The sequence below is a fragment of the Oncorhynchus mykiss genome, unplaced genomic scaffold (genome assembly GCF_013265735.2).
Source record: "Oncorhynchus mykiss isolate Arlee unplaced genomic scaffold, USDA_OmykA_1.1 un_scaffold_221, whole genome shotgun sequence".
Lineage (NCBI taxonomy): Eukaryota > Metazoa > Chordata > Actinopteri > Salmoniformes > Salmonidae > Oncorhynchus > Oncorhynchus mykiss.
The window spans coordinates 310,377-452,500 of record NW_023493690.1 but is presented as its reverse complement, the minus strand read 5'-3'; the positions used below and the strand labels follow the sequence as shown (position 1 = coordinate 452,500).

General features: G+C 47.0%; 2 protein-coding genes across 8 annotated transcripts in view; one reads left to right on the top strand and one right to left on the bottom strand.

The window, feature by feature from the left end:
* Positions 1-22,967: 22,967 nt before the first annotated feature.
* On the bottom strand, positions 22,968-92,542 carry LOC110517270 (tudor domain-containing protein 3-like). 7 transcript variants are annotated; one of them, XM_036973077.1, is made up of 15 exons: positions 92,316-92,542; positions 90,718-90,802; positions 89,267-89,332; positions 83,323-83,483; positions 73,238-73,379; positions 70,849-70,920; positions 70,110-70,259; positions 69,616-69,837; positions 66,322-66,493; positions 64,591-64,740; positions 45,748-46,558; positions 43,036-43,561; positions 39,370-39,495; positions 37,580-37,715; positions 22,968-23,436 (listed from the first exon to the last, which is right to left on the bottom strand). In XM_036973077.1, the coding sequence occupies exons 1-14, from the start codon at positions 92,351-92,353 to the stop codon at positions 37,605-37,607; spliced, it is 2,832 nt and encodes a 943-aa protein (XP_036828972.1). In that variant the 5' UTR covers positions 92,354-92,542; the 3' UTR covers positions 22,968-23,436; positions 37,580-37,604. The 7 variants fall into 7 exon arrangements, with proteins under 7 accessions (XP_036828972.1, XP_036828973.1, XP_036828974.1 ...); XM_036973078.1 differs by having other exon boundaries at positions 37,586-37,715; XM_036973079.1 differs by having other exon boundaries at positions 64,591-64,737.
* Positions 92,543-122,603: 30,061 nt separating this feature from the next.
* LOC110517682 (protein diaphanous homolog 3) overlaps positions 122,604-142,124 on the top strand; it is a 286,923-nt gene continuing 267,402 nt past the window's right edge. The window contains exon 1 of the mRNA XM_036973085.1: positions 122,604-123,170. Coding sequence (XP_036828980.1) covers positions 123,051-123,170 — 120 coding nt within the window. The 5' untranslated portion in view covers positions 122,604-123,050. The remainder of the gene's footprint in view (positions 123,171-142,124) is intronic.

Genomic DNA, 142,124 nt, shown 5'->3' with positions numbered 1-142,124 from the left:
AACAAACTTCTGTGTTATACATTATAGAACCATTCACTACAACAAACCTCTGTGTTGTACATTATAGTACCAATCACCTCAACAAACCTCTTTGTTGTATAGTATAGTACCATTCACCTCAACAAACCTCTGCGTTATACATTATAGAACCATTGACCTCAACAAACCTCTAACGTTTTAAGGAAATACTAATCCAATTGGGTTTGATTGTGTCATTATTTCTCATTTATTTGCTGAAAACATCCTGACCTCTCTAATCTCTTAGACAGGATGGCTACATAAAACCAGTGATTGAATTCACCATGAATCATTCCTCTCCTCCTCCTCCTCCACTCCTCCTCCTCCTCCTCCTCCACTCCTCCTCCTCTCCGCTCTTCTCTTCTCCTCCACTCCTCCTCCTCTCCTCCACTCCTCTCCTCCACTCCTCTCCTCCTCCTCTCCTCCACTCCTCCTCCTCTCCTCCACTCCTCTCCTCCACTCCTCTCCTCCACTCCTCTCCTCTCCTCCTCCTCTCCTCCACTCCTCCTCCTCCTCTCCTCCTCCTCCTCCTCTACTCCTCCTCTCCTCCACTCCTCTTCTCCTCCTCCACTCCTCCTCCTCCTCTTCTCCTCTCCTCCACTCCTCTTCTCCTCCTCTCCTCCACTCCTCCTCTTCTCCTCCTCTCCTCTCCTCCTCCACATCTTGAAGAGATTCTGATTGTTTAAAGTCACGACAGCCATTGTCATCCTTGCCTTTAGGAAACTCATGAATCCAGGTCAAAGCCCGAGAATATTCAACCACAACCAAGCAATCTGGCCAACGTCCAGATATCGTGGACAGAAATTGTATTCATCCATCCATCTATTTGGCCCCAAAGTTGACATTTCACGCTTCTCTGTGGTTGTTCTGGTCAATATCATTGAGAACTCCTTGGCTTCACATTTCCCAGTAATCAGATAATGAAGATTGGTAATGATCTTGTGGTTCATCTGATCAGTTTAACGGGAAACTGCGGCTTCACGTTTCACAGTGATCGTATAGTGACAAGCATGAATACGTTTTTAATTGGCGCAGACAGGAATGCAACTGATACCTGCGCCAGAGTTAGTTCCATTAACTCCTATGAAGGGCCCATAGGGAGTATCACACGTAGGCATGTGAGTCATTTAACAGACTCTCTTATACATAGAGACTTACAGTAGGGAGTCATTTAACAGACTCTCTGATCCAGAGAGACTTACAGTAGGGAGTCATTTAACAGACTCTCTTATACATAGAGACTTACAGTAGGGAGTCATTTAACAGACTCTCTTATACATAGAGACTTACAGTAGGGAGTCATTTAACAGTCTCTCTTATCCAGAGACTTACAGTAGGGAGTCATTTAACAGACTCTCTTATCCAGAGAGACTTACAGCAGTGAGTCATTTAACAGACTCTCTGAATGGAATCAGTTGTTTCCCTGGTTACAATTCGTGTGTTCCAAATGGAATCAGTCGTTTCCCTGGTTACAATGTATGTGTTCCAAATGGAATCAGTTGTTTCCCTGGTTACAATTTGTGTGTTCCAAATGGAATCAGTTGTTTCCCTGGTTACAATTTGTGTGTTCCAAATGGAATCAGTTGTTTCCCTGGTTACAATTTGTGTGTTCCAAATGGAATCAGTTGTTTCCCTGGTTACAATTGTGTGTTCCAAATGGAATCAGTTGTTTCCCTGGTTACAATTTGTGTGTTCCAAATGGAATCAGTTGTTTCCCTGGTTACAATGCATGTGTTCCAAATGGAATCAATTGTTTCCCTGGTTACAATGTATGTGTTCCAAATGGAATCGGTTGTTTCCCTGGTTACAATGTATATGTTCCAAATGGAATCAGTTGTTTCCCTGGTTACAATGTATGTGTTCCAAATGGAATCAGTTGTTTCCCTGGTTACAATGTATGTGTTCCAAATAGAATCAGTTGTTTCCCTGGTTACAATATATGTGTTCCAAATGGAATCAGTTGTTTCCCTGGTTACAATGTATGTGTTCCAAATGGAATCAGTTGTTTCCCTGGTTACAATGTATGTGTTCCAAATGGAATCAGTTGTTTCCCTGGTTACAATGTATGTGTTCCAAATGGAATCAGTTGTTTCCCTGGTTACAATGTATGTGTTCCAAATGGAATCAGTTGTTTCCCTGGTTACAATGTATGTGTTCCAAATGCCATCATATTCACTCTATACTGCACTACTTTTAACCAGAGACCTATGGGGTCCCTATGGGCCCTGGTCAAACGTAGTGCACTATGAATGGGAATAGGGTGCCATTTGGGATGGTTCATGGACGTGTGCCTGGCTGAGTGGCTGGCTGTTCTGGCTCACAGCTCTGGCACCGTAGAGCTTTTGATATTGTACCCGGGTGATCTAGTCAAATGAGGATGAGTGTGTGACTGGTCGACCCTGGACATATAAAGGCTATGCAAACACACCATGTTACAGATTGTAGCAGGCCTCTCAACTTCCTGTCCTGATCATTCACCATGATACAGATTGTAGCAGGCCTCTCAACTTCCTGTCCAGATCATTCACCATGCTACAGATTGTAGCAGGCCTCTCAACTTCCTGTCCAGATAATTCATCATGATACAGATTGTAGCAGGCCTCTCAACTTCCTGTCCTTATAATTCACCATGCTACAGATTGTAGCAGGCCTCTCAACTTCCTGTCCTGATAATTCACCATGCTACAGATTGTTGCAGGCCTCTCAACTTCCTGTCCTGATAATTCACCATGATACAGATTGCAGCAGGCCTCTCAACTTCCTGTCCTGATAATTCACCATGCTACAGATTGTAGCTAGGCCTCTCTACTTCCTGTCCTGATAATTCACCATGATACAGATTGTAGCAGGCCTCTCAACTTCCTGTCCTGATAATTCACCATGATACAGATTGTAGCAGGCCTCTCAACTTCCTGTCCTGATAATTCACCATGATACAGATTGCAGCAGGCCTCTCAACTTCCTGTCCTGGTAATTCACCATGATACAGATTGTAGCAGGCCTCAGCTTCCTGTCCTGATAATTCATCATGTTACATGTTGTCGCAGGCTTCTCAACTTCCTGTTTTGATAATTTACTATGCTACAGATTGTAGCAGGCCTCTCAACTTCCTGTCCTGATAATTCACCATGCTACAGATTGTTGAGGGCCTCTCAACTTCCTGTCCTGATAATTGACAATGCTACAGATTGTTGCAGGCCTCTCAACTTCCTTTCCTGATAATTGACAATGCTACAGATTGTTGCAGACATATCAACTTCCTGTCCTGATAATTCACCATGCTACAGATTGTTGAGGGCCTCTCAACTTCCTGTCCTGATAATTGATAATGCTACAGATTGCAGCAGGCCTCTCAACTTCCTGTCCTGATAATTCACCATGCTACAGATTGTAGCAGGCCTCTCAACTTCCTGTCCTGATCATTCACCATGATACAGATTGTAGCAGGCCTCTCAACTTCCTGTCCAGATAATTCACCATGATACAGATTGTAGCAGGCCTCTCAACTTCCTGTCCAGATAATTCACCATGATACAGATTGCAGCAGGCCTCTCAACTTCCTGTCCTGGTAATTCACCATGATACAGATTGTAGCAGGCCTCAGCTTCCTGTCCTGATAATTCATCATGTTACATGTTGTCGCAGGCTTCTCAACTTCCTGTTTTGATAATTTACTATGCTACAGATTGTAGCAGGCCTCTCAACTTCCTGTCCTGATAATTCACCATGCTACAGATTGTTGCAGGCCTCTCAACTTCCTGTCCTGATAATTCACATGATACAGATTGTTGAGGGCCTCTCAACTTCCTGTCCTGATAATTGACATGATACAGATTGTGCCACAAAAAAGGACTCAGAGGACCCAGAACAGGGCATAGGACCCAGAACAGGGCAGAGTACCCAGAACAGGTCAGAGGACCCGGAACAGGGCAGAGGACCCAGAACAGGGCAGCACGTCTGGCCCTTGGATGAATGTCAATCTCTCCTGGCTCAAAGTGGAGGAGAGATTGGCTTCATCACTACTTGTATTTATGAGAGGTATTGACATGTTGAATACACAGAGCTGTCTGTCTAAACTACTGGCACACAGCTCAGACACGCATGCATACCCCACAACACATGCCACAAGAGGTCTCTTCACAGTCCCCAAGTCCAGAACAGATTATGGGATGCTCACAGTACTACATAGAGCCATGACTACATGGAACTCTATTCCACAGTACTACATAGAGCCCTGACTACATGGAACTCTATTCCACAGTGCTACATAGAGCCATGACTACATGGAACTCTATTCCACAGTACTACATAGAGCCCTGACTACATGGAACTCTATTCCACAGTACTACATAGAGCCATGACTACATGGAACTCTATTCCACAGTACTACATAGAGCCATGACTACATGGAACTCTATTCCACAGTACTACATAGAGCCATGACTACATGGAACTCTATTCCACAGTACTACATAGAGCCAGGACTACATGGAACTCTATTCCACAGTACTACATAGAGCCATGACTACATGGAACTCTATTCCACAGTACTACATAGAGCCATGATTACATGGAACTCTATTCCACAGTACTACATAGAGCCCTGACTACATGGAACTCTATTCCACAGTACTACATAGAGCCATGACTACATGGAACTCTATTCCACAGTACTACATAGAGCCATGACTACATGGAACTCTATTCCACAGTACTACATAGAGCCATGACTACATGGAACTCTATTCCACAGTACTACATAGAGCCACGACTACATGGAACTCTATTCCACAGTACTACATAGAGCCACGACTACATGGAACTCTATTCCACAGTACTACATAGAGCCCTGACTACATGGAACTCTATTCCACAGTACTACATAGAGCGCTGACTACATGGAACTCTATTCCACAGTACTACATAGAGCCATGACTACATGGAACTCTATTCCACAGTACTACATAGAGCCACGACTACATGGAACTCTATTTCACAGTACTACATAGAGCCCTGACTACATGGAACTCTATTCCACAGTACTACATAGAGCCATGACTACATGGAACTCTATTCCACAGTACTACATAGAGCCACGACTACATGGAACTCTATTCCACAGTACTACATAGAGCCCTGACTACATGGAACTCTATTCCACAGTACTACATAGAGCCACGACTACATGGAACTCTATTCCACAGTACTACATAGAGCCACGACTACATGGAACTCTATTCCACAGTACTACATAGAGCCATGACTACATGGAACTCTATTCCACAGTACTACATAGAGCCACGACTACATGGAACTCTATTCCACAGTACTACATAGAGCCATGACTACATGGAACTCTATTCCACAGTACTACATAGAGCCATGACTACATGGAACTCTATTCCACAGTACTACATAGAGCAATGACTACATGGAACTCTATTCCACAGTACTACACAGAGCCATGACTACATGGAACTCTATTCCACAGTACTACATAGAGCCACGACTACATGGAACTCTATTCCACAGTACTACATAGAGCCATGACTACATGGAACTCTATTCTACATCAGGTAACTGACGCAGCAGTAAAATTAGATTTTAAAAAACAGATACAAATACACCTTATGCAACAGTGGGGACTGTGAAGCAACACAAACATTGGCACAGGCACACACACACACACACACGATAACATATGTACTATATATACACATGGATTTAGTACTGTAGATATGTGGTAGTGGTGGAGTAGGGGCCTGAGGGGAACACAGTGTGTTGTGAAATCTGTGAATGTTTTGTAATGTTGTTTTTTTTTAATTGTATAATCTGCTTTAATTTTGCTGGACCAGGAAGAGTAGCTGCTGCTTTGGCAGGAACTAATGGGGATCCATAATAAACTCCAGGAAGAGTAGCTGCTGCCTTGTGAGGAACTAATGGGGATCCTTAATATAACCCAGGAAGAGTAGCTGCTGCCTTGGCAGGAACTATTGGGGATCCATAATAAACCCCAGGAAGAGTAGCTGCTGCTTTGGCAGGAACTAATGGGGATCCATAATAAACCCCAGGAAGAGTAGCTGCTGCCTTGGCAGGAACTATTGGGGATCCTTAATAAACCCCAGGAAGAGTAGCTGCTGCCTTGACAGGAACTAATGGGGATCCATAATAAACCCCAGGAAGAGTAGCTGCTGCCTTGGCAGGAACTAATGGGGATCCATAATAAACCCCAGGAAGAGTAGCTGCTGCCTTGTGAGGAACTAATGGGGATCCATAATAAACCCCAGGAAGAGTAGCTGCTGCTTTGGCAGGAACTAATGGGGATCCATAATAAACCCCAGGAAGAGTAGCTGCTGCTTGGGCAGGAACTAATGGGGATCCATAATAAACCCCAGGAAGAGTAGCTGCTGCCTTGGCAGGAACTAATGGGGATCCATAATAAACCCCAGGAAGAGTAGCTGCTGCCTTGGCAGGAACTAATGGGGATCCATAATAAACCCCAGGAAGAGTAGCTGCTGCCTTGGCAGGAACTAATGGGGATCCATAATAAACCCCAGGAAGAGTAGCTGCTGCCTTGACAGGAACTAATGGGGATCCATAATAAACCCCAGGAAGAGTAGCTGCTGCCTTGGCAGGAACTAATGGGGATCCATAATAAACCCCAGGAAGAGTAGCTGCTGCCTTGGCAGGAACTAATGGGGATCCATAATAAACCCCAGGAAGAGTAGCTGCTGCCTTGACAGGAACTAATGGGGATCCATAATAAACCCCAGGAAGAGTAGCTGCTGCTTTGGCAGGAAATAATGGGGATTCATAATAAACCCCAGGAAGAGTAGCTGCTGCTTTGGCAGGAAATAATGGGGATCCATAATAAACCCCAGGAAGAGTAGCTGCTGCCTTGGCAGGAACTAATGGGGATCCATAATAAACCCCAGGAAGAGTAGCTGCTGCTTTGGCAGGAACTAATGGGGATCCATAATAAACCCCAGGAAGAGTAGCTGCTGCTTTGGCAGGAAATAATGGGGATCCATAATAAAGCCCAGGAAGAGTAGCTGCTGCCTTGGCAGGAAATAATGGGGATCCATAATAAACCCCAGGAAGAGTAGCTGCTGCCTTGGCAGGAACTAATGGGGATCCATAATAAACCCCAGGAAGAGTAGCTGCTGCCTTGGCAGGAACTAATGGGGATCCATAATAAACCCCAGGAAGAGTAGCTGCTGCCTTGGCAGGAACTAATGGGGATCCATAATAAACCCCAGGAAGAGTAGCTGCTGCCTTGACAGGAACTAATGGGGATCCATAATAAACCCCAGGAAGAGTAGCTGCTGCCTTGACAGGAACTAATGGGGATCCATAATAAACCCCAGGAAGAGTAGCTGCTGCCTTGGCAGGAACTAATGGGGATCCATAATAAACCCCAGGAAGAGTAGCTGCTGCCTTGACAGGAACTAATGCGGATCCATAATAAACCCCAGGAAGAGTAGCTGCTGCTTTGACAGTAACTAATGGGGATCCATAATAAACCCCAGGAAGAGTAGCTGCTGCTTTGGCAGGAACTAATGGGGATCCATAATAAACCCCAGGGAGAGTAGCTGCTGCTTTAGCAGGAACGAATGGGGATCCATAATAAACCCCAGGAAGAGTAGCTGCTGCCTTGGTAGGAACGAACGGGGATCCATAATAAACCCCAGGAAGAGTAGCTGCTGCCTTGGCAGGAACTAATGGGGATCCATAATAAACCCCAGGAAGAGTAGCTGCTGCCTTGGCAGGAACTAATGGGGATCCATAATAAACCCCAGGAAGAGTAGCTGCTGCTTTGGCAGGAACTAATGGGGATCCATAATAAACCCCAGGAAGAGTAGCTGCTGCTTTGGCAGGAACTAATCCATAATAAATACAAATATAAACTTCCTGTCCTGATAATTCCATGTAAAGTCTTCATCTTTTTTTTAAAGAACAGCCAAAGCCCCCATTTCCCGATTCCTTCTCTCTTGCGTCCTTCAGGAAAAGACTCCTCTTCTGAAATCATAACAGTTTGGAAAATAGAGGTTTATTTGAACGTGATAGAAAGGCCTAAAGGGTTGCTGATGGCTTTCGCATGTTTATCCGAGTACTTGTGTACAAACACACACACACACACACACACACACACACACACACACACACACCTCTCCCACAGCTAGCAACAGTAAGCCCTCCCTGGCACTCAGGCCACTCGAAGGCATTAAATATATTATATTATAAACTGGGTGGTTCGAGCCCTGAATGCTGATTGGCTTTACTGCTCTAATTACATTGGTAACTAGTTTATAATAGCATGTAAGGCACCTCGGAGGTTTTGTGGTATATGGCCAATAAAGCACGGTTAAGGGCTTTGTCCAGGCACTCCATGTTGCATCGTGCCTAAGAGCAGCCCTTAGCCGTGGTATATTGGCCATATTCCACACCCCCTCGGGCCTTATTGCTAAAGTATCATGTGGTATAAATACTATAATATTCACTGTAGTGTTGTTGATGACTTTTACTGTAGAATTCACTATAGTGTTTAAGTTTAATTATCTTTGACATGGAAATGGAAACGTATAGAAGAAATAACAACAGAGCTGATGTTCCATAACAGTCAGACAGGGAGGGAGGGAGGGAGGGAGGGAGGGAGGGAGGGAGGGAGGGAGGGAGGGAGGGAGGGAGGGAGGGAGGGAGGGAGGGAGGGAGGGAGGGAGGGAGGGAGGGAGGGAAGGAAGGAAGGGAGGGAGGAAGAAAGGAAGGAAGGGAGGGAGGGAGGGAGGGAGGGAGGGAGGGAGGGAGGGAGGGAGGGAGGGAAGGAAGGAAGGGAGGGAGGAAGAAAGGAAGGAAGGGAGGGAGGAAGAAAGGAAGGAAGGGAGGGAGGGAGGGAGGGAGGGAGGGAGGGAGGGAGGGAGGAAGGAAGGAAGGAAGGAAGGAAGGAAGGAAGGAAGGGAGGGAGGGAGGGAGGGAGGGAGGGAGGGAGGGAGGGAGGAAGGAAGGAAGGAAGGAAGGAAGGAAGGAAGGAAGGAAGGAAGGAAGGAAGGAAGGAAGGAAGGAAGGAAGGAAGGAAGGAAGGAAGGAAGGAAGGAAGGAAGGAAGGAAGGAAGGAAGGAAGGAAGGAAGGAAGGACTGGGGTCTGAACAGAGAGTTCAGATAGTTTTCTATAACCTGTAGGTTATGTTTTTACACATTTAATAAGAAATTCAAAGCTGAAATGTCTTGAATCAATAAGTATTCAACCACTTTGTTATGGCATGCCTAAATGAGTTCAGGAGTCTAAATGTACCCCATCTCTGTACCCCATCTCTGTACCCCATCTCTGTACCACATCTATGTATTCCCACACATACAATTATCTGTAAAGTCCCTCAGTCGAGCAGTGAATTTCAAACACCAGATTCAACCACAAAGACCAGGGAGGTTTTCCAACGCCTCGCAAAGAAGGGACCAGTATTGATAGATAGAAAGCATTGATCATCCCTTTGAGCCCGGTGAAGTTATTAATTACACTTTGGATGGTGTATCAATACACCCAGTCACTACAGAGATACAGGCGTCCTTCCTAACTCAGTTGCCGGAGAGGAAGGAAACCACTTCACCATGAGGCCAACTGTGACTTTAAAACTGTTGGCAGTTCAATGGCAGTGATAGGCGATGGATCAACAACATTGTAGTTACTCCACGATACTAACTTAATTAATAATATAATAATTAACCTAAATGACAGAGTGAAAAGAAGGAAGTCTGTTCAGAATACAAATATTCCAAAATCATGCTATAAGAGAGTAAAACTGCAACAAACAAAAAATGACAAAGAAATTAACTTTTTGTCCTGAACACAAAGCATTACACTTCACAAAGTAACCCATTATGAACTGTGGCTCTGTGAGGAGTCATATACTCAGCGGCTGCTATAGATTACAGGGCTTTCACTTGTAAAGGCCTCATTCTACAGACTCAGGCTATAGATGACAGGGCTTTCACTTGTAAAGGCCTCATTCTACAGACTCAGGCTATAGATGACAGGGCTTTCACTTGTAAAGGCCTCATTCTACAGACTCAGGCTATAGATGACAGGGCTTTCACTTGTAAAGGCCTCATTCTACAGACTCAGGCTATAGATGACAGGGCTTTCACTTGTAAAGGCCTCATTCTACAGACTCAGGCTATAGATGACAGGGCTTTCACTTGTAAAGGCCTCATTCAACAGACTCAGGCTATAGCCTGATTCCCACTGGGTCACATTAAACACCTGTAGGTAGCTATCTAACCTTCCCTCCTACTTGTCATTCCATGTACTGGCTGAGTAGTTAGCTCAATGTTGAGTTGACCTCCCTCTCTTAAAACACAAGGGATGGGGAGAGGGGAAAGGGAGGGGGAGGGGAGAAAGGGAGGGGGGAGGGGAGAAAGGGAGGGGGGAGGGGAGAAAGGGAGGGAGAGGGGGGAAAGGGAGGGGGAGGGGAGAAATGGAGGGGGGGAGAAAGGGGGGGAAAGGGAGGGGGAGGGGAGAAATTGAGGGGGGGAGAAAGGGAGGGAGAGGGGGGAAAGGGAGGGGGAGGGGAGAAAGGGAGGGGAGAAAGGGAGGGAGAGGGGGGAAAGGGAGGGGAGGGGAGAAAGGGAGGGAGAGGGGGGAAAGGGAGGGAGAGGGGGGAAAGGGAGGGGGAGGGGAGAAAGGGAGGGGAGAAAGGGAGGGAGAGGGGGGAAAGGGAGGGGGAGGGGAGAAAGGGAGGGAGAGGGGGGGAAAGGGGGGGAGGGGAGAAAGGGAGGGGGGAAAGCGAGGGAGTGAGGCAGAGAGGGTGAGGTGGGAGAGGGGACAGGGGAGGGGAGAGAGGGGGGAAAGTGAGGGAGTGAGGCAGAGAGGGTGAGGTGGGAGAGGACAAGATGGAGAGGGGACTGGGGAGGGAGAGGAGGAGGTGGGAGAGGGGACAGCGGAGGGGGAGAGAGGGGGGAGGGAGGGGACGAGGTGGGAGAGGAGAAGGTTTAGAGGGAGAGAAAGGACACCTTTAGTCCACACTAGAGGGTCAGATATCACGGTCTCCACTGTGCTGCTACTGTAGAGCTGCTGTGAATAGGAGGGAGAGGGGGATGAGAGGAGGAGAGATGGAGAGGTCAGGCTGCTTAAATAATGTCCAATAGATGTGGATAGGGATGGAGCGATGGATGGATGGAGGGAGGAAGCAGGTGAAAAGTAAGAGGCGAGAGAGAGGGAGGAGGTTGCAAGGGGTGGGGGGGATTTCCCTCTTTCTCTCAAAGCCAGGAAGAGGTGGGGGGGGGTTCCCTCTTTCTCTCAAAGCCTGGAAAGCATTCCGCCGTCTGTTACTAAAGCTGATCGGGTTCCGAGAGGGACTGTGGGAGACGCTCGACTAGCTGGGAACCCCCAGGACTGAAACACTAAAGGGCCTCTCTTTAGATGCCCCCCACCTCTGTTCACTCAGAGTGTGAGTGTGAGTGTGTGTGTGTGTGTGTGTGTGTGTGTGTGTGTGTGTGTGTGTGTGTGTGTGTGTGTGTGTGTGTGTGAGAGAGAGAGAGAGAGAGAGAGAGAGAGTCAGAGGGACCAGTGACCACCCAGCAGTGCAGAGTAAGAGTGTCAGAGCTTCCGAGAGTGAGGCTGAAATAGCACCCCATTACCTACACTATGTAGTGCACTACTGTTGACCAGGGTCCATAAGGCTCCTGTCTACAGTGATGCACTATTGTTAGGAATTTAATGAATAATGACTAAACAATATCTACATTTAAATAGAACTATAACTAATTAAACTCTACCCTGTTTTACAATATCAGATTAATAATGTTATTTCCTAAGAAAGAGACTATGTAGCATGAACAAGGAGTAATTAAACATAATGAATACCATTCCAACTAGGTTGGAGAGGAATGTGTTGTGTGTGTGTTAAGTAAACAAAGCGGGTCATTAACCTATGTTTGATCCAACTCAACTATAACTCTGTGGTGATTAAATAAGACAGCGAGAGCCCCTCCAGGGTTTTCCATGATCTGGAACTGTCTGCTAAAGTGGTAATAAACTATGGTGAGACTTCAGGAGTTAATCCAGAAATAGTGTGTGTCATGTGTGTGCGCCGATGAGTTGGAACAAACTTTTTAACCTGCTTTGTCCTGATCGAGAGGAGGAAGGACATTTTATAACCTATGACGTCATATGTTATATATAAACTGTTGTACTTGGTTCTATGGGCAGCGCGCTCCGAGAATAAAAATACGAATTGTCTAATTTTGATAAGACTGGTATCTGTCTATTTAATGCAAATAAGGATCTTACAAATTCGTAGAAACAGACAAGAGTGATTTTAATTGAATTGGTTGATGAACACATATAGGAATTATTAAATTCCGATGACAACTACATAGGGAATAGGGTGCCACTTGGGACGCAGCCAGACAGAAGCTTGACTGGGACGCAGCCAGACAGAAGCTTGACTGGGACGCAGCCAGACAGAAGCTTGACTGGGACGCAGCCAGACAGAAGCTTGACTGGGACGCAGCCAGACAGAAACTTGACTGGGACGCAGCCAGACAGAAGCTTGACTGGGACGTCGCCAGACAGAAGCTTGACTGGGACGCAGCCAGACAGAGACAGAAGCTTGACTGGGACGTCGCCAGACAAAGACAGAAGCTTGACTGGGACGCAGCCAGACAGAAGCTTGACTGGGACGCAGCCAGACAGAAGCTTGACTGGGACGCAGCCAGACAGAAGCTTGACTGGGACGTCGCCAGACAAAGACAGAAGCTTGACTGGGACGCAGCCAGACAGAAGCTTGACTGGGACGTCGCCAGACAAAGACAGAAGCTTGACTGGGACGCAGCCAGACAGAAGCTTGACTGGGACGCAGCCAGACAGAAGCTTGACTGGGACGCAGCCAGACAGAAGCTTGACTGGGACGCAGCCAGACAGAAGCTTGACTGGGACGTCGCCAGACAGAAGCTTGACTGGGATGCAGCCAGACAGAGACAGAAGCTTGACTGGGACGTCGCCAGACAAAGACAGAAGCTTGACTGGGACGCAGCCAGACAGAAGCTTGACTGGGACGCAGCCAGACAGAAGCTTGACTGGGACGCAGCCAGACAGAAGCTTGACTGGGACGTCGCCAGACAAAGACAGAAGCTTGACTGGGACGCAGCCAGACAGAAGCTTGACTGGGACGTCACCAGACAAAGACAGAAGCTTGACTGGGACGTCGCCAGACAAAGACAGAAGCTTGACTGGGACGCAGCCAGACAGAAGCTTGACTGGGACGCAGCCAGACAGAAGCTTGACTGGGACGCAGCCAGACAGAAGCTTGACTGGGACGCAGCCAGACAGAAGCTTGACTGGGACGCAGCCAGACAGAAGCTTGACTGGGAGATGAGAGCAGAGACAGACTAGAGGCAAGGGCCTCGGAGGTTCTCCAATGATTCTCTTTCAGATGTCTTCATGTATGATGTGTGATTGGCAGGATTGTGTGCGTTTGTGTGTTTGATGGTCCCAGAGTGTGTATGTGTGTGTGTGTGTGTGTGTGATGGTCCCAGAGAGTGTGTGTGTGCGCGTTTGTGTGTGTGATGGTCCCAGAGTGTGTGTGTGATGGTCCCAGAGAGAGAAGGAGTGTGTGTGTGTGTGTGTGTGTGCGTGTGCGTGTGTGTGTCATAGTCCCAGAGAGTGTGTGTGTGTGTGTGTGTGATAGTCCCAGAGTGTGTGTGTCATAGTCCCAGAGAGAGAGTGTGTGTGTGTGTGGGGGGGGATGTCTACCACACTTCCTGGAAAAGCAGCAGACAAATCCCTTTTTAATCTGATGGAAATCCCAACTGACCCTGAGAACATACTGGTTCCTGTTTCAACTAACCCTGAGAACATACTGGTTCCTGTTTCAACTAACCCTGAGAACATACTGGTTCCTGTTTCAACTAATCCTGAGAACATACTGGTTCCTGTTTCTCCCTGACCCTGAGAACATACTGGTTCCTGTTTCTTATCCAGAGTAAATTAAATCCCAACTGACCCTGGGAACATACTGGTTCCTGTTTCTCCTCCAGAGTAAATTAAATCCCAACTAACCCTGAGAACATACTGGTTCCTGCTTCTCATCCAGAGTAAATTAAATCCCAACTAACCCTGAGAACATACTGGTTCCTGTTTCTCATCCAGAGTAAATTAAATCCCAACTAACCCTGAGAATATACTGGTTCCTGTTTCTCACCCAGAGTAAATTAAATCCCAACTAACCCTGAGAACATACTGGTTCCTGTTTCTCACCCAGAGTAAATTAAATCCCAACTAACCCTGAGAACATACTGGTTCCTGTTTCTCACCCAGAGTAAATTAAATCCCAACTAACCCTGAGAACATACTGGTTCCTGTTTCTCACCCAGAGTAAATTAAATCCCAACTAACCCTGAGAACATACTGGTTCCTGTTTCTCACCCAGAGTAAATTAAATCCCAACTAACCCTGAGAACATACTGGTTCCTGTTTCTCACCCAGAGTAAATTAAATCCCAACTAACCCTGAGAACATACTGGTTCCTGTTTCTCCTCCAGAGTAAATTAAATCCCAACTGACCCTGAGAACATACTGGTTCCTGATTCTCCTCCAGAGTAAATTAAATCCCAACTGACCCTGAGAACATACTGGTTCCTGTTTCTCCTCCAGAGTAAATTAAATCCCAACTGACCCTGAAAATATACTGGTTCCTGCTTCTCATCCAGAGTAAAATGAAACATCAAATGGAATCCTATTCCCTACATCGTGCACTACTTTAGACCAGAGCCCTATAGAACCCTATTCCCTATATAGTGCACTACTTTAGACCAGAGCCCTATAGAACCCTATTCCCTATATAGTGCACTACTTTAGACCAGAGCCCTATAGAACCCTATTCCCTATATAGTGCACTACTTTAGACCAGAGCCCTATAGAACCCTATTCCCTATATAGTGCACTACTTTAGGCCAGAGCCCTATAAAACCCTATTCCCTATATAGTGCACTACTTTTGACCAGGGCTCTATAGAACCCTATTCCCTATATAGTGCACTACTTTTGACCAGGGCTCTATAGAACCCTATTCCCTATATAGTGCACTACTTTTGACCAGGGCCCTATGGTAGGGACTGTGGTAGTGCCCTGTGTAGGGTGCCATTTGGGATACACCTTGATAACACCCCAGAGGGGGTATCAGGAGCATTTCCCAGGAAACAGAAACACATATTCTCATTACTCAGAATGAGATCAAAACAACTAGATGGTTCTATCAACACACACAATCTAACACTCAAAAACGTTGTACATTTTCATTTAGTAAAATAACGTTTGTTTGTTTGTTAAAACAGTTTTAAAATATTTATTTTTTCCCTTTTGAGTGAGGATTATGGACAGCTACTTCCTCATAGGTTCAGTTTGGGTCTGTAGACGTTAACTCGTATCAACACAAGAGCTCTAACATCGGGGATCTCTTTCCACCCGCGTGTCATACATCACCATGATGGACAGAAACTGGGGTTCATTTACTCAATGTGAGAGAAAAAAAACATCTCAATCATTGACACAGAAAGCTTCCAAGCCATCAGGAGTCTAACAGCAAAACTAGAAATGACTCAACTGTGGTCATGATCACACAGGCATCCACAACCACAATAACATATTTATCAGTTTGTTTACCTTCTACTGTGAAGGTGTTTATCAGTTTATTTACCTTCTACTGTGAAGGTGTTTATCAGTTTATTTACCTTCTACTGTGACAGTGTTTATCAGTTTATTTACTTTCTACTGTGAAGGTGTTTATCAGTTTATTTACCTTCTACTGTGAAGGTGTTTATCAGTTTATTTACCTTCTCCTGGAAGGTGTTTATCAGTTTATTTACCTTCTACTGTGACAGCGTTTATCAGTTTATTCACCTTCTACTGCGGTGTTTATCAGTTTATTTACCTTCTACTGTGAAGGTGTTTATCAGTTTATTTACCTTCTACTGTGAAGGTGTTTATCAGTTTATTTACCTTCTACTGTGAAGGTGTTTATCAGTTTATTTACCTTTTATTTACCACCGTATTAATGGTACCAGGTTTCCTCCAGATGTGACACTTGGCATTCAGGCCAAAGAGTTTAATCTTGGTTTCATCAGACCAGAGAATCTTGTTTCTCATTGTGTGAGAGTCCTTTAGGTGCCTTTCATATCCAGTATTCTAATTCCATGAGTCATAGTACCTTTCATGTCCATTCTAGTATTCTAATTCCTAATTCTATGAGTCATAGTACCTTTCATGTCCATTCTAGTATTCTAATTCCTAAGTATATGAGTCATAGTACCTTTCATGTCCATTCTAGTATTCTAATTCCTAATTCTGAGTCATAGTACCTTTCATGTCAATTCTAGTATTCTAATTCCTCATTCTATGAGTCATAGTACCTTTCATGTCCATTCTAGTATTCTAATTCCTAATTCTATGAGTCATAGTACCTTTCATGTCCATTCTAGTATTCTAATTATATGAGTCATAGCACCTTTCATATCCATTCTAGTATTCTAATTCCTAATTCTATGAGTCATAGTACCTTTCATGTCCATTCTAGTATTCTAATTCTATGAGTCAAAGTACCTTTCATATCCATTCTAGTATTCTAATTATATGAGTCATAATACCTTTCATGTCCATTATAGTATTCTAATTATATGAGTCATAGTACCTTTCATATCCATTCTAGTATTCTAATTCTATGAGTCATAGTACCTTTCATATCCATTCTAGTATTCTAATTCTATGAGTCATAGTACCTTTCATATCCATTCTAGTATTCTAATTCTATGAGTCATAGTACCTTTCATATCCATTCTAGTATTCTAATTCTATGAGTCACAGTACCTTTCATATCCATTCTAGTATTCTAATTCTATGAGTCATAGTACCTTTCAAATCCATTCTAGTATTCTAATTCTATGAGTCATAGTGCCTTTCAAATCCATTCTAGTATGCTAATTCCTAATTCTATGAGTCATAGTACCTTTCAAATCCATTCTAGTATGCTAATTCCTAATTCTATGAGTCATAGTATCAAATTCAATCAAGGCTATTGTTCACTATTGTATTTCACAACACGACTGCTCCCTGCCCTGCCAAAGTTCTAAAAAGTTTGTAGAGTAGGTCACTAGGGCCCTGCGTTCAATGACAAGAGGAATCAATTCCTCCCAACTCAATACAGTCTCCAACCAACCAAGCCTTCTTCCTTTTAAACAGCTCATCTGTAACAGTGGATTTCTGCCAGCTCTGACCACGCCACTCCACTTTCAGCACTGCCTGTCTGTCTGTCTCTGCCTGTCTGTCTATCTGTCTGTCTCTGCATGTCTCTGTCTGTCTGTCTGTCTGTCTGTCTGTCTGTCTGTCTGTCTGTCTGTCTGCCTGTCTGTCTGTCTCTGCCTGTCTGTCTATCTGTCTGTCTGTCTATCTGTCTGTCTGTCTATCTGTCTGTCTGTCTCTGCCTGTCTGTCTGTCTCTGCCTGTCTGTCTATCTGTCTGTCTCTGCATGTCTCTGTCTGTCTGTCTGTCTGTCTGTCTGTCTGTCTGTCTGTCTGTCTGTCTCTGCCTGTCTGTCTATCTGTCTGTCTCTGCCTGTCTCTGTCTGTCTGTCTATCTGCCTGACTGTCTGTCTGCCTGTCTGTCTCTCTGTCTCTGCCTGTCTGTCTGTCTGTCTGTCTCTGCCTACCTGCCTGTCTGTCTGTCTGTCTCTGCCTGTCTGTCTGTCTGTCTCTGCCTGTCTGTCTGTCTGTCTCTGCCTGTCTGTCTGTCTGTGCCTGTCTGTCTGTCTAAATGTCTGTCCATCAGAATGTCTCTGTCCATCTCTGTCCGTCCGTCCGTCCAGACAGACAGACAGCTCATTTGTAGCGTTCAGCGAAGCGGCTCAGTAGAGTAAGACGATCCTTCCTCCTGTAATAGAGACCGCTGGAGGAGAGATGTCATTTTGCAGATTACAAAGGGAGCGAACGCCTGTCCAGTGGACCTGCACCACAGCTCTTCAGCCATGATTGGACACCGCAGCTCTTTGACCATGATTGGACACCACAGCTCTTCAACCATGATTGGACACCACAGCTCTTCAGCCATGATTGGACACCACAGCTCTTCAACCATGATTGGACACCGCAGCTCTTCAGCCATGATTGGACACCACAGCTCTTCAGCCATGATTGGACACCACAGCTCTTCAACCATGATTGGACACCACAGCTCTTCAACCATGATTGGACACCACAGCTCTTCAGTCATGATTGGACACCACAGCTCTTCAGTCATGATTGGACACCGCAGCTCTTCAGTCATGATTGGACACCGCAGCTCTTCAGTCATGATTGGACACCGCAGCTCTTCAGTCATGATTGGACACCACAGCTCTTCAGTCATGATTGGACACCACAGCTCTTCAGTCATGATTGGACACTGCAGCTCTTTGACCATGATTGGACACCACAGCTCTTCAGTCATGATTGGACACTGCAGCTCTTTGACCATGATTGGACACCACAGCTCTTCAGTCATGATTGGACACTGCAGCTCTTTGACCATGATTGGACACCGCAGCTCTTCAACCATGATTGGACACCACAGCTCTTCAACCATGATTGGACACCACAGCTCTTCAGTCATGATTGGACACTGCAGCTCTTTGACCATGATTGGACACCGCAGCTCTTCAACCATGATTGGACACCACAGCTCTTTGACCATGATTGGACACCACAGCTCTTCAGCCATGATTGGACACCGCAGCTCTTCAGTCATGATTGGACACTGCAGCTCTTCAACCATGACTGGAGACCACAGCTCTTTGACCATGATTGGACACCACAGCTCTTTGACCATGATTGGACACCACAGCTCTTCGGCCATGATTGGACACAGGGCTATGAACACGACTCCTCCTGCGTTTTACAGATTTTGTGCGTCTCAAATGTTACCGTATTCCTTGTAAAGTACACCTTCGACCTTCGACCAGAGTCCATAAGATGTTACCGTATTCCTTGTAAAGTACACCTTCGACCAGAGTCCATAAGAATTTGGGTGCCATTTGTTTCAATGGCTGTATCCCAATCTCCTCACCTCCACTCTCATTTCAAGTTTGCCCCACCAGGGTCCACTGGACAGAGGAGGTGAAGGTTTGAGAGGTCCACTGGACAGAGGAGGTGAAGGTTTGAGAGGTCCACTGGACAGAGGAGATGAAGGTTTGAGAGGTCCACTGGACAGAGGAGGTTAGGGTTTGACAGGTCCACTGGACAGAGGAGGTAAGGGTTTGAGAGGTCCATTGGACAGAGGAGGTTAAGGTTTGAGAGGACACCTGTTATTCTATATTCCCCAGCTCAACGCAGCTCCATCAGAGCATAGATTAATAATAGATGGGCAGTAATATGGAAACCTATCTAGCAGGATGGATGGACAGTAATATAGAAACCTATCTAGCAGGATGGATGGATGGATGGATGGACAGTAATATAGAAACCTATCTAGCAGGATGGATGGATGGACAGTAATATAGAAACCTATCTAGCAGGATGGATGGATGGACAGTAATATAGAAACCTATCTAGCAGGATAGATGGACAGTAATATAGAAACCTATCTAGCAGGATGGATGGATGGATGGACAGTAATATAGAAACCTATCTAGCAGGATGGATGGATGGATGGATGGACAGTAATATAGAAACCTATCTAGCAGGATGGATAGATGGATGGACAGTAATATAGAAACCTATCTAGCAGGATGGATGGATGGATGGATGGACAGTAATATAGAAACCTATCTAGCAGGATGGATGGATGGATGGATGGACAGTAATATGGAAACCTATCTAGCAGGATGGATGGATAGATGGATGGGCAGTAATATAGAAACCTATCTAGCAGGATGGATGGATAGATGGATGGACAGTAATATGGAAACCTATCTAGCAGGATGGATGGATGGATGGATGGACAGTAATATAGAAACCTATCTAGCAGGATGGATGGATAGATGGATGGACAGTAATATAGAAACCTATCTAGCAGGATGGATGGATGGATGGATGGACAGTAATATAGAAACCTATCTAGCAGGATGGATGGATAGATGGATGGACAGTAATATAGAAACCTATCTAGCAGGATGGATGGATAGATGGATGGACAGTAATATAGAAACCTATCTAGCAGGATGGATGGATGGATGGATGGACAGTAATATAGAAACCTATCTAGCAGGATGGATGGATGGACAGTAATATAGAAACCTATCTAGCAGGATGGATGGGCAGATAGACAGACAGACAGACAGACAGACGGAAACAAACATTAACCTCCTTTTCTGAGTCGCTTCGCTGAACGCAACAAATGAGCTTGAGCTGCCTGAGAAAGGAGAGGAACACATGGACTGTAGTAACAGACTGAGCTGTCAGAGAGGAACACATGGACTGTAGTAACAGACTGAGCTGTCAGACAGGAACACATGGACTGTAGTAACAGACTGAGCTGTCAGACAGGAACACACGGACTGTAGTAACAGATTGAGCTGTCAGACAGGAACACACGGACTGTAGTAACAGACTGAGCTGTCAGACAGGAACACACGGACTGTAGTAACAGACTGAGCTGTCAGACAGGAACACACGGACTGTAGTAACAGACTGAGCTGTCAGACAGGAAAACACGGACTGTAGTAACAGACTGAGCTGTCAGACAGGAACACACGGACTGTAGTAACAGACTGAGCTGTCAGACAGGAACACACGGACTGTAGTAACAGACTGAGCTGTCAGACAGGAACACACGGACTGTAGTAACAGACTGAGCTGTCAGACAGGAACACATGGACTGTAGTAACAGACTGAGCTGTCAGAGAGGAACACATGGACTGTAGTAACAGACTGAGCTGTCAGACAGGAACACATGGACTGTAGTAACAGACTGAGCTGTCAGAGAGGAACACACGGACTGTAGTAACAGACTGAGCTGTCAGACAGGAACACATGGACTGTAGTAACAGACTGAGCTGTCAGACAGGAACACACGGACTGTAGTAACAGACTGAGCTGTCAGACAGGAACACATGGACTGTAGTAACAGACTGAGCTGTCAGACAGGAACACATGGACTGTAGTAACAGACTGAGCTGTCAGACAGGAACACATGGACTGTAGTAACAGACTGAGCTGTCAGACAGGAACACATGGACTGTAGTAACAGACTGAGCTGTCAGACAGGAACACATGGACTGGAGTAACAGACTGAGCTGTCAGAGAGGAACACATGGACTGTAGTAACAGACTGAGCTGTCAGACAGGAACACATGGACTGGAGTAACAGACTGAGCTGTCAGACAGGAACACACGGACTGTAGTAACAGACTGAGCTGTCAGACAGGAACGCATGGACTGTAGTAACAGACTGAGCTGTCAGACAGGAACACATGGACTGTAGTAACAGACTGAGCTGTCAGAGAGGAACACACGGACTGTAGTAACAGACTGAGCTGTCAGACAGGAACACATGGACTGTAGTAACAGACTGAGCTGTCAGACAGGAACACACGGACTGTAGTAACAGACTGAGCTGTCAGACAGGAACACATGGACTGGAGTAACAGACTGAGCTGTCAGAGAGGAACACATGGACTGTAGTAACAGACTGAGCTGTCAGACAGGAACACATGGACTGGAGTAACAGACTGAGCTGTCAGACAGGAACACACGGACTGTAGTAACAGACTGAGCTGTCAGACAGGAACACATGGACTGTAGTAACAGACTGAGCTGTCAGACAGGAACACATGGACTGTAGTAACAGACTGAGCTGTCAGACAGGAACACATGGACTGTAGTAACAGACTGAGCTGTCAGACAGGAACACACGGACTGTAGTAACAGACTGAGCTGTCAGACAGGAACACATGGACTGTAGTAACAGACTGAGCTGTCAGACAGGAACACATGGACTGTAGTAACAGACTGAGCTGTCAGACAGGAACACATGGACTGTAGTAACAGACTGAGCTGTCAGACAGGAACACATGGACTGTAGTAACAGACTGAGCTGTCAGACAGGAACACACGGACTGTAGTAACAGACTGAGCTGTCAGACAGGAACACATGGACTGTAGTAACAGACTGAGCTGTCAGACAGGAACACATGGACTGTAGTAACAGACTGAGCTGTCAGACAGGAACACATGGACTGTAGTAACAGACTGAGCTGTCAGACAGGAACACACGGACTGTAGTAACAGACTGAGCTGTCAGACAGGAACACATGGACTGTAGTAACAGACTGAGCTGTCAGACAGGAACACATGGACTGTAGTAACAGACTGAGCTGTCAGACAGGAACACATGGACTGTAGTAACAGACTGAGCTGTCAGACAGGAACACATGGACTGGAGTAACAGACTGAGCTGTCAGACAGGAACACACGGACTGTAGTAACAGACTGAGCTGTCAGACAGGAACACATGGACTGTAGTAACAGACTGAGCTGTCAGACAGGAACACATGGACTGTAGTAACAGATTGAGCTGTCAGACAGGAACACACGGACTGTAGTAACAGACTGAGCTGTCAGACAGGAACACATGGACTGTAGTAACAGACTGAGCTGTCAGACAGGAACACATGGACTGTAGTAACAGACTGAGCTGTCAGACAGGAACACATGGACTGGAGTAACAGATTGAGCTGTCAGACAGGAACACACGGACTGTAGTAACAGACTGAGCTGTCAGACAGGAACACATGGACTGTAGTAACAGACTGAGCTGTCAGACAGGAACACATGGACTGTAGTAACAGACTGAGCTGTCAGACAGGAACACACGGACTGGAGTAACAGACTGAGCTGTCAGACAGGAACACACGGACTGAGACAATAAGGGTGCAACATGAGACAGTTCATTGGACAACAGATTTCAAATCAGACAAATAAAAACCAGAGAAATACAGGAGCAGTATTTTTATTTGTCTAATAATAAACTATTTTACAAATATTCCCCGTGTACAGCGGCTGTGCGCTTCACAAAGTCTGTTAGCTAGAGTCCTCGTTGTCAGCCTCTTTTTTGAGCAACAAGCCCTTTTCCTGAATGTTTCACACTTCTTGATATGGAGACACAAAGTGAACACAGAGGAAGACACAGAGGAAGAGTCGGTCATCGTGTATTTGGTGAAGAGGAGAGAAGGCCTGCAAAAAAAATCCCACTAACTTTCCCAAAAGTCCGTTTTTCAGAAATCAACAGTTGAAAGATTCTGTGGAATCAGGAGGGAACAATAAGGACGTGGAATCCTCCAAAACAGGGATTTCTGGGAAAAAACCTGGGAAAGTCGCGGGAATTTTGCAACCCCCGAGAGAAGAAAGATGTGGGTTTTTGAGGTCAGATGCGTCGACCTCTGGGATCCTTTGTAGATTCCGTCTGAGGGGGGGAAAAAAGAAACAGACAGACTGTCAGTTCATCAGATCACCTCATCAAACCCCCATCAACCCCGTAGGCCCGTAGGACTAACCCATAGAGCAGGGCCCGTAGGACTAACCCATAGAGCAGGGCCCGTAGGACTAACCCATAGACCAGGACCCGTAGGACTAACCCATAGACCAGGGCCCGTAGGACTAACCCATAGACCAGGGCCCGTAGGACTAACCCATAGACCAGGACCCGTAGGACTAACCCATAGACCAGGACACGTAGGACTAACCCATAGGCCAGGGCCCGTAGGACTAACCCATAGACCAGGGCCCGTAGGACTAACCCATAGACCAGGGCCCGTAGGACTAACCCATTGACCAGGGCCCGTAGGACTAACCCATAGACCAGGACCCGTAGGACTAACCCATAGACCAGGACCCGTAGGACTAACCCATAGGCCAGGACCCGTAGGACTAACCAATAGACCAGGACCCGTAGGACTAACCCATAGACCAGGGCCCGTAGGACTAACCCATAGACCAGGACCCGTAGGACTAACCCATAGGCCAGGACCAAGAGGACTAACCCATAGACCAGGACCCGTAGGACTAACCCATAGACCAGGACCCGTAGGACTAACCCATAGACCAGGACCCGTAGGACTAACCCATAGACCAGGACCCGTAGGACTAACCCATAGACCAGGACCCGTAGGACTAACCCATAGGCCAGGGCCCGTAGGACTAACCCATAGACCAGGACCCGTAGGACTAACCCATAGCAATCTGGTCAACAGTAGCGCACTATCAAGGGAACAGAGGGCCATTTGGGACTAAACTGCTATATTGTTTACCTGGCCAGGGGTCCAGGTGTTGTGTCTGTACCGTAACTCAGTCATGTAGTGTCCAGGTGTTGTGTCTGTACCGTAACTCAGTCATGTAGTGTCCAGGTGTAACCTGTCTGTACCGTAACTCAGTCATGTAGTGTCCAGGTGTTGTGTCTGTACCGTAACTCAGTCATGTAGTGTCCAGGTGTTGTGTCTGTACCGTAACTCAGTCATGTAGTGTCCAGGAGTAACCTGTCTGTACCGTAACTCAGTCATGTAGTGTCCAGGTGTTGTGTCTGTACCGTAACTCAGTCATGTAGTGTCCAGGTGTTGTGTCTGTACCGTAACTCAGTCATGTAGTGTCCAGGTGTAACCTGTCTGTACTGTAACTCAGTCATGTAGTGTCCAGGTGTTGTGTCTGTACCGTAACTCAGTCATGTAGTGTCCAGGTGTAACCTGTCTGTACCGTAACTCAGTCATGTAGTGTCCAGGTGTTGTGTCTGTACCGTAACTCAGTCATGTAGTGTCCAGGTGTTGTGTCTGTACCGTAACTCAGTCATGTAGTGTCCAGGTGTTGTGTCTGTACCGTAACTCAGTCATGTAGTGTCCAGGTGTTGTGTCTGTACCGTAACTCAGTCATGTAGTGTCCAGGTGTAACCTGTCTGTACTGTAACTCAGTCATGTAGTGTCCAGGTGTTGTGTCTGTACCGTAACTCAGTCATGTAGTGTCCAGGTGTAACCTGTCTGTACTGTAACTCAGTCATGTAGTGTCCAGGTGTTGTGTCTGTACTGTAACTCAGTCATGTAGTGTCCAGGTGTTGTGTCTGTACCGTAACTCAGTCATGTAGTGTCCAGGTGTAACCTGTCGGTATCGTAACTCAGTCACGTAGTGTCCAGGTGTAACCTGTCTGTACCGTAACTCAGTCATGTAGTGTCCAGGTGTAACCTGTCTGTACCGTAACTCAGTCATGTAGTGTCCAGGTGTTGTGTCTGTACCGTAACTCAGTCATGTAGTGTCCAGGTGTTGTGTCTGTACCGTAACTCAGTCATGTAGTGTCCAGGTGTTGTGTCTGTACAGTAACTCAGTCATGTAGTGTCCAGGTGTTGTGTCTGTACCGTAACTCAGTCATGTAGTGTCCAGGTGTTGTGTCTGTACCGTAACTCAGTCATGTAGTGTCCAGGTGTAACCTGTCTGTACCGTAACTCAGTCATGTAGTGTCCAGGTGTTGTGTCTGTACAGTAACTCAGTCATGTAGTGTCCAGGTGTTGTGTCTGTACCGTAACTCAGTCATGTAGTGTCCAGGTGTTGTGTCTGTACCGTAACTCAGTCATGTAGTGTCCAGGTGTTGTGTCTGTACCGTAACTCAGTCATGTAGTGTCCAGGTGTTGTGTCTGTACCGTAACTCAGTCATGTAGTGTCCAGGTGTAACCTGTCTGTACCGTAACTCAGTCATGTAGTGTCCAGGTGTTGTGTCTGTACCGTAACTCAGTCATGTAGTGTCCAGGTGTAACCTGTCTGTACCGTAACTCAGTCATGTAGTGTCCAGGTGTTGTGTCTGTACCGTAACTCAGTCATGTAGTGTCCAGGTGTTGTGTCTGTACCGTAACTCAGTCATGTAGTGTCCAGGTGTTGTGTCTGTACCGTAACTCAGTCATGTAGTGTCCAGGTGTTGTGTCTGTACCGTAACTCAGTCATGTAGTGTCCAGGTGTAACCTGTCTGTACCGTAACTCAGTCATGTAGTGTCCAGGTGTAACCTGTCTGTACCGTAACTCAGTCATGTAGTGTCCAGGTGTAACCTGTCTGTACCGTAACTCAGTCATGTAGTGTCCAGGTGTAACCTGTCTGTACCGTAACTCAGTCATGTAGTGTCCAGGTGTAACCTGTCTGTACCGTAACTCAGTCATGTAGTGTCCAGGTGTAACCTGTCTGTACCGTAACTCAGTCATGTAGTGTCCAGGTGTTGTGTCTGTACCGTAACTCAGTCATGTAGTGTCCAGGTGTTGTGTCTGTACCGTAACTCAGTCATGTAGTGTCCAGGTGTTGTGTCTGTACCGTAACTCAGTCATGTAGTGTCCAGGTGTTGTGTCTGTACCGTAACTCAGTCATGTAGTGTCCAGGTGTAACCTGTCTGTACCGTAACTCAGTCATGTAGTGTCCAGGTGTTGTGTCTGTACCGTAACTCAGTCATGTAGTGTCCAGGTGTTGTGTCTGTACAGTAACTCAGTCATGTAGTGTCCAGGTGTAACCTGTCTGTACCGTAACTCAGTCATGTAGTGTCCAGGTGTAACCTGTCTGTACCGTAACTCAGTCATGTAGTGTCCAGGTGTAACCTGTCGGTACCGTAACTCAGTCACGTAGTGTCCAGGTGTAACCTGTCTGTACCGTAACTCAGTCATGTAGTGTCCAGGTGTAACCTGTCTGTACCGTAACTCAGTCATGTAGTGTCCAGGTGTTGTGTCTGTACCGTAACTCAGTCATGTAGTGTCCAGGTGTTGTGTCTGTACCGTAACTCAGTCATGTAGTGTCCAGGTGTTGTGTCTGTACCGTAACTCAGTCATGTAGTGTCCAGGTGTAACCTGTCTGTACTGTAACTCAGTCATGTAGTGTCCAGGTGTTGTGTCTGTACCGTAACTCAGTCATGTAGTGTCCAGGTGTAACCTGTCTGTACCGTAACTCAGTCATGTAGTGTCCAGGTGTTGTGTCTGTACCGTAACTCAGTCATGTAGTGTCCAGGTGTTGTGTCTGTACCGTAACTCAGTCATGTAGTGTCCAGGTGTTGTGTCTGTACCGTAACTCAGTCATGTAGTGTCCAGGTGTTGTGTCTGTACCGTAACTCAGTCATGTAGTGTCCAGGTGTAACCTGTCTGTACTGTAACTCAGTCATGTAGTGTCCAGGTGTTGTGTCTGTACCGTAACTCAGTCATGTAGTGTCCAGGTGTAACCTGTCTGTACTGTAACTCAGTCATGTAGTGTCCAGGTGTTGTGTCTGTACTGTAACTCAGTCATGTAGTGTCCAGGTGTTGTGTCTGTACCGTAACTCAGTCATGTAGTGTCCAGGTGTAACCTGTCGGTACCGTAACTCAGTCATGTAGTGTCCAGGTGTAACCTGTCGGTACCGTAACTCAGTCATGTAGTGTCCAGGTGTTGTGTCTGTACCGTAACTCAGTCATGTAGTGTCCAGGTGTAACCTGTCTGTACCGTAACTCAGTCATGTAGTGTCCAGGTGTAACCTGTCTGTACCGTAACTCAGTCATGTAGTGTCCAGGTGTAACCTGTCTGTACCGTAACTCAGTCATGTAGTGTCCAGGTGTTGTGTCTGTACCGTAACTCAGTCATGTAGTGTCCAGGTGTTGTGTCTGTACCGTAACTCAGTCATGTAGTGTCCAGGTGTTGTGTCTGTACAGTAACTCAGTCATGTAGTGTCCAGGTGTTGTGTCTGTACCGTAACTCAGTCATGTAGTGTCCAGGTGTTGTGTCTGTACCGTAACTCAGTCATGTAGTGTCCAGGTGTAACCTGTCTGTACCGTAACTCAGTCATGTAGTGTCCAGGTGTTGTGTCTGTACAGTAACTCAGTCATGTAGTGTCCAGGTGTTGTGTCTGTACCGTAACTCAGTCATGTAGTGTCCAGGTGTTGTGTCTGTACCGTAACTCAGTCATGTAGTGTCCAGGTGTTGTGTCTGTACCGTAACTCAGTCATGTAGTGTCCAGGTGTTGTGTCTGTACCGTAACTCAGTCATGTAGTGTCCAGGTGTAACCTGTCTGTACCGTAACTCAGTCATGTAGTGTCCAGGTGTTGTGTCTGTACCGTAACTCAGTCATGTAGTGTCCAGGTGTAACCTGTCTGTACCGTAACTCAGTCATGTAGTGTCCAGGTGTTGTGTCTGTACCGTAACTCAGTCATGTAGTGTCCAGGTGTTGTGTCTGTACCGTAACTCAGTCATGTAGTGTCCAGGTGTTGTGTCTGTACCGTAACTCAGTCATGTAGTGTCCAGGTGTTGTGTCTGTACCGTAACTCAGTCATGTAGTGTCCAGGTGTAACCTGTCTGTACCGTAACTCAGTCATGTAGTGTCCAGGTGTAACCTGTCTGTACCGTAACTCAGTCATGTAGTGTCCAGGTGTAACCTGTCTGTACCGTAACTCAGTCATGTAGTGTCCAGGTGTAACCTGTCTGTACCGTAACTCAGTCATGTAGTGTCCAGGTGTAACCTGTCTGTACCGTAACTCAGTCATGTAGTGTCCAGGTGTAACCTGTCTGTACCGTAACTCAGTCATGTAGTGTCCAGGTGTTGTGTCTGTACCGTAACTCAGTCATGTAGTGTCCAGGTGTTGTGTCTGTACCGTAACTCAGTCATGTAGTGTCCAGGTGTTGTGTCTGTACCGTAACTCAGTCATGTAGTGTCCAGGTGTTGTGTCTGTACCGTAACTCAGTCATGTAGTGTCCAGGTGTAACCTGTCTGTACCGTAACTCAGTCATGTAGTGTCCAGGTGTTGTGTCTGTACCGTAACTCAGTCATGTAGTGTCCAGGTGTTGTGTCTGTACAGTAACTCAGTCATGTAGTGTCCAGGTGTAACCTGTCTGTACCGTAACTCAGTCATGTAGTGTCCAGGTGTAACCTGTCTGTACCGTAACTCAGTCATGTAGTGTCCAGGTGTTGTGTCTGTACCGTAACTCAGTCATGTAGTGTCCAGGTGTTGTGTCTGTACCGTAACTCAGTCATGTAGTGTCCAGGTGTAACCTGTCTGTACCGTAACTCAGTCATGTAGTGTCCAGGTGTTGTGTCTGTACAGTAACTCAGTCATGTAGTGTCCAGGTGTAACCTGTCTGTACCGTAACTCAGTCATGTAGTGTCCAGGTGTTGTGTCTGTACAGTAACTCAGTCATGTAGTGTCCAGGTGTTGTGTCTGTACCGTAACTCAGTCATGTAGTGTCCAGGTGTTGTGTCTGTACAGTAACTCAGTCATGTAGTGTCCAGGTGTTGTGTCTGTACCGTAACTCAGTCATGTAGTGTCCAGGTGTTGTGTCTGTACCGTAACTCAGTCATGTAGTGTCCAGGTGTAACCTGTCTGTACCGTAACTCAGTCATGTAGTGTCCAGGTGTAACCTGTCTGTACCGTAACTCAGTCATGTAGTGTCCAGGTGTAACCTGTCTGTACCGTAACTCAGTCATGTAGTGTCCAGGTGTAACCGGTCTGTACCGTAACTCAGTCATGTAGTGTCCAGGTGTAACCTGTCTGTACCGTAACTCAGTCACGTAGTGTCCAGGTGTAACCTGTCTGTACCGTAACTCAGTCATGTAGTGTCCAGGTGTTGTGTCTGTACCGTAACTCAGTCATGTAGTGTCCAGGTGTAACCTGTCTGTACAGTAACTCAGTCATGTAGTGTCCAGGTGTTGTGTCTGTACCGTAACTCAGTCATGTAGTGTCCAGGTGTTGTGTCTGTACCGTAACTCAGTCATGTAGTGTCCAGGTGTAACCTGTCTGTACCGTAACTCAGTCATGTAGTGTCCAGGTGTTGTGTCTGTACCGTAACTCAGTCATGTAGTGTCCAGGTGTTGTGTCTGTACCGTAACTCAGTCATGTAGTGTCCAGGTGTTGTGTCTGTACCGTAACTCAGTCATGTAGTGTCCAGGTGTAACCTGTCTGTACCGTAACTCAGTCATGTAGTGTCCAGGTGTTGTGTCTGTACCGTAACTCAGTCATGTAGTGTCCAGGTGTTGTGTCTGTACCGTAACTCAGTCATGTAGTGTCCAGGTGTTGTGTCTGTACCGTAACTCAGTCATGTAGTGTCCAGGTGTTGTGTCTGTACCGTAACTCAGTCATGTAGTGTCCAGGTGTAACCTGTCTGTACTGTAACTCAGTCATGTAGTGTCCAGGTGTTGTGTCTGTACCGTAACTCAGTCATGTAGTGTCCAGGTGTTGTGTCTGTACCATAACTCAGTCATGTAGTGTCCAGGTGTAACCTGTCTGTACCGTAACTCAGTCATGTAGTGTCCAGGTGTTGTGTCTGTACCATAACTCAGTCATGTAGTGTCCAGGTGTTGTGTCTGTACCGTAACTCAGTCATGTAGTGTCCAGGTGTTGTGTCTGTACCGTAACTCAGTCATGTAGTGTCCAGGAGTAACCTGTCTGTACCGTAACTCAGTCATGTAGTGTCCAGGTGTTGTGTCTGTACCGTAACTCAGTCATGTAGTGTCCAGGTGTTGTGTCTGTACCGTAACTCAGTCATGTAGTGTCCAGGTGTAACCTGTCTGTACTGTAACTCAGTCATGTAGTGTCCAGGTGTTGTGTCTGTACCGTAACTCAGTCATGTAGTGTCCAGGTGTAACCTGTCTGTACCGTAACTCAGTCATGTAGTGTCCAGGTGTTGTGTCTGTACCGTAACTCAGTCATGTAGTGTCCAGGTGTTGTGTCTGTACCGTAACTCAGTCATGTAGTGTCCAGGTGTTGTGTCTGTACCGTAACTCAGTCATGTAGTGTCCAGGTGTTGTGTCTGTACCGTAACTCAGTCATGTAGTGTCCAGGTGTAACCTGTCTGTACTGTAACTCAGTCATGTAGTGTCCAGGTGTTGTGTCTGTACCGTAACTCAGTCATGTAGTGTCCAGGTGTAACCTGTCTGTACTGTAACTCAGTCATGTAGTGTCCAGGTGTTGTGTCTGTACTGTAACTCAGTCATGTAGTGTCCAGGTGTTGTGTCTGTACCGTAACTCAGTCATGTAGTGTCCAGGTGTAACCTGTCGGTACCGTAACTCAGTCACGTAGTGTCCAGGTGTAACCTGTCTGTACCGTAACTCAGTCATGTAGTGTCCAGGTGTAACCTGTCTGTACCGTAACTCAGTCATGTAGTGTCCAGGTGTTGTGTCTGTACCGTAACTCAGTCATGTAGTGTCCAGGTGTTGTGTCTGTACCGTAACTCAGTCATGTAGTGTCCAGGTGTTGTGTCTGTACAGTAACTCAGGCATGTAGTGTCCAGGTGTTGTGTCTGTACCGTAACTCAGTCATGTAGTGTCCAGGTGTTGTGTCTGTACCGTAACTCAGTCATGTAGTGTCCAGGTGTAACCTGTCTGTACCGTAACTCAGTCATGTAGTGTCCAGGTGTTGTGTCTGTACAGTAACTCAGTCATGTAGTGTCCAGGTGTTGTGTCTGTACCGTAACTCAGTCATGTAGTGTCCAGGTGTTGTGTCTGTACCGTAACTCAGTCATGTAGTGTCCAGGTGTTGTGTCTGTACCGTAACTCAGTCATGTAGTGTCCAGGTGTTGTGTCTGTACCGTAACTCAGTCATGTAGTGTCCAGGTGTAACCTGTCTGTACCGTAACTCAGTCATGTAGTGTCCAGGTGTTGTGTCTGTACCGTAACTCAGTCATGTAGTGTCCAGGTGTAACCTGTCTGTACCGTAACTCAGTCATGTAGTGTCCAGGTGTTGTGTCTGTACCGTAACTCAGTCATGTAGTGTCCAGGTGTTGTGTCTGTACCGTAACTCAGTCATGTAGTGTCCAGGTGTTGTGTCTGTACCGTAACTCAGTCATGTAGTGTCCAGGTGTTGTGTCTGTACCGTAACTCAGTCATGTAGTGTCCAGGTGTAACCTGTCTGTACCGTAACTCAGTCATGTAGTGTCCAGGTGTAACCTGTCTGTACCGTAACTCAGTCATGTAGTGTCCAGGTGTAACCTGTCTGTACCGTAACTCAGTCATGTAGTGTCCAGGTGTAACCTGTCTGTACCGTAACTCAGTCATGTAGTGTCCAGGTGTAACCTGTCTGTACCGTAACTCAGTCATGTAGTGTCCAGGTGTAACCTGTCTGTACCGTAACTCAGTCATGTAGTGTCCAGGTGTTGTGTCTGTACCGTAACTCAGTCATGTAGTGTCCAGGTGTTGTGTCTGTACCGTAACTCAGTCATGTAGTGTCCAGGTGTTGTGTCTGTACCGTAACTCAGTCATGTAGTGTCCAGGTGTTGTGTCTGTACCGTAACTCAGTCATGTAGTGTCCAGGTGTAACCTGTCTGTACCGTAACTCAGTCATGTAGTGTCCAGGTGTTGTGTCTGTACCGTAACTCAGTCATGTAGTGTCCAGGTGTTGTGTCTGTACAGTAACTCAGTCATGTAGTGTCCAGGTGTAACCTGTCTGTACCGTAACTCAGTCATGTAGTGTCCAGGTGTAACCTGTCTGTACCGTAACTCAGTCATGTAGTGTCCAGGTGTTGTGTCTGTACCGTAACTCAGTCATGTAGTGTCCAGGTGTTGTGTCTGTACCGTAACTCAGTCATGTAGTGTCCAGGTGTAACCTGTCTGTACCGTAACTCAGTCATGTAGTGTCCAGGTGTTGTGTCTGTACAGTAACTCAGTCATGTAGTGTCCAGGTGTAACCTGTCTGTACCGTAACTCAGTCATGTAGTGTCCAGGTGTTGTGTCTGTACAGTAACTCAGTCATGTAGTGTCCAGGTGTTGTGTCTGTACCGTAACTCAGTCATGTAGTGTCCAGGTGTTGTGTCTGTACAGTAACTCAGTCATGTAGTGTCCAGGTGTTGTGTCTGTACCGTAACTCAGTCATGTAGTGTCCAGGTGTTGTGTCTGTACCGTAACTCAGTCATGTAGTGTCCAGGTGTAACCTGTCTGTACCGTAACTCAGTCATGTAGTGTCCAGGTGTAACCTGTCTGTACCGTAACTCAGTCATGTAGTGTCCAGGTGTAACCTGTCTGTACCGTAACTCAGTCATGTAGTGTCCAGGTGTAACCGGTCTGTACCGTAACTCAGTCATGTAGTGTCCAGGTGTAACCTGTCTGTACCGTAACTCAGTCATGTAGTGTCCAGGTGTTGTGTCTGTACTGTAACTCAGTCATGTAGTGTCCAGGTGTAACCTGTCTGTACCGTAACTCAGTCATGTAGTGTCCAGGTGTTGTGTCTGTACCGTAACTCAGTCATGTAGTGTCCAGGTGTAACCTGTCTGTACCGTAACTCAGTCATGTAGTGTCCAGGTGTAACCTGTCTGTACTGTAACTCAGTCATGTAGTGTCCAGGTGTAACCTGTCTGTACCGTAACTCAGTCACGTAGTGTCCAGGTGTAACCTGTCTGTACCGTAACTCAGTCATGTAGTGTCCAGGTGTTGTGTCTGTACCGTAACTCAGTCATGTAGTGTCCAGGTGTAACCTGTCTGTACAGTAACTCAGTCATGTAGTGTCCAGGTGTTGTGTCTGTACCGTAACTCAGTCATGTAGTGTCCAGGTGTTGTGTCTGTACCGTAACTCAGTCATGTAGTGTCCAGGTGTAACCTGTCTGTACCGTAACTCAGTCATGTAGTGTCCAGGTGTTGTGTCTGTACCGTAACTCAGTCATGTAGTGTCCAGGTGTTGTGTCTGTACCGTAACTCAGTCATGTAGTGTCCAGGTGTTGTGTCTGTACCGTAACTCAGTCATGTAGTGTCCAGGTGTAACCTGTCTGTACCGTAACTCAGTCATGTAGTGTCCAGGTGTTGTGTCTGTACCGTAACTCAGTCATGTAGTGTCCAGGTGTTGTGTCTGTACCGTAACTCAGTCATGTAGTGTCCAGGTGTTGTGTCTGTACCGTAACTCAGTCATGTAGTGTCCAGGTGTTGTGTCTGTACCGTAACTCAGTCATGTAGTGTCCAGGTGTAACCTGTCTGTACTGTAACTCAGTCATGTAGTGTCCAGGTGTTGTGTCTGTACCGTAACTCAGTCATGTAGTGTCCAGGTGTTGTGTCTGTACCATAACTCAGTCATGTAGTGTCCAGGTGTAACCTGTCTGTACCGTAACTCAGTCATGTAGTGTCCAGGTGTTGTGTCTGTACCATAACTCAGTCATGTAGTGTCCAGGTGTTGTGTCTGTACCGTAACTCAGTCATGTAGTGTCCAGGTGTTGTGTCTGTACCATAACTCAGTCATGTAGTGTCCAGGTGTTGTGTCTGTACCGTAACTCAGTCATGTAGTGTCCAGGTGTAACCTGTCTGTACCGTAACTCAGTCATGTAGTGTCCAGGTGTAACCTGTCTGTACCGTAACTCAGTCATGTAGTGTCCAGGTGTTGTGTCTGTACCGTAACTCAGTCATGTAGTGTCCAGGTGTTGTGTCTGTACAGTAACTCAGTCATGTAGTGTCCAGGTGTAACCTGTCTGTACCGTAACTCAGTCATGTAGTGTCCAGGTGTAACCTGTCTGTACTGTAACTCAGTCATGTAGTGTCCAGGTGTAACCTGTCTGTACCGTAACTCAGTCATGTAGTGTCCAGGTGTTGTGTCTGTACCGTAACTCAGTCATGTAGTGTCCAGGTGTAACCTGTCTGTACCGTAACTCAGTCATGTAGTGTCCAGGTGTTGTGTCTGTACCGTAACTCAGTCATGTAGTGTCCAGGTGTTGTGTCTGTACCATAACTCAGTCATGTAGTGTCCAGGTGTTGTGTCTGTACCGTAACTCAGTCATGTAGTGTCCAGGTGTTGTGTCTGTACCGTAACTCAGTCATGTAGTGTCCAGGTGTTGTGTCTGTACAGTAACTCAGTCATGTAGTGTCCAGGTGTAACCTGTCTGTACCGTAACTCAGTCATGTAGTGTCCAGGTGTTGTGTCTGTACCGTAACTCAGTCATGTAGTGTCCAGGTGTTGTGTCTGTACCGTAACTCAGTCATGTAGTGTCCAGGTGTTGTGTCTGTACCGTAACTCAGTCATGTAGTGTCCAGGTGTAACCTGTCTGTACCGTAACTCAGTCATGTAGTGTCCAGGTGTTGTGTCTGTACAGTAACTCAGTCATGTAGTGTCCAGGTGTAACCTGTCTGTACCGTAACTCAGTCATGTAGTGTCCAGGTGTTGTGTCTGTACCGTAACTCAGTCATGTAGTGTCCAGGTGTTGTGTCTGTACCGTAACTCAGTCATGTAGTGTCCAGGTGTTGTGTCTGTACCGTAACTCAGTCATGTAGTGTCCAGGTGTTGTGTCTGTACCGTAACTCAGTCATGTAGTGTCCAGGTGTTGTGTCTGTACCGTAACTCAGTCATGTAGTGTCCAGGTGTAACCTGTCTGTACCGTAACTCAGTCATGTAGTGTCCAGGTGTTGTGTCTGTACAGTAACTCAGTCATGTAGTGTCCAGGTGTAACCTGTCTGTACCGTAACTCAGTCATGTAGTGTCCAGGTGTAACCTGTCTGTACTGTAACTCAGTCATGTAGTGTCCAGGTGTAACCTGTCTGTACCGTAACTCAGTCATGTAGTGTCCAGGTGTTGTGTCTGTACCGTAACTCAGTCATGTAGTGTCCAGGTGTAACCTGTCTGTACCGTAACTCAGTCATGTAGTGTCCAGGTGTAACCTGTCTGTACCGTAACTCAGTCATGTAGTGTCCAGGTGTAACCTGTCTGTACCGTAACTCAGTCATGTAGTGTCCAGGTGTAACCTGTCTGTACCGTAACTCAGTCATGTAGTGTCCAGGTGTAACCTGTCTGTACTGTAACTCAGTCATGTAGTGTCCAGGTGTTGTGTCTGTACCGTAACTCAGTCATGTAGTGTCCAGGTGTAACCTGTCTGTACCGTAACTCAGTCATGTAGTGTCCAGGTGTAACCTGTCTGTACCGTAACTCAGTCATGTAGTGTCCAGGTGTTGTGTCTGTACCGTAACTCAGTCATGTAGTGTCCAGGTGTTGTGTCTGTACCGTAACTCAGTCATGTAGTGTCCAGGTGTAACCTGTCTGTACCGTAACTCAGTCATGTAGTGTCCAGGTGTTGTGTCTGTACAGTAACTCAGTCATGTAGTGTCCAGGTGTAACCTGTCTGTACCGTAACTCAGTCATGTAGTGTCCAGGTGTTGTGTCTGTACAGTAACTCAGTCATGTAGTGTCCAGGTGTTGTGTCTGTACCGTAACTCAGTCATGTAGTGTCCAGGTGTTGTGTCTGTACCGTAACTCAGTCATGTAGTGTCCAGGTGTAACCTGTCTGTACCGTAACTCAGTCATGTAGTGTCCAGGTGTTGTGTCTGTACCGTAACTCAGTCATGTAGTGTCCAGGTGTAACCTGTCTGTACCGTAACTCAGTCATGTAGTGTCCAGGTGTAACCTGTCTGTACCGTAACTCAGTCATGTAGTGTCCAGGTGTAACCTGTCTGTACCGTAACTCAGTCATGTAGTGTCCAGGTGTAACCTGTCTGTACCGTAACTCAGTCATGTAGTGTCCAGGTGTTGTGTCTGTACCGTAACTCAGTCATGTAGTGTCCAGGTGTTGTGTCTGTACCGTAACTCAGTCATGTAGTGTCCAGGTGTTGTGTCTGTACCGTAACTCAGTCATGTAGTGTCCAGGTGTTGTGTCTGTACCGTAACTCAGTCATGTAGTGTCCAGGTGTTGTGTCTGTACCGTAACTCAGTCATGTAGTGTCCAGGTGTTGTGTCTGTACCGTAACTCAGTCATGTAGTGTCCAGGTGTAACCTGTCTGTACCGTAACTCAGTCATGTAGTGTCCAGGTGTAACCTGTCTGTACCGTAACTCAGTCATGTAGTGTCCAGGTGTTGTGTCTGTACCGTAACTCAGTCATGTAGTGTCCAGGTGTAACCTGTCTGTACCGTAACTCAGTCATGTAGTGTCCAGGTGTAACCTGTCTGTACCGTAACTCAGTCATGTAGTGTCCAGGTGTTGTGTCTGTACCGTAACTCAGTCATGTAGTGTCCAGGTGTTGTGTCTGTACAGTAACTCAGTCATGTAGTGTCCAGGAGTAACCTGTCTGTACCGTAACTCAGTCATGTAGTGTCCAGGTGTTGTGTCTGTACCGTAACTCAGTCATGTAGTGTCCAGGTGTTGTGTCTGTACCGTAACTCAGTCATGTAGTGTCCAGGTGTAACCTGTCTGTACCGTAACTCAGTCATGTAGTGTCCAGGTGTTGTGTCTGTACCGTAACTCAGTCATGTAGTGTCCAGGTGTAACCTGTCTGTACCGTAACTCAGTCATGTAGTGTCCAGGTGTAACCTGTCTGTACCGTAACTCAGTCATGTAGTGTCCAGGTGTAACCTGTCTGTACCGTAACTCAGTCATGTAGTGTCCAGGTGTTGTGTCTGTACCGTAACTCAGTCATGTAGTGTCCAGGTGTAACCTGTCTGTACCGTAACTCAGTCATGTAGTGTCCAGGTGTAACCTGTCTGTACCGTAACTCAGTCATGTAGTGTCCAGGTGTTGTGTCTGTACCGTAACTCAGTCATGTAGTGTCCAGGTGTTGTGTCTGTACCGTAACTCAGTCATGTAGTGTCCAGGTGTTGTGTCTGTACCGTAACTCAGTCATGTAGTGTCCAGGTGTAACCTGTCTGTACCGTAACTCAGTCATGTAGTGTCCAGGTGGTGTGTCTGTACCGTAACTCAGTCATGATGTGGTCAGTCAGTCCCTGGCCCTGGGCGGCTGGTAATACTGGACCGTGGGCCGCGTCCTCGTGGTGGTCCTAGGCTGCCCGTCTCCCCCGCGCCGGTACTCTAGCCCCTCCTCTTCCTTCTGCCACCACACATACAGACCTTTATTATTTATTCAATCATACTGAATACGATTCTATTATTATTTTTTATTTTATTTTTATCTTTATTTAACGAGGCAAGTCAGTTAAGAACAAATTCTTATTTACAATGACGGTCTAGGAACAGTGGGTTAACTGCCTGTTCAGGGGCAGAAGGACAGATTTGTACCTTGTCAGCTCGGATATTTGAACTTGCAACCCTCGGTTACTAGCCCAACACTCTAACCACTAGGCTACCCTGCCACCTTCCTTCCTTCCTTCCTTCCTTCCTTCCTTCCTTCCTTCCTTCCTTCCTTCCTTCCTTCCTTCCTTCCTCCCTCCGTCCCCCCTACCTCCTTCCTTCCCTCCCTCCTTCCCTCCCTCCCTCCCTCCCTCCCTCCCTCCCTCCCCCCTAGCTCCCTCCCTCCCTCCCTCCCTCCCTCCCTCCCTCCCTCCCACCCCCCTAGCTCCTTCCCTCCCTCCCTCCCTCCCTCCCCCCTCCCTCCCTCCCTCCCTCCTTCCCTCCCTCCCTCACCCCTAGCTCCCTCCCTTCCTCCCTCCCTCCCCCCTAGCTCCCTCCCTCCTTCCCTCCCTCCCTCCCTCCCTCCCTCCCCCCTAGCTCCTTCCCTCCCTCCCTCCCTCCCTCCCCCCTAGCTCCCTCCCTCCCTCCCCCCTAGCTCCTTCCCTCCCTCCCTCCCTCCCTCCCTCCCTCCCCCCTAGCTCCCTCCCTCCCTCCCTCACCCCTAGCTCCTTCCCTCCCTCCCTCCCCCCCCCCCCTAGCTCCTTCCCTCCCTCCCTCCCTCCCCCCTAGCTCCTTCCCTCCCCCCTAGCTCCCTCCCTCCCTCCCTCCCCCCTAGCTCCTTCCCTCCCTCCCTCCCTCCCTCCCTCCCTCCCCCCTAGCTCCTTCCCTCCCTCCCTCCCTCCCTCCCTCCCTCCCTCCCTCCCTCCCTCCCTCCCTCACCCCTAGCTCCCTCCCTTCCTCCCTCCCTCCCCCCTAGCTCCCTCCCTCCTTCCCTCCCTCCCTCCCTCCCTCCCTCCCCCCTAGCTCCTTCCCTCCCTCCCTCCCTCCCCCCTAGCTCCCTCCCTCCCTCCCCCCTAGCTCCTTCCCTCCCTCCCTCCCTCCCTCCCTCCCTCCCCCCTAGCTCCCTCCCTCCCTCCCTCCCTCCCCCCTAGCTCCCTCCCTCCCTCCCCCCTAGCTCCTTCCTTCCCTGCCTCCCTCCCTCCTTCCCTCCCTCCCTCCCTCTGCCGTTCTGACAGGCAGGACCTGATCCTAGATCTGCCCTCTGGACTAAAGACACTGAGAATACACTGGGCTGGTTTATGAGATGATATTAGAGCAGCTGACCTTCCTGAAGGCTAAACCCACGTTGTATCAGTCTGTGTATTCACACCTGAATATGAGGCGCCATCTTAGACGCAACCAAGGCCTTTCTATTAGGTAGAACAAAGGCTCATTCTCAATGAGTCTTTCCTCGTTTCCTCACATCCTCTTTTCCTCTCCTCTTTCTCTAAAACCCATCAGAGACGACGGACTAGGGGTGGGGGCCTTGGACATTCTGCTCCAATACGGTTTGAGAAGCTGGAGAGGAGAGAGGACATGAGGGATCGTGGAAAGGTGAGTCGAGACAGAGCAACTGTAGTCCCATAGATACTCACCCAGAAGTCCGTGCTGACCGGTCTGATGTTGTGTAGAAGGACCTCCTCACAGTTTCCATACTCAGTGAAGACCACGACGGCCGTGAGACCAGAGGGATGAACAGCATCTATCCTGGACCTGTAGAACTACACACAGAGGTGTCATTACACACAGCATCTATACTGGATCTGTAGAACTACACACAGAGGTGTCATTACACACAACATCTATCCTGGACCTGTAGAACTACACACAGAGGTGTCATTACACACAGCATCTATCCTGGACCTGTAGAACTACACACAGAGGTGTCATTACACACAGCATCTATCCTGGACCTGTAGAACTACACACAGAGGTGTCATTACACACAGCATCTATCCTGGACCTGTAGAACTACACACAGAGGTGTCATTACACACAGCATCTATACTGGATCTGTAGAACTACACACAGAGGTGTCATTACACACAACATCTATCCTGGACCTGTAGAACTACACACAGAGGTGTCATTACACACAGCATCTACCCTGGACCTGTAGAACTACACACAGAGGTGTCATTATACACAGCATCTATCCTAGACCTGTAGAACTACACACATAGGTGTCATTACACACAGCATCTATCCTGGACCTGTAGAACTACACACAGAGGTGTCATTATACACAGCATCTATCCTGGACCTGTAGAACTACACACAGATGTGTCATTACACACAGCATCTATCCTGGACCTATAGAACTACACACAGAGGTGTCATTATACACAACATCTATCCTGGACCTGTAGAACTACACACAGAGGTGTCATTACACACAGCATCTATACTGGATCTGTAGAACTACACACAGAGGTGTCATTACACACAACATCTATCCTGGACCTGTAGAACTACACACAGAGGTGTCATTACACACAGCATCTACCCTGGACCTGTAGAACTACACACAGAGGTGTCATTATACACAGCATCTATCCTGGACCTGTAGAACTACACACAGAGGTGTCATTACACACAGCATCTATCCTGGACCTGTAGAACTACACACAGAGGTGTCATTATACACAGCATCTATCCTGGACCTGTGAGAACTACACACAGAGGTGTCATTATACACAGCATCTATCCTGGACCTGTAGAACTACACACAGAGGTGTCATTACACACAGCATCTATCCTGGACCTGTAGAACTACACACAGATGTGTCATTACACACAGCATCTATCCTGGACCTGTAGAACTACACACAGAGGTGTCATTACACACAGCATCTATTCTGGACCTATAGAACTACACACAGAGGTGTCATTATACACAGCATCTATTCTGGACCTGTAGAACTACACACAGAGGTGTCATTATACACAGCATCTATCCTGGACCTGTAAAACTACACACAGAGGTGTCATTACACACAGCATCTATTCTGGACCTATAGAACTACACACAGAGGTGTCATTACACACAGCATCTATCCTGGACCTGTAGAACTACACACAGATGTGTCATTACACACAGCATCTATCCTGGACCTATAGAACTACACACAGAGGTGTCATTACACACAGCATCTATCCTGGACCTATAGAACTACACACAGAGGTGTCATTATACACAGCATCTATCCTGGACCTGTAGAACTACACACAGAGGTGTCATTACACACAGCATCTATCCTGGACCTGTAGAACTACACACAGAGGTGTCATTACACACAGCATCTATCCTGGACCTGTAGAACTACACACAGAGGTGTCATTATACACAGCATCTATCCTGGACCTGTAAAACTACACACAGAGGTGTCATTACACACAGCATCTATCCTGGACCTGTGAGAACTACACACAGAGGTGTTATTATACACAGCATCTATCCTGGACCTATAGAACTACACACAGAGGTGTCATTACACACAGCATCTATCCTGGACCTATAGAACTACACACAGAGGTGTCATTATACACAGCATCTATCCTGGACCTGTAGAACTACACACAGAGGTGTCATTACACACAGCATCTATCCTGGACCTGTAGAACTACACACAGAGGTGTCATTACACACAGCATCTATCCTGGACCTGTAGAACTACACACAGAGGTGTCATTATACACAGCATCTATCCTGGACCTGTGAGAACTACACACAGAGGTGTCATTACACACAGCATCTATCCTGGACCTATAGAACTACACACAGAGGTGTCATTATACACAGCATCTATTCTGGACCTGTAGAACTACACACAGAGGTGTCATTATACACAGCATCTATCCTGGACCTGTAGAACTACACACAGAGGTGTCATTACACACAGCATCTATTCTGGACCTATAGAACTACACACAGAGGTGTCATTATACACAGCATCTATCCTGGACCTGTAGAACTACACACAGAGGTGTCATTACACACAGCATCTATCCTGGACCTGTGAGAACTACACACAGAGGTGTCATTACACACAGCATCTATCCTGGACCTGTAGAACTACACACAGAGGTGTCATTACACACAGCATCTATTCTGGACCTATAGAACTACACACAGAGGTGTCATTATACACAGCATCTATCCTGGACCTGTAGAACTACACACAGAGGTGTCATTACACACAGCATCTATCCTGGACCTGTGAGAACTACACACAGAGGTGTCATTATACACAGCATCTATCCTGGACCTGTAAAACTACACACAGAGGTGTCATTATACACAGCATCTATCCTGGACCTGTAGAACTACACACAGAGGTGTCATTACACACAGCATCTATCCTGGACCTGTAGAACTACACACAGAGGTGTCATTACACACAGCATCTATCCTGGACCTATAGAACTACACACAGAGGTGTCATTACACACAGCCATGACTCCCATCTATCTAACTATGACTCCCATCTATCTAACCATGACTCCCATCTATCTAACTATGACTCCCATCTACCTAACCATGACTCCCATCTATCTAACTATGACTCCCATCTATCTAACCATGACTCCCATCTATCTAACCATGACTCCCATCTATCTAACCATGACTCCCATCTATCTAGCCATGACTCACATCTATCTAGTCATGACTCCCATCTATCTAACCATGACTCCCATCTATCTAGCCATGACTCCCATCTATCTAGCCATGACTCCCATCTATCTAGCCATGACTCCCATCTATCTAGCCATGACTCACATCTATCTAGTCATGACTCCCATCTATCTAGCCATGACTCACATCTATCTAACTATGACTCCCATCTATCTAACCATGACTCTCATCTATCTAACCATGACTCCCATCTATCTAACCATGACTCCCATCTATCTAACCATGACTCCCATCTATCTAACCATGACTCCCATCTATCTAACCATGACTCCAGTGTTAATATAGTTGATTGTCCTTCCATCTATCTAACTATGACTCCCATCAATCTAACCATGACTCCCATCTATCTAACTATGACTCCCATCTATCTAGCCATGACTCCCATCTATCTAGCCATGACTCCCATCTATCTAGCCATGACTCACATCTATCTAACTATGACTCCCATCTAACCATGACTCCCATCTATCTAACCATGACTCCCATCTACCTAACCATGACTCCCATCTATCTAACCATGACTCCCATCTACCTAACCATAACTCCAGTGTTAATATAGTTGTACCTTGTTGTCTTCCCAGTAGAGCGCTAGAACCTGGTCTCCTGGTTTCAAGTTCCCCAGGCCTTGAGCCACTGCAGGCTCCATGGTCCCAACCTGCCCCTGGTCTGACCTCTGGTCTGACCTCTGCCCTTTGACCTGCCCCGTTCTCTTCTTAGGTGCGGTGTTGGAGTTGTTATGGGCGGGGTTAGTGCTGTTCCTGTTGTGTGGCTCCTCCCTCTCCCTGGGGGCGGGACCAGAGGAGTAGTTCTGTTGTTTGATTGTCCCTGTCCGGTGTTCCGTTGACGAGTCACCGTTTTGGAGGTGTGGCCCCGTGCCTGGGCCGCTGCCCACTTGGCCTTTCACTGGACGAGACTCGCCACGGGACACGCCCCAGTCCTGCGTCCCGGCGCTACAGTCCTTCTCTTGCCCCGCCCACGACGTTGAAGAGTTAGACGGTCCGTTGTCCCGGTAACGGTCAAAGTTGTCAGAGTTGGGCCTTTCCCTGTGGGACTTCCCTCCTCCTCCTCTCCGTCTGCTGTTGGGCTCAGCTCTACAATACAACACAACGTTACTGCACATCCCAGAATGCACCTTTCTTCGTTGGCACTGCGCACACATTAGAAAACAGTCAACTCTCGCACGTTGTATTCATAAACACGGATGACATTGACAATGAGACGACATTCATAGTCAAGTCTAATCAAGTATCCATACAAACTATGCCACTTAATATAATGTTTACATACCCTACATTAATCATCTCATATGTACATACTGTACTCGATACCATCTACTGCATCTTGCCTATGCCGCTCTGTACCATCACTCATTCATATATCTTTATGTACATATTCTTATTCATTCCTTTACACTTGTGTGTATAAGGTAGTAGTTGTGGAATTGTTAGATTACTCGTTGGTTATTACTGCATTGTCAGAACTAGAAGCACAAGTATTTCGCTACACTCTCATTAACATCTGCTAACCGTGTGTATATGACCAATAAAATCTGCTAACCATGTGTATCTGACCAATAACATCTGCTAACCGTGTGTATCTGACCAATAACATCTGCTAACCGTGTGTATCTGACCAATAACATCTGCTAACCATGTGTATCTGACCAATAACATCTGCTAACCATGTGTATGTGACCAATAACATCTGCTAACCATGTGTATGTGACCAATAACATCTGCTAACCAGGTGTATGTGATCAATAACATCTGCTAACCGTGTGTATGTGATCAATAACATCTGCTAACCATGTGTATGTGACCAATAACATCTGCTAACCAGGTGTATGTGATCAATAACATCTGCTAACCGTGTGTATGTGACCAATAACATCTGCTAACCATGTGACCAATAACATCTGCTAACTGGGTGTATGTGACCAATAACATCTGCTAACCATGTGATCAATAACATCTGCTAACCGTGTGTATGTGACCAATAACATCTGCTAACCATGTGATCAATAACATCTGCTAACCATGTGTATGTGACCAATAACATCTGCTAACCATGTGATCAATAACATCTGCTAACCGTGTGTATGTGATCAATAACATCTGCTAACCATGTGACCAATAACATCTGCTAACCGGGTGTATGTGATCAATAACATCTGCTAACCATGTGATCAATAACATCTGCTAACCATGTGATCAATAACATCTGCTAACCATGTGATCAATAACATCTGCTAACCATGTGATCAATAACATCTGCTAACTATGTGATCAATAACATCTGCTAACCATGTGTATGTGACCAATAACATCTGCTAACCATGTGTATGTGATCAATAACATCTGCTAACCGTGTGTATGTGATCAATAACATCTGCTAACCGTGTGTATGTGATCAATAACATCTGCTAACCATGTGTATGTGATCAATAACATCTGCTAACCGTGTGTATGTGACCAATAACATCTGCTAACCATGTGACCAATAACATCTGCTAACCATGTGACCAATAACATCTGCTAACCGTGTGATCAATAACATCTGCTAACCATGTGTATGTGATCAATAACATCTGCTAACCCTGTGATCAATAACATCTGCTAACCCTGTGATCAATAACATCTGCTAACCATGTGATCAATAACATCTGCTAACCATGTGTATGTGATCAATAACATCTGCTAACCGTGTGTATCTGACCAATAACATCTGCTAACCATGTGTATGTGATCAATAACATCTGCTAACCGTGTGTATGTGACCAATAACATCTGCTGACCGTGTGTATGTGACCAATAACATCTGCTAACCGTGTGTATGTGATCAATAACATCTGCTAACCGTGTGATCAATAACATCTGCTAACCATGTGACCAATAACATCTGCTAACCATGTGTATGTGACCAATAGCATCTGCTAACCATGTGTATGTGATCAATAACATCTGCTAACCGTGTGTATGTGATCAATAACATCTGCTAACCGTGTGATCAATAACATCTGCTAACCATGTGTATGTGATCAATAACATCTGCTAACCATGTGTATGTGATCAATAACATCTGCTAACCATGTGATCAATAGCATCTGCTAACCATGTGTATGTGATCAATAACATCTGCTAACCCTGTGATCAATAACATCTGCTAACCATGTGTATGTGACCAATAGCATCTGCTAACCATGTGTATGTGATCAATAAAAATGTGATTTGATTTAATGAGACGACGTTCCCAATCAAGTCTAATCCAGTATCCATACCTGTTGTCTGTTCCGCTGTCAGATCTCTGGACCCCTTTAGGTTCTGATACACAGTTAGAACTGGACTCTGTCTGGTGCTGGCCTGGTTTAGAGGCAGCTGGTGCAGGTCCGTTGTCCTGCTTCATCCCTCCTCCTCCTCCTCCTCCTCCTCTCTTATTAAACGACAGATCGGGTACCGAGTGCTGCTCTCTCCGACTTTGGTTCTGGAACCCTCCGGAACCAGAACTAGAACCTACTCTGATTCCCTGCTGGAAGGTTCTAGAACCAGAAGAATCCCCCTGGGTTCCGTCTCTGGGTTCTCTGTTCCGCTGGCCGGGGGCGGGGTACGTAGCAGCAGGGCAGAACACGGATGTCTGTCCTCTGGCCTCCCTGGCTGTTTGTCTCTCATGCTGGGCCTCTCTCCACCTCTCTGACCCTCCTCCACCTCCAGGAGGGGCCTTCTCCTGTGTCTGGCCCCTTTCCTGGCCTCTGTCCTGGGCTCTCTCCTGGCCTTGCCGGCTCCCTGCTGGAGCTGGGGCTGGGGAAGGGGTGGATGTGGCGATGGAGGGGTCGTGCCCAGGTTTAGGGAAATCCTTGTCACTATCCCTCTGGAAACGAGGTGGTCTGTCGTTCCTGTCGTTCCTGAAGTCTGATCTGTCGTTCCTCTCGTTTCTCTCCTTCCGTGATCTGTCGTTCCTGGACCAGTCGTTCCTCCCGTCTGACCTGTCGTTGCGGCTGTCGCTGCGTTGGGGGTACCTGTCCTGGGACTGGCTGTTAGGAGGGAACGTCATCTTACCCTCGTGATGCCTCTGGGAGGACTGGCTCTTTGGCTCTGGAGGAGAAACCCAGAGAGAACACACACACACACACACACACACACACACACACACACACACACACACACACACACACAGGTGTGAATGTTTAAACATTAAAACATTTCAACCAAATTGGATACGCAAAAGTAGTTTTTGTTTGCCGATAGACAGACCACCTAGTGCCCTGTTCTGACTGTCTGACCTGACTATACTGATAGATAGACCTAGTGCCCTGTTCTGACTGACTATACTGATAGATAGGCCTAGTGCCCTGTTCTGTCTGTCTGGTGTCTGACCTGTCTATACTGATAGATAGACCTAGTGCACTGTTCTGACTGTCTGGTGTCTGACCTGTCTATACTGATAGACAGACCTAGTGCACTGTTCTGTCTGTCTGGTGTCTGACCTGTCTATACTGATAGATAGGCCTAGTGCACTGTTCTGTCTGTCTGGTGTCTGACCTGTCTATACTGATAGATAGACCTAGTGCCCTGTTCTGTCTGTCTGGTGTCTGACCTGCCTATACTGATAGATAGACCTAGTGCCCTGTTCTGTCTGTCTGGTGTCTGACCTGCCTATACTGATAGATAGACCTAGTGCCCTGTTCTGACTGTCTGGTGTCTGACCTGTCTATACTGATAGATAGACCTAGTGCCCTGTTCTGTCTGTCTGGTGTCTGACCTGCCTATACTGATAGATAGACCTAGTGCCCTGTTCTGACTGTCTGGTGACTGACCTGCCTATACTGATAGATAGACCTAGTGCACTGTTCTGTCTGTCTGTCTGACCTGCCTATACTGATAGATAGACCTAGTGCTGATAGATAGACCTAGTGCCCTGTTCTGTCTGGTGTCTGACCTGCCTATACTGATAGATAGGCCTAGTGCACTGTTCTGACTGTCTGGTGTCTGACCTGTCTATACTGATAGATAGACCTAGTGCACTGTTCTGACTGTCTGGTGTCTGACCTGTCTATACTGATAGATAGACCTAGTGCACTGTTCTGACTGTCTGGTGTCTGACCTGTCTATACTGATAGATAGACCTAGTGCACTGTTCTGACTGTCTGGTGTCTGACCTGCCTATACTGATAGACAGACCTAGTGCCCTGTTCTGTCTGTCTGGTGTCTGACCTGCCTATACTGATAGATAGACCTAGTGCACGGTTCTGTCTGTCTGGTGTCTGACCTGCCTATACTGATAGACAGGCCTAGTGCCCTGTTCTGACTGTCTGGTGTCTGACCTGCCTATACTGATAGACAGACCTAGTGCCCTGTTCTGACTGTCTGGTGTCTGACCTGCCTATACTGATAGACAGACCTAGTGCCCTGTTCTGTCTGTCTGGTGTCTGACCTGCCTATACTGATAGATAGACCTAGTGCACGGTTCTGTCTGTCTGGTGTCTGACCTGCCTATACTGATAGACAGGCCTAGTGCCCTGTTCTGTCTGTCTGGTGTCTGACCTGTCTATACTGATAGACAGGCCTAGTGCCCTGTTCTGTCTGTCTGGTGTCTGACCTGACTATACTGATAGATAGACCTAGTGCCCTGTTCTGTCTGTCTGGTGTCTGACCTGTCTATACTGATAGACAGGCCTAGTGCACTGTTCTGACTGTCTAGTGTCTGACCTGCCTATACTGATAGACAGACCTAGTGCCCTGTTCTGTCTGTCTGGTGTCTGACCTGCCTATACTGATAGATAGACCTAGTGCACGGTTCTGTCTGTCTGGTGTCTGACCTGCCTATACTGATAGACAGGCCTAGTGCCCTGTTCTGACTGTCTGGTGTCTGACCTGCCTATACTGATAGACAGACCTAGTGCCCTGTTCTGACTGTCTGGTGTCTGACCTGCCTATACTGATAGACAGACCTAGTGCCCTGTTCTGTCTGTCTGGTGTCTGACCTGCCTATACTGATAGATAGACCTAGTGCACGGTTCTGTCTGTCTGGTGTCTGACCTGCCTATACTGATAGACAGGCCTAGTGCCCTGTTCTGTCTGTCTGGTGTCTGACCTGTCTATACTGATAGACAGGCCTAGTGCCCTGTTCTGTCTGTCTGGTGTCTGACCTGACTATACTGATAGATAGACCTAGTGCCCTGTTCTGTCTGTCTGGTGTCTGACCTGTCTATACTGATAGACAGGCCTAGTGCACTGTTCTGACTGTCTAGTGTCTGACCTGCCTATACTGATAGACAGACCTAGTGCCCTGTTCTGTCTGTCTGGTGTCTGACCTGCCTATACTGATAGATAGACCTAGTGCACGGTTCTGTCTGTCTGGTGTCTGACCTGCCTATACTGATAGACAGGCCTAGTGCCCTGTTCTGACTGTCTGGTGTCTGACCTGCCTATACTGATAGACAGACCTAGTGCCCTGTTCTGACTGTCTGGTGTCTGACCTGCCTATACTGATAGACAGACCTAGTGCCCTGTTCTGTCTGTCTGGTGTCTGACCTGCCTATACTGATAGATAGACCTAGTGCACGGTTCTGTCTGTCTGGTGTCTGACCTGCCTATACTGATAGACAGGCCTAGTGCCCTGTTCTGTCTGTCTGGTGTCTGACCTGTCTATACTGATAGACAGGCCTAGTGCCCTGTTCTGTCTGTCTGGTGTCTGACCTGACTATACTGATAGATAGACCTAGTGCCCTGTTCTGTCTGTCTGGTGTCTGACCTGTCTATACTGATAGACAGGCCTAGTGCCCTGTTCTGTCTGTCTGGTGTCTGACCTGCCTATACTGATAGATAGACCTAGTGCACTGTTCTGTCTGTCTGGTGTCTGACCTGTCTATACTGATAGATAGGCCTAGTGCACGGTTCTGTCTGTCTGGTGTCTGACCTGTCTATACTGATAGATAGACCTAGTGCCCTGTTCTGTCTGTCTGGTGTCTGACCTGCCTATACTGATAGATAGACCTAGTGCACTGTTCTGTCTGTCTGGTGTCTGACCTGTCTATACTGATAGATAGACCTAGTGCACTGTTCTGTCTGTCTGGTGTCTGACCTGTCTATACTGATAGATAGGCCTAGTGCCCTGTTCTGTCTGTCTGGTGTCTGACCTGTCTATACTGATAGACAGGCCTAGTGCACTGTTCTGTCTGTCTGGTGTCTGACCTGTCTATACTGATAGACAGGCCTAGTGCACTGTTCTGTCTGTCTGGTGTCTGACCTGTCTATACTGATAGATAGGCCTAGTGCACTGTTCTGTCTGTCTGGTGTCTGACCTGACTATACTGATAGACAGGCCTAGTGCACTGTTCTGACTGTCTGGTGTCTGACCTGACTATACTGATAGATAGACCAAGTGCCCTGTTCTGACTGTCTGGTGTCTGACCTGTCTATACTGATAGATAGACCTAGTGCCCTGTTCTGACTGTCTGGTGTCTGACCTGACTATACTGATAGATAGACCTAGTGCCCTGTTCTGACTGTCTGGTGTCTGACCTGTCTATACTGATAGATAGACCTAGTGCCCTGTTCTGTCTGGTGTCTGACCTGACTATACTGATAGATAGACCTAGTGCACTGTTCTGTCTGTCTGGTGTCTGACCTGTCTATACTGATAGATAGGCCTAGTGCCCTGTTCTGTCTGTCTGGTGTCTGACCTGTCTATACTGATAGACAGGCCTAGTGCACTGTTCTGTCTGTCTGGTGTCTGACCTGTCTATACTGATAGACAGGCCTAGTGCACTGTTCTGTCTGTCTGGTGTCTGACCTGTCTATACTGATAGATAGGCCTAGTGCACTGTTCTGTCTGTCTGGTGTCTGACCTGACTATACTGATAGACAGGCCTAGTGCACTGTTCTGACTGTCTGGTGTCTGACCTGACTATACTGATAGATAGACCTAGTGCCCTGTTCTGACTGTCTGGTGTCTGACCTGTCTATACTGATAGATAGACCTAGTGCCCTGTTCTGACTGTCTGGTGTCTGACCTGACTATACTGATAGATAGACCTAGTGCCCTGTTCTGACTGTCTGGTGTCTGACCTGTCTATACTGATAGATAGACCTAGTGCCCTGTTCTGTCTGGTGTCTGACCTGACTATACTGATAGATAGACCTAGTGCACTGTTCTGTCTGTCTGGTGTCTGACCTGTCTATACTGATAGATAGACCTAGTGCCCTGTTCTGTCTGTCTGGTGTCTGACCTGTCTATACTGATAGACAGGCCTAGTGCACTGTTCTGTCTGTCTGGTGTCTGACCTGCCTATACTGATAGACAGACCTAGTGCCCTGTTCTGACTGTCTGGTGTCTGACCTGACTATACTGATAGATAGACCTAGTGCCCTGTTCTGACTGTCTGGTGTCTGACCTGTCTATACTGATAGATAGACCTAGTGCACTGTTCTGTCTGTCTGGTGTCTGACCTGACTATACTGATAGATAGACCTAGTGCACTGTTCTGTCTGTCTGGTGTCTGACCTGTCTATACTGATAGATAGGCCTAGTGCACTGTTCTGTCTGTCTGGTGTCTGACCTGACTATACTGATAGACAGACCTAGTGCCCTGTTCTGACTGTCTGGTGTCTGACCTGTCTATACTGATAGATAGACCTAGTGCCCTGTTCTGACTGTCTGGTGTCTGACCTGACTATACTGATAGATAGACCTAGTGCCCTGTTCTGACTGTCTGGTGTCTGACCTGTCTATACTGATAGATAGACCTAGTGCCCTGTTCTGTCTGGTGTCTGACCTGACTATACTGATAGATAGACCTAGTGCACTGTTCTGTCTGTCTGGTGTCTGACCTGTCTATACTGATAGATAGACCTAGTGCCCTGTTCTGTCTGTCTGGTGTCTGACCTGTCTATACTGATAGACAGGCCTAGTGCACTGTTCTGTCTGTCTGGTGTCTGACCTGCCTATACTGATAGACAGACCTAGTGCCCTGTTCTGACTGTCTGGTGTCTGACCTGTCTATACTGATAGATAGACCTAGTGCCCTGTTCTGTCTGGTGTCTGACCTGCCTATACTGATAGACAGACCTAGTGCCCTGTTCTGTCTGTCTGGTGTCTGACCTGCCTATACTGATAGATAGACCTAGTGCACGGTTCTGTCTGTCTGGTGTCTGACCTGCCTATACTGATAGACAGGCCTAGTGCCCTGTTCTGTCTGTCTGGTGTCTGACCTGTCTATACTGATAGACAGGCCTAGTGCCCTGTTCTGTCTGTCTGGTGTCTGACCTGACTATACTGATAGATAGACCTAGTGCCCTGTTCTGTCTGTCTGGTGTCTGACCTGTCTATACTGATAGACAGGCCTAGTGCACTGTTCAGACTGTCTAGTGTCTGACCTGCCTATACTGATAGACAGACCTAGTGCCCTGTTCTGTCTGTCTGGTGTCTGACCTGCCTATACTGATAGATAGACCTAGTGCACGGTTCTGTCTGTCTGGTGTCTGACCTGCCTATACTGATAGACAGGCCTAGTGCCCTGTTCTGACTGTCTGGTGTCTGACCTGCCTATACTGATAGACAGACCTAGTGCCCTGTTCTGACTGTCTGGTGTCTGACCTGCCTATACTGATAGACAGACCTAGTGCCCTGTTCTGTCTGTCTGGTGTCTGACCTGCCTATACTGATAGATAGACCTAGTGCACGGTTCTGTCTGTCTGGTGTCTGACCTGCCTATACTGATAGACAGGCCTAGTGCCCTGTTCTGTCTGTCTGGTGTCTGACCTGTCTATACTGATAGACAGGCCTAGTGCCCTGTTCTGTCTGTCTGGTGTCTGACCTGACTATACTGATAGATAGACCTAGTGCCCTGTTCTGTCTGTCTGGTGTCTGACCTGTCTATACTGATAGACAGGCCTAGTGCCCTGTTCTGTCTGTCTGGTGTCTGACCTGCCTATACTGATAGATAGACCTAGTGCACTGTTCTGTCTGTCTGGTGTCTGACCTGTCTATACTGATAGATAGGCCTAGTGCACGGTTCTGTCTGTCTGGTGTCTGACCTGTCTATACTGATAGATAGACCTAGTGCCCTGTTCTGTCTGTCTGGTGTCTGACCTGCCTATACTGATAGATAGACCTAGTGCACTGTTCTGTCTGTCTGGTGTCTGACCTGTCTATACTGATAGATAGACCTAGTGCACTGTTCTGTCTGTCTGGTGTCTGACCTGTCTATACTGATAGATAGGCCTAGTGCCCTGTTCTGTCTGTCTGGTGTCTGACCTGTCTATACTGATAGACAGGCCTAGTGCACTGTTCTGTCTGTCTGGTGTCTGACCTGTCTATACTGATAGACAGGCCTAGTGCACTGTTCTGTCTGTCTGGTGTCTGACCTGTCTATACTGATAGATAGGCCTAGTGCACTGTTCTGTCTGTCTGGTGTCTGACCTGACTATACTGATAGACAGGCCTAGTGCACTGTTCTGACTGTCTGGTGTCTGACCTGACTATACTGATAGATAGACCAAGTGCCCTGTTCTGACTGTCTGGTGTCTGACCTGTCTATACTGATAGATAGACCTAGTGCCCTGTTCTGACTGTCTGGTGTCTGACCTGACTATACTGATAGATAGACCTAGTGCCCTGTTCTGACTGTCTGGTGTCTGACCTGTCTATACTGATAGATAGACCTAGTGCCCTGTTCTGTCTGGTGTCTGACCTGACTATACTGATAGATAGACCTAGTGCACTGTTCTGTCTGTCTGGTGTCTGACCTGTCTATACTGATAGATAGGCCTAGTGCCCTGTTCTGTCTGTCTGGTGTCTGACCTGTCTATACTGATAGACAGGCCTAGTGCACTGTTCTGTCTGTCTGGTGTCTGACCTGTCTATACTGATAGACAGGCCTAGTGCACTGTTCTGTCTGTCTGGTGTCTGACCTGTCTATACTGATAGATAGGCCTAGTGCACTGTTCTGTCTGTCTGGTGTCTGACCTGACTATACTGATAGACAGGCCTAGTGCACTGTTCTGACTGTCTGGTGTCTGACCTGACTATACTGATAGATAGACCTAGTGCCCTGTTCTGACTGTCTGGTGTCTGACCTGTCTATACTGATAGATAGACCTAGTGCCCTGTTCTGACTGTCTGGTGTCTGACCTGACTATACTGATAGATAGACCTAGTGCCCTGTTCTGACTGTCTGGTGTCTGACCTGTCTATACTGATAGATAGACCTAGTGCCCTGTTCTGTCTGGTGTCTGACCTGACTATACTGATAGATAGACCTAGTGCACTGTTCTGTCTGTCTGGTGTCTGACCTGTCTATACTGATAGATAGACCTAGTGCCCTGTTCTGTCTGTCTGGTGTCTGACCTGTCTATACTGATAGACAGGCCTAGTGCACTGTTCTGTCTGTCTGGTGTCTGACCTGCCTATACTGATAGACAGACCTAGTGCCCTGTTCTGACTGTCTGGTGTCTGACCTGACTATACTGATAGATAGACCTAGTGCCCTGTTCTGACTGTCTGGTGTCTGACCTGTCTATACTGATAGATAGACCTAGTGCACTGTTCTGTCTGTCTGGTGTCTGACCTGACTATACTGATAGATAGACCTAGTGCACTGTTCTGTCTGTCTGGTGTCTGACCTGTCTATACTGATAGATAGGCCTAGTGCACTGTTCTGTCTGTCTGGTGTCTGACCTGACTATACTGATAGACAGACCTAGTGCCCTGTTCTGACTGTCTGGTGTCTGACCTGTCTATACTGATAGATAGACCTAGTGCCCTGTTCTGACTGTCTGGTGTCTGACCTGACTATACTGATAGATAGACCTAGTGCCCTGTTCTGACTGTCTGGTGTCTGACCTGTCTATACTGATAGATAGACCTAGTGCCCTGTTCTGTCTGGTGTCTGACCTGACTATACTGATAGATAGACCTAGTGCACTGTTCTGTCTGTCTGGTGTCTGACCTGTCTATACTGATAGATAGACCTAGTGCCCTGTTCTGTCTGTCTGGTGTCTGACCTGTCTATACTGATAGACAGGCCTAGTGCACTGTTCTGTCTGTCTGGTGTCTGACCTGCCTATACTGATAGACAGACCTAGTGCCCTGTTCTGACTGTCTGGTGTCTGACCTGTCTATACTGATAGATAGACCTAGTGCCCTGTTCTGTCTGGTGTCTGACCTGACTATACTGATAGATAGACCTAGTGCACTGTTCTGTCTGTCTGGTGTCTGACCTGTCTATACTGATAGATAGACCTAGTGCCCTGTTCTGTCTGTCTGGTGTCTGACCTGTCTATACTGATAGACAGGCCTAGTGCACTGTTCTGTCTGTCTGGTGTCTGACCTGCCTATACTGATAGATAGACCTAGTGCCCTGTTCTGACTGTCTGGTGTCTGACCTGTCTATACTGATAGATAGACCTAGTGCACTGTTCTGTCTGTCTGGTGTCTGACCTGACTATACTGATAGATAGACCTAGTGCCCTGTTCTGACTGTCTGGTGTCTGACCTGTCTATACTGATAGATAGACCTAGTGCCCTGTTCTGTCTGGTGTCTGACCTGACTATACTGATAGATAGACCTAGTGCACTGTTCTGTCTGTCTGGTGTCTGACCTGTCTATACTGATAGACAGGCCTAGTGCACTGTTCTGTCTGTCTGGTGTCTGACCTGCCTATACTGATAGATAGGCCTAGTGCACTGTTCTGTCTGTCTGGTGTCTGACCTGACTATACTGATAGATAGACCTAGTGCCCTGTTCTGACTGTCTGGTGTCTGACCTGTCTATACTGATAGATAGACCTAGTGCACTGTTCTGTCTGTCTGGTGTCTGACCTGTCTATACTGATAGATAGACCTAGTGCCCTGTTCTGTCTGTCTGGTGTCTGACCTGCCTATACTGATAGATAGACCTAGTGCACTGTTCTGTCTGTCTGGTGTCTGACCTGCCTATACTGATAGATAGGCCTAGTGCACTGTTCTGTCTGTCTGGTGTCTGACCTGTCTATACTGATAGATAGACCTAGTGCACTGTTCTGTCTGTCTGGTGGCTGACCTGCCTATACTGATAGATAGGCCTAGTGCACTGTTCTGTCTGTCTGGTGTCTGACCTGCCTATACTGATAGATAGGCCTAGTGCACTGTTCTGTCTGTCTGGTGTCTGACCGGTCTATACTGATAGATAGACCTAGTGCACTGTTCTGTCTGTCTGGTGTCTGACCTGCCTATACTGATAGATAGACCTAGTGCACTGTTCTGACTGTCTGGTGTCTGACCTGTCTATACTGATAGATAGACCTAGTGCCCTGTTCTGACTGTCTGGTGTCTGACCTGCCTATACTGATAGATAGGCCTAGTGCCCTGTTCTGTCTGTCTGGTGTCTGACCTGTCTATACTGATAGATAGACCTAGTGCACTGTTCTGTCTGTCTGGTGTCTGACCTGACTATACTGATAGATAGGCCTAGTGCACTGTTCTGTCTGTCTGGTGTCTGACCTGTCTATACTGATAGACAGGCCTAGTGCACTGTTCTGTCTGTCTGGTGTCTGACCTGTCTATACTGATAGATAGACCTAGTGCACTGTTCTGTCTGTCTGGTGTCTGACCTGTCTATACTGATAGACAGGCCTAGTGCACTGTTCTGTCTGTCTGGTGTCTGACCTGTCTATACTGATAGACAGGCCTAGTGCACTGTTCTGTCTGTCTGGTGTCTGACCTGTCTATACTGATAGATAGACCTAGTGCACTGTTCTGTCTGTCTGTCTGGTGTCTGACCTGTCTATACTGATAGACAGGCCTAGTGCACTGTTCTGTCTGTCTGGTGTCTGACCTGTCTATACTGATAGATAGACCTAGTGCACTGTTCTGTCTGTCTGTCTGGTGTCTGACCTGTCTATACTGATAGACAGGCCTAGTGCACTGTTCTGTCTGTCTGGTGTCTGACCTGCCTATACTGATAGACAGGCCTAGTGCACTGTTCTGTCTGTCTGGTGTCTGACCTGTCTATACTGATAGATAGACCTAGTGCACTGTTCTGTCTGTCTGGTGTCTGACCTGCCTATACTGATAGATAGACCTAGTGCACTGTTCTGACTGTCTGTCTGGTGTCTGACATGTCTATACTGATAGATAGACCTAGTGCACGGTTCTGACTGTCTGGTGTCTGACCTGTCTATACTGATAGATAGACCTAGTGCCCGGTTCTGTCTGTCTGGTGTCTGACCTGCCTATACTGATAGATAGACCTAGTGCACGGTTCTGTCTGTCTGGTGTCTGACCTGCCTATACTGATAGATAGACCTAGTGCACGGTTCTGTCTGTCTGGTGTCTGACCTGCCTATACTGATAGATAGACCTAGTGCACGGCTCTGACTGTCTGTCTGGTGACTGACCTGTCTATACTGATGGATAGTTATGTCTGGTGACTGACCTGCCTATACTGATAGATAGACCTAGTGCACGGTTCTGACTGTCTGTCTGTCTGGTGACTGACCTGCCTATACTGATAGATAGACCTAGTGCACGGTTCTGACTGTCTGTCTGTCTGGTGACCTCCCCTCTCTCTTCCCCACCTCGCTAGCTGTTCTGTCTGTCTCTGTGCCCCTCCCCTCTCTCTTCCCCACCTCTCTAGCTGTTCTGTCTGTCTCTGTGCCCCTCCCACCTCTCTAGCTGTTCTGTCTGTCTCTGTGCCCCTCCCACCTCTCTAGCTGTTCTGTCTGTCTCTGTGCCCCTCCCACCTCTCTAGCTCGCTATGAAAAGATGCGAGTGTTTGTGTTCTCGAAAGTACGGCAACTAATCCTGTCTCCGTTTTCAAAAATACTGAATGTCAGGAGGCGATTCGTAGAGGAAGATGTATTTTCAGTCTACTAAATGTCTCCTTACTACATTTGAACACAGTGAATAAACAGAGTTTTCTATTGTGTTGATGACTGTACGTTTGTTTATGTAACTCTGTGTTGTTGTTTTTATGTTTGTTTACTCCATGTGTAACTCTGTGTTGTTGTTTTTGTCGCACTGCTTTGCTTTATCTTGGTCAGGGTCGCAGTTGTAAATGAGAACTTGTTCTCAACTAGGCCTACCTGGTTAAATAAAGGTGTTCTCAACTAGCCTACCTGGTTAAATAAAGGTGTTCTCAACTAGCCTACCTGGTTAAATAAAGGTGTTCTCAACTAGCCTACCTGGTTAAATAAAGGTGTTCTCAACTGGCCTACCTGGTTAAATAAAGGTGTTCTCAACTGGCCTACCTGGTTAAATAAAAGGTGAAATAAAATAAATGAAATTGGCAAGTCATGGTATTTAACCAGATGTAAAGATTGGTCTGTGCTCAGGCGGCAGGCGGCAGGCGGCAGGCAGGCTGTACGATTGTTTATCCCACAGGCAGCTCAAGATTAATTTGATGGACAGTTCTGGAAGCCTCGTGATGGACGTTAGTCCCACTTCAGAAGCGACCTTCCTTTAAAGTACCCGTTCAGCGGGCGCTTCGACTCTCCAGAGAACGTTTGGTTTGGGCATTTTAAAAGCTGTCGTTGTACACTTAACAGACAAACAAACATACCGAAGCAGAGGTGCTTTCAAGGGGATATGACTGAGGGAGATTTCACTGTCTGACTGAGGGAGATTTCACTGTCTGACTGAGGGAGATTTCACTGTCTGACTGAGGGAGATTTCACTGTCTGACTGAGGGAGATTTCACTGTCTGACTGAGGGGGATTTCACTGTCTGACTGAGGGAGATTTCACTGTCTGACTGAGGGAGATTTCACTTTCTGACTGAGGGAGATTTCACTGTCTGACTGAGGGAGATTTCACTGTCTGACTGAGGGAGATTTCACTGTCTGACTGAGGGAGATATAACTGTCTGACTGAGGGAGATTTCACTGTCTGACTGAGGGAGATTTCACTGTCTGACTGAGGGAGATTTCACTGTCTGACTGAGGGAGATTTCACTGTCTGACTGAGGGAGATTTCACTGTCTGACTGAGGGAGATTTCACTGTCTGACTGAGGGAGATTTCACTGTCTGACTGAGGGAGATTTCACTGTCTGACTGAGGGGGATTTCACTGTCTGACTGAGGGAGATTTCACTGTCTGACTGAGGGAGATTTCACTTTCTGACTGAGGGAGATTTCACTGTCTGACTGAGGGAGATTTCACTGTCTGACTGAGGGAGATTTCACTGTCTGACTGAGGGAGATATAACTGTCTGACTGAGGGAGATTTCACTGTCTGACTGAGGGAGATTTCACTGTCTGACTGAGGGAGATTTCACTGTCTGACTGAGGGAGATTTCACTGTCTGACTGAGGGAGATTTCACTGTCTGACTGAGGGGGATTTCACTGTCTGACTGAGGGAGATTTCACTGTCTGACTGAGGGAGATTTCACTTTCTGACTGAGGGAGATTTCACTGTCTGACTGAGGGAGATTTCACTGTCTGACTGAGGGAGATTTCACTGTGACTGAGGGAGATTTCACTGTGACTGAGGGAGATTTCACTGTCTGACTGAGGGAGATTTCACTGTCTGACTGAGGGAGATTTCACTGTCTGTCTGAGGGAGATAGAACTTCACTGTCTGTCTGAGGGAGATAGAACTTCACTGTCTGTCTGAGGGAGATAGAACTTCACTGTCTGACTGAGGGAGATAGAACTTCACTGTCTGACTGAGGGAGATGTCACTGTCTGTCTGAGGGAGATAGAACTTCACTGTCTGACTGAGGGAGATAGAACTTCACTGTCTGACTGAGGGAGATGTCACTGTCTGACTGAGGGAGATAGAACTTCACTGTCTGACTGAGGGAGATAGAACTTCACCGTCTGACTGAGGGAGATAGAACTTCACCGTCTGTCCCTAGAGGTCCTTATTAGGACCATTATTCTGCTTCATGAATTAATTATTCTGCATCGTGAATGAATTATTCTGCATCGTGAATGAATTATTCTGCATCGTGAATTAATTATTCTGCATCGTGAATTAATTATTCTGCATCGTGAATTAATTATTCTGCATCGTGAATTAATAGGACCATTATGCATTGTAAATTGAGGTGGAATTTTCAGATTTTTTTTTTTTATAGTTTTAACAGAAAATTATTTGTAAAAAAAAAATACAGATTAAACATTAAGCAACATTGTCCATTGGTCACATCCCTAACGTGTCACAGACATGCTTAATACGTTCTACATACGGTCTTTTAATTGGAGACCTGAGAAACAAATCAAATCAAATCAAACGTCATTATATACTTTTTTTTTTTAAACAAAGAAGGCAGAAACTAAAGTCTTTGCCAGAGTTCAGTAAAAATGATCCCAAACTCTGGTTTCCAACGTCTCAATACTTGAAATGAGCCCGAACATCAAACGGTAACTTCCCCTCATGAAAGGCAGGAAATGAAACCCATCCCTCTCTGTTGACTGTGTCCATTTCCCGCTCTGTGGTGAACCATATGTCAGTTTGTCGCCATGCCTACACACTGATGATGTCAGAGACTTAACTAACAGCAGCACTGTTTTATACAGATTAATACCCTCTGTAGAGAGACACAGACCATCTGGCCTGGCTCCTCACTGTGACCACCAGAGGAGAGGACAGGACGACGGCACCAGAGACTACAGCACCAGAGACTACAGCACCAAAGACTACAGCACCAGAGACAGGACTACAGCACCAGAGACTACAGCACCAGAGACAGGACTACGGCACCAGAGACTGCAGCACCAGAGACTACAGCACCAGAGACTACAGCACCAGAGACTACAGCACCAGAGACAGGACTACAGCACCAGAGACTACAGCACCAGAGACAGGACTACGGCACCAGAGACTACAGCACCAGAGACTACAGCACCCGAGACAGGACTACAGCACCAGAGACTACAGCACCAGAGACTACAGCCCCAGAGACTATACCACCAAAGACAGGACTACAGCACCAGAGACTACAGCACCAGAGACAGGACTACAGCACCAGAGACTACAGCACCAGAGACAGGACTACGGCACCAGAGACTACAGCACCAGAGACAGGACTACAGCACCAGAGACTACAGCACCAGAGACTACAGCACCAGAGACGACAGCACCAGAGACAGGACTACAGCACCAGAGACTACAGCACCAGAGACTACAGCACCAGAAACGACAGCACCAGAGACTATAACACCAAAGACTATAACACCAGAGACAGGACCAGAGACTATAACACCAGAGACAGGACTACAGGACCAGAGACGATAACACCAGAGACAGGACCAGAAACTATAACACCAGAGACTATAACACCAGAGACAGGACTAGAGGACTAGAAACTATAACACCAGAGACTATAACACCAGAGACAGGACTAGAGACTATAACACCAGAGACTATAACACCAGAGAGTATAACACCAGAGACTATAACACCAGAGAGTATAATACCAGAGACTATAAAACCATAGACAGGACTAGAGACTATAACACCAGAGACTATAACACCAGAGACAGGACTAGAGACTATAACACCAGAGACTATAACACCAGAGACTATAACACCAGAGACTATAACACCAGAGACTATAACACCAGAGACTATAAAACCATAGACAGGACTAGAGACTATAACACCAGAGACTATAACACCAGAGACAGGACTAGAGACTATAACACCAGAGACTATAACACCAGAGACTATAACACCAGAGACTATAACACCAGAGACTATAACACCAGAGAGTATAACACCAGAGAGTATAAAACCATAGACAGGACTAGAGACTATAACACCAGAGACTATAACACCAGAGACAGGACTAGAGACTATAACACCAGAGACTATAACACCAGAGACTATAACACCAGAGACTATAACACCAGAGAGTATAACACCAGAGACTATAAAACCAGAGACAGGACTAGAGACTATAACACCAGAGACTATAACACCAGAGACTATAACACCAGAGACTATAACACCAGAGACTATAACACCAGAGACTATAAAACCATAGACAGGACTAGAGACTATAACACCAGAGACTATAACACCAGAGACAGGACTAGAGACTATAACACCAGAGACTATAACACCAGAGACTATAACACCAGAGACTATAACACCAGAGACTATAACACCAGAGACTATAACACCAGAGACTATAACACCAGAGACAGGACTAGAGGACTAGAGACTATGAACCCTGGTCTCCAGAGGGGAACGGTACATGTTCATGGAGCCACTCCAACACAGATTTACACCATACATCGTTTCTCACAAAAGTCTATTTCTTATTTTAAAAAAAGTACAATACTTGAAGGAATTTTGAATGACAGTTCATCTTTGATGCTGGAAAAAAAAGAGTGTGAATCAGAAAGAAAAACAGGAACAAAAATAAACGTATTATCTACCTGGAAGAGAAAATACCCCTTCTCAAAGCATGTCACAAATAGCTGTAACAAACTGCTGTGTGCTTTGTGAAACAAAATGTCAGGTTGAAAGCAGGCATCACAGCGGGATAAAAGGTAGAGGAAGGGAACGATCTCTGCTGCGACCTCGCTCTCCCATCAAGGTGCATGAATTCAGGAGCAAAGTGAAGTAGAGACACTTCTTTACTGTTAAAACCAACAACTTTCAACTGTAGCAAAAAACCCAGGACGGGACTGATAACTGTACCTCGTAGGGAGAAGACTATTGGTAAAGGACAGGACTGAACCTCGTAGGGAGAAGACTACTGGTAAAGGACAGGACTCATAACTGTACCTCGTAGGGAGAAGACTATTGGTAAAGGACAGGACTGAACCTCGTAGGGAGAAGACTACTGGTAAAGGACAGGACTCATAACTGTACCTCGTAGGGAGAAGACTATTGGTAAAGGACAGGACTGATAACTGTACCTCGTAGGGAGAAGACTATTGGTAAAGGACGGGACTGATAACTGTACCTCGTAGGGAGAAGACTATTGGTAAAGGACAGGACTGAACCTCGTAGGGAGAAGACTACTGGTAAAGGACAGGACTCATAACTGTACCTCGTAGGGAGAAGACTATTGGTAAAGGACAGGACTGAACCTCGTAGGGAGAAGACTACTGGTAAACACCAGGACTCCTAACTGAACCTCGTAGGGAGAAGACTATTGGTAAACACCAGGACTCCTAACTGTACCTTGTAGGGAGAAGACTATTGGTAAAGGACAGGACTCCTAACTGTACCTTGTAGGGAGAAGACTATTGGTAGAGGACAGGACTGAACCTTGTAGGGAGAAGACTATTGGTAGAGGAAGGACTGAACCTTGTAGGGAGAAGACTATTGGTAAACACCAGGACTCCTAACTGAACCTTGTAGGGAGAAGACTATTGGTAAAGGACAGGACTGTACCTTGTAGGGAGAAGACTATTGGTAGAGGACAGGACTGTACCTTGTAGGGAGAAGACTATTGGTAAAGGACAGGACTCCTAACTGAACCTTGTAGGGAGAAGACTATTGGTAAAGGAGAGGACTGTACCTTGTAGGGAGAAGACTATTGGTAAAGGACAGGACTGAACCTTGTAGGGAGAAGACTATTGGTAGAGGACAGGACTGTACCTTGTAGGGAGAAGACTATTGGTAAAGGACAGGACTGTACCTTATAGGGAGAAGACTATTGGTAAAGGACAGGACTCCTAACTGAACCTTGTAGGGAGAAGACTATTGGTAAAGGACAGGACTGAACCTTGTAGGGAGAAGACTATTGGTAAAGGACAGGACTGAACCTTGTAGGGAGAAGACTATTGGTAAAGGACAGGACTGAACCTTGTAGGGAGAAGACTATTGGTAAAGGACAGGACTGTACCTTATAGGGAGAAGACTATTGGTAAAGGACAGGACTCCTAACTGAACCTTGTAGGGAGAAGACTATTGGTAAAGGACAGGACTGTACCTTGTAGGGAGAAGACTATTGGTAAAGGACAGGACTGTACCTTGTAGGGAGAAGACTATTGGTAAAGGACAGGACTGTACCTTATAGGGAGAAGACTATTGGTAAAGGACAGGACTCCTAACTGAACCTTGTAGGGAGAAGACTATTGGTAAAGGACAGGACTCCTAACTGTACCTTGTAGGGAGAAGACTATTGGTAAAGGACAGGACTGAACCTTGTAGGGAGAAGACTATTGGTAAAGGACAGGACTGAACCTTGTAGGGAGAAGACTATTGGTAAAGGACAGGACTGAACCTTGTAGGGAGAAGACTACTGGTAGAGGACAGGACTGAACCTTGTAGGGAGAAGACTATTGGTAAAGGACAGGACTCCTAACTGTACCTTGTAGGGAGAAGACTATTGGTAAAGGACAGGACTCCTAACAGTACCTTGTAGGGAGAAGACTATTGGTAAAGGACAGGACTCCTAACTGTACCTTGTAGGGAGAAGACTATTGGTAAAGGACAGGACTCCTAACAGTACCTTGTAGGGAGAAGACTATTGGTAAAGGACAGGACTCCTAACTGAACCTTGTAGGGAGAAGACTATTGGTAAAGGACAGGACTGAACCTTGTAGGGAGAAGACTATTGGTAAAGGACAGGACTGAACCTTGTAGGGAGAAGACTATTGGTAAAGGACAGGACTGAACCTTGTAGGGAGAAGACTACTGGTAGAGGACAGGACTGAACCTTGTAGGGAGAAGACTATTGGTAAAGGACAGGACTCCTAACTGTACCTTGTAGGGAGAAGACTATTGGTAAAGGACAGGACTCCTAACAGTACCTTGTAGGGAGAAGACTATTGGTAAAGGACAGGACTCCTAACAGTACCTTGTAGGGAGAAGACTATTGGTAAAGGACAGGACTCCTAACTGTACCTTGTAGGGAGAAGAATATTGGTAAAGGACAGGACTGAACCTTGTAGGGAGAAGACTATTGGTAAAGGACAGGACTGAACCTTGTAGGGAGAAGACTATTGGTAAAGGACAGGACTGAACCTTGTAGGGAGAAGACTATTGGTAAAGGACAGGACTGAACCTTGTAGGGAGAAGACTATTGGTAAAGGACAGGACTCCTAACTGAACCTTGTAGGGAGAAGACTATTGGTAAAGGACAGGACTGAACCTTGTAGGGAGAAGACTATTGGTAAAGGACAGGACTGAACCTTGTAGGGAGAAGACTATTGGTAGAGGACAGGACTCCTAACTGTACCTTGTAGGGAGAAGCTCCCCATCTTGGATTCCAGGAAGTCGAACAGAGTGCTGGGTCCTGACGGTCTTCCTCCTGCTCCCTCCTCCTCATCCTCACCCCCAAACCTACTGGACCGACCCCGACCCCGGCCACGACCCCTTCCTCTGTCTGCTGCATGGAGGAAACAGACGCAGCAGAAAAGTCACATTATCAATGGGATTCTATAGTTATTACGTAGTCGTAGGTCATGTTGTAGGCTTACCTCTGAGTGGGGGGGCTTACCTCTGGGTGGGGGGGTGGGAGCAGGGCTTACCTCTGGGTGGGGGGGGGGGGGCTTACCTCTGGGTGGGGGGGTGGGAGCAGGGCTTACCTCTGGGTGGGGGGGGGGGGGCTTACCTCTGGGTGGGGGGGTGGGAGCAGGGCTTACCTCTGAGTGGGGGGGCTTACCTCTGGGTGGGGGGGTGGGAGCAGGGCTTACCTCTGGGTGGGGGGGGGGGGCTTACCTCTGGGTGGGGGGGGTGGGAGCAGGGCTTACCTCTGGGTGGGAGCAGGGCTTACCTCTGGGTGGGGGGGGGCTTACCTCTGGGTGGGGGGGGGGCTTACCTCTGGGTGTGGGGGGGGGGGGCTTACCTCTGGGTGGGGGGGGGGGGGGGGGGGGGGGGCTTACCTCTGGGTGGGGGGTGGGGGGAGCAGGGCTTACCTCTGGGTGGGGGGGGGGGCTTACCTCTGGGTGGGGGGGGTGGGAGCAGGGCTTACCTCTGGGTGGGGGGGGGCTTACCTCTGGGTGGGGGGGTGGGAGCAGGGCTTACCTCTGGGTGGGAGCAGGGCTTACCTCTGGGTGGGGGGGTGGGAGCAGGGCTTACCTCTGGGTGGGAGCAGGGCTTACCTCTGGGTGGGGGGGTGGGAGCAGGGCTTACCTCTGGGTGGGAGCAGGGCTTACCTCTGGGTGGGAGCAGGGCTTACCTCTGGGTGGGAGCAGGGCTTACCTCTGGGTGGGGGGGGGGGCTTACCTCTGGGTGGGGGGGGGGGGGGGAGCAGGGCTTACCTCTGGGTGGGGGCTTACCTCTGGGTGGGGGGGGTGGGAGCAGGGCTTACCTCTGGGTGGGGGGGGGGGGGGTGGGAGCAGGGTGGGCTGATCTCTGGGTGGGGGGGGGGTGGGAGCAGGGCTTACCTCTGGGTGGGGAGGAGCAGGGCTTACCTCTGGGTGGGGGTGGGGAGGAGCAGGGCTTACCTCTGGGTGGGGGTGGGGGGAGCAGGGCTGATCTCTGGGTGGGGAGGAGCAGGGCTGATCTCTGGGTGGGGGGGGGCGGAGCAGGGCTGATCTCTGGGTGGGGGGGGCGGAGCAGGGCTGATCTCTGGGTGGGGGGGGGGGAGCAGGGCTGATCTCTGTGTGGGGGGGGGGAGCAGGTCTGATCTCTGGGTGGGGAGGAGCAGGGCTGATCTCTGGGTGGGGGGGGGAGCAGGGCTGATCTCTGGGAGGGGGGGGGCGGGAGCAGGGCTTACCTCTGGGTGGGGAGGAGCAGGGCTTACCTCTGGGTGGGGGGGGTGGGAGCAGGGCTTACCTCTGGGTGGGGGGGATGGGAGCAGGGCTTACCTCTGGGTGGGGGGGGGGTGGGAGCAGGGCTTACCTCTGGGTGGGGGGGGTGGGAGCAGGGCTTACCTCTGGGTGGGGGGGTGGGAGCAGGGCTGATCTCTGGGTGGGGGGTGGGAGCAGGGCTTACCTCTGGGTGGGGGGGTTGGAGCAGGGCTTACCTCTGGGTGGGGGTCTGCTGGGTTCCTCGGGGGGTGGGGGGGGTTTGAAGGTCCCCGTCAGTAGACTGTTGAGAGCCACCTCCATGTTGTTGTTGTTGTCCATCAGGGCCTGACGAGCATCCTCCTTATCAAACCCCATCTCCATAATGTCCCTTAGGGCCCGCTCATCCACCTAGAGGGAGGGGGATGGGAGGGGGGATGGAGAGATGGGAGGGGGGATGGAGAGATGGGAGGGGGGATGGAGGGATGGGAGGGGGGATGGGAGGAGGGATGGGAGGGATGGGAGGGGGGATGGAGGGATGGAGAGATGGGAGGGGGGATAGAGGGATGGGAGATGGAGGGATGGGATGAGGGAGGATGGAGAGATGGGATGAGGGATGGAGAGATGGGATGAGGGATGCAGAGATGGGAGGGGGGATGGAGAGATGGGATGAGGGAGGATGGAGAGATGGGATGAGGGGGGATGGAGAGATGGGATGAGGGATGGAGAGATGGGAGGGGGGATGGAGGGATGGGAGGGGGGATGGAGGGATGGAGAGATGGGAGGGAGGATGGAGGGATGGGATGAGGGGGAATGGAGAGATGGGATGAGGGAGGATGGAGAGATGGGATGAGGGGGGATGGAGAGATGGGATGAGGGGGGATGGAGAGATGGGATGAGGGGGGATGGAGAGATGGGATGAGGGAGGATGGAGAGATGGGATGAGGGAGGATAGAGAGATGGGATGAGGGAGGATGGAGGGATGGGATGAGGGAGGATGGAGGGATGGGATGAGGAGGGATGGGAGGGGGGATGAGAGATGGGATGAGGGGGGATGGAGAGATGGGATGAGGGGGGATGGAGAGATGGGATGAGGGGGGATGGAGAGATGGGATGAGGGGGGGTGGAGAGATGGGATGAGGGGGGATGGAAAGATGGGATGAGGGGGGATGGGGAGATGGGATGAGGGAGGATAGAGAGATGGGATGAGGGGGATGGAGAGATGGGATGAGGGGGATGGAGAGATGGGATGAGGGGGGGATGGAGAGATGGGATGAGGGGGATGGAGAGATGGGGGGGATGGAGAGATGGGATGAGGGGGGATGGAGAGATGGGATGAGGGGGGATAGTAGCAGAGATAAATAATGCGGGGGTGAAGGGAGGAGGGAAAAAGGAGAGAAAGAGGAGAAGTTAAAATGGGGGAGGAGAGTTCAAATGGGGGAGGAGAGTTCAAATGGGGGAGGGGAGTTCAAATGGGGGAGGGGAGTTCAAATGGGGGAGGGGAGTTCAAATGGGGGAGGAGAGTTCAAATGGGGGAGGAGAGTTCAAATGGGGGAGGAGAGTTCAAATGGGGGAGGAGAGTTCAAATGGGGGAGGAGAGTTCAAATGGGGGAGGAGAGTTCAAATGGGGGAGGAGAGTTCAAATGGGGGAGGGGAGTTCAAATGGGGGAGGAGAGTTCAAATGGGGGAGGGGAGTTCAAATGGGGGAGGAGAGTTCAAATGGGGGAGGGGAGTTCAAATGGGGGAGGGGAGTTCAAATGGGGGAGGGGAGTTCAAATGGGGGGGGTTAATGAAGACCCGGAGCACATCGTGTCAACACCGTATATAGACATAATATGACATCTGAAATGTCTTAATTCTTTTGGAACGTAGGAGAGGTGACGCTCTTCTCTCAATTCAATTTTCTGGGCTTTATTGGCCTGGGAAACATGTGTTAACGTTGCCAAAGCCAGTGAAATAGATAAACAGAAGTGAAATAAACAACAAACATGAACAGTAAAACATTACACATACAGAAGTTCCCAAAGAATAAAGACATTACAAATGTCATGTATAAATACAGTGTTGTAACGATGAGCTCTGGTCTTCATTACCCCCCCCCCCCCCCCCCCCCCCATTTGATCTTCCCTCTCAGGTCTTCATTAACCCCCCCCCCCCCCTATTTGAACTTCCCTCTCTCTGGTCTTCATTAACCCCCCCCCCCCCCCCCACCCCCCTTTGAACTTCCCTCTCCCTCTCTGGTTTTCATTGACCCCCCCCCCCCCCCCCCCCATTTGAACTTCCCTCTCTCTGGTCTTCATTAACCCCCCCATTTGAACTTTTCCCCTCTCTGGTCTTCATTCCCCCCCTCCCCCCCCATTTGAACCTCCCTCTCTCTCTCAGGTCTTCATTCACCCCATAAAACTACATCCACAGTTCATCACCACTTCTACTGTAGTCTGCTCCAGATTAACAGCCTTTCTATTCTACTGAGACTCCTCAGATTATCTCCTTAATCTGTTACCCTCCCCCCTCCACCTCTCCTGTCCCCTCCTTCCCCCCCTCCACCTCTCTCCCTCCCCCCCTCCTCTCCCCCCTCCTCCTCTCCCCACCCCTCCCGTCAAGACGCACTGAGAAGGAAACATAGCCCATGTCCCAAATGGCATTATATTCCCTACTTGCAAAACTAGTGCACTACAGAGGGAATAGGGTCTAAAGTAGTGCACTACAGAGGGAATAGGGTCTAAAGTAGTGCACTATAGAGGGAATAGGGTCTAAAGTAGTGCACTATAGAGGGAATAGGGTCTAAAGTAGTGCACTATATAGGGAATATGGTCTAAAGTAGTGCACTATAGAGGGAATAGGGTCTAAAGTAGTGCACTATAGAGGGAATAGGGTCTAAAGTAGTGCACTATAGAGGGAATAGGGTCTAAAGTAGTGCACTATGTAGGGAATAGGGTCTAAAGTAGTGCACTATAGAGGGAATAGGGTCTAAAGTAGTGCACTATAGAGGGAATAGGGTCTAAAGTAGTGCATTATATAGGGAATATGGTGCCCTTTGGGAGACAGCCTAATGGGGGCAGGGAGGGGTCTTACTGCAAGCCAGGAGTCTACATTACACAACTGAATGAAAGACTCGTTGTTGTTGAGGCCCAGTCCCACACCGTCTGACACCAATGAGGGTCCCCGAGATTATTTCACAATCAGACCACAGAGGGACCCTAAAACCATCATCTGACTCTGACACCAAAACGCTCAATAAAAACCTAAATCAGAGACACTGCAAGCCAGGAATCTAGATTAAACAAATGAATTAAGCTGACTTGTTGTTGTTGTTGTTGTTGTGAAGCCTAAACAGGTCCAGCCCAAAACCACAGAGCCCAGGCATATTTTACCAGAATTATTCTCCTGACCACAAAGACCTCAAACATCTTCAATTAAAACTGAAAGGAGCCAGGGTTGGGGGGGGGGGGGCTTTTAGACAGAGGGAAAGAGACCCACCCGCCTACACAGAGCTAAGGGAAACACCTGGGTCAAAAGGTCAAAGCCCTCACCAGCTCGCGGTAATTTCCTAGTTCCCGGTAGTTTGGTTGTTCCCGGTAACTCCCGAGCTCTCTGTAGTTTCCCTCTGGACGGCTGGACTCCTCCGTCCTCTCCTCTCGTCTCTGCCGGTACGAGTCCCTGTCTCCTCGGTCTCCTCCTCCTCGTCGGTCCCGACCGCCTGTATTAACGAGGTTCCCGCCAGCATTGCCTCCGCCGCCAAACGTCCGAGTTCCCTTCAGAAGAGGTCAAAAGACACTCAATTCCTCCCGGGGCAGACAGACAAAGTCTCTTCCTGGACTAAACAACTGTTTTACAATGGAGAATCTAGACTTGGTCTGTGTCTGGGAAACTGGCCCTTCGTATACAACAAGCCAGTAGAAACAGTACCAACTCACACAGTGGGACACGGACAGAGTTTCACAGACATGGGTGGTCCAGTTACTATAGCTACGACAACAGGGATAAAACCACACACACACACACACACACACACAGACACACACACCTCTTTGTTCTTGGCCACCTCAGCGATGGCTGCTAGCCTCTGCTTCTCAAACTCTTCGTTCTCGTCAGCCGTCTTCACCACACTGGTGCTGACCAGAGTCTTCCTGGTGTCCAGCTCTCTGGAGTCCACTTCCTCATTCCTTACACACTTCTGAGGAGCACAGAGAGACGACAATTTCATCAGTCTGATTGGTTAGTCAACGGAGAGAGAATCAGTCTGATTGGTTAGTCAACGGAGAGAGAATCAGTCTTATTGGTTAGTCAACGGAGAGAGAATCAGTCTGATTGGTTAGTCAACGGAGAGAGAATCAGTCTGATTGGTTAGTCAACAGAGAGAGAATCGGACTGATTGGTTAGTCAACAAACAGAGAATCAGTCTGATTGGTTGGTCAACAAACAGAGAATCAGTCTGATTGGTTAGTCAACGGAGAGAGAATCAGTCTGATTGGTTAGTCAACAGAGAGAATCAGTCTGATTGGTTAGTCAACAAAGAGAGAATCAGTCTGATTGGTTAGTCAACAAAGAGAGAATCAGTCTGATTGGTTAGTCAACAGAGAGAGAATCAGTCTGATTGGTTAGTCAACAGAGAGAGAATCAGTCTGATTGGTTAGTCAACAGAGAGGGAATCAGTCTGATTGGTTAGTCAACAGAGAGAGAATCAGTCTGATTGGTTAGTCAACAGAGAGAGAATCAGTCTGATTGGCTGTGCGTGGAACTGGTTAAATATTGGCAGGTCATACCTGTCCGAAGGGCACGAAGGGAGGGGCTCCACCTTCTCTTCCGATGTTACTCCTGCTGTGTTTGGCCAAGCTCTGGAGGTCAAAGGGGAGAAGAATTTAGAACGCCCTTTAGTACGCCCTTTAGTATATATTTAGACATTCCTTTACTTAGATGTGTGTGTATTGGGTATGTGTTGTGTAGATGTGTGTACGCCCTTTAGTACGCCCTTTAGTACGCCCTTTAGTACGCCCTTTAGTACGCCCTTTACAACGCCCTTTAGTACGCCCTTTAGTACGCCCTTTAGTACGCCCTTTAGTACGCCCTTTACAACGCCCTTTAGTACGCCCTTTAGTACGCCCTTTAGTACGCCCTTTACAACGCCCTTTAGTACACCCTTTAGTACGCCCTTTACAACGCCCTTTAGTACGCCCTTTACAACGCCCTTTAGTACGCCCTTTAGTACGCCCTTTAGTACGCCCTTTAGTACGCCCTTTACAACGCCCTTTAGTACGCCCTTTAGTACACCCTTTAGTACACCCTTCACTACGCCCTTTAGTACGCCCTTTACAACGCCCTTTAGTACGCCCTTTACAACGCCCTTTAGTACGCCCTTTACAACGCCCTTTAGTACGCCCTTTAGTACGCCCTTTACAACGCCCTTTAGTACGCCCTTTAGAACGCCCTTTAGTACGCCCTTTACAACGCCCTTTAGTACGCCCTTTACAACGCCCTTTAGTACGCCCTTTAGTACGCCCTTTAGTAGACCCTTTACAACGGCCTTTAGTACACCCTTTACAACGCCCTTTAGTACGCCCTTTAGTACACCCTTTACAACGCCCTTTAGTACGCCCTTTAGTACGCCCTTTAGTACACCCTTTACAACGCCCTTTAGTACGCCCTTTAGTACACCCTTTACAACGCCCTTTAGTACGCCCTTTAGTACACCCTTTACAACGCCCTTTAGTACGCCCTTTAGTACACCCTTTAGAACGCCCTTTAGTACGCCCTTTAGTACGCCCTTTAGTACACCCTTTAGTACACCCTTCACTACGCCCTTTAGTACGCCCTTTAGTACACCCTTTAGAACGCCCTTTAGTACGCCCTTTAGTACACCCTTCACTACGCCCTTTAGTACGCCCTTTAGTACGCCCTTTACAACGCCCTTTAGTACGCCCTTTACAACGCCCTTTAGTACGCCCTTTACAACGCCCTTTAGTACGCCCTTTACATCGCCCTTTAGTACACCCTTTACAACGCCCTTTAGTACACCCTTTACAACGCCCTTTAGTACGCCCTTTACAACGCCCTTTACAACGCCCTTTACTACGCCCTTTAGTACGACCTTTACAACGCCCTTTAGTACGCCCTTTAGTACACCCTTTAGTACACCCTTCACTACGCCCTTTAGTACGCCCTTTAGTACACCCTTTACAACGCCCTTTAGTACACCCTTTACAACGCCCTTTAGTACGCCCTTTAGTACACCCTTTACAACGCCCTTTAGTACACCCTTTACAACGCCCTTTAGTACACCCTTTACAACGCCCTTTAGTACGCCCTTTAGTACACCCTTTACAACGCCCTTTAGTACGCCCTTTAGTACACCCTTCACTACGCCCTTTAGTACGCCCTTTAGTACACCCTTTACAACGCCCTTTAGTACGCCCTTTAGTACACCCTTTAGTACACTCTTCACTACGTCCTTTAGTACGCCCTTTAGTACACCATTTAGTACACCCTTTAGTACGCCCTTTAGTACGCCCTTTAGTACGCCCTTTACAACGCCCTTTAGTACGCCCTTTAGTACACCATTTACAACGCCCTTTACAACGCCCTTTAGTACGCCCTTTAGTACACCATTTACAACACCCTTTACAACGCCCTTTAGTACACCCTTTACAACGCCCTTTACAATGCCCTTTAGTACACCCTTTACAACGCCCTTTAAAACGCCCTTTAGTACGCCCTTTAGTACACCCTTTACAACGCCCTTTACAATGCCCTTTACAACGCCCTTTACAACGCCCTTTAGTACACCCTTTACAACGCCCTTTAGTACACCCTTTACAACGCCCTTTAGTACGCCCTTTAGTACGCCCTTTAGTACACCCTTTACAACGCCCTTTAGTACGCCCTTTAGTACACCCTTTACAACGCCCTTTACAACGCCCTTCAGGACAACCTTTTTCATGGTCCTTTGAACCAGACAGGACCAACAACTGTCCAGTAACAGCGTAATAAACACTACCATTTGAGGTGCAGGCTCTCTATTCCCCGTATAGTATAAAGAGTCTAGTGCACTACTTTTGAAGTGCACGACCTATGTAGGGAATAAGGTACTGTTTGGAACACACTCACAGAGACAGTCCGCTGTAAAACGAAGGGTATAAAACACCTCCTCTTCCTCACCCTTTGCAGTTCCCATTTCTCCATCATGTGGTCGACCTCCCCTCTGAGGACGGAGATCTTGGAGTCGTCCAGAAGCAGAATGCCATTCTTCACCTGGACCGTACCAAGGACCTTCACCTTGGTTCCTGGAGGGGTGTTCAGGCTAAAAAAAAAATATGAATTAGGGAGGCCAGAGGACAGCTCCATAGAGAACCCATTTTGTATTAAACGGAGAACTCTCAGTAGATCAAATCAATTAAGCGGTTAATATGCCAAAACAAACAAACAAACAAACAAACAAACAAACAAATAAACAGCGAGATTGACTATAATAGGTTTACATGGAACATGTTTACAGGTACATTTAATACAGATTGGCTACAGTAACGGAATGGAAGCACAGGTCATATGTTAACCTCATATTGGATAGGACAAAAACAAAAACAGGAGATTGATGAACAATAGATTTCTATCTCTGTAACAACGGCGCAAACAACACACAGAACAGACAGTGTATTGGTATGAAAGCAGATTTTTTTTTTGGGGGGGGGGGCGCAGCTTTAATTAGAAAAGAAAAACAACAATTCATCACGATTCATTTTCCCTTCCTAAAACTCTTCATCCAGTCAGCTGTGCCTGTGATGGCTACTGTCCAACGAGGGCTAGCCGTGCCAGAAGAACAGCTTAGCTTACGTTACCCACAAACCTCTCCCCTCTCTGTCCTGTCAGACCACTCTTCTAAATGACACGCTGTGTTGCAGTAGGATGGTGAGACTGAGGGATTGTGTCCTAAAATAGCACCCTATAGAAACACAGATGTGTCATTTAGAAAAGTGGGCTGGATAGGGCATGGCCTGTGGCCAAAAGTAGTGCACTATATAGGGAATAGGGGGGTGGGGGCAAATTGGGACACAGCCTAGGAATAATCCCATTCCCCGGTTCAGGCCGTTCTCATTTTAAATTAACAGCCCAGTTCTGATCACCACCACCTCTGAGCCCCCGGCCCGCGTCCCAAACGGGAGTCTATTCCCTATGTAGTGCACTACTTTTGACCAGGGCCCTATAGGGAATAAGGTGCCATTTGGAATTCAGCCTCCCTAGTCCTCTCATTAAAAAGCACAGGGACTTAGAGGGATGTCCAGCTGCTGATGCAGCAATTAGGGATTTCACTTCCAACCCAATGGCCCAGTATGTCTCAAACGGCTAGCTGGGACTGGAGCAGGGTCCTCTCTCAGGGTACTGTCTCATAATGACACTGTGGAACGGAGCTGCACACCATTACAAACTAACCTCTTTCTGTTTCCTTCTATCCATCCTCTCATCCATCTCGTTCTGTTTCCTTTTCTCTCTCTCTCTTCCTCCCTCCCTCCCTCCCTCCCTCTCTCCACTATCAGAGCTAGCTGATATCAACAGAACAGACACTAGTTAGTGTTGTCATAATAAAAGGGTTGTACTGTTCTCTCCTCGCGGATAGATTCCGGGCAAGCTCTCCTCTCCGTCCCAAATGGGACCCTAATCCCCTTTGTAGTGCACTAACATCGTTTTGAGTCCATAGATAATAGGGAACCATGTGGGACTCAGCGTTCCTCTCCGGCCACTCCACCTGTAGGGGCTGGCTGGTCGCCACGGCAGCCGTCGCCGCGGACGCTGCTTGGATGGAGTTGTAATTAAGGAAACGGATTGGTAGCGGATCAGCCACTGACGAGTGGAAATTGCAGAGGGAGGAGAAGAAAGCGAGAGAGATGGAGACCGGGGGAGGGAGGGAGGGAGGGAGTGCAGGGAGGGAGGGAGGGAGTTCAGAAAGTCACCAACATCGGTCTGTGCTTCCATTCCAAAAGCAAGATGAGAATTTTGGTTAAAAATGAGGATCTACGATACTGGCTGATTGGTAGACAGGAGTGAAGCAGTATCAGTCTACAGGTCAGTCTACAGGTCAGTCTACAGGTCTATACAGTCAACAGGAAGTGATTTGTAGACAGGAGTGAAGCAGCATCAGTCTACAGGTCAGTCTACAGCACCAGTCTACAGGTCAGTCTACAGGTCTATACAGTCAACAGGAAGTGATTTGTAGACAGGAGTGAAGCAACACCAGTCTACAGGTCAGTCTACAGGTCTATACAGTCAACAGGAAGTGATTTGTAGACAGGAGTGAAGCAACACCAGTCTACAGGTCAGTCTACAGGTCAGTCTACAGGTCTATAGAGTCAACAGGAAGTGATTTGTAGACAGGAGTGAAGCAGCATCAGTCTACAGGTCAGTCTACAGCACCAGTCTACAGGTCAGTCTACAGGTCTATACAGTCAACAGGAAGTGATTTGTAGACAGGAGTGAAGCAACACCAGTCTACAGGTCAGGCTACAGGTCTATACAGTCAACAGGAGGTGATTTGTAGACAGGAGTGAAGCAGCACCAGTCTACAGGTCTATACAGGTCAGTCTACAGGTCTATACAGTCAACAGGAGGTGATTTGTAGACCGGTGTTAAGCAGCATCAGTCTACAGGTCAGTCTACAGGTCAGTCTACAGGTCAGTCTACAGGTCTATACAGTCAACAGGAGGTGATTTGTAGACAGGAGTGAAGCAGCACCAGTCTACAGGTCAGTCTACAGGTCTATACAGTCAACAGGAGGTGATTTGTAGACAGGAGTGAAGCAACACCAGTCTACAGGTCAGTCTACAGGTCTATACAGTCAACAGGAGGTGATTTGTAGACAGGAGTGAAGCAACACCAGTCTACAGGTCAGTCTACAGGTCTATACAGTCAACAGGAGGTGATTTGTAGACAGGAGTGAAGCAGCATCAGTCTACAGGTCAGTCTACAGCACCAGTCTACAAGTCAGTCTACAGCACCAGTCTACAGGTCAGTCTACAGGTCTATACAGGAGACGTGTTATTTCCTCAGCCTGAGCATCCCAAATGGTCTTAGACAGTCAACAGTCTCCATAGGGAGACCCATAAGGAGACCCATAGGGAGGCCCATAGGGAGACCCATAAGGAGACCCATAGGGAGACCCATAGGGAGGCCCATAGGGAGGCTCATAGGGAGACCCATAGGGAGGCTCATAGGGAGGCTCATAGGGAGACCCATAGGGAGGCTCATAGGGAGACCCATAGGGAGACCCATCGGGAGGCTCATAGGGAGACCCATAGGGAGGCTCATAGGGAGACCCATAGGGAGACCCATAGGGAGGCCCATAGGGAGACCCATAGGGAGACCCATAGGGAGACCCATAGGGAGACCCATAGGGAGGCCCATTGGGAAGCCCATAGGGAGGCCCATAGGGAGACCCATAGGGAGGCCCATAGGGCTCTGGTCAAAAGTAATGCTCTACGTAGGGAATAGACAGAATCATCAACAGAGATATCTGAAATGGGGATCTAACGAGGCCTCTGTCAGGGGAACGTACCATTTTAACATTTTAGTCAGTAATTAATTGATGATTAGATATTCAGATGGTATGGCCCTATCTAGAAATTATTAATTGATGACTAGATATTCAGATGGTACGGCCCTATCTAGGAGTAATTAATTGATGACTAGATATTCAGATGGTATGGCCCTATCTAGGAGTAATTCATTGATGACTAGATATTCAGATGGTACGGCCCTATCTAGGAGTAGTTAATTGATGACTAGATATTCAGATGGTATGGCCCTATCTAGGAGTAATTAATTGATGACTAGATATTCAGATGGTATGGCCCTATCTAGAAATTATTAATTGATGACTAGATATTCAGATGGTATGGTCCTATCTAGGAGTAGTTAATTGATGACTAGATATTCAGATGGTATGGCCCTATCTAGGAGTAATTAATTGATGACTAGATATTCAGATGGTATGGCCCTATCTAGGAGTAGTTAATTGATGACTAGATATTCAGATGGTACGGCCCTATCTAGGAGTAATTAATTGATGACTAGATATTCAGATGGTATGGCCCTATCTAGGAGTAATTCATTGATAACCAGATATTCAGATGGTACGGCCCTATCTAGGAGTAATTAATTGATGACTAGATATTCAGATGGAAGGCCCTATCTAGGAGTCAAATTTTTTGTAAAAAAAACCTGTTTTTGTTTAGGGTATTGTGTGTAGATTGATCAGTGGGGGGGGGGGGGGGGGGGGACGATGTAATCCATTTTAGAATGAGGCTGTAACGCAAAACAAAATGTGGGGGGAAAAATATCAAGGGGTCTGAATACTTTCTGAATGCACTGTACATATATTTGTTGTTGTTGTTGTTTTCTCCGTTCCTGGCACCGTACGACGGTACTTTTCCTGGGTGGTAAAACTCCTTGTACGCTGGAATGGAGTCCAGAAAAACCTAATGATTTACTAGGTGTTGGTTCTGTGCCTTCGGAGGAGAAGCGGATAGCCTTCAGGTGTCTGAACTAGTTGTTCTCTACCTGATCTGGGACAGGTGTAGGACAGGTGTGTGAACTAGTTGTTATCTACCTGATCTGGGACAGGTGTGTGAACTAGTTGTTATCTACCTGATCTGGGACAGGTGTAGGACAGGTGTCTGAACTAGTTGTTATCTACCTGATCTGGGACAGGTGTAGGACAGGTGTCTGAACTAGTTGTTATCTACCTGATCTGGGACAGGTGTCTGAACTAGTTGTTATCTACCTGATCTGGGACAGGTGCCTGAACTAGTTGTTCTCTACCTGATCTGGGACAGGTGTCTGAACTAGTTGTTATCTACCTGATCTGGGACATGTGTAGGACAGGTGTGTGAACTAGTAGTTGTTCTCTACCTGATCTGGGACAGGTGTCTGAACTAGTTGTTATCTACCTGATCTGGGACAGGTGTAGGACAGGTGTGTGAACTAGTAGTTGTTCTCTACCTGATCTGGGACAGGTGTGTGAACTAGTAGTTGTTCTCTACCTGATCTGGGACAGGTGTGTGAACTAGTTGTTATCTACCTGATCTGGGACAGGTGCCTGAACTAGTTGTTCTCTACCTGATCTGGGACAGGTGTCTGAACTAGTTGTTATCTACCTGATCTGGGACAGGTGTCTGAACTAGTTGTTCTCTACCTGATCTGGGACAGGTGTCTGAACTAGTTGTTATCTACCTGATCTGGGACAGGTGTCTGAACTAGTTGTTATCTACCTGATCTGGGACAGGTGTGTGAGCTAACGCGCTACTCTGTTCCAACTGGTCACGACGGTGATGATCGAGAGAGAGTTTCAGTAGCTGATCGATCTTGTTCCTGTGGCCGTACTCATCAAGAATCTCCGAGTAGCAGTGCTGATCTACGGTCAGATCAACCCTGTCTATTTACTCTTATTCATGGAGATTTAAAAGACAAAAAAAATTGATCTGAAATCAGCACCTCCTACTCTATGAAGATTGATACAAGCGACCTCTGAGTTTAGCCTGGTGTTTAAGAAGTAGCTGTTCCTTACCTGATCAATCAAACCGATTAGCCTGATGTTTAAAGTAGCTAATCAATCAAACCGATTAGCCTGGTGTTTAAAGTAGCTAATCAATCAAACCGATTAGCCTGGTGTTTAAAGCAGCTAATCAATCAAACCGATTAGCCTGGTGTATAAAGCAGCTAATCAATCAAACCGATTAGCCTGGTGTTTAAAGTAGCTAATCAATCAGATTAGCCTGGTGTATAAAGTAGCTAATCAATCAAACCGATTAGCCTGGTGTTTAAAGCAGCTAATCAATCAAACCGATTAGCCTGGTGTTTAAAGCAGCTAATCAATCAATCAGATTAGCCTGGTGTTTAAAGTAGCTAATCACTCAAACCGATTAGCCTGGTGTTTAAAGTAGCTAATCAATCAAACCAATTAGCCTGGTGTTTAAAGTAGCTAATCAATCAAACCGATTAATTAATTGATCTGGTACAGGTGTTTGAACTAGTAGTTGTTCTCTACCTGATCTGGGACAGGTGTCTGAACTAGTTGTTCTCTACCTGATCTGGGACAGGTGTTTGAACTAGTAGTTGTTCTCTACCTGATCTGGGACAGGTGTTTGAACTAGTAGTTGTTCTCTACCTGATCTGGGACAGGTGTTTGAACTAGTAGTTGTTCTCTACCTGATCTGGGACAGGTGTTTGAACTAGTAGTTGTTCTCTACCTGATCTGGGACAGGTGTGTGAACGAGTTGTTCTCTACCTGATCTGGTACAGGTGTTTGAACTAGTAGTTGTTCTCTACCTGATCTGGGACAGGTGTCTGAACTAGTTGTTATCTACCTGATCTGGGACAGGTGTCTGAACTAGTTGTTCTCTACCTGATCTGGGACAGGTGTCTGAACTAGTAGTTGTTCTCTACCTGATCTGGGACAGGTGTCTGAACTAGTTGTTCTCTACCTGATCTGGGACAGGTGTTTGAACTAGTAGTTGTTCTCTACCTGATCTGGGACAGGTGTGTGAACTAGTAGTTGTTCTCTACCTGATCTGGGACAGGTGTCTGAACTAGTTGTTATCTACCTGATCTGGGACAGGTGTCTGAACTAGTTGTTCTCTACCTGATCTGGGACAGGTGTCTGAACTAGTTGTTCTCTACCTGATCTGGGACAGGTGTTTGAACTAGTAGTTGTTCTCTACCTGATCTGGGACAGGTGTCTGAACTAGTTGTTATCTACCTGATCTGGGACAGGTGTCTGAACTAGTTGTTCTCTACCTGATCTGGGACAGGTGTCTGAACTAGTTGTTCTCTACCTGATCTGGGACAGGTGTCTGAACTAGTTGTTCTCTACCTGATCTGGGACAGGTGTTTGAACTAGTAGTTGTTCTCTACCTGATCTGGGACAGGTGTTTGAACTAGTAGTTGTTCTCTACCTGATCTGGGACAGGTGTTTGAACTAGTAGTTGTTCTCTACCTGATCTGGGACAGGTGTTTGAACTAGTTGTTCTCTACCTGATCTGGGACAGGTGTCTGAACTAGTTGTTCTCTACCTGATCTGGGACAGGTGTGGGACAGGTGTGTGAACTAGTAGTTGTTATCTACCTGATCTGGGACAGGTGTCTGAACTAGTAGTTGTTCTCTACCTGATCTGGGACAGGTGTCTGAACTAGTTGTTCTCTACCTGATCTGGGACAGGTGTTTGAACTAGTAGTTGTTCTCTACCTGATCTGGGACAGGTGTTTGAACTAGTTGTTCTCTACCTGATCTGGGACAGGTGTTTGAACTAGTAGTTGTTCTCTACCTGATCTGGGACAGGTGTCTGAACTAGTTGTTATCTACTTGATCTGGGACAGGTGTCTGAACTAGTTGTTCTCTACCTGATCTGGGACAGGTGTCTGAACTAGTTGTTCTCTACCTGATCTGGGACAGGTGTCTGAACTAGTTGTTCTCTACCTGATCTGGGACAGGTGTGTGAACTAGTTGTTCTCTACCTGATCTGGGACAGGTGTTTGAACTAGTAGTTGTTCTCTACCTGATCTGGGACATGTGTCTGAACTAGTTGTTATCTACCTGATCTGGGACAGGTGTGTGAACTAGTTGTTCTCTACCTGATCTGGGACAGGTGTTTGAACTAGTAGTTGTTCTCTACCTGATCTGGGACATGTGTCTGAACTAGTTGTTATCTACCTGATCTGGGACAGGTGTGTGAACTAGTTGTTCTCTACCTGATCTGGGACAGGTGTTTGAACTAGTAGTTGTTCTCTACCTGATCTGGGACAGGTGTTTGAACTAGTAGTTGTTCTCTACCTGATCTGGGACAGGTGTTTGAACTAGTAGTTGTTCTCTACCTGATCTGGGACAGGTGTTTGAACTAGTTGTTCTCTACCTGATCTGGGACAGGTGTCTGAACTAGTTGTTCTCTACCTGATCTGGGACAGGTGTGGGACAGGTGTGTGAACTAGTAGTTGTTATCTACCTGATCTGGGACAGGTGTCTGAACTAGTAGTTGTTCTCTACCTGATCTGGGACAGGTGTCTGAACTAGTTGTTCTCTACCTGATCTGGGACAGGTGTTTGAACTAGTAGTTGTTCTCTACCTGATCTGGGACATGTGTCTGAACTAGTTGTTATCTACCTGATCTGGGACAGGTGTGTGAACTAGTTGTTCTCTACCTGATCTGGGACAGGTGTTTGAACTAGTAGTTGTTCTCTACCTGATCTGGGACATGTGTCTGAACTAGTTGTTATCTACCTGATCTGGGACAGGTGTGTGAACTAGTTGTTCTCTACCTGATCTGGGACAGGTGTTTGAACTAGTAGTTGTTCTCTACCTGATCTGGGACAGGTGTTTGAACTAGTAGTTGTTCTCTACCTGATCTGGGACAGGTGTTTGAACTAGTAGTTGTTCTCTACCTGATCTGGGACAGGTGTTTGAACTAGTTGTTCTCTACCTGATCTGGGACAGGTGTCTGAACTAGTTGTTCTCTACCTGATCTGGGACAGGTGTGGGACAGGTGTGTGAACTAGTAGTTGTTATCTACCTGATCTGGGACAGGTGTCTGAACTAGTAGTTGTTCTCTACCTGATCTGGGACAGGTGTCTGAACTAGTTGTTCTCTACCTGATCTGGGACAGGTGTTTGAACTAGTAGTTGTTCTCTACCTGATCTGGGACAGGTGTTTGAACTAGTTGTTCTCTACCTGATCTGGGACAGGTGTTTGAACTAGTAGTTGTTCTCTACCTGATCTGGGACAGGTGTTTGAACTAGTAGTTGTTCTCTACCTGATCTGGGACAGGTGTTTGAAATAGTAGTTGTTCTCTACCTGATATGGGACAGGTGTCTGAACTAGTAGTTGTTCTCTACCTGATCTGGGACAGGTGTCTGAACTAGTAGTTGTTCTCTACCTGATCTGGGACAGGTGTCTGAACTAGTTGTTCTCTACCTGATCTGGGACAGGTGTTTGAACGAGTAGTTGTTCTCTACCTGATCTGGGACAGGTGTCTGAACTAGTTGTTATCCACCTGCTCTGGGACAGGTGCATTAACTAGTTGTTCTCTACCTGATCTGGGACAGGTGTCTGAACTTGTTGTTCTCTACCTGATCTGGGACAGGTGTCTGAACTAGTTGTTATCTACCTGATCTGGGACAGGTGTCTGAACTTGTTGTTCTCTACCTGATCTGGGACAGGTGTCTGAACTAGTTGTTATCTACCTGATCTCGGACAGGTGTCTGAACTTGTTGTTCTCTACCTGATCTGGGACAGGTGTCTGAACTAGTTGTTATCTATCTGATCTGGGACAGGTGTTTGAACTAGTAGTTGTTCTCTACCTGATCTGGGACAGGTATTTGAACTAGTAGTTGTTCTCTACCTGATCTGGGACAGGTGTCTGAACTAGTAGTTGTTCTCTACCTGATCTGGGACAGGTGTGTGAACTAGTAGTTGTTCTCTACCTGATCTGGGACAGGTGTGTGAACTAGTAGTTGTTCTCTACCTGATCTGGGACAGGTGTTTGAACTAGTAGTTGTTCTCTACCTGATCTGGGACAGGTGTCTGAACTAGTAGTTGTTCTCTACCTGATCTGGGACAGGTGTTTAAACTAGTAGTTGTTCTCTACCTGATCTGGGACAGTTGTGTGAACTAGTTGTTCTCTACCTGATCTGGGACAGGTGTCTGAACTAGTTGTTCTCTACCTGATCTGGGACAGGTGTTTGAACTAGTAGTTGTTCTCTACCTGATCTGGGACAGGTGTCTGAACTAGTTGTTATCTACCTGATCTGGGACAGGTGTCTGAACTAGTTGTTCTCTACCTGATCTGGGACAGGTGTCTGAACTAGTTGGTCTCTACCTGATCTGGGACAGGTGTGTGAACTAGTTGTTATCTACCTGATCTGGGACGGGACAGGTGTCTGAACTAGTTGTTATCTACCTGATCTGGGACAGGTGTCTGAACTAGTTGTTCTCTACCTGATCTGGGACAGGTGTCTGAACTAGTTGTTCTCTACCTGATCTGGGACAGGTGTTTGAACTAGTAGTTGTTCTCTACCTGATCTGGGACAGGTGTCTGAACTAGTTGTTATCTACCTGATCTGGGACAGGTGTCTGAACTAGTTGTTCTCTACCTGATCTGGGACAGGTGTTTGAACTAGTAGTTGTTCTCTACCTGATCTGGGACAGGTGTCTGAACTAGTTGTTATCTACCTGATCTGGGACAGGTGTCTGAACTAGTTGTTCTCTACCTGATCTGGGACAGGTGTGTGAACTCGAGGCCCACAGCGTTGGTGTGTCCGTCTGTCATCTGAAGCCTCAGCATCCTGGGGGCTCCCTGAGACTCCTCGTTGTCCTTGGGAGCCGACACGTTCCTCACCTTCTGAACCTGCAGCACACACGGACCCTCCAACTGAGGGAGGAAAAGATGAAAGACAGCGGCCATGTTAATTAGGGCACACTGTAGCAAAAAACGTTTTTTACAGCCAGAGAGTGAGTTAGGGGTCCGTATTCATTAGGCACCAAACGGATCAAAACAGACAAAGCGAGAGGGGAGTTGAACTTGTCCAATAAGAAATTAAAATTGTAGTTTTTACGTTGCAAAAAAAACATGTTTTTTTCGCTCCGGTGTGTCCTAATGCCAGGGTTTGTTGCAGTAAAGACATCAGCCTTGTAACCCACGAACTGGCAAACAACGTCACCAGATGGTTCCAGCTTCAATAACTGCTCCTCTGGGATGAATAAAGTTTATTGAATTGAGCTACCCTCGCCGTCTCCTCGCTCAAATGGACCTTACTGCTTTTACAGATGAAGTCGGGATGTTTACATCCACTTAGGTTGGAGTCATTAAAACTAGTTTACATACACTTAGGTTGGAGTCATTAGAACTAGTTTACATACACTTAGGTTGGAGTCATTAAAACTAGTTTACATCCACTTAGGTTGGAGTCATTAGAACTAGTTTACATACACTTAGGTTGGAGTCATTAAAACTAGTTTACATCCACTTAGGTTGGAGTCATTAAAACTAGTTTACATCCACTTAGGTTGGAGTCATTAGAACTAGTTTACATACACTTAGGTTGGAGTCATTAAAACTAGTTTACATCCACTTAGATTGGAGTCATTAAAACTAGTTTACACACACTTAGGTTGGAGTCATTAAAACTAGTTTACATCCACTTAGATTGGAGTCATTAAAACTAGTTTACATACACTTAGGTTGGAGTCATTAAAACTAGTTTACATACACTTAGGTTGGAGTCATTAGAACTAGTTTACGTCCACTTAGGTTGGAGTCATTAAAACTAGTTTACATACACTTAGGTTGGAGTCATTAAAACTAGTTTACATACACTTAGGTTGGAGTCATTAAAACTAGTTTACATACACTTAGGGTGGAGTCATTAAAACTAGTTTACATACACTTAGGTTGGAGTCATTAAAACTAGTTTACATACACTTAGGGTGGAGTCATTAAAACTAGTTTACATACACTTAGGGTGGAGTCATTAAAACTAGTTTACATACACTTAGGTTGGAGTCATTAAAACTAGTCTACATACACTTAGGTTGGAGTCATTAAAACTCGTTTACATACACTTAGGTTGGAGTCATTAAAACTAGTTTACATACACTTAGGTTGGAGTCATTAAAACTAGTTTACATACACTTAGGTTGGAGTCATTAAAACTAGTTTACATACACTTAGGTTGGAGTCATTAAAACTAGTTTACATACACTTAGGTTGGAGTCATTAAAACTCGTTTACATACACTTAGGTTGGAGTCATTAAAACTAGTTTACATACACTTAGGTTGGAGTCATTAAAACTAGTTTACATACACTTAGGTTGGAGTCATTAAAACTAGTTTACATACACTTAGGGTGGAGTCATTAAAACTAGTTTACATACACTTAGGGTGGAGTCATTAAAACTAGTTTACATACACTTAGGTTGGAGTCATTAAAACTAGTTTACATACACTTAGGTTGGAGTCATTAAAACTAGTTTACATACACTTAGGTTGGAGTCATTAAAACTAGTTTACATACACTTAGGTTGGAGTCATTAAAACTAGTTTACATACACTTAGGTTGGAGTCATTAAAACTAGTTTACATACACTTAGGTTGGAGTCATTAAAACTAGTTTACATACACTTAGGGTGGAGTCATTAAAACTCGTTTTTTCAACCACTCCACACATTTCTTGTTAACTAACTATAGTTTTGGCAAGTCGGTTAGGACATCTACTTTGTGCACGACACAATTAATGTTTCCAACAATTGTTTTCAAACTGATTATTTCACTTATTACTTCACTGTATCACAATTCCAGTGGGTCAGAAGTTTACATACACTATGTTGACTGTGCCTCTAAACAGCTTGGAAAATTCCAGAAAATGATGTCATGGCTTTAGAAGCTTCTGATAGGCTAATTGACATCATTTGAGTCAATTGGAGGTGTACCTGCGGATGTATTTCAAGGCCTACCTTCAAACTCAGTGCCTCTTTGCTTAACATCATGGGAAAATTTAAAGAAATCAGAAAAAAAAATTGTAGACCTCCACAAGTCTGGTTCATCATTGGGAGCAATTTCCAAACGCCTAAAGATACCACGTTAATCTGTACAAACAATAGTACGCAAGAATAAACACCATGGGACCACGCAGTCGTCATACTGCTCAGGAAGGAGACACATTCTGTCTCCTAGAGATGAACGTACTTTGGTGCGAAAAGTGTAAATCAATCCCAGAACAACAGCAAAGGACCTTGTGAAGATGCTGGAGGAAACCGGTACAAAAGTATCTATAGCCACAGTAAAACAAGTCCTATATCGACATAACCTGAAAGACAGCTCAGCAAGGAAGAAGCCACTGCTCCAAAACCGACATAAAAAAGACAGACTACAGTTTGCAACTGCACATGGGGACAAAGATCGTACTTTTTGGAGAAATGTCCTCTGGTCTGATGAAACAAAAATAGAACTGTTTGGCCATAATGACCATCGTTATGTTTGGAGGAAAAAGGGGGAGGCTTGCAAGCCGAAGAACACCATCCCAACCGTGAAGCACGGGGGTGGCAGCATCATGTTGTGGGGGTGCTTTGCTGTAGGAGGGACTGGTGCACTTCACACAATAGATGGCATCATGAGGCAAGAAAATTATGTGGATATATTGAAGCAACATCTCAATACATCAGTCAGGAAGTTAAAGCTTGGTTACAAATGGGTCTTCCAAATGGACAATGACCCCAAGCATACTTCCAAAGTTGTGGCAAAATGGCTTAAGGACAACAAAGTCAAGGTATTGGAGTGGCCCTCACAAAGCCCTGACCTCAATCCTATAGAACATTTGCGGGCAGAACTGAAAAAGCGTGTGCGAGCAAGGAGGCCTACAAACCTGACTCAGTTACACCAGCTCTGTCAGGAGGAATGGGCCAAAATTCACCCAATTTATTGTGGGAAGCTTGTGGAAGGCTACCCGAAATGTTTGACCCAAGTTAAACAATTTAAAGGCAATGTTACCAAATACTAATTGAGTGTATGTGAACTTCTGATCCACTGGGAATGTGATGAAAAAAATAAAACCTGAAATAAATCACTCTCTCTACTATTATTCTGTAATGTCACATTCTTAAAATAAAGTGGTGATCCTAACTGACCTAAGACTGGGAATTTTTACTAGGATGAAATGTCAGGAATTGTGAAAAACTGAGTTTAAATGTATTTGGCTAAGGTGTATGTAAACTTCCGACTGTAAGTACCTGACCTCCCTTAACACTGATGTACCTGACCTTCCTTAACACTTATGTACCTGACCTTCCTTAATGCTGATGTACCTGACCTTCCTTAACACTTATGTACCTGACCTTCCTTAACACTTATGTACCTGACCTTCCTTAACACTTATGTACCTGACCTTCCTTAACGCTTAAGTACCTGACCTTCCTTAACGGCCATGTACCTGACCTTCCTTAACGCTTAAGTATCTGACCTTCCTCAACAATCATGTACCTGACCTTCCTTAACGCTTAAGTACCTGACCTTCCTCAACAATCATGTACCTGACCTTCCTTAACGCTTAAGTACCTGACCTTCCTCAACAATCATGTACCTGACCTTCCTCAACTGTAAGTACCTGACCTTCCTCAACAATCATGTACCTGACCTTCCTCAACTGTAAGTACCTGACCTTCCTCAACAATCATGTACCTGACCTTCCTCAACTGTAAGTACCTGACCTGCCTCAACGATCATGTACCTGACCTTCCTCAACTGTAAGTACCTGACCTTCCTCAACAATCATGTACCTGACCTTCCTTAACTGTAAGTACCTGACCTTCCTTAACACTTATGTACCTGACCTTCCTTAACTGTAAGTACCTGATCTTCCTTAACGATCATGTACCTGACCTTCCTCAACTGTAAGTACCTGACCTTCCTCAACAATCATGTACCTGACCTTCCTTAACACTTAAGTACCGTTAAACAGAGTGTGTTTGTTCTTCAGGTCCATGCTGTAAACAGAGAAGCGGCAACTAAAGAGCCATAAAGAAATAACACTACTCAGATGGTTCTTTTCACAGCTCTGGTTCTGGTTCCCTTGTTTACATTCAACTGAGGTTTACACGTCCCAATTAAAATAGTTTCTGGGCTCCAAGAGCTGGCATTCTACGGCATATTCAATCACCTCTTTGTAAATGCAGTACATATTAATTGCAATCTAGTGATAACCAACTCTGGGAAAAGAGCCAAGCAAAGATGATAATAACTTAATGCAGACAGACTGATACATTCTGAATCACCAGCATTGATGGCGCTTCCCCTGTTAGACGAATGCAGAGTGGGAGTTGTACTTACCTGAAAGGAGTGCAATATCTTATACAGAGCCTTAGGAGGACCGTGGGTTATTAGCTCTCTGAGGACCGTGGGTTATTAGCTCTCTGAGGACCGTGGGTTATTAGCTCTCTGAGGACCGTGGGTTATTAGCTCTCTGAGGACCGTGGGTTATTAGCTCTCTGAGCTTTAGGAGGACCGTGGGTTATTAACTCTCTGAGCTTTAGGAGGACCGTGGGTTATTAGCTCTCTGAGCTTTAGGAGGGCCGTGGGTTATTAGCTCTATGGGCTTTAAGAGGACCGTGGGTTATTAGCTCTATGGGCTTTAAGAGGACCGTGGGTTATTAGCTCTATGGGCTTTAAGTGGACCGTGGGTTATTAGCTCTCTGAGCTTTAGGAGGACCGTGGGTTATTAGCTCTCTGGGCTTTAGGAGGACCGTGGGTTATTAGCTCTCTGAGGACCGTGGGTTATTAGCTCTCTGAGCTTTAGGAGGACCGTGGGTTATTAGCTCTCTGGGCTTTAGGAGGGCCGTGGGTTATTAGCTCTCTGGGCTTTAGGAGGACCGTGGGTTATTAGCTCTCTGAGCTTTAGGAGGACCGTGGGTTATTAGCTCTCTGAGGACCGCAGGTTATTAGCTCTCTGAGCTTTAGGAGGATCGTGGGTTATTAGCTCTCTTTGCTTTAGAAGGACAGTGGATTATTTGCTCACATATTAATTAATTAATTCATTCATTCATTCATTCATTATCTCCCTCGTCATCATCTGTGGCTTTTTCTCAGTAGAACTCAGTGCAACTCCCCACATGGCTGAAGGCAGGAATGAACGCATTTTAAAGCTGGTGTGACAGAGACATCTAGTGGCCTTTGGAAGTAGTGCATTTTTCTGTATTTCTCAAACGTGCACAGGACAGTGTAACCAACAGGGTATAAAACCCGGGTCAGGTGCATGTTGTTTTCAAGGCTGAGATAAATAGCCCACTGAGCTAAAGCCTAGGAATTCGCTTTCTATGTTGCCATGGGTCTTCAGCATGGTTACTCACCACAGCAGTCTAGCTTGACTAACCCCCATATCCACAGACCATTAGACAATCCTGTTGGTTTTAACTTTGTTTTTGTTCTGTGTCGAATCATTATGATAGGATCTTTGACAGTTTCGCTGACCCTTTGGCGTACACATATCTGTGCTAATACACGCACGCACACACACACACACACACACACACACACACACACACACACACACACACACACACACACACACACACACACACACACACACACACACACACACACACACACACACACACACACACACACACACACACACACACACACACACACACACACACCGCCTCACCTTCTCCACCCGGCCACTGTTGATGTCCACAGGGAGAAACTTCCTGCCAATAGGCCTCAAGTCACTCTGTAGAGATAGTCACAGAGACGGGGGGGGAGAGATAAGCAACACTTATCCCAACCAACATATTAGGCCGACAATGAGATGACCTGTAGTAAACCTCGAGATGCATCATTGAAAAGCAATGTAGAGAAACCTGTTTTGAAAGCACTGGCAAATATTGGCCTGAATCTTGATTCTCCACACGTCTCTCAGAGTGGGCAAGAGCACACCCCTAGTCACGGACGTCAAAAACTATTGGATTGGTGTCGGTCTGATTAGTCTGATTGGGGCGGCAGGGTAGCCTAGTGGTTAGAGTGTAGAGGTGGCAGGTAGCCTAGTGGTTAGAGTGTAGAGGCGGCAGGGTAGCCTAGTGGTTAGAGTGTTGGACTAGTAACCGAAGGTTCCAAGTTCAAATCCCCGAGCTGACAAGGTATAAATCTGTCGTTCTGCCCCTGAACAGTCAGTTAACCCACTGTTCCCAGGCCGTCATTGAAAATAAGAATTTGTTCTTAACTGACTTGCCTAGTTAAATAAAGGTTAAAAATTTAAAAAATAAAACTGTAATGTACAATTAATTGGTATAGACAGCCAGACGTGTACAAATGTTCCTTACAAGCCAGAATGTTTAAGACATTTGCCTGCTCTAAATTTGAGACTAAATATCCACAGGAAGGTCTTGTTTACCCGACATCGTAGAGAGTCCCAAACCGTATGTGGTTTGGTACTGAGGTAAAGTGAGTTTTATGTTGGATATTTGGATTCCAATCTTAAAAAAAAAAAAGATTCAGAATATACCATTTTCATTGTCACGGCATGCTTGGTTCAATCGCTATTGACGAGAGATTCTGGGCTTTGAGCACACTAAAAAGTCACTTAAAACAATACTTTCCTGTGAAGATTTTGTCTTAAATTTAGAACAGCGGAAGGACAAACCACACAAACCAACCGGTAGAGTCAAACTTTACATGTAATTTTAATCAACATTCTGGCTTGTAAAGGAACATTGACACCATTTGTGCTCACAAATGACCCAGAGGCTGTCTATACCAATTAAGTGTGTACTACAGCCTGATTATTCAGACTAGATTGTCGTAAAGCATTGGCTGGAGGGACAGGGGGGAAGTGTACAAGTACAAACAATGGTGGAGAATTGGAATGCAGCCACATTAGTGTGACTTTCATTTATCTGACATACCGGCAAAACATTCAATAAGCAATGTAGAGGAATCTGTTTTACACAAACCTGTTTTTTGTAAAAAGCTTGATTGATTTTTTAAAAATCACGTCTCTTTTCTACTCCAACCCCTGGGGTCAGTTAAATGTACATCTACACAGGTGAAAGGTGAATTTGTATTATTTTTTTGTTGTTGGTATACTAGAAGAGAGATGTGAGAATACTAGCTACTTACATTGAGTGCAACGCGAATAATGTAATTAGCTGAGGGGTTCTCAGAAGTGCCTTTCAACTCCTCTATTCCTTCGTCTGTAAGGTACCTGTGTAGGAGGTCAACCAAAAGACAGGGCTCACGTGTCAATGGCGTAACCAATGCACTGTGGTTATTAAACAACAACACTCCAGCTAGCCACAGTGAACAAACACATTGAAAATCAAAAGCTAGCCAGCCAACTCGCATATCACTCGAAATAACATAGCTAACAACGGACTAGCAGATCAACTTTGAAGATATATTAATAGCTAGCTACAGTAATGTATTGCTAGCTAGCTACAGTACAGTAATGTATTGCTAGCTAGCTACAGTACAGTAATGTAGAGCTAGCTACAGTAATGTAGAGCTAGCTACAGTAATGTAATGTATTGCTAGCTAGCTACAGTACATTCATGTATTGCTAGCTAGCTACAGTACAGTAATGTATTGCTAGCTAGCTACAGTACAGTAGTGTAGAGCTAGCTACAGTGCAGTAATGTAGAGCTAGCTACAGTACAGTAATGTAAAGCTAGCTACAGTAATGTAATGTATTGCTAGCTACAGTAATGTAATGTATTGCTAGCTAGCTAAAGTAATGTAATGTATTGCTAGCTAGCTACAGTACAGTAATGTAGAGCTAGCTACAGTACAGTAGTGTAGAGCTAGCTAGCTACAGTACAGTAATGTAGAGCTAGCTACAGTAATGTAATGTATTGCTAGCTAGCTACAGTAATGTAATGTATTGCTAGTTAGCTACAGTATAGTAATGTATTGCTAGCTAGCTACAGTACAGTAGTGGAGCTAGCTACAGTACAGTAGTGTAGAGCTAGCTACAGTACAGTAGTGTAGAGCTAGCTACAGTACAGTAGTGTAGAGCTAGCTAGCGACAGTACAGTAATGTAGAGCTAGCTACAGTAATGTAATGTATTGCTAGTTAGCTACAGTACAGTAATGTATTGCTAGTTAGCTACAGTACAGTAGTGGAGCTAGCTACAGTACAGTAGTGTAGAGCTAGCTACAGTACAGTACAGTAGTGTAGAGTACAGTACAGTAATGTAGAGTTAGCTACAGTACAGTAGTGTAGAGCTAGCTACAGTACAGTAATGTATTGCTAGCTACAGTACAGTAGTGTAGAGCTAGCTACAGTACAGTAGTGTAGAGCTAGCTACAGTACAGTAATGTAGAGCTAGCTAGCTACAGTACAGTAATGTAGAGCTAGCTAGCTACAGTACATTCATGTATTGCTAGCTAGCTACAGTACAGTAATGTATTGCTAGGTAGCTACTAAGCTTCAAATGAGCATACACGGCCTTGTTAGTTAGCATATCAAAGCTAAACATGCTAAAATAATTGACAGCAATTTGCTAGACAAATTCACAACATCAACTGCCAAAATAATAATTATTAGCTACTGTTACCAGTCCGTAGGCCAGAAATGTCATATATCTATCTACATTATCACAGGCATCACAGTATGTGAGATCCTAAATGAGGTGTTAACTAGAAAAGCTAAAGCTATGCTAGCAAAGTGAACGTGTAATGTAGCTAGCTAGCTAGCACATTAGCCACAAGCTACCCACCAGCCTTCTTTAGTGAGGGCTAAGTTGATTTCAGCCATTTTCTTTCAAATAAAAAAATAAAGTATCAAATGCAAATATAGTCGATGAACTATTTAATTTGTGGATTATCCATTGTTTTTTTAATCTTTAATAATTTATCCGCTAATCAATGAGTTTAGCCGGATATTTTTAGCGTTTTGCCGGACTAAAAACAAATGACCTCCCGTTGGAAGAGACGTCAAAGTTGAATCTGATACTTGTCGGCAAAGAGCGAAGGAATAAAAACAGCAGCCCCAGTGGCAAAGACAGTCACTACATCTACGGTGCTTTAATCAATCCAATGATCTATCTACTACACTCTGTGCAATGTCCTAACAATCCAATGATCTATCTACTACACTCTGTGAAATATAATCATGTTAATTTCAATTCACCTTTATTTAACCAGGGAGGCAAGTTGAGAACAAGTTCTCATTTACAATTGCGACCTGGCCAAGATAAAGCAATGCAGTTCGACGTATAAAACAACACAGAGTTACACATGGACTAAAACAAACACACAAGTCAATAAGACTGGTTTTAATGTCTATTGTCACTGACAAAGAGACCAGGGGTTGAGTCCCGGGTCGGTCTGCACCCAGAATTAGCTACAAAGTTCTTCTGCATAATTTAGGCCAACACCTTACATAGCCTAGTTTAGGAAGTCTAACAGCTAGGCCTATATAACAAAAGAGAATTTTAGAATTAGGGGGTAACTAAAAATCCAGTAGAATGCATGGGTAAAATCACTGGGGAAGCCAAGCCAGAAAAAAGACACATTACAACCTGTGTGTTGTGATAATTGCGTTGTTTCCTCTACAATCTGTTAGTTCATATGCCTCTATAACCTGTTAGTTCATATGCCTCTATAACCTGTTAGTTCATATGCCTCTATAACCTGTTAGTTCATATACCTCTATAACCTGTTAGTTCATATGCCTTTATAACCTGTTAGTTCATATGCCTTGCCTCTATAACCTGTTAGATCATATGCCTCTATAACCTGTTAGTTCATATGCCTCTATAACCTGTTAGTTCATATACCTCTATAACCTGTTAGTTCATATGCCTCTATAACCTGTTAGTTCATATGCCTTGCCTCTATAACCTGTTAGTTCATATGCCTCTATAACCTGTTAGATCATATGCCTCTATAACCTGTTAGTTCATATGCCTCTATAACCTGTTAGTTCATATACCTCTATAACCTGTTAGTTCGTATGCCTCTATAACCTGTTAGTTCATATACCTTACCTCTATAACCTGTTAGTTCATATGCCTCTATAACCTGTTAGTTCATATGCCTTACCTCTACAACCTGTTAGTTCATATGCCTCTATAACCTGTTAGTTCATATGCCTTGCCTCTATAACCTGTTAGTTCATATGCCTCTATAACCTGTTAGTTCATATGCCTTGCCTCTATAACCTGTTAGTTCATATGCCTCTATAACCTGTTAGTTCATATGCCTCTATAACCTGTTAGTTCATATGCCTCTATAACCTGTTAGTTCATATGCCTCTATAACCTGTTAGTTCATATGCCTTGCCTCTATAACCTGTTAGTTCATATGCCTCTATAACCTGTTAGTTCATATGCCTCTATAACCTGTTAGTTCATATGTCTTACCTCTATAACCTGTTAGTTCATATGCCTTACCTCTATAACCTGTTAGATCATATGCCTCTATAACCTTTTAGTGACAATTCAGGCATTCCAGAATGTAATTTTACTCTTTACTTTGCATATTTGTATTCATTAGTAATAATTGACTTTGAACATGTTTTTCTATAATAAGACCAGTACCGGCAACACCAGTGACAAATCTTCAGAGAATATAGAATATCTAAAATGGAGGCCACAGTAGCTCAAACAGCACTTCTTAAGTTGTAAATGAATGAAAATCACGTGATTGGATCAATTATTTTAATCAAATTTCCTTTTCACCTTTTACTATAAACTGTGTGTAACACCAGAGACACATCTAAAAGCTTCGCATGAAATTACCAAATTAGTAGTCAAATTGCTTAACATATGACGAAAAAGTGCAGACTCATGATGTGCTTTTCAAAACAGCCCGCCTAAAAAAATTGCAATATAACTGTCTTACAAATATGTTTTATGAACAATAAAACACTTATGTTAAAAGTAAAACATATATTGTGTCATTATTTAATATTTCTAGGCGTTTTCTCCTGGTAGTTAAGGTGGGACAGGAAAGACACCATTCTTGTATAATGACCTTCATCATCTATAGACTGAGGCTTGTGGTTAGACCTGTAACAGGTTAACAATGGACGTAACATTGCTGTCTCAGATGGGGGCTTTACCCGAAAACGCGCTCCCTGCCCCGTGGCTATGCAAGGTGTCAATCACAGGGGTTCGGGGGGGCAGCCGGTGAGCCCGACAGCCTCCTCAACTCAATTTGTGCATTAGGATACATTCACGCACTAATAATGCTAGGCATATGGAAGAGTAGGAAGTGTAGGTCATTGAGTCCATGATAACATGTATCCTAACAAGTGGTCCAGGGCCTTTGGAAGAAGAACAGCCCCACAGCATCAAAGATCCACCGCCCATACTTCATAGTGGGGATGAGGTACTTTTCTACAAGGCTATCTTTCTTTTGTCTTCGCCAAACCGACGTCTGGTGTTTGTTTACAAAAAGCTCCATTTTGGTCTCATCTGACCATAGAACCCGGTCCCATTGAAACTCTATGTTGGTCTCATCTGATCATAGAACCCAGTCCCATTGAAACTCTATGTTGGTCTCATCTGATCATAGAACCCGGTCCCATTGAAACTCTATATTGGTCTCATCTGACCATAGAACCCGGTCCCATTGAAACCCTATGTTGGTCTCATCTGACCATGGAACCCGGTCCCATTGAAACTCTATATTGGTCTCATCTGATCATAGAACCCGGTCCCATTGAAACTCTATATTGGTCTCATCTGATCATAGAACCCGGTCCCATTGAAACTCTATATTGGTCTCATCTGATCATAGAACCCGGTCCCATTGAAACTCTATATTGGTCTCATCTGACCATAGAACCCGGTCCCATTGAAACTCTATATTGGTCTCATCTGACCATAGAACCGGGTCCCATTGAAACTCTATTTTGGTCTCATCTGACCATAGAACCCGGTCCCATTGAAACTCTATATTGGTCTCATCTGACCATAGAACCCGGTCCCATTGAAACTCTATTTTGGTCTCATCTGACCATAGAACCCGGTCCCATTGAAACTCTATATTGGTCTCATCTGACCATAGAACCCGGTCCCATTGAAACTCTATGTTGGTCTCATCCGATCATAGAACCGGGTCCCATTGAAACTCTATGTTGGTCTCATCTGACCATAGAACCCGGTCCCATTGAAACTCTATATTGGTCTCATCTGACCATAGAACCCGGTCCCATTGAAAGTATATATTGGTCTCATCTGACCATAGAACCCGGTCCCATTGAAACTCTATGTTGGTCTCATCTGATCATAGAACCCGGTCCCATTGAAACTCTATATTGGTCTCATCTGATCATAGAACCCGGTCCCATTGAAACTCTATGTTGGTCTCTTCTGACCATAGAACCGGGTCCCATTGAAACTCTATATTGGTCTCATCTGACCATAGAACCCGGTCCCATTGAAACTCTATGTTGGTCTGATCTGATCATAGAACCCGGTCCCATTGAAACTCTATATTGGTCTCATCTGACCATAGAACCCGGTCCCATTGAAACTCTATGTTGGTCTGATCTGATCATAGAACCCGGTCCCATTGAAACTCTATGTTGGTCTCATCCGATCATAGAACCGGGTCCCATTGAAACTCTATGTTGGTCTCATCTGATCATAGAACCCGGTCCAATTGAAACTCTATGTTGGTCTCATCTGACCATAGAACCCGGTCCCATTGAAACTCTATGTTGGTCTCATCTGACCATAGAACCCGGTCCCATTGAAACTCTATGTTGGTCTCATCTGACCATAGAACCCGGTCCCATTGAAACTCTATGTTGGTCTCATCTGATCATAGAACCCGGTCCCATTGAAACTCTATGTTGGTCTCATCCGATCATAGAACCGGGTCCCATTGAAACTCTATGTTGATCTCATCTGATCATAGAACCCGGTCCCATTGAAACTCTATGTTGGTCTCATCTGACCATAGAACCCGGTCCAATTGAAACTCTATATTGGTCTCATCTGACCATAGAACCCAGTCCCATTGAAACTCTATATTGGTCTCATCTGACCATAGAACCGGGTCCCATTGAAACTCTATATTGGTCTCATCTGACCATAGAACCCAGTCCCATTGAAACTCTATGTTGGTCTCATCTGACCATAGAACCCGGTCCCATTGACACTCTATGTTGGTCTCATCTGATCATAGAACCCGGTCACATTGAAACTCTATGTTGGTCTCATCTGATCATAGAACCCGGTCCCATTGAAACTCTATGTTGGTCTCATCTGATCATAGAACCCGGTCCCATTGAAACTCTATGTTGGTCTCATCCGATCATAGAACCGGGTCCCATTGAAACTCTATGTTGGTCTCATCTGATCATAGAACCCGGTCCCATTGAAACTCTATGTTGGTCTCATCTGACCATAGAACCCGGTCCAATTGAAACTCTATATTGGTCTCATCTGACCATAGAACCCAGTCCCATTGAAACTCTATATTGGTCTCATCTGACCATAGAACCGGGTCCCATTGAAACTCTATATTGGTCTCATCTGACCATAGAACTCGGTCCCATTGAAACTCTATATTGGTCTCATCTGACCATAGAACCCAGTCCCATTGAAACTCTATATTGGTCTCATCTGACCATAGAACCCAGTCCCATTGAAACTCTATGTTGGTCTCATCTGACCATAGAACCGGGTCCCATTGAAACTCTATATTGGTCTCATCTGACCATAGAACCCGGTCCAATTGAAACTCTATATTGGTCTCATCTGACCATAGATCCCGGTCCCATTGAAACTCTATGTTGGTCTCATCTGACCATAGAACCCGGTCCCATTGAAACTCTATGTTGGTCTCATCTGATCATAGAACCCGGTCCCATTGAAACTCTATGTTGGTCTCATCCGATCATAGAACCGGGTCCCATTGAAACTCTATGTTGGTCTCATCTGATCATAGAACCCGGTCCCATTGAAACTCTATGTTGGTCTCATCTGACCATAGAACCCGGTCCAATTGAAACTCTATATTGGTCTCATCTGAACATAGAACCCAGTCCCATTGAAACTCTATATTGGTCTCCTCTGACCATAGAACCGGGTCCCATTGAAACTCTATGTTGGTCTCATCTGACCATAGAACCCGGTCCCATTGAAACTCTATATTGGTCTCATCTGAACATAGAACCCAGTCCCATTGAAACTCTATATTGGTCTCCTCTGACCATAGAACCCGGTCCCATTGAAACTCTATGTTGGTCTCATCTGACCATAGAACCCGGTCCCATTGAAACTCTATGTTGGTCTCATCTGATCATAGAACCCGGTCCCATTGAAACTCTATATTGGTCTCATCTGAACATAGAACCCAGTCCCATTGAAACTCTATATTGGTCTCCTCTGACCATAGAACCCGGTCCCATTGAAACTCTATGTTGGTCTCATCTGACCATAGAACCCGGTCCCATTGAAACTCTATGTTGGTCTCATCTGATCATAGAACCCGGTCCCATTGAAACTCTATGTTGGTCTCATCCGATCATAGAACCGGGTCCCATTGAAACTCTATGTTGGTCTCATCTGATCATAGAACCCGGTCCCATTGAAACTCTATGTTGGTCTCATCTGACCATAGAACCCGGTCCAATTGAAACTCTATATTGGTCTCATCTGAACATAGAACCCAGTCCCATTGAAACTCTATATTGGTCTCCTCTGACCATAGAACCGGGTCCCATTGAAACTCTATGTTGGTCTCATCTGACCATAGAACCCGGTCCCATTGAAACTCTATATTGGTCTCCTCTGACCATAGAACCCGGTCCCATTGAAACTCTATGTTGGTCTCATCTGACCATAGAACCCGGTCCCATTGAAACTCTATGTTGGTCTCATCTGATCATAGAACCCGGTCCCATTGAAACTCTATGTTGGTCTCATCCGATCATAGAACCGGGTCCCATTGAAACTCTATGTTGGTCTCATCTGATCATAGAACCCGGTCCCATTGAAACTCTATGTTGGTCTCATCTGACCATAGAACCCGGTCCCTTTGAAACTCTATATTGGTCTCATCTGAACATAGAACCCGGTCCCATTGAAACTCTATGTTGGTCTCATCTGACCATAGAACCCGGTCCCATTGAAACTCTATATTGGTCTCATCTGACCATAGAACCCGGTCCCATTGAAACTCTATATTGGTCTCATCTGATCATAGAACCCGGTCCCATTGAAACTCTATGTTGGTCTCATCCGATCATAGAACCCGGTCCCATTGAAACTCTATGTTGGTCTCATCTGATCATAGAACCCGGTCCCATTGAAACTCTATGTTGGTCTCATCCGATCATAGAACCGGGTCCCATTGAAACTCTATGTTGGTCTCATCTGATCATAGAACCCGGTCCCATTGAAACTCTATGTTGGTCTCATCTGACCATAGAACCCGGTCCCATTGAAACTCTATGTTGGTCTCATCTGACCATAGAACCTGGTCCCATTGAAACTCTATGTTGGTCTCATCTGATCATAGAACCTGGTCCCATTGAAACTCTATATTGGTCTCATCTGAACATAGAACTTGAGTTTGTTGTTCGATGACAGCAATGGATTTTTTAATGGAAACCCTCCTAAACAACTTGTGGTTATGTAGATGGCGTCTGATCGTAGTTTTGGAGACTTTCTGACCCCAAAACCCAACTAACGTCTGCAATTCTCCATCTGTGATCCTTGGAGATTTTTGTTGGCCACTCGATCCATCCTCCTCACTGTGCTTTGGGTCAATATAGAGACACGTTCTCTTCCAGGCCGATCGTTACCATCTCCAGTTGCTTTAGACTTCTTCATTATTGCCCTGATAGAGGAAATGGACATTTTAAACCTATTTTCTCACAGCCATTTCCTGGTTTGTGCAGCTCAACAACCTTTTGTCTCAAATCGTTACTGTTTTCCCAGGTTTTTCCCATTGTGATGGATGACTATGGGAACTTGGCCTGTGTGTCACCTCATATTTATACCCCCAGTGAAACAGGAAGTCATGGCTTACCACTTAAGTGTTCCTACACACTCAGGTGAACTTACAAAATGTGAAATATGAATGGCAATATACTTCAGTTAGATTTTACTCATTAGAAATTCTAGGGGTGCCAATAATTGTGGCACACATGTTTTAGAGAAAAAATATTTATTTAATTTATTTCACGTACATTTTTCTTCAATCATTTTACTTCAATTAAAAGGTTTGATTTTTGTGAATATTTTTCAATAAAATACCAAAAGGACAAAACAGCAAAAAACGTTTTTTTTCACAGCCATTTTGCTCATATTTACCAACGGTGCCAATATTAGAGGAGAGCACTGTTCTCTGAATGACCTGAAATGTATAAATCCCCTATCGATCTTTCACATTCAGGACAAGGCCAACCCCATGCTGTATCCTGGGCTGGCCTGGATATGTTCTTCACACCAACATTTCTACCACTGTCCAAAACCGTTATGTTGGATGCATGTCCAGGCCGACTCATCTGGACTTGGCTTGGCTCAGTGTCAGCTTGGTCCAGGCCAACTCATCTGGACTTGGCTTGGCTCAGTGTCAGCTTAGTCCAGGCCGACTCATCTGGACTTGGCTTGGCTCAGTGTCAGCTTAGTCCAGGCCGACTCATCTGGACTTGGCATGGCTCAGTGTCAGCTTAGTCCAGGCCGACTCATCTGGGCTTGGCATGGCTCAGTGTCAGCTTAGTCCAGGCCGACTCATCTGGACTTGGCATGGCTCAGTGTCAGCTTAGTCCAGGCCAACTCATCTGGACTTGGCATGGCTCAGTGTCAGCTTAGTCCAGGCCGACTCATCTGGACTTGGCATGGCTCAGTGTCAGCTTAGTCCAGGCCGACTCATCTGGACTTGGCATGGCTCAGTGTCAGATTAGTCCAGGCCAACTCATCTGGACTTGGCTTGGCTCAGTGTCAGCTTAGTCCAGGCCAACTCATCTGGACTTGGCTTGGCTCAGTGTCAGCTTAGTCCAGGCCAACTCATCTGGACTTGGCTTGGCTCAGTGTCAGCTTAGTCCAGGCCGACTCATCTGGACTTGGCTTGGCTCAGTGTCAGCTTAGTCCAGGCCGACTCATCTGGACTTGGCATGGCTCAGTGTCAGCTTAGTCCAGGCCGACTCATCTGGGCTTGGCATGGCTCAGTGTCAGCTTAGTCCAGGCCGACTCATCTGGACTTGGCATGGCTCAGTGTCAGCTTAGTCCAGGCCAACTCATCTGGACTTGGCATGGCTCAGTGTCAGCTTAGTCCAGGCCGACTCATCTGGACTTGGCATGGCTCAGTGTCAGCTTAGTCCAGGCCGACTCATCTGGACTTGGCATGGCTCAGTGTCAGATTAGTCCAGGCCAACTCATCTGGACTTGGCTTGGCTCAGTGTCAGCTTAGTCCAGGCCAACTCATCTGGACTTGGCTTGGCTCAGTGTCAGCTTAGTCCAGGCCAACTCATCTGGACTTGGCTTGGCTCAGTGTCAGCTTAGTCCAGGCCGACTCATCTGGACTTGGCTTGGCTCAGTGTCAGCTTAGTCCAGGCCGACTCATCTGGACTTGGCTTGGCTCAGTGTCAGCTTAGTCCAGGCCGACTCATCTGGACTTGGCTTGGCTCAGTGTCAGCTTAGTCCAGGCTGACTCATCTGGACTTGGCATGGCTCAGTGTCAGCTTAGTCCAGGCCAACTCATCTGGGCTTGGCATAGCTCAGTGTCATCTTAGTCCAGGCCAACTCATCTGGACTTGGCATGGCTCAGTGTCAGCTTAGTCCAGGCCAACTCATCTGGACTTGGCATGGCTCAGTGTCAGGTTAGTCCAGGCCGACTCATCTGGACTTGGCTTGGCTCAGTGTCAGCTTAGTCCAGGCCGACTTATCTGGACTTGGCTTGGCTCAGTGTCAGCTTAGTCCAGGCCAACTCATCTGGACTTGGCATGGCTCAGTGTCAGCTTAGTCCAGGCTGACTCATCTGGACTTGGCATGGCTCAGTGTCAGCTTAGTCCAGGCCAACTCATCTGGACTTGGCATGGCTCAGTGTCATCTTAGTCCAGGCCAACTCATCTGGACTTGGCATGGCTCAGTGTCAGTTTAGTCCAGGCCAACTCATCTGGACTTGGCTTGGCTCAGTGTCAGCTTAGTCCCACAGTGTGTAAACCACCATTGTGTTCTTATGTTCTGAGTTCCGACAGTACACCCTTAGAAAAAAAGTGTTCCAGAAGGGTTCTTCGGCTGTCTCCATAGAATAACTCTTTTTTGGTTCCAGGTAGAACCCAACCCACATAAGTAGAACTCTTTTTGGAAAGGGTTTTACATGGAACCCAAAAGGGTTCTACCTGGAACTGAAACGGTTCTACCTGGAACCAAAAAGGGTTCTTCAAAGGGGTTCTCCTATGGGGACAGCCGAAGAACCGTTTTAGGTTGTAGATAGCACCTTTTTTTCCCCCTAAGAGTGTACCTCACTTCACACTACAGAGCCAAACTCAACTAGGCTGGCCTGGTTAGTCATTCAGCAGTTGCTGGAAGCCTGTGGAAGCCTGAGGAAGCCTGGAAGCCCGCGGAAGCCTGTGGGAGCCAGTGGAAGCCTGGAAGTCTGTGGAAGTCTGAGGAAGTCTGTGGAAGCCTGTGGGGGCCTGTGGAAGCCTGTGGGAGCCTGTGGAAGTCTGTGGAAGCCTGTGCTGAAATTGAACATGTGAGATAAGGGGTTCAGTGACAGTACTGCATAATATAGGCTAAAAAGCTGTGTGATTTAGAACGTATCTCTCTGTGTGATTTAGAACATATCTCTCTGTGTGATTTAGAACATATCTCTCTGTGTGATTTATAACGTATCAGTCTGTGTGATTTAAAACGTATCTCTCTGTGTGAATTAGAATGTATCTCTCTGTGTGATTTAGAACATATCTCTCTGTGTGAATTAGAACGTATCTCTCTGTGTGATTTAAAACGTATCTCTCTGTGTGAATTAGAACGTATCAGTCTGTGTGAATTAGAACGTATCACTCTGTGTGAATTAGAACATATCTCTCTGTGTGATTTAGAACATATCTCTCTGTGTGAATTAGAACGTATCACTCTGTGTGATTTAGAACGTATCTCTCTGTGTGAACTAGAACGTATCTCTCTGTGTGAATTAGAACATATCACTCTGTGTGAATTAGAACGTATCACTCTGTGTGATTTAGAACGTATCTCTCTGTGTGAACTAGAACGTATCTCTCTGTGTGAACTAGAACATATCTCTCTGTGTGAATTAGAACGTATCACTCTGTGTGATTTAGAACGTATCTCTCTGTGTGAACTAGAACGTATCTCTCTGTGTGAATTAGAACATATCAGTCTGTGTGAATTAGAAGTTGCTCTGCTCTGAGGAGAGTTCTAGAGCGATTCTGAAGCTTAGCTCATGCAGTGTATCGTGCACAAGGCCGCGGTCTAATCACCCTTTGTATGTTTTGTGTTGGTTCTCCTCTCATCTGTACAAGTGCACCCGGCGACGCACAGACAGAACAGAAACCCGCCCGGCGACCCAGCACACATCCAACACTCTGTCGGTTTCGGAACAGGTTGTGAGCCGACTCGGGCTGCTGCATCCCTGAGGTCAACGTTCATTTTCTGTTTGACATAATATGTAGAGAATTCAACCATTCATTGGGTTCGAACATACATTTTAGATTTGTGAACACAGCCGTCCACAACAACAACAATCCGTAAGGCACAAATAGCTAAATGAGAGAGCGGCAGTGTGATCCACATCAATGCGATATGTAGATAACAATAACAAGGTGATATCCGTATCGCTGTAGACTACACCTCTGATGTCATCCTTCACCTCCAAGCGTTTATTCAAGATGGATCATCTTTGGATGCCGACAGCAGTCACACCATTGGAGGACATAGTTTGGACTGAAGCCGACAAAAAAAAAACATTCCTGCTCTTTTCCCCGCGATCCATCAAACACATTTGGTGTGTCATCATAGTGGTCTTTGATTGGTGGTTATCATTTGGTGTGTCATCATAGTGGTCATCATTTGATGTGTCATCATAGTGGTCTCTGATTGGTGGTCATCCTTTGATGTGTCATCATAGTGGTCTTTGATTGGTGGTTATCATTTGATGGGTCATCATAGTGGTCATCATTTGGTGTGTCATCATAGTGGTCTCTGATTGGTGGTCATCATTTGGTGTGTCATCATAGTGGTCTCTGATTGGTGGTCATCATTTGGTGTGTCATCATAGTGGTCTCTGATTGGTGGTCAGACTCGCTCAGGTGGAACAAACTTAAACTTGCGCTTTTTTTTACAATGCTGATTTGAATGTCATCGAGAAAACATCCTTTCTGAATTTAAAAGTAGGCCTAATCCTCGAAGTAATCATCTCGTTTTTCAAAAGTATCTGTAAATTGATAACAGTATTTTTGCCCCCTTACCATGGTAACGAACCTGTTTGAGACCAACACCTGGCGGTGGTTGTGTGAGAAGCACGCCTGTATTCACTTATCATAATCTCTCTCCCGCTCTCTTCTCTGATAGACGAGAACCTGCAACTCTCATCTCTCCAGCGTTGCACTTAATACTTAGTTTATTTATAGAATCATGGCCGTGCGCAGGGTTCTGGAGGAGCCGCAGCACCCCTGACAAATTGAAAGACATTTTCCAAAATTATAGAATTATTGTTTGTTCAGGAAGAAGGAAATAATTCAGAATAGCCTAATACACCGAGATAAGGCCTATAATTTAGCCACAGAAGATCAATGGCTTCTTCTAATTTTATATATATATATATATATATCCTAGCTGTGGCTGTAGCCAAATGACAAAGCATAGCCTACAGTCCAGAACTTTCTCACAGTCAATTTACAGTCGGGAACACAGCAGCAAATCTGTCAGCGAACAAACAGCATGCAGACAAAACAGGCCGTTTTGCAATATTTCAGATATAATTGCCAGAAAACACAGGTTGGAAAGGACATAACTCCTGCTGAAAAGACACAACTGCTGTAGGCTATAACCTACATTTTCTTACCTCTTTGTTGACTGTTTGTCCATTGAATTGTGTCCATTTTCTGTTTTTTAGAAAGATTTGCACCAACATGAAAAGATAGATGGTATGATTATAAAACAATATAAATGTAGCTCATATACAAGGGACCAACCTCTCTTTAAATTGAGGAGATCTTAAAAAATAAATAAGTTAAGTGCCTTCACCTGCTGTCCTTTCAAATTCAAATCCTAATGTTTCAGTTGGGCCGTTAGGTTCCTGCAAGAACCCCCCCCACCATCTAAGGAGGTTCCACGCGGAACCCCACCTCCTATGGGGGTTCTTGAAAGAACCTTTGGGTCATTTTCAATGCCAAGAACCCTAAGGTTCTTTGAAGAACTTTGAGGATCCTAGAAGAACCCTTGTTGAATGCCACACGTTGAGAGTTTATCCACACACGTAGGCTATTGATGGCGTCGGAGAAGATGGCCGCCGTTTTACGGTCTCCTAACCTATTGTGCTTTTAGCCTGACTAACGGTGTCTGTATGTAGCCTTGCTACTCTTATTTTCAAATGTCTTTTTACTGTTGTTTTATTTCTTACCTACACACACACACACACACACACACACACACACACACACACACACACACACACACACTCACACTCACACACACACACACACACACACACACACACACACACACACACACACTCACACACACCTTTTTTTTCACACTATTGGTTAGAGCCTGTAAGTAAGCATTTTCACTGTGAGGTGAACTACCTACACTTGTTGTATTCGGCGCACGTGACAAATAAACTTTGATTTGATGGGTTCAAGACACGGTCGTTTTTTTTATTGATCTCAGATTGTCAGATTGTCAGTGTCAAAGTAGCCTGACATTTCTTTTTATTTATTTTTTATTTATTTTTTGATTTTTACCCCTTTTTCTCCCCAATTTCGTGGTATCCAATTGTTGTAGTAGCTACTATCTTGTCTCATCGCTACAACTCCCGTACGGGCTCGGGAGAGACGAAGGTTGAAAGTCATGCGTCCTCCGATACACAACCCAACCAAGCCGCACTGCTTCTTAACACAGCACGCATCCAACCCGGAAGCCAGCCGCACCAATGCGCCCGCCGGAGGAAACACCGTGCACCCGGCCACCTTGGCTAGCGTACACTGCGCCCAGCCCGCCACAGGAGTCGCTGGTGCGCGATGAGACAAGGACACCCCTACCGACCAAGCCCTCCCTAACCCGGGCGACGCTAGGCCAATTGTGCGTCGCCCCACGGACCTCCCGGTCGCGGCCGGTTACGACAGAGAACCCAGGGACTCTGATGGCACAGCTGGCGCTGCAGTACAGCGCCCTTAAGTAGCCTGACATTTCGATCATTTGTTCAGTGTTAAAAAAAAGATTCTGACAAAGTCTCCAGTCAAGTAAAAGGACATAGAATTGCATAAAATGTTTTTATAAAAGGCAAAAAAAAAATGCGAGATGAAAAAAAAAATCGCCATGTTTGCAACTTCTATAACCGCCTCTAGTCTACTGCTCGAGGCCACTACGCAAATACAATGATATATCTTTACTGCTTTATTCTAAATGTGTTTTTTTTGTTTTTTTACCTCAGAGTTCCCCAAGTCATCCCCCTCTCACGCTCACTTTCTGTTCCTGTCACGTCTGCTCCCGCTCTTCCCTCCCTCTGACGCTTGAGGGCGCCAGATTACCCTGCATCACTCACTTCCTGCCATCCATCACTCACACCTGCCCTCCCTCTCACTCCATCTGCGTTATTGGACTCACTTATCACATGATCTTTTCCTCCCCTATATTTGTCTGTTCTTTCCCTCCCCTATATTTGTCTTTTCCCTTGCTCTGTTCCCAGATCAGTTCCCCAGCTCTGTTCCCAGATCAGTTCCCCAGCTCTGTTCCCCTGGTCTGTTCCCAGATCAGTTCCACAGCTCTGTTCCCCAGCTCTGTTCCCAGATCACTTCCCCTGCTCTGTTCCCCTGCTCTGTTCCCAGATCAGTTCCCCAGCTCTGTTCCCTTGCTCTGTTCCCAGATTAGTTCCCCAGCTCTGTTCCCAGATCAGTTCCCCAGCTCTGTTCCCAGATCAGTTCCCAGATTAGTTCCCCAGCTCTGTTCCCAGATCAGTTCCCCAGCTCTGTTCCCAGATCAGTTCCCCAGCTCTGTTCCCTTGCTCTGTTCCCAGATTAGTTCCCCAGCTCTGTTCCCAGATCAGTTCCCCAGCTCTGTTCCCAGATCAGTTCCCAGATTAGTTCCCCAGCTCTGTTCCCAGATCAGTTCCCCAGCTCTGTTCCCAGATCAGTTCCCCAGCTCTGTTCCCTTGCTCTGTTCCCAGATTAGTTCCCCAGCTCTGTTCCCAGATCAGTTCCCCAGCTCTGTTCCCAGATCAGTTACCCAGCTCTGTTCCCAGATCAGTTCCCCAGCTCTGTTCCCAGATCAGTTCCCCAGCTCTGTTCCCAGATTAGTTCCCCAGCTCTGTTCCCAGATCAGTTCCCCAGCTCTGTTCCCAGATCAGTTCCCCAGCTCTGTTCCCAGATCAGTTCCCCAGCTCTGTTCCCAGATTAGTTCCCCAGCTCTGTTCCCAGATCAGTTCCCCAGCTCTGTTCCCAGATCAGTTCCCCAGCTCTGTTCCCAGATCAGTTCCCCAGCTCTGTTCCCAGATCAGTTCCCCAGCTCTGTTCCCTTGCTCTGTTCCCAGATTAGTTCCCCAGCTCTGTTCCCAGATCAGTTCCCCAGCTCTGTTCCCAGATCAGTTCCCCAGCTCTGTTCCCAGATCAGTTCCCCAGCTCTGTTCCCAGATTAGTTCCCCAGCTCTGTTCCCAGATTAGTTCCCCAGCTCTGTTCCCAGATCAGTTCCCCAGCTCTGTTCCCTTGCTCTGTTCCCAGATTAGTTCCCCAGCTCTGTTCCCAGATCAGTTCCCCAGCTCTGTTCCCAGATCAGTTCCCCAGCTCTGTTCCCAGATTAGTTCCCCAGCTCTGTTCCCAGATCAGTTCCCCAGCTCTGTTCCCAGATCAGTTCCCCAGCTCTGTTCCCAGATCAGTTCCCCAGCTCTGTTCCCAGATCAGTTCCCCAGCTCTGTTCCCTTGCTCTGTTCCCAGATTAGTTCCCCAGCTCTGTTCCCAGATCAGTTCCCCAGCTCTGTTCCCAGATCAGTTCCCCAGCTCTGTTCCCAGATCAGTTCCCCAGCTCTGTTCCCTTGCTCTGTTCCCAGATTAGTTCCCCAGCTCTGTTCCCAGATCAGTTCCCCAGCTCTGTTCCCAGATCAGTTCCCCAGCTCTGTTCCCAGATCAGTTCCCCAGCTCTGTTCCCAGATTAGTTCCCCAGCTCTGTTCCCAGATTAGTTCCCCAGCTCTGTTCCCAGATCAGTTCCCCAGCTCTGTTCCCTTGCTCTGTTCCCAGATTAGTTCCCCAGCTCTGTTCCCAGATCAGTTCCCCAGCTCTGTTCCCCAGCTCTGTTCCCAGATTAGTTCCCCAGCTCTGTTCCCAGATCAGTTCCCCAGCTCTGTTCCCAGATCAGTTCCCCAGCTCTGTTCCCAGATCAGTTCCCCAGCTCTGTTCCCAGATCAGTTCCCCAGCTCCTCCCCTATATTTGTCTTTTCCCTTGCTCTGTTCCCAGATCAGTTCCCCAGCTCTGTTCCCAGATTAGTTCCCCAGCTCTGTTCCCAGATCAGTTCCCCAGCTCTGTTCCCAGATCAGTTCCCCAGCTCTGTTCCTAGACCAGTTCCCCAGCTCTGTTCCCCAGCTCTGTTCCCAGATCAGTTCCCCAGCTCTGTTCCCCTGCTCTGTTCCCAGATCAGTTCCCCAGCTCTGTTCACCTGCCCTGTTCCCAGATCAGTTCCCAAGCTCTGTTCCCCTGGTCTGTTCCCAGATCAGTTCCCCAGCTCTGTTCCCCAGCTCTGTTCCCAGATCACTTCCCCTGCTCTGTTCCCCTGCTCTGTTCCCAGATCAGTTCCCCAGCTCTGTTCCCTTGCTCTGTTCCCAGATTAGTTCCCCAGCTCTGTTCCCAGATCAGTTCCCCAGCTCTGTTCCCAGATCAGTTCCCAGATTAGTTCCCCAGCTCTGTTCCCAGATCAGTTCCCCAGCTCTGTTCCCAGATCAGTTCCCCAGCTCTGTTCCCAGATCAGTTCCCCAGCTCTGTTCCCAGATTAGTTCCCCAGCTCTGTTCCCAGATCAGTTCCCCAGCTCTGTTCCCAGATCAGTTCCCCAGCTCTGTTCCCAGATCAGTTCCCCAGCTCTGTTCCCAGATCAGTTCCCCAGCTCTGTTCCCTTGCTCTGTTCCCAGATTAGTTCCCCAGCTCTGTTCCCAGATCAGTTCCCCAGCTCTGTTCCCAGATCAGTTCCCCAGCTCTGTTCCCAGATCAGTTCCCAGATTAGTTCCCCAGCTCTGTTCCCAGATCAGTTCCCCAGCTCTGTTCCCAGATCAGTTCCCCAGCTCTGTTCCCTTGCTCTGTTCCCAGATTAGTTCCCCAGCTCTGTTCCCAGATCAGTTCCCCAGCTCTGTTCCCAGATCAGTTCCCCAGCTCTGTTCCCAGATCAGTTCCCCAGCTCTGTTCCCAGATCAGTTCCCCAGCTCTGTTCCCAGATCAGTTCCCCAGCTCTGTTCCCTTGCTCTGTTCCCAGATTAGTTCCCCAGCTCTGTTCCCAGATCAGTTCCCCAGCTCTGTTCCCAGATCAGTTCCCCAGCTCTGTTCCCTTGCTCTGTTCCCAGATTAGTTTCCCAGCTCTGTTCCCAGATCAGTTCCCCAGCTCTGTTCCCAGATCAGTTCCCAGATTAGTTCCCCAGCTCCGTTCCCAGATCAGTTCCCCAGCTCTGTTCCCAGATCAGTTCCCCAGCTCTGTTCCCTTGCTCTGTTCCCAGATTAGTTCCCCAGCTCTGTTCCCAGATCAGTTCCCCAGCTCTGTTCCCAGATCAGTTCCCCAGCTCTGTTCCCAGATTAGTTCCCCAGCTCTGTTCCCAGATCAGTTCCCCAGCTCTGTTCCCAGATCAGTTCCCCAGCTCTGTTCCCAGATCAGTTCCCCAGCTCTGTTCCCAGATCAGTTCCCCAGCTCTGTTCCCTTGCTCTGTTCCCAGATTAGTTCCCCAGCTCTGTTCCCAGATCAGTTCCCCAGCTCTGTTCCCAGATCAGTTCCCCAGCTCTGTTCCCAGATCAGTTCCCAGATTAGTTCCCCAGCTCTGTTCCCAGATCAGTTCCCCAGCTCTGTTCCCAGATCAGTTCCCCAGCTCTGTTCCCTTGCTCTGTTCCCAGATTAGTTCCCCAGCTCTGTTCCCAGATCAGTTCCCCAGCTCTGTTCCCAGATCAGTTCCCCAGCTCTGTTCCCAGATCAGTTCCCCAGCTCTGTTCCCAGATCAGTTCCCCAGCTCTGTTCCCAGATCAGTTCCCCAGCTCTGTTCCCTTGCTCTGTTCCCAGATTAGTTCCCCAGCTCTGTTCCCAGATCAGTTCCCCAGCTCTGTTCCCAGATCAGTTCCCCAGCTCTGTTCCCTTGCTCTGTTCCCAGATTAGTTCCCCAGCTCTGTTCCCAGATCAGTTCCCCAGCTCTGTTCCCAGATCAGTTCCCAGATTAGTTCCCCAGCTCCGTTCCCAGATCAGTTCCCCAGCTCTGTTCCCAGATCAGTTCCCCAGCTCTGTTCCCTTGCTCTGTTCCCAGATTAGTTCCCCAGCTCTGTTCCCAGATCAGTTCCCCAGCTCTGTTCCCAGATCAGTTCCCCAGCTCTGTTCCCAGATCAGTTCCCCAGCTCTGTTCCCAGATCAGTTCCCCAGCTCTGTTCCCAGATCAGTTCCCCAGCTCTGTTCCCAGATCAGTTCCCCAGCTCTGTTCCCAGATCAGTTCCCCAGCTCTGTTCCCTTGCTCTGTTCCCAGATTAGTTCCCCAGCTCTGTTCCCAGATCAGTTCCCCAGCTCTGTTCCCAGATCAGTTCCCCAGCTCTGTTCCCAGATCAGTTCCCCAGCTCTGTTCCCAGATCAGTTCCCCAGCTCCTCCCCTATATTTGTCTTTTCCCTTGCTCTGTTCCCAGATCAGTTCCCCAGCTCTGTTCCCAGATTAGTTCCCCAGCTCTGTTCCCAGATCAGTTCCCCAGCTCTGTTCCCAGATCAGTTCCCCAGCTCTGTTCCCAGACCAGTTCCCCAGCTCTGTTCCCCAGCTCTGTTCCCAGATCAGTTCCCCAGCTCTGTTCCCAGATCAGTTCCCCAGCTCCTCCCCTATATTTGTCTTTTCCCTTGCTCTGTTCCCAGATCAGTTCCCCAGCTCTGTTCCCAGATTAGTTCCCCAGCTCTGTTCCCAGATCAGTTCCCCAGCTCTGTTCCCAGATCAGTTCCCCAGCTCTGTTCCCAGATTAGTTCCCCAGCTCCGTTCCCAGATCAGTTCCCCAGCTCTGTTCCCAGATCAGTTCCCCAGCTCTGTTCCCTTGCTCTGTTCCCAGATTAGTTCCCCAGCTCTGTTCCCAGATCAGTTCCCCAGCTCTGTTCCCAGATCAGTTCCCCAGCTCTGTTCCCAGATTAGTTCCCCAGCTCTGTTCCCAGATCAGTTCCCCAGCTCTGTTCCCAGATCAGTTCCCCAGCTCTGTTCCCAGATCAGTTCCCCAGCTCTGTTCCCAGATCAGTTCCCCAGCTCTGTTCCCTTGCTCTGTTCCCAGATTAGTTCCCCAGCTCTGTTCCCAGATCAGTTCCCCAGCTCTGTTCCCAGATCAGTTCCCCAGCTCTGTTCCCAGATCAGTTCCCCAGCTCTGTTCCCAGATCAGTTCCCCAGCTCCTCCCCTATATTTGTCTTTTCCCTTGCTCTGTTCCCAGATCAGTTCCCCAGCTCTGTTCCCAGATTAGTTCCCCAGCTCTGTTCCCAGATCAGTTCCCCAGCTCTGTTCCCAGATCAGTTCCCCAGCTCTGTTCCCAGACCAGTTCCCCAGCTCTGTTCCCCAGCTCTGTTCCCAGATCAGTTCCCCAGCTCTGTTCCCCTGCTCTGTTCCCAGATCAGTTCCCCAGCTCTGTTCACCTGCCCTGTTCCCAGATCAGTTCCCAAACTCTGTTCCCCTGGTCTGTTCCCAGATCAGTTCCCCAGCTCTGTTCCCCAGCTCTGTTCCCAGATCACTTCCCCTGCTCTGTTCCCCTGCTCTGTTCCCAGATCAGTTCCCCAGCTCTGTTCCCTTGCTCTGTTCCCAGATCAGTTCCCCAGCTCTGTTCCCAGATCAGTTCCCCAGCTCTGTTCCCAGACCAGTTCCCCAGCTCTGTTCCCCAGCTCTGTTCCCAGATCAGTTCCCCAGCTCTGTTCCCCTGCTCTGTTCCCAGATCAGTTCCCCAGCTCTGTTCACCTGCCCTGTTCCCAGATCAGTTCCCAAGCTCTGTTCCCCTGGTCTGTTCCCAGATCAGTTCCCCAGCTCTGTTCCCCAGCTCTGTTCCCAGATCACTTCCCCTGATCTGTTCCCCTGCTCTGTTCCCAGATCAGTTCCCCAGCTCTGTTCCCTTGCTCTGTTCCCAGATTAGTTCCCCAGATCAGTTCCCAGATTAGTTCCCCAGCTCTGTTCCCAGATCAGTTCCCCAGCTCTGTTCCCAGATTAGTTCCCCAGCTCTGTTCCCAGATCAGTTCCCCAGCTCTGTTCCCAGATCAGTTCCCCAGCTCTGTTCCCAGATCAGTTCCCCAGCTCTGTTCCCAGATTAGTTCCCCAGCTCTGTTCCCAGATCAGTTCCCCAGCTCTGTTCCCAGATCAGTTCCCCAGCTCTGTTCCCAGATCAGTTCCCCAGCTCTGTTCCCAGATCAGTTCCCCAGCTCTGTTCCCTTGCTCTGTTCCCAGATTAGTTCCCCAGCTCTGTTCCCAGATCAGTTCCCCAGCTCTGTTCCCAGATCAGTTCCCCAGCTCTGTTCCCAGATCAGTTCCCCAGCTCTGTTCCCAGATCAGTTCCCCAGCTCTGTTCCCAGATCAGTTCCCCAGCTCTGTTCCCTTGCTCTGTTCCCAGATTAGTTCCCCAGCTCTGTTCCCAGATCAGTTCCCCAGCTCTGTTCCCAGATCAGTTCCCCAGCTCTGTTCCCAGATCAGTTCCCCAGCTCTGTTCCCAGATCAGTTCCCCAGCTCTGTTCCCAGATCAGTTCCCCAGCTCTGTTCCCTTGCTCTGTTCCCAGATTAGTTCCCCAGCTCTGTTCCCAGATCAGTTCCCCAGCTCTGTTCCCAGATCAGTTCCCCAGCTCTGTTCCCTTGCTCTGTTCCCAGATTAGTTTCCCAGCTCTGTTCCCAGATCAGTTCCCCAGCTCTGTTCCCAGATCAGTTCCCAGATTAGTTCCCCAGCTCCGTTCCCAGATCAGTTCCCCAGCTCTGTTCCCAGATCAGTTCCCCAGCTCTGTTCCCTTGCTCTGTTCCCAGATTAGTTCCCCAGCTCTGTTCCCAGATCAGTTCCCCAGCTCTGTTCCCAGATCAGTTCCCCAGCTCTGTTCCCAGATTAGTTCCCCAGCTCTGTTCCCAGATCAGTTCCCCAGCTCTGTTCCCAGATCAGTTCCCCAGCTCTGTTCCCAGATCAGTTCCCCAGCTCTGTTCCCAGATCAGTTCCCCAGCTCTGTTCCCTTGCTCTGTTCCCAGATTAGTTCCCCAGCTCTGTTCCCAGATCAGTTCCCCAGCTCTGTTCCCAGATCAGTTCCCCAGCTCTGTTCCCAGATCAGTTCCCCAGCTCTGTTCCCAGATCAGTTCCCCAGCTCCTCCCCTATATTTGTCTTTTCCCTTGCTCTGTTCCCAGATCAGTTCCCCAGCTCTGTTCCCAGATTAGTTCCCCAGCTCTGTTCCCAGATCAGTTCCCCAGCTCTGTTCCCAGATCAGTTCCCCAGCTCTGTTCCCAGACCAGTTCCCCAGCTCTGTTCCCCAGCTCTGTTCCCAGATCAGTTCCCCAGCTCTGTTCCCCTGCTCTGTTCCCAGATCAGTTCCCCAGCTCTGTTCACCTGCCCTGTTCCCAGATCAGTTCCCAAGCTCTGTTCCCCTGGTCTGTTCCCAGATCAGTTCCCCAGCTCTGTTCCCCAGCTCTGTTCCCAGATCACTTCCCCTGCTCTGTTCCCCTGCTCTGTTCCCAGATCAGTTCCCCAGCTCTGTTCCCTTGCTCTGTTCCCAGATTAGTTCCCCAGCTCTGTTCCCAGATCAGTTCCCCAGCTCTGTTCCCAGATCAGTTCCCAGATTAGTTCCCCAGCTCTGTTCCCAGATCAGTACCCCAGCTCTGTTCCCAGATCAGTTCCCCAGCTCTGTTCCCTTGCTCTGTTCCCAGATTAGTTCCCCAGCTCTGTTCCCAGATCAGTTCCCCAGCTCTGTTCCCAGATCAGTTCCCAGATTAGTTCCCCAGCTCTGTTCCCAGATCAGTTCCCCAGCTCTGTTCCCAGATCAGTTCCCCAGCTCTGTTCCCAGATCAGTTCCCCAGCTCTGTTCCCAGATCAGTTCCCAGATCAGTTCCCCAGCTCTGTTCCCAGATCAGTTCCCCAGCTCTGTTCCCAGATCAGTTCCCAGATTAGTTCCCCAGCTCTGTTCCCAGATCAGTTCCCCAGCTCTGTTCCCAGATCAGTTCCCCAGCTCTGTTCCCTTGCTCTGTTCCCAGATTAGTTCCCCAGCTCTGTTCCCAGATCAGTTCCCCAGCTCTGTTCCCAGATCAGTTCCCCAGCTCTGTTCCCAGATCAGTTCCCCAGCTCTGTTCCCAGATCAGTTCCCCAGCTCTGTTCCCAGATCAGTTCCCCAGCTCTGTTCCCTTGCTCTGTTCCCAGATTAGTTCCCCAGCTCTGTTCCCAGATCAGTTCCCCAGCTCTGTTCCCAGATCAGTTCCCAGATTAGTTCCCCAGCTCTGTTCCCAGATCAGTTCCCAGATTAGTTCCCCAGCTCTGTTCCCAGATCAGTTCCCCAGCTCTGTTCCCAGATCAGTTCCCCAGCTCTGTTCCCAGATCAGTTCCCAGATTAGTTCCCCAGCTCTGTTCCCAGATCCGTTCCCCAGCTCTGTTCCCAGATCAGTTCCCCAGCTCTGTTCCCTTGCTCTGTTCCCAGATTAGTTCCCCAGCTCTGTTCCCAGATCAGTTCCCCAGCTCTGTTCCCAGATCAGTTCCCCAGCTCTGTTCCCAGATCAGTTCCCCAGCTCTGTTCCCAGATCAGTTCCCCAGCTCTGTTCCCAGATCAGTTCCCCAGCTCTGTTCCCAGATTAGTTCCCCAGCTCTGTTCCCAGATTAGTTCCCCAGCTCTGTTCCCAGATCAGTTCCCCAGCTCTGTTCCCAGATCAGTTCCCCAGCTCTGTTCCCAGATCAGTTCCCCAGCTCTGTTCCCAGATTAGTTCCCCAGCTCTGTTCCCAGATTAGTTCCCCAGCTCTGTTCCCAGATCAGTTCCCCAGCTCTGTTCCCAGATCAGTTCCCAGATTAGTTCCCCAGCTCTGTTCCCAGATCAGTTCCCCAGCTCTGTTCCCAGACCAGTTCCCCAGCTCTGTTCCCCAGCTCTGTTCCCAGATCAGTTCCCCAGCTCTGTTCCCCTGCTCTGTTCCCAGATCAGTTCCCCAGCTCTGTTCACCTGCCCTGTTCCCAGATCAGTTCCCAAGCTCTGTTCCCCTGGTCTGTTCCCAGATCAGTTCCCCAGCTCTGTTCCCCAGCTCTGTTCCCAGATCACTTCCCCTGCTCTGTTCCCCTGCTCTGTTCCCAGATCAGTTCCCCAGCTCTGTTCCCAGATCAGTTCCCCAGCTCTGTTCCCAGATCAGTTCCCCAGCTCTGTTCCCAGATCAGTTCCCCAGCTCTGTTCACCTGCCCTGTTCCCAGATCAGTTCACAAGCTCTGTTCCCCTGGTCTGTTCCCAGATCAGTTCCCCAGCTCTGTTCCCCAGCTCTGTTCCCAGATCACTTCCCCTGCTCTGTTCCCCTGCTCTGTTCCCAGATCAGTTCCCCAGCTCTGTTCCCAGATCAGTTCCCCAGCTCTGTTCCCTTGCTCTGTTCCCAGATTAGTTCCCCAGCTCTGTTCCCAGATCAGTTCCCCAGCGCTGTTCCCAGATCAGTTCCCAGATTAGTTCCCCAGCTCTGTTCCCAGATCAGTTCCCCAGCTCTGTTCCCAGATCAGTTCCCCAGCTCTGTTCCCTTGCTCTGTTCCCAGATTAGTTCCCCAGCTCTGTTCCCAGATCAGTTCCCCAGCTCTGTTCCCAGATCAGTTCCCAGATTAGTTCCCCAGCTCTGTTCCCAGATCAGTTCCCCAGCTCTGTTCCCAGATCAGTTCCCCAGCTCTGTTCCCTTGCTCTGTTCCCAGATTAGTTCCCCAGCTCTGTTCCCAGATCAGTTCCCCAGCTCTGTTCCCAGATCAGTTCCCAGATTAGTTCCCCAGCTCTGTTCCCAGATCAGTTCCCCAGCTCTGTTCCCAGATCAGTTCCCCAGCTCTGTTCCCAGATCAGTTCCCAGATTAGTTCCCCAGCTCTGTTCCCAGATCAGTTCCCCAGCTCTGTTCCCAGATCAGTTCCCCAGCTCTGTTCCCTTGCTCTGTTCCCAGATTAGTTCCCCAGCTCTGTTCCCAGATCAGTTCCCCAGCTCTGTTCCCTTGCTCTGTTCCCAGATTAGTTCCCCAGCTCTGTTCCCAGATCAGTTCCCCAGCTCTGTTCCCAGATCAGTTCCCAGATTAGTTCCCCAGCTCTGTTCCCAGATCAGTTCCCCAGCTCTGTTCCCAGATCAGTTCCCCAGCTCTGTTCCCTTGCTCTGTTCCCAGATTAGTTCCCCAGCTCTGTTCCCAGATCAGTTCCCCAGCTCTGTTCCCAGATCAGTTCCCAGATTAGTTCCCCAGCTCTGTTCCCAGATCAGTTCCCCAGCTCTGTTCCCAGATCAGTTCCCAGATTAGTTCCCCAGCTCTGTTCCCAGATCAGTTCCCCAGCTCTGTTCCCAGATCAGTTCCCCAGCTCTGTTCCCTTGCTCTGTTCCCAGATTAGTTCCCCAGCTCTGTTCCCAGATCAGTTCCCCAGCTCTGTTCCCAGATCAGTTCCCCAGCTCTGTTCCCAGATCAGTTCCCAGATTAGTTCCCCAGCTCTGTTCCCAGATCAGTTCCCCAGCTCTGTTCCCCTGCTCTGTTCCCAGATCAGTTCCCCAGCTCTGTTCACCTGCCTTGTTCCCAGATCAGTTCCCAAGCTCTGTTCCCCTGGTCTGTTCCCAGATCAGTTCCCCAGCTCTGTTCCCCAGCTCTGTTCCCAGCTCACTTCCCCTGCTCTGTTCCCAGATCAGTTCCCCTGGTCTGTTCCCAGATCAGTTCCCCAGCTCTGTTCCCCAGCTCTGTTCCCAGCTCACTTCCCCTGCTCTGTTCCCAGATCAGTTCCCCAGCTCTGTTCCCTTGCTCTGTTCCCAGATTAGTTCCCCAGCTCTGTTCCCAGATCAGTTCCCCAGCTCTGTTCCCAGATCAGTTCCCAGATTAGTTCCCCAGCTCTGTTCCCAGATCAGTTCCCCAGCTCTGTTCCCAGATCAGTTCCCCAGCTCTGTTCCCTTGCTCTGTTCCCAGATTAGTTCCCCAGCTCTGTTCCCAGATCAGTTCCCCAGCTCTGTTCCCAGATCAGTTCCCAGATTAGTTCCCCAGCTCTGTTCCCAGATCAGTTCCCCAGCTCTGTTCCCAGATCAGTTCCCCAGCTCTGTTCCCTTGCTCTGTTCCCAGATCAGTTCCCCAGCTCTGTTCCCCAGCTCTGTTCCCAGATCACTTCCCCTGCTCTGTTCCCAGATCAGTTCCCCAGCTCTGTTCCCTTGCTCTGTTCCCAGATTAGTTCCCCAGCTCTGTTCCCAGATCAGTTCCCCAGCTCTGTTCCCAGATCAGTTCCCCAGCTCTGTTCCCAGCCGCTGCATTGTATTGTTTTTGTCTTTTGAATGTGTTTCTGATGCTGTTCCGGTCTCGTCTCTGTCCGTTATGATTAAGTGGTTTACTCCCCGTACCTGCTTCGTCTCTCCAGCGTCATGTGACAGTTCCGGCACTTCTCGGAACACTGGAGGGGAAGAATCATTCACTCATCAATTCTAAAACTCTCGCCTCCCCAAAAACTAATGTCCCGTTCTTTGACAAAAGATTACTGATACACAAATCATTGATTCTTGATATCCTTGTATGGTTTGGTAGTGAAGTGTTTGACTTGGGGTTCGCCTCCGGTCCAGTGGTTTGAGTGACAGATGGTTTTAGGCTGGATTAACCGGTCTCTGTGAATAACGCACGGCTGCACGAGACAGAGACGGTGAACACATTTGCCTCCAACAGCACACTTGTTCTGTTACACCCTCATTTACATTAACAATTTAGTCATTTAGCAGAAGCTCTTATATCCTAGGGGGAACTGTTCAACACAATCTCACATTGAATTCGTGCATAAATGTACATAATGTATTTCAGCAGATTTCGTGCGCTTTTGTGCGGATTAATTCGTGAGAAAAGACACGCATTTTACCAGTAGACTACACACACAATACTTTCTGAACAGAATTTGTGAGAAAAGACACACATTTTTAAGTGCGACTTAATTTATGGGAAAATGTGTTTTATTATACCAATGTGGTTTTCTAGGCTTGATTTCGCTTAATACTTTGGGATACTGGTGAACTTGTAGTTAGAAAGGCCCTTTTTGTCGTGAGATTGTGTCGAACTGTTTTATCATATATCCAGTCATTTCATATCCACGAGGAATTCAGTTAGTTAGGGCCTATAGGTTTGAGAGTGAGTAAGCAGATTTGAATGAGACCTAATGCCGTGCCGTTATAACGCGTTATAAGACTGTCATTTCAATTGGCACCACAGGGTAGCGACAAGCAACTAACTAGTGGTCTGCCCGGGACTGATTTCTTAATCCAGCTCCCACCCACACCCACAGCATTTCATAGCGCACCCGCTGGCTTTATTTCCCGACTCCAACCCGGTACCGCAAGAACTGGTCCCAAACCCAACCGCAGTCCAGCAATGTCATTTTAGGCGTGTGTGACGAAGCTCACTTGCCAGCCATGGTCACAGCATTTTTGCGCCCTGTATAGGCAATATCAAATGCGCAAAAAATAACTGAAGAAATAGATTAAAATATGAGAGATTTTCACGAGGCACATTATATTAGGCTATCTGTATTACTGGGCAATATCAGCCACTATGGTAGATTATTATAGTAGGCTGTCTGTATTACTGGGCTCTATCAGCCACTATGATAGATGTAGTTTGAAGAGATCAGAGTTGGAGAGATTGAGCACTTTTCTTGAGCTATTTTTATATCCTACCTTTTAGGAATGGGAGGATTTTCAGAAGGAGAAATATGGGTGACCATTATTTATTTTCTAGGCAATTTTGTAAACTATAGCCTAATCATAGGCCTATTTAGGAAGTATATTTCCTTGGAAAAGGTAACTGCCCCGTGCTTCTCCATCCATGCATAGAGGCCACAGCCTGCTCTATTCAATTGAGACCTCACGCGCACCTGATCTCGGAGGCAGTGATAATTTTAGCATGTAAATAAAAATCTTGGTGTGGCAAACTCTAAAACATTTAGATGCATGCCAGCATAGACACAACACAACACTAAACAATGCATTAATTGCACTATAACGGCGACAAGCGGAGCCCACAATCTGTTAGGGCCAACATAAAGCTGTCTCATCAGCAGAGCTGTCTGTTCAGCACCAGGGAGTGAATCCTTACCACGGCTACACCTGGCTATCAGCTGAGCCTTGTCTGGCAGCGAAACAATTAATTCAGCCTAGTTTTTTTTGACTTGCGTAAACAAATGTGGTTTCTACTGACAAGTGAGATGGACAAACAATTACATAAGGGAAAGATGAGCAGATAAGAGGGTCATTTCGATTAAGACATTAATGAGCGCGCTACAGTAAGACTGGCGTAGTAAATATAACTACTGTGTTTAGCACTTTTGAAAAGTACTGTGACAGAATGCAGAACATGGGCCGTTCTTACAGTGTTCTCCCTGTACACCAAGTCAGAACCGTAGGATAAATAAAGGGGACATATAAGCAGACAGTGAAAACTCTTACAATATTAGATGATGACATTTCTCAAAAACAGGTTATAGGCTTCATGTGCAGCACCACCAAGCCAGAGCAGTAACGTTAGGTGAAAATAGCCAAATTATTAGGGTGAGGCACATGGGCTACTAACAGCTTACTACACAACACACACTTAGTATTGATTTCTTAGCTACAGTATACACATCTCCCTGGCTTGTTACATCATTTATGCAGCAGCAGACAAGACATCGTTGGACTCACGTTGTTGTGATGTGCTCACTTGAACAGGAAGCTGGCGCGAGGGTCCTTCCTGTGGGTGAATTTTGTCATAAAACTTTGTCATCAAAGTCTGGCCTTCTCTGGATGTATGGTGGGAACTCTTGGAGAGAAAAACCCCCACACAGCCACTCCATTGAATAGCAGGCTACTGGTTGCTTTGCAATGCTTGCAGTTAGCCACTGATTCCTTCCAAACGACTCATTGTTGAATTTACGATTTCCAACTTGTTGTGTAATCTTTATGTCCAATGGCCGATGAGCTACGATATGTTTTATCTATAATTTCTATTCATTATGAGCACCGATACATTTTATCTTTAATTTCTCTTCATTATTTATCTTCATATGACAAGGAATAAACATGATTTACCAGTAGATTGTCGACTTGATTCATGATGATGACTGCTAGATAAGACTTTGAAAATGAGATGTTGACATGATCAGTCCATTCAAAACTACTGTACATACAATATGATTTGACATCATTCTATCTGTGGCCAATGACCTTCAGCCTTCTTGGAAGGACACTTGTAATATAACTCTATGGCAGGACCCAAAGGGCTGAAATTTTGCATGTCTACCCTTACTAAGGACTTAAACTTGGCGATGACGTAGTGTCTCCATGAGTGACAGAACACTGAGCCAATCACGGCGCAATGCTCCTATTTTTTGCTGGCTCGCTCCCACCACCACAGGAAAGCACTGAGCCTAGACTGAAACACCTGCGTTTTGTGGCTGCCTTACTCAAGAAAACTAAAGAGAGAACATGTGTGTATGAGACTTTATTAACTCAATTATACATATATTTTTTTTTACATTGTTTGCAAACTGATATGGGACACATATTAATGCCAAAATAACATGCAAAAAAACAGGCAAGCCCCCCCCCCAAAAAAAAAAAAAATACAAAATAAATAAATAATAGATATATATATAATTTGCATTTGTATTTATTTAGTTTCTAAAAGTGTGGGTCTCAGCCCCACCTGCCCTGAATGATGGATCACCATTGCTTGCAGGTACTACTGAACTTGAAGCATGAAGGAAGATGACAGCAACGCTTGCTCTACGTTTTGCATATTGGATATACCTTTTAGGAGGACGGTTTGCAGTCAGAGACTAAATACATGCATAATCAAATACTATACTATACCCCTTCCTGTTCAATTATCTTCTGATTAAATCTCAACTCACGTTGGTTGAGCACCATCCACTTCTTTAGCCATTGTCAATATGTATTTTACAGACACTGTAGTAAACTGCAGTCTAATCATATTTCAGTTAATTTCATATTAAAGTTAACTGCCACGTGATTGTCCGCCGTGTAGGCAGCATACTCACCAATTGTCACCTAAAACCATCACAAACTTCTACAGATGAACAACCGAGAGCCATCCTGTCAGGCTGTACCACCGCCTGGTACACCAACTGCTCCGCCCACAACCGTAAGGCTCTCCAGAGGGTGGTGAGGTCTGCACAACGCATCACCCCCGGGGGAAAACTACCTGCCATCCAGGAAACCTACACCACCCGATGTCACGGGAAGGCCATAAAGATCGTCAAGGACAACAACCATCCGAGCCACTGTCTGTTCACCCCGCTATCATCCAGAAGGCGAGGTGAGTACAGGTGCATCAAAGCAGGGACCGAGAGACTGAAAAACAGCTTCTATCTCAAGGCCATCAGACTGTTAAACAGCCACCACTAACATTGAGTGGCTGCTGCCAACACACTGACACTGACTCAACTCCAGCCACTTTAATAATGGAAATTGATGGTGGAAAAAGATGGAAATTGATGTAAAATATATCACTAGCCACTTTAAACAATGCCACTTAATATAATGTTTACATACCCTACATTACTCATCTCATATGTGTATACTGTACTCGATACCATCTACTGCATCTTGCCTATGCCGTTCTGTACCATCGCTCACTCATATATCTTGATGTACATATTCTCATTAATTTACACTTGTGTGTGTATAAGGTAGTAGTTGTGGAATTGTTAGCTAGATTACTCGTTGGTTATTACTGCATTGTCGGAACTAGAAGCACAAGCATTTCGCTACACTCGCATTAACATCTGCTAACCATGTTTATGTGACCAATAACATTTGATTTGATGTACTCTATTCCAATGAGGCCAGACACACATGTACAACATACATGTAAGGGGCACATGAACTCGCAAACTCAACAAGGAGAGAGGCAAGGAGGGGTAAACTACTGACGTTGAATTCTGAGTGTGTGAATAATGTGAAAAAAGTCACATATGTTATTTTAATACAATATGTAAAATTAGGCTAACGCATACAAAGCAGAAAGACAACAGTTTACAAATAATCTCAGGGACAACGAAAATATTTTCATCCCAAAATTGCATGTCTGTCCGACCGACCGCGCCTCAATGATCTATGTCGGGACCGGCTACAAGCAATACAGTCCTCTACAAGAAACCACTAAATAATTGTAAAATACCCAAAGAAAGATTAGATGATTCCGACAGACTACACACAGTAAGATTTTGCCAAGTGTCTGTTTATCTTCGACACATGAAAGAGTTGGATTCAGGGAAATGTTTTAGTCTACAAGGTAAAACTGTCAACATTTTTGTCAAAAGAGCCTTTGTAGATTAATAAACAACGTGCTTTTTTCCCCGCGTCGTTTTTTTATCATGTTGCTCATCTCGTGAATGAAATGAGTGACATGACGAACGGCCAATCATTTATCTCAAAATTAAAGGCGTTTCCGTTGTCGGCAAAAACAATTGGCTAGAATAAAACAACGTCACACTGACAACTTCCGGTGGCGCGATTTTCGGACTGAACATTTTTTTTACAGTCAGAAGTTTGAGCTGTAAAAATATCAACTCGCTTTAACGTTGTCTGATAGCTTAACTAACTTTGTCAACATCGTTTTGCAAATATTTCAACAGCAGTATTCAAGAAAACGTGTTGATAACAGTAGTTTATCTTTTCTATACGTCTTGGAAGGCAAACTACCTGAAAAGCCACAAATAGGATTAAGGCAATCCGACCGTGATAGTTAGCTAGCTCGTTAGCATCTTTGAAGGCGTCGCTTTTCTTTCTCTCTCTGTCCTCGTTATCACATTGTCTGTTTGTACCCGATATCAGGTTTAAGGAACTTTTCCACCAATAATCTATTTTGTTAACAAACCGTATTGCACGTTTCGCCGTTTTTTTTGTTGCAAAGGTCGGGTACAGTAGTGACAGTGAGTAGCCCAGCTAAGCTACTGTAGTTATCATGGAGAACCATTGGAGTAATCTTCAGTCCAGTGGACGAGACAAACAGCGAAAGAAGGGATTCACCACAGGACAAGGTGGATCGTCTGGAGGCGAGGATGGAGAACGTAAACCAAAGTTTGTAAGTAGGCCTTTTCTAAAAATCGATCGCTGAAAGTGTCACTGACTCGACACAGTTTAACTCAAGTGAAACAACTCACCCTGGGTTGTAAATTAACTCTCAGGACGAGCTGAAGTGACGTTTTGACAATGCGTTTTTGCCCACCATCATCATGCAATGATTCAGGCTTGGTAGTTAAATACTTGTTCCCGTAAACCTGCTAATAATTGACATTCCAGTACAATGCCATGTACTGATGTTTGTTTTGAAAGTCAATCTGTCTTGTCTGCACTCACATTGTGCTAAATCTCATTTTTTTTCTCCACTGATAATGTAAACGTTGACATTAATATTTTTTTACAAGGATTTGCTCTGTGCCAAATCTAGCAAAGCCCACTCTCTCTCTCTCTTCAAATGAAAGGGACATTTTGTCTCTCCTTTTTCTAATGGTCGTCTGTAATATAGCATAGAGTCAAACATAGCTACAAGATTGTATACCTGAGATTTGTGGTATCCATTACTAGCTGTTACAGGTTACCTTTACAAAACGTCGTTTGGATTTCAGCAAACTAAGACAGGCATGCAACGCCAGAGAACAAACACATAAGGGTTTAAGAATTTAAACAATGTTAAGTGTAGATGCATAGCGAGTCAGAGGTTCATTTGAAGAACTCTAGTCGGTGGAGGAGTTGAGGTACTTCACTAAGGGTGTGGTAGCTGACTAATGTTAAAATAACAATGTAGGATATTCAGTCAGTTCAGGACGAAGAAGTATTGTTGATATCCCAGATACAGGCCTTTACAGTCCAGCATTACGTTGTGGTGGTTGTATTTGCTTTGCCTCAGACAAGCTGGGCTGTATCAACAGGTCAAATTAGCCAGGGGATAAGTAAGCTAGATGTAATCCCGCTGCCTCTGTACTCTACTGACCGATGTCGTCTGTCTGCTCTGGTCCGTCTTTCTCGACACCACGTGGACAAATAAGGTTTGACCTCTCCTTGGGCTGACTGGTCAGAAGTAGTGTTCTGTAAAGGGAATAGGAGGCCATTTGAGACTCCATACTGTGAGACTGCTCCTGCCACACCAGACATCAGTCTAGTCTTTCAGATGTTCCACTTCTAGAATTAGAACGAGTCTAATGATGATTCTAATTCAAGGGTTCCGACTTCCACACATTCCTTTTTCATTGCTTCAGCTTTATTTTTTTCAGCAACAATGTTTCAGTTTATTCTGCAGCCAGGTTAAATTATATATATATATATATTTAAACACTTTGATTCATTTGCGTTGTCACCTGTGCCAGTATTGAAGAGAAGCATTGATGCTTGTCTTAGGAACTTTTTTTATAAGAGCTTCTTTCATCTTAGAGAAATGGTTCTTTCCTCTTTAGGCAGCAGATCACGGCCGACAAATGTTAATGACATTTTATGAGTGACACAAAACTAATGGAGTATCGCCTCTCTGTCTCTCTCTCTCTCTTCTCTGACTTTTTAATTCTAATCCAATGCAAATACGCAGGCTTGAGCAACTGACTGCAGAAGTTGGAAATAAGGCCTTTGTTCCAAACGGCACCATATTCCCTATTTAGTGCACTACTTTAGACCAGAGCCCCATAGAACCCTATTCCCTACATAGTGCACTACTTTAGACCAGGGCCCTATAGAACTCTATTCCCTACATAGTGCACTACTTTAGACCAGAGCCCTATAGAACCCTATTCCCCATATAGTGCACTACTTTAGACCAGAGCCCTATAGAACCCTATTCCCTACATAGTGCACTACTTTGGACCAGATCCTTATGGAAATAGGGGTCCATGTATATTCTGAGCTCCCTCCGTCAGCCAGAGGTTATGCTACCTTTTCAAATGGAATTGCTGACAGTCTATTACACTGCTGCCCTAGATTAAAGTTTTAATCATTATGAGAGTCTTCTCCTGAGGTCCCTGGGTCCTCTTCCAATCTGTTAAGTACCTTGGTAATGTGACACTCAAACACACACACTCGTTTAGCTCAATCTGGGCGGTACATTTTTTTTTTTTTCTTCCAGAGACGTTTCAGAGATTTGGAATGGAGGGATTGACACAGGAAGTGTAGAACAGGAAATCAGATGAACAGATTGTGATAATGGACCCGTTTCGTTTGAAATGGATCTGCGTCCCAAATTGGACCCTATGTACTATGGTGTGAAGTGCACAGTATAGGAAATAAGTTTCTATTTGGGATGGAACCCCCCCCCCCCCGAGTGTTCAGTTGGGGTGGGGTTTTCTTGAAGGCCAGGGATCCCTGTGACGTTGTTGGAGGGAGTTAAACATAACAGAATAATAATACCCAGGGAATGTCAACTGTGGCGTTGCCATGGTTATGTCATGCTAGAGGATTCTGGAGTGTGGACTTCCTTGTTTGTCACTAGGTTCTATTTCCTGGTTCTCTCTCTTTCCCTGAGAATGTTCCGGAGACAGTATAGCGAGTCAGAACACATTTGGACTGTAGCTGTGTACTGTGTGAACTGAATTATAATTATAGTTCTCTACCTCCAACTTGTTTATTCTCAGCAAAGCTTTGACCTAGTTACCTCCTGCTGTAGACTAGTGTCTGGTTGTTTAAACAACACTTTGACCTCGTGACCTCCTGCCGTAGACTAGTGTCTGGTTGTTTAAACACGTTGACCTAGTGACCTCCTGCCGTAGACTAGTGTCTGGTTGTTTAAACACGTTGACCTAGTGACCTCCTGCCGTAGACTAGTGTCTGGTTGTTTAAACACGTTGACCTAGTGACCTCCTGCAGTAGACTAGTGTCTGGTTGTTTAAACAGCACATTGACCTAGTGACCTCCTGCCGTAGACTAGTGTCTGGTTGTTTAAACAACACGTTGACCTAGTGACCTCCTGCCGTAGACTAGTGTCTGGTTGTTTAAACACGTTGACCTAGTGACCTCCTGCCGTAGACTAGTGTCTGGTTGTTTAAACACGTTGACCTAGTGACCTCCTGCCGTAGACTAGTGTCTGGTTGTTTAAACAACACTTTGACCTCGTGACCTCCTGCCGTAGACTAGTGTCTGGTTGTTTAAACAACACTTTGACCTAGTGACCTCCTGCCGTAGACTAGTGTCTGGTTGTTTAAACACGTTGACCTAGTGACCTCCTGCCGTAGACTAGTGTCTGGTTGTTTAAACAGCACGTTGACCTAGTGACCTCCTGCCGTAGACTAGTGTCTGGTTGTTTAAACAGCACTTTGACCTAGTGACCTCCTGCCGTAGACTAGTGTCTGGTTGTTTAAACAGCACTTTGACCTAGTGACCTCCTGCCGTAGACTAGTGTCTGGTTGTTTAAACAGCACTTTGACCTAGTGACCTCCTGCCGTAGACTAGTGTCTGGTTGTTTAAACAACACTTTGACCTCGTGACCTCCTGCCGTAGACTAGTGTCTGGTTGTTTAAACAACACTTTGACCTCGTGACCTCCTGCCGTAGACTAGTGTCTGGTTGTTTAAACACGTTGACCTAGTGACCTCCTGCCGTAGACTAGTGTCTGGTTGTTTAAACAGCACGTTGACCTAGTGACCTCCTGCCGTAGACTAGTGTCTGGTTGTTTAAACAACACTTTGACCTCGTGACCTCCTGCCGTAGACTAGTGTCTGGTTGTTTAAACAACACTTTGACCTAGTGACCTCCTGCCGTAGACTAGTGTCTGGTTGTTTAAACAGCACGTTGACCTAGTGACCTCCTGCCGTAGACTAGTGTCTGGTTGTTTAAACAGCACTTTGACCTAGTGACCTCCTGCCGTAGACTAGTGTCTGGTTGTTTAAACAGCACTTTGACCTAGTGACCTCCTGCAGTAGACTAGTGTCTGATTGTTTAAACAGCACTTTGACCTAGTTACCTCCTGCTGTAGACTAGTGTCTGGTTGTTTAAACAGCACTTTGACCTAGTGACCTCCTGCCGTAGACTAGTGTCTGGTCCAGAGGGAGTTCATCAAGCTGCCTCACACTACAGGACATGGGCTCCTGCCCTGTGGGCCGTTCTGGCTCAGACAAGAATACTTACTACCTAGCGACTGCCGTCCCACCTTGTGTGGATCTGTGTGTGTGTGGTTCTGTGTGTTTGTCTGTGTGTGTGGTTCTGTGTGTCTGTGTGTGTGGTTCTGTGTGTCTGTGTGTGTGTGTGGTCTTCTACGTCTGTCTGTGTCTGTGTGTGTGTGGTTTTCTGTGTGTGTGTGGTTTTCTACGTTTGTCTGTGTGTGTGGTTCTGTGTGTCTGTGTGTGTGTGTGGTCTTCTACGTCTGTCTGTGTCTGTGTGTGTGTGGTTTTCTGTGTGTGTGTGGTCTTCTACGTCTGTCTGTGTGTGTGGTTCTGTGTGTATGTGTGTGTGTGTGGTCTTCTACGTCTGTCTGTGTGTGTGTGGTTTTCTGTGTGTGTGTGGTCTTCTACGTCTGTCTGTGTGTGTGGTTCTGTGTGTCTGTGTGTGTGTGTGGTCTTCTACGTCTGTCTGTGTGTGTGTGTGGTTTTCTGTGTGTGTGTGGTTTTCTACGTTTGTCTGTGTGTTTGTGGGTTTCTGTGTCGCCTCTGTGTGGTTCTGTTGTCTGTGTGTGTGTGTGTGGTTCTGTTGTCTGTGTGTGTGGTTCTCTGTGTCCCTCTAAGTGTCTTGCCGTCCCTCCCTGTAGTGTAGCTGCTGGCTGTGACTGACTGACCGTGGTGATGTCATTAGTTGGATTGGTTCCACATTTAGCCTGCTGAACTTGAGCCTCCAGGTCACAGTGTGGAGTCTCTCTGTCTGTTGGTAACAGTGTGGAGTCTCTCTGTCTGTTGGTAACAGTGTGGGGTCTCTCTGTCTGTTGGTAACAGTGTGGAGTCTCTGTCTGTTGGTAACAGTGTGGAGTCTGAGAGTCTCTGTCTGTTGGTAACAGTGTGGGGTCTCTCTGTCTCCAGGTAACAGTCTGGGGTCTGAGTCTCTGTCTGTTGCTAACAGTCTGGGGTCTGAGTCTCTCTGTCTGTTGGTAACAGTGTGGAGTCTCTGTCTGTTGGTAACAGTCTGGGGTCTGAGTCTCTGTCTGTTGCTAACAGTCTGGGGTCTGAGATCTCTCTGTCTGTTGGTAACAGTCTGGGGTCTGAGTCTCTGTCTGTTGGTAACAGTCTGGGGTCTGAGTCTCTGTCTGTTGGTAACAGTCTGGGGTCTGGGTCTCTCTGTCTGTTGGTAACAGTCTGGGGTCTGAGTCTCTCTGTCTGTTGGTAACAGTCTGGGGTCTCTCTGTCTCCAGGTAACAGTCTGGGGTCTCTCTGTCACAGGTCACAGTCTGGGGTCTGAGTCTCTGTCTGTTGGTAACAGTCTGGGGTCTGAGTCTCTCTGTCTGTTGGTAACAGTCTGGGGTCTGAGTCAGGAGCTTTCTGATGTAACTTTATCGATGTAGGGGTAACAGTCTGGGGTCTGAGTCTCTCTGTCTGTTGGTAACAGTGTGGGGTCTGAGTCTCTCTGTCTGTTGGTAACAGTGTGGGGTCTGAGTCTCTCTGTCTGTTGGTAACAGTGTGGAGTCTGAGTCTCTGTCTGTTGGTAACAGTCTGGGGTCTGAGTCTCTCTCTCTGTTGGTAACAGTGTGGGGTCTGAGTCTCTCTGTCTGTTGGTAACAGTGTGGGGTCTGAGTCTCTCTGTCTGTTGGTAACTGTGTGGGGTCTGAGTCTCTCTGTCTGTTGGTAACAGTGTGGAGTCTGAGTCTCTGTCTGTTGGTAACAGTCTGGGGTCTGAGTCTCTCTGTCTGTTGGTAACAGTGTGGGGTCTGAGTCTCTCTGTCTGTTGGTAACAGTGTGGGGTCTGAGTCAGGAACTTTCTGATGTAACTTTATCGATGTAGGGGCATCAGTCCGTTTTCAAACTTTGGTCGTCGTACTTTGATCTGGTTTTATCCAATTTCATGAACGACGTGACTTTGACTGTTCTGAACTTTAAAAAAAATATATCCTGTCTAATTTCCCAGAGGCTGAGATCGATACACAGCCTCTCTGTGGGATGTGAGAGAACCGCTTGATCAATTATCGATACACAGCCTCTCTGTGGGATGTGAGAGAACCGCTTGGTCAATTATCGATACACAGCCTCTCTGTGGGATGTGAGAGAACCGCTTGGTCAATTATCGATACACAGCCTCTCTGTGGGATGTGAGAGAACCGCTTGATCAATTATCGATACACAGCCTCTCTGTGGGATGTGAGAGAACCGCTTGGTCAATTATCGATACACAGCCTCTCTGTGGGATGTGAGAGAACCGCTTGGTCAATTATCGATACACAGCCTCTCTGTGGGATGTGAGAGAACCGCTTGGTCAATTATCGATACACAGCCTCTCTGTGGGATGTGAGAGAACCGCTTGGTCAATTATCGATACACAGCCTCTCTGTGGGATGTGAGAGAACCGCTTGGTCAATTATCGATACACAGCCTCTCTGTGGGATGTGAGAGAACCGCTTGGTCAATTATCGATACACAGCCTCTCTGTGGGATGTGAGAGAACCGCTTGGTCAATTATCGATACACAGCCTCTCTGTGGGATGTGAGAGAACCGCTTGGTCAATTATCGATACACAGCCTCTCTGTGGGATGTGAGAGAACCGCTTGGTCAATTATCGATACACAGCCTCTCTGTGGGATGTGAGAGAACCGCTTGGTCAATTATCGATACACAGCCTCTCTGTGGGATGTGAGAGAACCGCTTGGTCAATTATCGATGCACAGCCTCTCTGTGGGATGTGAGAGAACCGCTTGGTCAATTATCGATACACAGCCTCTCTGTGGGATGTGAGAGAACCGCTTGGTCAATTATCGATACACAGCCTCTCTGTGGGATGTGAGAGAACCGCTTGGTCAATTATCGATACACAGCCTCTCTGTGGGATGTGAGAGAACCGCTTGGTCAATTATCGATACACAGCCTCTCTGTGGGATGTGAGAGAACCGCTTGGTCAATTATCGATACACAGCCTCTCTGTGGGATGTGAGAGAACCGCTTGGTCAATTATCGATGCACAGCCTCTCTGTGGGATGTGAGAGAACCGCTTGGTCAATTATCGATGCACAGCCTCTCTGTGGGATGTGAGAGAACCGCTTGGTCAATTATCGATACACAGCCTCTCTGTGGGATGTGAGAGAACCGCTTGGTCAATTATCGATACACAGCCTCTCTGTGGGATGTGAGAGAACCGCTTGGTCAATTATCGATACACAGCCTCTCTGTGGGATGTGAGAGAACCGCTTGGTCAATTATCGATACACAGCCTCTCTGTGGGATGTGAGAGAACCGCTTGGTCAATTAACCACCAGTTCACCCTGAAATCAGAACAAGATTAAATCAAGTTGAATGTGGGATAGTGAACAGCTATGATTTAACAGAGGATAGGTCTCAGATGGCGCCCTGTTCCCTCTATAGGGAACTACTATTATACCGCCTTATTCCCTCTATAGGGCACTACTATTATACTGCCCTGTTCCCTCTATAGGGCACTACTTTAGTGGCGCCCTATTCCCTCTATAGGGCACTACTATTATACTGCCCTGTTCCCTCTATAGGACACTACTATTAAACTGCCCTGTTCCCTCTATAGGGCACTACTATTATACCGCCTTATTCCCTCTATAGGGCACTACTATTATACTGCCCTGTTCCCTCTATAGGACACTACTATTATACTGCCCTGTTCCCTCTATAGGGCACTACTATTATACTGCCCTGTTCCCTCTATAGGACACTACTATTATACTGCCCTGTTCCCTCTATAGGGCACTACTATTATACCGCCCTGTTCCCTCTATAGGACACTACTATTATACTGCCCTGTTCCCTCTATAGGGCACTACTATTAAACTGCCCTGTTCCCTCTATAGGGCACTACTATTATACTTCCCTGTTCCCTCTATAGGGCACTACTATTAAACTGCCCTGTTCCCTCTATAGGGCACTACTATTATACCGCCCTGTTCCCTCTATAGGACACTACTATTATACTGCCCTGTTCCCTCTATAGGGCACTACTATTATACCGCCCTGTTCCCTCTATAGGGCACTACTATTATACTGCCCTGTTCCCTCTATAGGGCACTACTATTAAACTGCCCTGTTCCCTCTATAGGGCACTACTATTATACTGCCCTGTTCCCTCTATAGGGCACTACTATTATACTGCCCTGTTCCCTCTATAGGGCACTACTATTATACTGCCCTGTTCCCTCTATAGGGCACTACTATTATACCGCCCTGTTCCCTCTATAGGGCACTACTTTTATACCGCCCTGTTCCCTCTATAGGGCACTACTTTAGTGGCGCCCTGTTCCCTCTATAGGGCACTACTATTATACCGCCCTGTTCCCTCTATAGGACACTACTTTTATACCGCCCTGTTCCCTCTATAGGGCACTACTTTAGTGGCGCCCTGTTCCCTATATAGGGCACTACTTTAGTGGCGCCCTGTTCCCTCTATAGGGCACTACTTTAGTGGCGCCCTGTTCCCTATATAGGGCACTACTTTAGTGGCGCCCTGTTCCCTATATAGGGCACTACTTTAGTGGCGCCCTGTTCCCTATATAGGGCACTACTTTAGTGGCGCCCTGTTCCCTCTATAGGGCACTACTTTAGTGGCGCCCTGTTCCCTATATAGGGCACTACTTTAGTGGCGCCCTGTTCCCTCTATAGGGCACTACTTTAGTGGCGCCCTGTTCCCTATATAGGGCACTACTTTTATACCGCCCTGTTCCCTCTATAGGGCACTACTTTAGTGGCGCCCTGTTCCCTCTATAGGGCACTACTATTATACCGCCCTGTTCCCTCTATAGGACACTACTTTTATACCGCCCTGTTCCCTCTATAGGGCACTACTTTAGTGGCGCCCTGTTCCCTATATAGGGCACTACTTTAGTGGCGCCCTGTTCCCTCTATAGGGCACTACTTTAGTGGCGCCCTGTTCCCTATATAGGGCACTACTTTAGTGGCGCCCTGTTCCCTATATAGGGCACTACTTTAGTGGCGCCCTGTTCCCTATATAGGGCACTACTTTAGTGGCGCCCTGTTCCCTCTATAGGGCACTACTTTAGTGGCGCCCTGTTCCCTATATAGGGCACTACTTTAGTGGCGCCCTGTTCCCTCTATAGGGCACTACTTTAGTGGCGCCCTGTTCCCTATATAGGGCACTACTTTTGATCAGAGCACTATGGGTGTGTTAAAATCAGATCACGTCTTACCCCATGTGTCGAAATAGGGATCAAATCAATGACAACAATCAATGTACTGCAGATAGTACACATGGAAACAACATCGAAGAACCAGGAACACACAGAGAAACACACAGAGAAACACACAGAGAAACACACAGAGAAACACACAGAGAAACACACAGTTGACTAGTAGTCTGCAGGAGACTAGAACCAGGAACACACAGAAACACACACAGAAACACACACAGAAACACACAGAGAAACACACAGTTGACTAGTAGTCTGCAGGAAACTAGAACCAGGAACACACAGTTGACTAGTAGACTGCAGGAGACTAGAACCAGGAACACACAGTTGACTAGTAGACTGCAGGAGACTAGAACCAGGAACACACAGTTGACTAGTAGTCTGCAGGAGACTAGAACCAGGAACACACAGTTGACTAGTAGTCTGCAGGAGACTAGAACCAGGAACACACAGTTGACTAGTAGTCTGCAGGAGACTAGAACCAGGAACACACAGTTGACCAGTAGTCTGCAGGAGACTAGAACCAGGAACACACAGTTGACTAGTAGTCTGCAGGAGACTAGAACCAGGAACACACAGTTGACCAGTAGTCTGCAGGAGACTAGAACCAGGAACACACAGTTGACTAGTAGACTGCAGGAGACTAGAACCAGGAACACACAGTTGACTAGTAGAGTGCAGGAAACTAGAACCAGGAACACACAGTTGACCAGTAGTCTGCAGGAGACTAGAACCAGGAACACACAGTTGACTAGTAGTCTGCAGGAGACTAGAACCAGGAACACACAGTTGACCAGTAGTCTGCAGGAGACTAGAACCAGGAACACACAGTTGACCAGTAGTCTGCAGGAGACTAGAACCAGGAACACACAGTTGACTAGTAGTCTGCAGGAGACTAGAACCAGGAACACACAGTTGACTAGTAGACTGCAGGAGACTAGAACCAGGAACACACAGTTGACCAGTAGTCTGCAGGAGACTAGAACCAGGAACACACAGTTGACTAGTAGACTGCAGGAGACTAGAACCAGGAACACACAGTTGACCAGTAGTCTGCAGGAGACTAGAACCAGGAACACACAGTTGACTAGTAGACTGCAGGAGACTAGAACCAGGAACACACAGTTGACCAGTAGTCTGCAGGAGACTAGAACCAGGAACACACAGTTGACCAGTAGTCTGCAGGAGACTAGAACCAGGAACACACAGTTGACCAGTAGTCTGCAGGAGACTAGAACCAGGAACACACAGTTGACTAGTAGACTGCAGGAGAGAAATATGCAATTAAACTCAATGGTATCAAAAACAGAACAGTTTATTTTTATAAACACAAGTTAAAACCAGTTAAAAAAAAATAATTAAATATGTACATATTTACAGGAGCTCTCTGCTACTGGGACGCCGCCATGGCAACTGCAGATAAGACTGAGATTGGGTGATTTAACGTTGAGTCAGGTGATGACCAGTAACAACCACACTAACACGAGTGAAACTTAACGAGAGTAAATAAAACAGTCTTCAAAGCTGCCGCCAATGAGTCACATTCAGTCTGAGATGCCTCGGGCAGACGCTGAGTCTGAGATGCCTCGGGCAGACGCTGAGTCTGAGATGCCTCGGGCAGACGCTGAGTCTGAGATGCCTCGGGCAGACGCTGAGTCTGAGATGCCTCGGGCAGACGCTGAGTCTGAGATGCCTCGGGCAGACGCTGAGTCTGAGATGCCTCGGGCAGACGCTGAGTCTGAGATGCCTCGGGCAGACGCTGAGTCTGAGATGCCTCGGGTTGTAATGTCAGTCTTCTACGTCTATAGAGGTGTCTCCCCCGGTTGTAATGTCAGTCTTCTACGTTTTATAGAGGTGTCTCGTTCAGCTGCGTCGTGGGGGAAGCTGCTCGCCAGCTGAGGGCCTCTCTACGATAGGTTAATCCTTATTCTACCGCTGTAAGGTCATTTCAGTTGACTTGGATGATCCTTAGCAATTACATCCCCCCCCCCCCCCCCCCCCTGGCTACTGGCTGGTTTAGATCCAAATATTTACAAAGAGGAGATGATGAGTAGGACTTGAATTCGGGGGACCATATTTTGGTTTATTGCCTTCAGGTGAAGCGACATGATTCGACCACTAGGTGGTGCTGTAACACCACAAAATAACAAAGGAAACTCATTTCTCTATCAGAAGTTGTGACATTTAAAAAGCTGCAGATTTCAGAACTGCATACTGTCTGGGGCTCGTTTTCAATATACAACCCCCCCCCCCCCCCCCCCCCACACTCCACCACCATAACATTCAAACAAACATGTTTACGACAATTAGCACAAAGAAGGAAGACAGAATGTGTGTTTTTTTTTATGTCTAAACGGTGTTCTTGTATCTGTCCGTAAGAGTTGCATTTCTGAAAGGAGAATTAGTAGAGGAAATATCACCTTAGCAAGCCCCCCCCTCCAACCCAACCCCCCCCCCCCCCCCTTTTACTGATGCGTCTTGAGCTGTGAAAATGCCCTGCAGTCTTTAATTACAGTAATGGCTGTTTGCCATAATTCTGTTTTTCACACAAATAAATGCTGAAGGGTTGTGCCACTACTGATCGCTGTGGGGTGAAAACACTATAATTAAATAGAAACCGGGTACAGTGCATATTTCAGAGAGACATTTCGCTGCACCTGCGATTAACCTCTGCAAATCTGTGTACGTGACCAATAAACTTTGATTTGACACACACACACACACACACACACACACACACACACACACACACACACACACACACACACCTTTCCTTGATTAATGAAGCCGTCATGATATAAAACCTAACTCGAGCTGCCGTTCACTGCGTCAGAAATCCCCAGAATGCCGTTGACCAGATTAGGATGAAATGCAGAGAGCAGGTGTCCGCATTTGTCGCTGACATTCTGATGCGCCCTTCAGAAAGCGATGTCCTGGGTGGAACGATCTCCGCTCCCATCTGGCTTGGCCCTGTGTGTGTGTGTGTGTGTGTGTGTGTGTGTGTGTGTGTGTGTGTGTGTGTGATCTATCCAGTGGAGAATCTAGAACACGGTGGGGTCAACCGTAACGACAGGCATTACCGCTAATTACTACCAGCTGATTGAGTCTTTAGTCCTCAGATGTGCTGAATAGCAGCTCTCAGGTGTGTGTGTGTACAGGAGAGAGACAGAAAGGAACAACTGAGCATTCAAGCAGAATAAATCGGGGTCAGTTAGTGGCAGGGCTCGTAACATCTATAGGGGAGGTCAGTTAGTGACAGGGCTGGTAATATCTATAGGGGGGGGTCAGTTAGTGACAGGGCTGGTAACATCTATAGGGGAGGTCAGTTAGTGACAGGGCTGGTAACATCTATAGGGTCAGTTAGTGACAGGGCTGGTAACATCTATAGGGGAGGTCAGTTAGTGACAGGGCTGGTAACATCTATAGGGGAGGTCAGTTAGTGACAGGGCTGGTAACATCTATAGGGAGGTCAGTTAGTGACAGGGCTGGTAACATCTATAGGTGAGGTCAGTTAGTGACAGGGCTGGTAACATCTATAGGGGGGGGTCAGTTAGTGACAGGGCTGGTAACATCTATAGGGGAGGTCAGTTAGTGCCAGGGCTGGTAACATCTATAGGGGAGGTCAGTTAGTGACAGGGCTGGTAACATCTATAGGGGAGGTCAGTTAGTGACAGGGCTGGTAACATCTATAGGGGGGTCAGTTAGTGACCGGGCTGGTAACATCTATAGGGGGGGTCAGTTAGTGACCGGGCTGGTAACATCTATAGGGGAGGTCAGTTAGTGACAGGGCTGGTAACATCTATAGGGGGGGTCAGTTAGTGACAGGGCTGGTAACATCTATAGGGGAGGTCAGTTAGTGACAGGGCTGGTAACATCTATAGGGGGGGTCAGTTAGTGACAGGGCTGGTAACATCTATAGGGTCAGTTAGTGACAGGGCTGGTAACATCTATAGGGTCAGTTAGTGACCGGGCTGGTAACATCTATAGGGGAGGTCAGTTAGTGACAGGGCTGGTAACATCTATAGGGGGGGTCAGTTAGTGACAGGGCTGGTAACATCTATAGGGGAGGTCAGTTAGTGACAGGGCTGGTAACATCTATAGGGGAGGTCAGTTAGTGACAGGGCTGGTAACATCTATAGGGGAGGTCAGTTAGTGACAGGGCTGGTAACATCTATAGGGTCAGTTAGTGACAGGGCTGGTAACATCTATAGGGGGGGTCAGTTAGTGACCGGGCTGGTAACATCTATAGGGGAGGTCAGTTAGTGACAGGGCTGGTAACATCTATAGGGGGGGTCAGTTAGTGACAGGGCTGGTAACATCTATAGGGGAGGTCAGTTAGTGACAGGGCTGGTAACATCTATAGGGGAGGTCAGTTAGTGACAGGGCTGGTAACATCTATAGGGAGGTCAGTTAGTGACAGGGCTGGTAACATCTATAGGGGGGGTCAGTTAGTGACAGGGCTGGTAACATCTATAGGGGAGGTCAGTTAGTGACAGGGCTGGTAACATCTATAGGGGAGGTCAGTTAGTGACAGGGCTGGTAACATCTATAGGGGAGGTCAGTTAGTGACAGGGCTGGTAACATCTATAGGGGAGGTCAGTTAGTGACAGGGCTGGTAACATCTATAGGGGGAGGTCAGTTAGTGACAGGGCTGGTAACATCTATAGGGTCAGTTAGTGACAGGGCTGGTAACATCTATAGGGGAGGTCAGTTAGTGACAGGGCTGGTAACATCTATAGGGGGAGGTCAGTTAGTGACAGGGCTGGTAACATCTATAGGGTCAGTTAGTGACAGGGCTGGTAACATCTATAGGGGGGGTCAGTTAGTGACCGGGCTGGTAACATCTATAGGGGAGGTCAGTTAGTGACAGGGCTGGTAACATCTATAGGGGGGGTCAGTTAGTGACAGGGAGCGCTGATAAAAGTAGTGCCCTATAAAGGGAATAGGGTCTAAAGTAGTGCCCTATAAAGGGAATAGGGTCTAAAGTAGTGCCCTATAAAGGGAATAGGGTCTATAGTAGTGCCCTATAAAGGGAATAGGGTCTGAAGTCGTGCCCTATACAGGGAATAGGGTCTGAAGTCGTGCCCTATACAGGGAATAGGGTCTAAAGTAGTGCCCTATAAAGGGAATAGGGTCTGAAGTCGTGCCCTATACAGGGAATAGGGTCTGGAGTCGTGCCCTATACAGGGAATAGGGTCTAAAGTAGTGCCCTATAGAGGGAATAGGGTCTAAAGTAGTGCCCTATGAAGGGAATAGGGTCTAAAGTAGTGCCCTATAAAGGGAATAGGGTCTAAAGTAGTGCCCTATAAAGGGAATAGGGTCTAAAGTAGTGCCCTATAGAGGGAATAGGGTCTAAAGTAGTGCCCTATAAAGGGAATAGGGTCTAAAGTAGTGCCCTATAAAGGGAATAGGGTCTATAGTAGTGCCCTATAAAGGGAATAGGGTCTGAAGTCGTGCCCTATACAGGGAATAGGGTCTGAAGTCGTGCCCTATACAGGGAATAGGGTCTAAAGTAGTGCCCTATAAAGGGAATAGGGTCTGAAGTCGTGCCCTATACAGGGAATAGGGTCTGGAGTCGTGCCCTATACAGGGAATAGGGTCTAAAGTAGTGCCCTATAGAGGGAATAGGGTCTAAAGTAGTGCCCTATGAAGGGAATAGGGTCTAAAGTAGTGCCCTATAAAGGGAATAGGGTCTAAAGTAGTGCCCTATAAAGGGAATAGGGTCTAAAGTAGTGCCCTATAAAGGGAATAGGGTCTATAGTAGTGCCCTATAAAGGGAATAGGGTCTATAGTAGTGCTCTATAAAGGGAATAGGGTCTAAAGTAGTGCCCTATAAAGGGAATAGTGTCTATAGTAGTGCCCTATAAAGGGAATAGGGTCTATAGTAGTGCCCTATAAAGGGAATAGGGTCTATAGTAGTGCTCTATAAAGGGAATAGGGTCTATAGTCGTGCCCTATACAGGGAATAGGGTCTGAAGTCGTGCCCTATACAGGGAATAGGGTCTGAAGTCGTGCCCTATACAGGGAATAGGGTCTATAGTAGTGCCCTATACAGGGAATAGGGTCTATAGTAGTGCTCTATACAGGGAATAGGGTCTGTAGTCGTGCTCTATACAGGGAATAGGGTCTATAGTAGTGCTCTATACAGGGAATAGGGTCTATAGTAGTGCCCTATACAGGGAATAGGGTCTGAAGTAGTGCCCTATACAGGGAATAGGCAGCCAGTTGGGATACATCACCCCAGCGTTTCTCCCTGATTGGTAGGCAGTGCAGCTACAGCAGTGGGCTTAATGAACAGAACCATTTTTCTGGAGAGGCAATTATAGGATCTGCCAGTTGTGGTTCTGGTTGATCACAACACGTCTCCCTCCACTAACGGTGCAGTTAACACTGAGACCGTTCCCCTCTCTCTTTTTAAAATGGAGAGAGAAAACATCACCAGACCCCCCCCCCCCCCCATATGAAACAATGAAAAGGCTTCAGGTGAGGTTTCATCAAATAAGGGGGGGGGGGGGGGGAGTACCTGGAACTGCACCGGGGAGTAGTACGCTGTTAGCCTTTTAAATTTATTTTAAATTTTAAAATATATTTATATATATTTTTATTATAAAAGTACCTGTCAGATCAACTGTTAATTTATTCCTGCAGTTCTGAATTGTTTTGGACGTGTGTTTGTGAGTTGCTTTCTGAAACGGTATCAGTGATCCTGTCCATGTGCCACTACACTGTTATTTCTGCTTGAGTTATTATTTACAATGTCTCCCTCTGTTTGACGGGGTCCTTCTGACACAACATGGAAATGGTGCCCATCACTGGTTGGTCTGCTGCAGTCGTAGGCAGCTTTAGCTGACTGGGTGTGTGTGTTTTTATTCCAAATGTCACCCTGTACCCTACATAGTGCACTCGTTTGGACCCAGTTAACCCTCTACCCTATATAGTGCACTCGTTTTGACCCAGGCCCTTAACCCTCTACCCTACATAGTGCACTCGTTTTGACCCAGGCCCTTAACCCTCTACCCTACATAGTGCACTCGTTTTGACCCAGGCCCTTAACCCTGTACCCTACATAGTGCACTCGTTTTGACCCAGGCCCTTAACCCGGTACCCTATATAGTGCACTCGTTTTGACCCAGGCCCTTAACCCTCTACCCTATATAGTGCACTCGTTTTGACCCAGGCCCTTAACCCTCTACCCTACATAGTGCACTCGTTTTGACCCAGGCCCTTAACCCTCTACCCTACATAGTGCACTCGTTTTGACCCAGGCCCTTAACCCTGTACCCTACATAGTGCACTCGTTTTGACCCAGGCCCTTAACCCGGTACCCTACATAGTGCACTCGTTTTGACCCAGGCCCTTAAGGAAAAGGAAGCCATTTGGGACGCAGGCTCACCTGTGTGATGAATAGAGTCGACAGCAGGAGCCTTGGCCTCGCCTTCACTTCACTGTGAGGTGTGTGTGTGTCAGTGTGTGTGTCTGTGTCAGTGTGTGTGTCAGTGTAGTGTGTGTGTCAGTGTAGTGTGTGTGTCAGTGTAGTGTGTGTGTGTGTGTCAGTGTGTCAGTGTTGTGTGTGTCAGTGTTGTGTGTGTGTGTGTCAGTGTGTCAGTGTAGTGTGTGTCAGTGTAGTGTGTGTCAGTGTAGTGTGTGTCAGTGTAGTGTGTGTCAGTGTAGTGTGTCAGTGTTGTGTGTGTCAGTGTTGTGTGTGTGTCAGTGTGTCAGTGTAGTGTGTGTGTCAGTGTAGTGTAGTGTGTGTGTCAGTGTAGTGTGTGTGTGTCAGTGTAGTGTGTGTGTCAGTGTAGTGTGTGTGTGTCAGTGTAGTGTGTGTGTGTCAGTGTAGTGTGTGTGTGTCAGTGTAGTGTGTGTGTGTCAGTGTAGTGTGTGTGTGTGTGTCAGTGTAGTGTGTGTGTGTGTGTCAGTGTAGTGTGTGTGTCAGTGTAGTGTGTGTGTCAGTGTAGTGTGTGTGTGTCAGTGTAGTGTGTGTGTGTCAGTGTAGTGTGTGTGTGTCAGTGTAGTGTGTGTGTGTCAGTGTAGTGTGTGTGTGTCAGTGTAGTGTGTGTGTGTGTGTCAGTGTAGTGTGTGTGTCAGTGTAGTGTGTGTGTGTCAGTGTAGTGTGTGTGTGTCAGTGTAGTGTGTGTGTGTCAGTGTAGTGTGTGTGTGTGTCAGTGTAGTGTGTGTGTGTCAGTGTAGTGTGTGTGTCAGTGTAGTGTGTGTGTGTCAGTGTAGTGTGTGTGTGTCAGTGTAGTGTGTGTGTGTCAGTGTAGTGTGTGTGTGTCAGTGTAGTGTGTGTGTGTCTGTAGTGTAGTGTGTGTGTGTCAGTGTAGTGTGTGTGTGTGTGTCAGTGTAGTGTGTGTGTGTCAGTGTAGTGTGTGTGTCAGTGTAGTGTGTGTGTGTCAGTGTAGTGTGTGTGTGTCTGTAGTGTAGTGTGTGTGTGTCAGTGTAGTGTGTGTGTGTGTGTCAGTGTAGTGTGTGTGTGTGTGTCAGTGTAGTGTGTGTGTGTCAGTGTAGTGTGTGTGTGTCAGTGTAGTGTGTGTGTCAGTGTAGTGTGTGTGTGTCAGTGTAGTGTGTGTGTGTGTCAGTGTAGTGTGTGTGTGTCAGTGTAGTGTGTGTGTGTCTGTAGTGTGTGTGTGTCAGTGTAGTGTGTGTGTGTCAGTGTAGTGTGTGTGTGTCAGTGTAGTGTGTGTGTGTCAGTGTAGTGTGTGTGTCAGTGTAGTGTGTGTGTCAGTGTAGTGTGTGTGTCAGTGTAGTGTGTGTGTGTCAGTGTAGTGTGTGTGTGTCAGTGTAGTGTGTGTGTGTCAGTGTAGTGTAGTGTGTGTCAGTGTAGTGTAGTGTGTGTCAGTGTAGTGTGTGTGTGTCAGTGTAGTGTGTGTGTGTCAGTGTAGTGTGTGTGTGTCTGTAGTGTGTGTGTGTCTGTAGTGTGTGTGTGTCAGTGTAGTGTGTGTGTGTCAGTGTAGTGTGTGTGTGTCAGTGTAGTGTGTGTGTGTCAGTGTAGTGTGTGTGTCAGTGTAGTGTGTGTGTGTCAGTGTAGTGTGTGTGTGTCAGTGTAGTGTGTGTGTGTCAGTGTAGTGTGTGTGTGTCAGTGTAGTGTAGTGTGTGTCAGTGTAGTGTGTGTGTGTGTCAGTGTAGTGTAGTGTGTGTCAGTGTAGTGTGTGTGTGTCAGTGTAGTGTGTGTGTGTCAGTGTAGTGTAGTGTGTGTCAGTGTAGTGTGTGTGTGTCAGTGTAGTGTAGTGTGTGTGTGTCAGTGTAGTGTGTGAGGAACCAGCGTTCATGACTGGCATGTTGAGAACTACTCTGCTGCAGTAGTGCACTCGGCCACCCGCTGGAAAGATCGTTTCCTTCTTGTTTCCACGGCAACGACAGAACACAACGCGTCAACAGGTTAGGAAGCAACAGCAAACAGCACAGCCGGGAATTATTAGATTTTCAGGGTTTTCACCATGCAACTCTTTGATGATATGAAGAGACTAGGTTGGAGGAGGGGGGGGACTGGGTTGGAGGAGGAGGGGGGGACTGGGTTGGAGGAGGAGGGGGGTACTGGGGGGGGACTGGGTTGGAGGAGGAGGGGGGGGACTGGGTTGGAGGAGGCGGGGGGGAACTGGGTTGGAGGAGGCGGGGGGGAACTGGGTTGGAGGAGGCGGGGGGGAACTGGGTTGGAGGAGGCGGGGGGGAACTGGGTTGGAAGAGGCGGGGGGGAACTGGGTTGGAAGAGGCGGGGGGGAACTGGGTCGGAGGAGGCGGGGGGGAACTGGGTCGGAGGAGGCGGGG

Bases quoted from the DNA above. Each gene is read 5' to 3' on its own strand.
- LOC110517270 (XM_036973077.1), bottom strand. From the start codon at position 92,353: ATGGCTGAAATCAACTTAGCCCTCACTAAAGAAGGCTG. The intron at 70,921-73,237 runs GTGAGGAAGAGG...TTTGACCTCCAG, and splicing joins AGAAATGGGAACTGCAAAGG to AGCTTGGCCAAACACAGCAG. The intron at 43,562-45,747 runs GTATGGATACTG...GTTGTATTGTAG, and splicing joins GACAGCGGAACAGACAACAG to AGCTGAGCCCAACAGCAGAC.